Source organism: Pholcus phalangioides, unplaced genomic scaffold (genome assembly GCF_987345545.1).
Source record: "Pholcus phalangioides strain wild (caught in Gottingen) unplaced genomic scaffold, Ppha-v1.0 ptg000004l_1, whole genome shotgun sequence".
In the NCBI taxonomy this organism is placed as follows: domain Eukaryota; kingdom Metazoa; phylum Arthropoda; class Arachnida; order Araneae; family Pholcidae; genus Pholcus; species Pholcus phalangioides.
The window spans coordinates 36,529,029-36,668,857 of record NW_028301597.1 but is presented as its reverse complement, the minus strand read 5'-3'; the positions used below and the strand labels follow the sequence as shown (position 1 = coordinate 36,668,857).

At 36.0% G+C, this 139,829-nt stretch overlaps 4 protein-coding genes and 1 long non-coding RNA gene across 8 annotated transcripts; 3 read left to right on the top strand and 2 right to left on the bottom strand.

The window, feature by feature from the left end:
- The first annotated feature begins 8,156 nt into the window (after positions 1–8,156).
- LOC149087372 (uncharacterized) lies at positions 8,157–14,171 on the top strand. Its single transcript, XR_016192569.1, has 2 exons — positions 8,157–8,288; positions 13,811–14,171. It is a non-coding gene; the product is annotated as an uncharacterized LOC149087372 (long non-coding RNA).
- A 32,112-nt stretch (positions 14,172–46,283) lies between these two features.
- LOC149087371 (frizzled-4-like) lies at positions 46,284–48,917 on the top strand. The gene has a single exon (XM_089231445.1). It carries the CDS (start codon positions 46,829–46,831, stop codon positions 48,539–48,541), a length of 1,713 nt encoding a protein of 570 aa, XP_089087571.1. The 5' UTR covers positions 46,284–46,828; the 3' UTR covers positions 48,542–48,917.
- A 15,061-nt stretch (positions 48,918–63,978) lies between these two features.
- Reps (RALBP1 associated Eps domain containing) lies at positions 63,979–99,760 on the bottom strand. 4 transcript variants are annotated; one of them, XM_089231442.1, is made up of 20 exons: positions 99,663–99,746; positions 95,549–95,615; positions 95,088–95,254; positions 94,791–94,956; positions 90,967–91,149; positions 90,715–90,778; positions 87,086–87,240; positions 84,803–84,930; positions 82,605–82,697; positions 80,486–80,573; positions 80,276–80,356; positions 80,100–80,175; positions 78,073–78,087; positions 75,147–75,304; positions 73,336–73,400; positions 73,046–73,177; positions 71,069–71,114; positions 70,669–70,718; positions 68,380–68,519; positions 67,938–68,217 (listed from the first exon to the last, which is right to left on the bottom strand). In XM_089231442.1, exons 2-20 carry the CDS (start codon positions 95,559–95,561, stop codon positions 68,049–68,051), a joined length of 1,989 nt encoding a protein of 662 aa, XP_089087568.1. In that variant the 5' UTR covers positions 95,562–95,615; positions 99,663–99,746; the 3' UTR covers positions 67,938–68,048. The 4 variants fall into 4 exon arrangements, with proteins under 4 accessions (XP_089087570.1, XP_089087568.1, XP_089087566.1 ...); XM_089231444.1 differs by lacking the exon at positions 78,073–78,087 and having other exon boundaries at positions 63,979–68,217; XM_089231440.1 differs by lacking the exon at positions 95,549–95,615 and having other exon boundaries at positions 99,663–99,760.
- A 1,328-nt stretch (positions 99,761–101,088) lies between these two features.
- Positions 101,089–115,369, top strand: Caf1-55 (chromatin assembly factor 1 p55 subunit). Its single transcript, XM_089231438.1, has 13 exons — positions 101,089–101,230; positions 102,586–102,715; positions 102,823–102,873; positions 105,072–105,166; positions 107,124–107,297; positions 107,684–107,738; positions 107,892–107,952; positions 108,305–108,397; positions 111,349–111,416; positions 111,549–111,675; positions 111,779–111,991; positions 114,003–114,113; positions 115,069–115,369. Exons 1-13 carry the CDS (start codon positions 101,212–101,214, stop codon positions 115,135–115,137), a joined length of 1,266 nt encoding a protein of 421 aa, XP_089087564.1. The 5' UTR covers positions 101,089–101,211; the 3' UTR covers positions 115,138–115,369.
- A 2,771-nt stretch (positions 115,370–118,140) lies between these two features.
- On the bottom strand, positions 118,141–137,660 carry LOC149087368 (acetyl-CoA acetyltransferase, mitochondrial-like). Its single transcript, XM_089231439.1, has 13 exons — positions 137,345–137,660; positions 134,707–134,742; positions 134,128–134,245; positions 133,904–133,999; positions 133,719–133,819; positions 130,414–130,506; positions 129,014–129,064; positions 124,232–124,333; positions 122,231–122,372; positions 121,340–121,453; positions 119,070–119,134; positions 118,777–118,934; positions 118,141–118,571 (listed from the first exon to the last, which is right to left on the bottom strand). The coding sequence occupies exons 2-13, from the start codon at positions 134,716–134,718 to the stop codon at positions 118,451–118,453; spliced, it is 1,173 nt and encodes a 390-aa protein (XP_089087565.1). The 5' UTR covers positions 134,719–134,742; positions 137,345–137,660; the 3' UTR covers positions 118,141–118,450.
- Between the last annotated feature and the right edge of the window lie 2,169 nt (positions 137,661–139,829).

Genomic DNA, 139,829 nt, shown 5'->3' with positions numbered 1-139,829 from the left:
CATTGAATGTATTTCCACTTATATATAAAATTCTTGTTTTCCTTAGAAGTTAAAGTCAATAAATTTATAGAAATTTAATTAAGAACAATGGACAGGAACCCCTAACTCCAATACTTTGGTACTTTAGGTGAGTATCTTACTGACTTTGGTTCCCTGACTTTGAGTCCGTGGTTCCCCCTTTGAGCCATATTTTCTTATCATTATCCCCCTCCCCCACAAGAGCAAGCTTTTTTCTACTTACTGAACTTAATTTAGTCAAAACTAAGTTGGACAAAAATTTGATGAATGAGGATGATTTCTGGGAAGGCGTGGATCCAGGGTGGGGGAATGGGGCATTCATTCCTGTTTCTATTTCCTCGTCGCAAGGCCGACACCACACATGAGGCCCCATGCCTTAAGATGGGCCGGGTTCTGTGGACTCCGAAAGTAGTTACATACGTATATATATTTTCCCTCTCACATTTCATTCTTGAAAGCTTTATTTCTTCACAGCTCTGTAGCCCACTTGATTTTCATCAGACACCCCCCCCCCCATAACATCCCAGGACCACGGGGGGAGCCGTATGGCTGTAAGTTGAGAACCACTGCCTTAATTTTTGATAGACCTTCAGAGCCCACAGGTTTAAAGTTGTTGGAAATATTGGAAGGGCTTAAAAATATTGTAAGGGCCTCAAACCCGATATTTCTGTAGGTATTATGGAGATGGTGGCAAATGTTGCGGGAGAGTGGGTGGTACCCATGGGCTGGATACAAGTTTACGGCTACGTAGGGGGGGGGGGCTCCATTTATGGTTTTTAGTAAATAAAATAAGTGCAGTTGATCTTTTAGGGCAGAACTCTGTGAGTTTTTCTTTACCGGGGGGCCATGGTGGAGGCCCTAAAATTTTAATTTTTTTTTTCTTTACTGAGCCACTAAATAGCCCGGCCCTCCCAATAATACCATCGCGGCCACCATCACCAGACATCGTCGACAACGTAACTCTCAAAAACCATAATTGGTTACCAGGGCATCATTACTCAAACTTGTTTCCAACGTGACATGTGTGTACCAACAGTATATATAAGCATTACATATTAAATGACCTGTCCAAAAGGAAAAACATCGAGGCTGTAAACCAACAAGAATTTATGGATTTCTAATTTACCGAAACGAAATTTATTAAATAAAAAGCAACCTAAGAATAAACCACTTCTCTCTCCCTCTCTCTCTCTCTCTTGATGGAGGCCAAACATCAGGTTATACGAGATAGAAAAGAACCAAGAAAATAAAAAAAATTCCATCTCCTTTTTTGTCTTTAAAGAAGAAGATGGAAAAGATTATTAGATTCCCTCAGCGGGTCGTAGATTGAACAAGAACAGGCCCGAAAAACACAAGCGTCCAGGAGGGCCGTAAATCTTGATGGCTGTAAACACGTCACGCGCTCCGCCCTTTGCTTAAAAAGATGCAAAAATACCACATCTTCTTCTTCCTCCACACCGTACCACTATCTTCGATAATAAGAATATGCACTAGAAGGCAGCAGCAGCAGCAGAGTGCTCAATCACCAAACCAAACCCTGTTGCTGGACCCCTACAGAGATCTTCAAGATAAGCAATCCACCTCCTTCTCCATGGCCATGATGGAAACAACCAAGCAAGAAGGTTGAAAAAATCTCTTTCTTTTTTTTTTCTTTTCAGCCATTTTCTGTACTAAAGGAATCGGGGGGGGGGGGCACAACTCACCCACACGCTAAAAAGATTTCCTTCACAAGGACATACAATGTAGGGTTTCCACTTGCTGCAAATTCACAATTCTAGGCTCCCCCCCCCCCCACCCTTCCTCCTCAGAAGTGTGTTTGTGTGAATGATGGGCTTATCCTGGGGGCTTGAAAAATTTTCAGACTTCGTTGTGGCGTCCATACCACCTGAATCATTATGGGACTTGTCAACTGCGTACCTGGGGCCCATCCCACATATCCCCACCGTTCGTTGCTGTCGCGAATAGAAAAGAAATGGGAGGTCAGGAAGAGAGCCATAAATATAATGCATATATATGGGTCCATACAGTACTTTTTTTTTATTGTATTCTCCGTACAATAGTTATTCACGTCTTGTCTCGTTGAATAGGGTTTTCACGCTCTCTCCTTCTGTGGACACCATTTTCTTGCTTGCTGGAGGTGTTTTTTTGGACGTCTATTCGTGAGGACTTTCACCTGTGGATGGTGGGGAATGAAGTTGGGACTTTTTTTTTTTCAAATTTTATTGTTATTATAATACGACAATAAATAACTCCCCAGTTTATTATAACCGTTCTTCTAGATCTTGGGCACAGACAAATACACACGCACACAAGAAAAGATTCATGGCCTCTATTTCCCACCTTTTATTTTCTTGCCATGTGCGAGACTGTGGTATGTGATTCGCATGGTTGGCCCCACTCGTGTATTTCTACTGGGTACGGTATTTAAATTTGAAAATATTTTTTGATTCGTACATTGGCATCCAAACATCAGTAAAATTTACATCAACTTATTACTCATCTGGTAAGATTATTCAAATAATATATGCTTAAGAGAGTCATAGTTACTCCCGCCGTTTACCCGCGCTCACACTTTGACATTCAGAGCACTGGGCAGAAATCACATCAAAAAAACATATGCTGGAATCATCGATATTCATTTGAGTGGGGCTGCCTGTAATTGCAACAGAAATAAGCTTTAATCCGAATCCAAATCGGACTGCGGAGAACTGGGAATTCGTAGAGCAGTGGTTTCCAACGTTTCAGCTCGCACAGAACCCTTAATAGTTATAAGGCTGTCTCCCCCCCCCCTCCCAGAAAACAACAGATATTTCTCCAATAATAGCTTTGTTATTGTAACACCAATGAAAATTTTTGCAGCTTTTGATACCGCGGAATTCTCAAAAAAAGCTGTGTTGCTGTACCAGTTGGAAACCCATGCTACTACCTACTACTAGTTAACCGTACATGCACATTCCTCTACGGAAAATCTAACGAATTGGTACATGCCGGAATGTGCGTATACGTGTTGTGAACTTTACGTGAGGTTTGTTTCTGTGTATTGCTTGTTATGTGTAGTGCCGCTGTTTTGCCCTAAATTTTTCCAGCTATGAGGGAATTATAATGATTGAATAATTGTAGGCCCAGTTGCTCTCTGTGGAGAGACTTTTTAACGGGAAGATCGACTCGCATTTGCACCTCGAAGATGGGAACCACAGGAAACCAACTTCAGCCGACAACCACTGTGGTGACGGTGGGGTTCAAATCGAGTCCTCGCGATGCGAGTCTGTCACTATGACCACTCGACCATCACAGCGGCGGAAACCTTTGTTGCAGAACAGTCGTTCCCAAACTTTTGTCAAACGCGGCCAGTGACGGGCTTTAGTATTTTGCGACCCAGTGCAAAAACGGTTTTGTGGCTCCCTAAAAAACGGGTTTTCTAATTTTCCAGTCCATAAACACTCTGATGCAAGACAGATTTTAATTGGCATCCCGAAAATAACTATCAAACTACTATGTATTAAGAGATTTTTGTTCATTCCGAAATATACTGAGAAATAGGATTTTCTGGATGTTACGCTGAAACGAATCTTTGGAAAGAAAAGTGATTTTCCCGAAAGAGGCAAATCACTTTTCTTTCCATAGATCGTTTCGGCATATCATGCAGAAAATCCTATATTTCTCAGTTTCAAACTACTATTTCCATTGTCATATTCGACAATAAATTTGAACGAGAGTGCCCTCTGCCTAGTGAAAGTATTGCAAATGTGCCTCCAAGCACTTAAAAGTTGAGGGATGTCAGGGCTAGAGAACCGACTACCTACCCAGGGTCACAACCAGATACTCTTTGAACCGGGCAAGCTTTCATTATGTCTGTCCCAGTCGTAGGCCAGAACCCGGGAACCGAGGCTATTTGAGCAATATGCAACGCACTCTTCCCCTCCCACGTTCGGGTTAGAGCAGTGGTTCCCAACCTTTTTTAGGCCATGTCCAAAGCCTCCTAGATACTACTTCTAGGAGGCTTTGCCATGCCCCACCAAATCTTGACCATCCCCCATCTATCTGAAATCTTGATGCCCCCCTGTCAGGGCCGCAACTAGAACTTTTGTCAGGAGGGGTACCCCCACAGAAATTCAATGGCAAAAACGTTTCTGAAAGTTTTCTAAAAAAACTTTTTTAGAAAGACTTCAGGGGGTCCGTGAGCTTGGAGGAGATAACAATGAACTCGCATTGTTTTTACATTGCTACATACAGAATATTATTTTGTAAAAGGGCACGTGACTCGCATATTTCTTCTTTTTATTCCACGGGGGGGGGGGGGGGCGTCCGTGGATTTCATCTCCCTGGCACAATTTGTCCGTAGAATAAGCACCCCCGGTTAAACCACTACCAAAGGAAACACTGAGAGAAAAATTAAAAGAAAGAAATCATGGAAGAAATTGAGGAAGTCAAGAAATCAAAAGAAAGGCTACTAACTTCACAGTGCGTGAAATCAGGAAGGAAAGGTCGTGTCTCCAGTGTTGTAGATGGTAGCATGCTTGGCCGATTTGCAAGAGGGTCTGGGTTCGAATCCCGGCGAAGACTAGATGACTTTTCTTTCTGAGTCTACCTTTGCATAATATTCAGAAAATGTCTGTTCCCTTCATCAAGAAATTGTTTAAAAAGTACAAATTTGAACTGATATAAAAAATGATAGTGGATCTGAAAAGTTCCAAATCTTAACAAAAAAAAAACCTCATTTTCTCATATTGCCCCCAAAAAAATCAAATTGCCTTCTTGTGGGGCGTGGGCCCCACGTTGGGAATCATCGGGGCTAGAGTAACCCAGCTATAACACAAAGCCTCATCCCGAAATTCTTGATGTCATCAACATTAGTCGTCAAAATCCGTCATCCCTGTAAGATCGTTTCCCAGCAGCATCACCACAAACGAGCAACACACACACTGTTTACACTATCTACCAATAAGTATTTGGACATCTATGCAAATGACGATATCTGAGGTCCTGAGATACGTCACGCCCTCCGCCGGTATACATCGTGTAGAAACAAAGCTGCATTAAGAGCAAGCGGCTTTGTGTAGAAACAACATCGGCATTAGTCGCATGCAAGATGCCGCGCAGTTCGGAGCTCTCTGATTTCGAGAAAGGTATAATTATCGGGTATCACAAAAATGACCGATCCTTAAGGGACATATCTAGCGAGCTGAAGTACCCAAAATCGACAGTGGCCTATGTGATTAAGAAGTGGAAGGTGAGCTGTGATTGTCGGAATTTGCCCCGAGTCGGCAGACCAACGAAACTGGGAGATAGAGACCGACGGGTGCTGTCCAGAGAAATTCGGAAGAACCGCACCCAACCGATGGCCCTCATCCGAGAGGAGTTTCAACAGGCATCCGGGAGTATTGTTTCAATGAATACCATCCGTAAGGAAGCACATCTGATTGGTTTTCATGGTCGTGCTGCTGCCCATAAGCCTTTGATCACAAAGTCCAACCGCGTTGCTCGGTTAATGTGGTGCAAAGCACATAGAAATTGGACCGTAGATCAGTGGAAACGGGTTCTTTGGAGCGACGAATCAAGGTTCACCCTCTACCGTTCGGATGGCAGGGTCTGGGTCTGGCGTCTGCCTGGAGAACGTCTCCTGCCAGAATTCATTGTGCCAACAGTCAAGTTCGGCGGAGGTGGAATTATGGTCTGGGGGTGTTTCTCCTGGTATGGACTGGGACTCTTGGTCCCCATTCATGGTATGCTCAACGCCGATGTCTACTGCACTATTTTGGATGACAATGTGCCTCCTACGTTGTGGCAGTTTTACGGGGTGGACCCCTGTTACTTCCAGGACGACAATGCCAGCTGTCATACTGCGAGGTTAACCAAGGCTTGGTATGGTGCCAATGGGGTTCATCGAATGGACTGGCCTGCCCAGAGCCCAGACCTGAACCCTATCGAGAACCTCTGGGACGAGTTGGATCGCCGAATTAAGGGGTGCCCTACCCGTCCAAAATCGGTGAAGGAACTGGCATGTCTTCTCCAAGCCGAGTGGAAGAAAATACCACTAGCCGTCACACAAGGACTTGTGGAAAGTATGCCCCGGAGGGTTCACGCTGTAATTGCCTCTCGTGGAGGCTCTACCAACTATTGATTTTGAATAAAGTTGGTTTTTCTTTTCTACCATAGGTGTCAAAATTGGTAGATAGTGTATAACCCGGAAATGTAAAATACCAAAAAAAACAAAAACAAATTGAGACCAATTAAGCTATATAATATCCTTCATTTTTCATTAAACAAGACATATGCAATATTCACTATATGTATTTTGCTCTCATCTGTGTAGAGTTTTTGTATTTTATTTGCATTTAAGTGAATTTTTATTACGGTGGATCTCGCTTATAGCGTTCCCACTTAGAACGTATCCCGCTTAATACGATTTATTTTCGAGAATGCAACTTTTACTACATAATACTCATCGCGATTTCCCGTTCACAACGATTTTTCATGATTGATTTTTGGAAAACTTTATAAGCGGAATGCACCGTATTTTAATTTGCAGAGTAAAAGTCTGTTATAACGGCAGTTTCTAATCACAAGGAAGATTGTCGTTATGACAGACCTCGTTTTTAAGCAAATTTCCATTTTTTGCTCTGTCACGTTGTAACATAGCGGAAAATGTCTGCTTTTTCTATATTAAAACGACTTTTAGATTGTTTCGTTCTAATATTAACGAATGAACAGAACTCTTTACATGAAATTAATTATTGGTCTCACAGTAGTTTAATCCTGTTGGACATTTTCACATAGAATTTCGAACAACCAAAGCGATTTAGTCGACGAACTGAACAATGAAAGGTTTCAATTATTATATTACTGCTCACTTTTTCTATGGGTGTGTGGAATGAGTCGTCAACATTTTCCCACTCATCTGATCAGAGCCGCCCCTAACTAAGGGTGCGGCCGTACCGAACCCTGCGTTTCGGGAGGCCTGACGCTATAGCACAGGCATCTTCATCCTGTTGCTCGCGAGCACCACGATGCTCCCTGAAGTGCCTTGAGTACTCGATGCTTGTGTCAGATTCCGTGCTTGCGAGCACTTGATCAACGTCCCAATTGAACATCCTGTTCGAATTGCATATAAGGATCCATCCTGATTTCAGACATATGCATGCACTTGCCGAAAAAGTGCTCTTCTTTCACTGATGGGTACCGGTAGTGCTGGCGACAAGAAAAAGTTTGAAGAGCTAGCTCTGCTATAGCGAATGCTTCTCAATTTTCAAATCGCTACAACCGAATATTCTTTGTCAAGTAGGTAGAAGTGTAAATGTTGAAGATATAATCACTCGCTGTAGAGATTCTCGTTAAAGCCGTACTCGTTATAACGGACGTTTGCTGTATTTTGCTTAAATTTTTATACTGCAAGCTGTAATCGGGTTTTAACCTGTTGCTCTGCAGTTTTAAACAACTAAACGAAGAAAGAAATATTACGGTAATTATATGACTACACTAAACGGGGAGCTTAAAAATTGTCTGTATGGGAGAAAGTTTGGTTCTGGAAAGTATTACTGCTATAAGCTGTACAATTGTTTATCCATTATCCGATTAAATGAGGCCGACCGCATCAACCGAAATTCTTATTACAGTGTCCATAAAAAGCATTAAATTTATAACGCAATTCAAAAAAAAAAAGAAAGTAAGGAGGGTTTTAGAAATGCTCGTATTTAATAACCGTGATCTTTTTTCGTATTAAGCGAACTATAATAAAAATTTTCCGAATTACGATCATACAGTAATAAAACCTTTTACGGTCCCATTACTTATATAATTCAAAGCACACACACACGCATACATATACATCCGAATAATCAACCATAAATAAGAAAAGAAAAGCGGAGAGGGACTCGAATTCAATCAAACCAAGCAGACGACATCAGAAGGTTTTTGTTTTTTTTTAACGACGGAGGGGACTCCGTACATCCTTAGGACCAATCAATTTTTCTTCAATATTAAACGACAATTTATCGCTTCGTAAAATAAAGGAAAGAAGACACACACACACACGCACGCAAAAAAGAGGAAAGAAGAAAAGATCTTTAAATAGAAACAAAACAAAAAAAAAAGATCTTTTTTTTTTTTAAAGATCTTTTCTTTTTAATTCTTTAGTTCAAACAGAAAAACGTCCACAAATCATCGACGTTAACGTAATAACAGCCGGGGTCCCTTGAGAAAACAAATCCGGTTCAGTATCGGTGAGGCATCAGCACGTTTCTTCTCTCCACTATATGATGATGATGAAACAGGTATATACATACTATTTTTTTATTATATATTTTACTATTTTTCCTATATTCTTAAAAAAAAAAAATAGTAACATGTCCGATCAAGTAGGGAATATGGTAGATTATATAAGGGGGAGGACGAACATTTAAAAAAAAAAAATTACACAACCTGATATGGTTGGCCAAGGCTAGAAAAATAAAAAAAATGTTTGTATATCAAAGAGGAAAAGAAAAAAAAAAACGGTTTTATCAAGAAAAACTAAGATAGAATAAGAAAAATAAAATAATAATAATCTTGTATCTTGAAGCATGATCAGCGGTCATGAGGGCAAAAGAAGGTTTTCCAGCTCGTTGTGCGTGACCAGTGATGGGCCTGATGGAGTGGCGGCTAGTGGCCCCTAAACTAGTAACAAATAATAATAATAATAATAATAACTCCGTTTCGGGCTGTGTACTAGTCTCCGATGGCTTGATTGTCTACCATAACCCCTTCCCTCTTCCCTCTCTTCCACCTTTTCTTACTTACTTACTAGCTGGGCTTGTTGGATGTTTGGATACGAGAACCGGTGAAGCTTTATGCTCAACAAGACACGTGGGTCGTTGAAAAGATGAAAAAAAAAAGAAAATATATTAAAAAAAAGAAGAAGAAATACGGCTCTCGTTATCGGTGAAAGCGATGGCAGTTCATACCACGCAATAGTTAATCACTTTTTGAAAGGGGTTATACGTAGAATACAAGACGACGAGGAGAAGGGGAGGGGGGTAAAAGGGCCACATGGACGTGGAGCGATGATACTTGTTAAGGCCCGCCGCATCTCCGATAGGAGTGGCCTTTTATAAAGCCTCCCGTTCTTCCCTTTGCTGTACTATTATGATAATATTTTGTCCGTGAGGATGGATAAATGGGGTTATATCAGTATTTGAATGAACTGATAAAAGAATATTGTTCAGTTTGGTTGGTTTGTATGAGATTTGAGGAAAAATGTATGCACGAGATTGTGGATAGTCGTGGTATGAGCTGGAAGCGGGGAGAATGTTTTTTTGATATAGTGGCATTTTTTATGGAAGGATCGGAAAAGGTCCTTGAAAAGAGTTTTTTTTTTTCGGTCCAGTAAAGATCCGAGTAGATTATCTTAAATTCTTGGACTTTAGGGATAAGTTATCCATAATTATTCATAGACTGTGGTGCTGTACCATAATATTCATAGATTCATAGAGCCTTACCCTCAATGCGTCACCCTGGGGACCGAGTAAAACTTACTTTTCAAGCAGCTGATTCAATAACGTGAAAGTCTAATATGCTAATTATGGTAACAAGGAATTTTAAAAATATCCTTTCTAAAAGCGGGTGACACTAAATGTGACAGACGTTACAGCTAGGTCTTGCTGTAAATCGTAGCTTTCTAGAAAAATTTTACATGTGCACGCGAGACAGAGAGAGAGAAGGGAATAAGTTAGTTTTTCGAAAAATTTACCTTTCGACATTTCTCCCTTCCAGAACTTACTTTTAAAATGCCCACTCAACTATTCTGGGGCGCCGCAGAAAGACCATGAATTGTCAAGGGAGAGCCGCGAGTGACAAACGATTGAGTACTACTGTATTAAGAGTAGGTTAAGTATATCTCCTTCAAGGTCTGAAAGCGTATCTAGTGTTGTACGTGAAATTTTAGTGCTGCAGACAAGACTAGTCTTCATGGGCGGAGATACGGGGGGGGGGGGGGGGGTCCCCCAGCATCGAAGGTGAAGTCGACTGATCTAATGATCTAATGCATATATGTATAGATGAATCGACAACAGCATCATGTTGCCCCCCTCCCTCCCAGCAATAATAGCCATGCCCCCCCCCCAGACTTTCAAGTCTATTTCCGCCTATGCTAGTCTTGGACAGTTTTTTTTTTCTTGTTTTTTAAAACCCAGTTTTTGTGACTAATGCCCATGAATTGAATCATGTATGGGTCACCCCCTCTAGGTCATTTGAGTATTGTTGAGAAATTATAAAAAAAATCTACGTGTTTTTTGTTTATAATTTTACAAAGAGAAATATTCCACATTTATTTCTGATTATTTCTGTATTCTTTTGAAGACAGTGCAGCTTATAAGTGACAAAAAAAAAAATCAGATTTCAATCACTGATATAATGTACATCTCGACAAATTTAAAAAATAATAATTTTTTAATAACTTTCTTTGAATAACTTTGATCTCAAAATTGACCGTAGAATTTTCTTACATACGACCATCGAAGACTACTCTGTGTAAGTTTACAAAGCATGATACAGACTTTGGCTTTTGTATCCTTAGAGATGCTTAGGAGGCTTCTGTAGTAGATGATCCTTGCATGATCTGATGGGCAGAGCGGTCCTAACAATATCGTGGACTACGCCAAAGAGATACACCCCCAACCCCCAAGGTCGAAAGCTTTGACCATCCGACCTTAAACTCTTGTAAACAGTTAAAATTAATCGTAATTGTTTTCTAAAATTCTGATCTCATTACCATAAGGCCCCCTACGCCCGAGTGTTCCAGGCATAGCGGAGGAGCCGATTCGTATAGGTTCGTTGGATCATCTCGTATTTTATGGGAATAGGCAATTTCTTCCTACATTATTAGGCTCTTGGGAGGTTCGATCGCTCTCTAGATCTGCGTCTGGAGTGGACCCATATATAAATACTGCCCTGCTAATGTGTAGGTCGAGTAAAGTTTGCGATAGCATTGGAATAAGCCTTATTCAATTTCCAAATGGAAAATTGGCACCTTGAAATCTTGATTTGGTGGTCCGATAAATACTCTTGATTCCGGTCTGCATGGTATTGTTAATTCGTAAGACATTTTTTTGAATGATATGCCTAATATGACAATGATAATGAATGTATAGTTTGATAGAATTTTAAGCTTTAAGCTTCTTCATTAAGTAGTTAGTCACAAAATGAAACATGAAATCAATATACAGTCATGTACAGTTAGGCCTCGATATAAATCTTTACATATCTAAATAAAAAGAGCACGCGTGAAGTGTGGGCCACTTGAGTGATGTGGAGCTATGCCGCAGGTTACTCATATGATTTGTAATTGTGCCGCAGGTTACTCAAGTGAACTGTAAATATGCCACGGTTCACTCGTGTTCTGGGAATGTGCCGTGAATTGTGCAGTGGCGCGGGTCGCTTATGTACTTCTGAAATGTGACGCGAAACTGTAAAAATGCCTTAATGTAATGGTCATCTAAATGACGGGGAATTTGCTGCGGACCACTTAAGTGATCTGGGGAATATGTCACGGGCTACTCAAGTGACGTGGAACTGCACCGTGCACCACTTAGCTTATTTTTACAAAATTAGCTTTGACGTCGCGGGTCACATCAGAGGACTCAGGATTCATGTCATGGGTTCAGCATGTATGGTCTATAGTCATAAATTTTAAGAAAATTGAGTCTATAATCATTCATTTGAATATTTAATGTAAGATGAGAGTGATTATAATTATACTTTTTGGTTATTGTTTATTCAGAATTTGAATATTACAGTTATAATCCCCCTATCACATCTATCATTTTTTTTTTTGTCATCTCGCTTTCAAAGTTAATTTTTGAATGTCATTGTCATCATAGTTAGCAATTGAGCAAATCAGACTCGTCATCAAGTCACCAGCTTATGATGCCATTTTTGTTTGGTCCCCGGGGATTATATTATACCAGGGATACGCAACATTTTGACAGCGCTAGCTACTTGAGTAATTTAGTAATCTTTCGTGGACCTCTCGGTTGGTTAATTGAACGGTCGCTGGCTGCAATCAAACCGAATGTTTCATGACTAAATTGTTTTTTCACTTTATATTGCATAATGAAAATTTAAAAAAAACGAACATAATTTTTCGAACATAGAACCACTGTCTACTTTAGATAAAGGTGGTATAATTTTAACCACAGACCCATTGAAATCCATTGCAGCCTCAACTATGAATTACAATGGATTTCAATGAGTCTGTGGTTAAAATTATACCACCTTTATCTATAGTAGATAGTAGTCCTATGTTTAAAAAAAAATTATGTTGGTTTTGGTTTCAAAATTTGGTCTTAAAGGGTCCCAATGTTGGATCATAGCTGTTCAATCACCATCACATGAAAAGGACCAAACAATTTTCCCGCGGAAAGCCATTCGGTTCATTTTTACAAAATTAATCAATTTTGAGGTCATGCGTCAGATCAGACAACTCCGTGGGCTATGGGTTCAACGTGCATGTGATATACTACCGATGTCTGACCCTACTTTGATCTCATTTTACGGTCCTCAACCCTCGCACCTGCAAGAGTCCAGCTATGCTTCCAATTCCATATTACAAAATCGCATTTCTGTTGAGAGTTGATGAACTTATACAGTATATATATAATTAAAGTATACTATATTTTCCTGGATGGAGGACTTCTGACCGACAACAGCCGATGTAGACTGGATTGTGTTCGATAAAAAAGAAAATAAAGAAAAAGGATGAGACAGCGAGATTTAATATATAAATGCATATTTCTCTCAATATATAAATCTCTCAATTATACACCCTCTCAATTTATACGTCTCTCTCAGTTTTATAAGATCATTTTATACACTCCTAGCCAAAGATATGAGAGAATAGCATTTTTCATCCATTTTTTGCGGCTTTCATTTAATTCATTTATATAACTTTTTCATTTATGGAACTTGCGTACTTCTCGGCTGTGAATCCCAGAAAATTTAGACTGTTTTGCATTCCCCCCCCCCCCTCCACAAAAGGCTTTTACAAAGCGTCTAAAAAGATTTTAAATCAAAAACATATTGAGGGAATCATGGAATCATGGCTGACTACATTTGAGTCAAAGAGCGTATGCTATTCTTTGATTCGAAGTTCGAGGAACCTCACTTTCCTAATGGATCAAAAGTTTCGGAAAACCATCTTTTTTTACGGCTTTTAATTTCCTAATGAAACTGAGAATGGCATATATCAGGGGTACTCAACCTTTGGAAGTCCGCGGCCCGGTTTCATTTATTTTTGTAAGTAGAAGGCCCGGTCAAACACATGGCTAACAGTGAACGATTGGAGGAAAATTGAACGACCAATGATTCGCGGCCGGTTTTAATGATGTCAGGACCCGGTACTGGGCCGCGGCCCGGTGGTTGGCATGTATATAACACTGGCATGTATGATATCCTATCCAACGCACTGAGTTGGGGCCAGCTTCTAGTTTGAAAATTCAATGTTAAAAAATGTAATATTACTGTTTTTCCTAAGGCCAGTATTACACTGTTAAAGTTTGATAAAAGTTCTTTTATAAAGCTTGAAAAATGCAACCAATAAACGTATCGGTTACAATCGAGCGAATGTAACGAATAGGCTTATTAGTTTCGTTTTTCAAGTTTTATAAATGAGCTTTAACCAAACTTTTATAGTATAATCCCGGCTTTGGTCGTTAGTCATCCAAATGGTCTTGATTTTTTTAAACAGTACTAATTCATTAAAGTTTGAAATAAAGAATAGCTTTACAAGTATCAGTAACAAAAAGGTTTTTTCTTTGAAAAGCTTTCTAGATTCTGGGAATTTCAAGGGTTCCGTGACGTTTGTGATTCCGCGGAACTCCAACAAAGCTCCAACGGAACCCTAGGATGCCACGGAACACCAGTTGGAAACACAGGATTTAGAAACACAAGAAACTCTTTGTGGTTACATACAACTACAGAAAATGATAGAGAGATGAAAGATAGATGACACTTTCTTCCAATCACACGAACCCGAAAAAAGATTGTCTAAGATAGACGGCATCAAAAACAATTTTTGTCTCTCTAATTTTTGTTTACTTGAAAAAATTGCAAATGTAGCAAAGTATGTAATATTGTAATCATTTGACAATATAGACTTCAATAAAAAATATATTATTTCACTATATTTGCGAAAATGAAGCGGATTTTGCTAGAACATCAATTTGTCTTGACGCATATATTTTTCAAGTGCATTTTTTTCGCTCATTTTCATTCATACGCCAACCCCGCTTATACGTCTTTTTTTCCTTGTCCCCTTGCACCGACCCCAAAATGAGAGATTACTATACGTATACAGTCGATCCCGCTTATAACGTTTTCCGAAAAAAACTGTCATGGAAAAACGTTGTAAGCGGGAAAACGCTTTAAACGGGGAAATTTCCAACGAGTATTTAGCAATATTTGAGATCACAAAAATCACTCGTACAAAGCAGGGTGCACTGCATTCGATTCATCCCATTGAGTCCATTTCCACAAATTTCCAAAGCACAATCTTAACGGATCAACATTCCTATTTCGCAGCCAAGAGTCTTGACACGTGTAGTGAAAATATCTGGACACACTGGCGGGGTGATAAGCCATTCAGCCGTCACTCTGCGGAATAAATAAAGCTGGCAGTCATCCCAGCGAGTAGTGGTTCGAATTTTCGCGAAATTTGTGAGAAACAATGAGACAAGTTATACATAGGAAAAAATAAAGTAAAAAAATAGAACAGGGTTGTTTGCTTTAAGGAATAAAAAAACAAGAAGAAAGTCTCTTCTCTCCAATGTAGCAGCAGCAGCAACAACAACAACCTTTAAGAAGACACGATTAGAAATCAGAATTTATGAGCATGTGAGGCCATCTCTGAATACAAACGGTCCTTTATTCAATTCCTATCCTTTTTTATGTTATGCATATTATATATAGCTTCTTTTTTTTTACTCTTTATTTATCTTTATTATTATTATTTCCTCTTCTATCGTGTGTCAGCATTAAGAAAAAAAAAAAAGGGACGAGCAACCAACGAGGCGTGTTATCCTCGTTGGCAGAACAGATAAGCAAGGCAAAGTAGACAAGAGAGTTTTTCTGCGGAATAACCTGCTTGGCCCTTGCTGGTGTACCACCACCATCAACACACACACAAGAGAGTGCCTCCCGATTTCGGAGACTGACAAATGGTGTGCAGCTGAGCAAATAAATGGTCTCATCACGATACGGGGTTATTTCTCAAACCTCCTCTTCACTGGCGTAGATTTATTACGTTAATCTCTTCCAGCTCTAGGCTATGTAGTTTGTGTATATGGAGATATAGGGAGGGATGAAGAGAGAGAGAGATATGACGATGACTTTGAGTGATTTAAGGAATGCTCTGTCTTTTTTGTGTGCAAGGAGAGATCCTTTAACTACAAGGAAACTCTCGTGATATACGACAAATATCATGTAATAATAATAAAAAGTCATAGGAATCTCGCATTCAAGGAACTCGTAACCAACTCTTCCGTTCTCTGGATGAATGTCACTCTATTCTCGGAATCAGTTAAATTTCCATTCTTCTTATACACATGAACGCGTTTCATGTCTAGTATCGTTCGTTTTTTTATATACAATAAATGTTCATCATATGTGAAATATTAGACTATGTAGTAGAGAGAGATTTTTTATTATCATTTTGGAGAAGGTTGGAAACGAGCGAGATATATATGTATATATATTGGTGGCGATAAAAACGAATGGAATGGAAAATTATTTGTATGGAGATGAGACATTTATTGACTTAATCGTAAACTAGTCTTAAATGGGCTCTTCTGCTGTTTTATTTTGAGCTCGTACTCGATTCTTTCCTGAGAAGGATTCCCTATCTTCAGGGTGACCTTGAGAATGGGATTACGAACTTTGGGCATCTTAGTTAGAATTTTCAGTTTCTCCGATAATGTATTTAAAATCGGAAAAAAAATATTGTACGGTTTTAGTTTCGGAATTTCATCGAAAGGAAAAAAATTGATGAAAAAGAGGAATGCATTTTTTTATTTGTACAAAAGTATCTTTAATATTTATATACACAATATCATTTGTCTGTCTGTCTCTAACAAAGAGTGTTTACAAAAAGATGGACCGAACAATACGAGGTGGTAGAACCCACAGACGCGATCGGTTTTTTTTTTGGCATGGATTAGTTTTTTTTCAGCGGTCATTCCATTATTAACCCCATTGTCGCAGATCTATCTTAACGCATGGGTCCACCCGGGTACGGCCCGGGGGCCTCAAGAGAAGAGGTGCTTCAAAAACTAGAGGTAGTTGATTTTTTTTCGATAATTTTCCAGGCAGGGCCTCAGAAAAATCACTTGGCCCGGGGGCCCATGATGCTCTTAAGATGGCCCTGCATTGTCAAAAAGACAACGTAAAGATCCTAGAGACGAATTTATATTTCCGCCTCCCTTTCTCCCATTTTAGTCTAATTTCCTTGATCCACTGTTACCTCAACTTTGCAGCAATGGCCAAATCCCCCCCCCCCCCCCCACTGCTGAAACGCATCTGTCTCCAAGTCACTCTTTTGGTCTCTCACTCTTTAGGTTACTCTTTTAGTCTCTCACTGACCAGTTCTCTCACTGAACTGATCCCTCTTTTGGTCTCTCACTGAACTTATCCCTCTTTTGGTCTCTCACTGAACTTATCCCTCTTTTGGTCATTCACATGTCTGCTCACTCTCTACTCTAGGTCCATCTTCTGATCACTTGCATGTTTTTACACACCGTTTTGGTCATTCACATATTCACACACTCTCTGTAGGAAACTCGTTCTGTCTCTCATTCTCACCTAGCCTATCGCTCTCTAGGATAGGCGGATTTATGGCTTTGTAACCTGTGGGCTGTAGACATTTTACCGCCCTTCCCCCATTCTACACTAATTTTGTTTTGACTACTCATTCCACAAATTTGCCACCACCTCTCTGAACTTGGCGCTCTCGGCTGTAGCCAGATTATCCGCCCCACCCCCCGTAAACACGCCTCTGGCAAGCAAGGTTTATGTTGCACCCGAAACAGGTGCTTGCTGTCCAAGTTAGATATCCGACCACGAATCCCATAACAGAAAGTAATTGTTCTGATGTGTCACTTCTTTAAAAGTTTGCCGTGCCCCTTTTGAAACGCAATGTAACATCTTGGTGAGATTTGTCGAAGATTTCTTTCTGGTCTGCATTGATAATATGCGAAAAACAAACTGGCAGAAGAACAATTTCTTAAGTAGGCTACTACACAAGTTACTGAAAAATTTTGTGTTGGAAATTTAGAGATAGCCACACAGAATTGAAAAGGATTCGTATCTATCAAGTTTACTCCTCTGTTTTAATTTCCAATTTTATCATGACAAAGATGATTAGCGACTCCAATATCGGCAATTGTTTAGAATGATGAATTGTTCTTTCACATTCGGCGTTTATTAACAAAAAAATTACCAAAGAACCTTAACAGACTAGGGCATCCGTAACCTTTGCTACTAGAGGGCGCTAGTAAGAAAAGTAAGAATTTAACTAAATCTGTCCAAACTATATGGCTTCATGCAACAGCAATATACTTAGAGGTTATCTAGATACATAATCCTTGTCAGGGCCCCAAGTAGATAATTTGTCACCTGGGGCAAACCGGCACTTGGGGGGGGGGGGGGGTCTGCGCCCCCCCCCCGAAATGTGAGAAAATAACCAAAAAAAAGGGGAAAAGATAGCCAAATCTATTGTTCTATCACTTTGGTCCCCCCCCCGAACGAAATTTATGGCTACGCCCCTGGTAGGTATGGCCTCTGTATTGTGTTTAAATGATAAATGATTGATGTTTAAGTCATCATCAACATAAATGATGAATGGGTATCGATCTCGTGAGTATAGAATCGGGCACATTGTGAGAACGCACTCTCAGTACTTTAAAGAGCTCAGCTCCACAGCGTCAGTGAATTATCATCGGCACGCAATTTCGGACCACACTCTGCTGCAGGAACATCTAAATTTGAAGTTATGAATTCCTCTATTGTTTGACTTGTGGAGAGGATCAGAACTTTTTAACAAACTGAGGATGAAACGGCATTATTTTGACTTGAGGATGAATCGGGAAAGGATGAAACGGTGCCTAGACGTTGGATTTATGCAAGATACAAACAACTATTGTTATTATAGATTGATACCCCTTTTATCTACTTCCAAAATTCATCTCTCATTATATGCAGTTGTCTATACCTTGTATCCACAGACTGTTTTCAATCATGTTCGATAATAATGCGTATAATTGGTTCAGCCTCATTATATTTTTATGCTTTATCAACATCTCAAATGATTGCTATTATAGTTAGAAAAGGTTATTTTACAATAAATTTATAATCTTTCATATTTATATTATAGTATTATAATGGATATAATTGTGAAATAGTATTATATCCAAATATCTTTTCCAAAAGGGTTATTAAGGAGTAATGAAACATGAGATGTGCAGCAGAGCTTCAAAACAGACGCGGAAAAACGTAAATAGGCACAGATTTAGGACTAAGATAAGAAAGGTGACCTTTTCGAATTGTGGAAGATCGATCTTCATCAAAATGAAATAGAAAATAAGAAAATAGTTCATATTATATACAAATCACACCAAAAATGATTTTTCTAGTCTTTCAGACGTTTCTACTCCATCAAAGATGACGAAAAAAAGAGGGAAACCAGAACCATTACGTGTCGTCTTGCAAATTATGAAGATTAGCTCACAAAAAAAAAGAAAAAAGAACATTTCTCGTGAAAACATTTTTTTGAATAGGCCATTCAAGATGTCAATTTCTCGGGAGATTAATTTAATCCGAAGGCTCTTCCGGAAATACCAAGAAACAAGTTTTTTGTTGGAAAAAACAACAAATATATTGGGTCTGTCGGTGTCTCTAATATCCATATAAAAAACATAGTTACCTTGAAAGAATTGAAATACAGTCGACCTCGCTTAATCGGGTAACGGATGATCTGATACCTCGTTATACTGATAAAATCCTCTGGAACCAAAATTTCTCCCTTAGAGACAATGTTAAAGTTCCCAGCTTAATGCAATAATTTCTGGAATTCACACGATAACTGTAAATACATATCAACTACCAGTACGTAATATTTTCATTTAATGAAGCATTAAAAAATTAAGTGAAATATGTAAACAGTTAAAATTCATGAAAAATCATGAAAAAAGTTAGTGCCCATAGAGGGCGCTAACTTTTCAAAAATAAAAGAAAAAAAATCAAAAAATCTGTATAAACGTCATGATTTCACGTAATGTCTTAAACCTTTAAGTGGTTTTTAAAATTTTCCTGATACATATTATAACTGCCACATTGGAAATGAAAACGTGTTAAGAATCCGAGATATTTCAAAGGGTTGAATGAAATAAAGCAGATGAAGTTTGACGAGATACCTCAGGATCGCCGCTGTAAGGGTTAAAATGAGAAAAAACTAAGTGAAGAGAAAAAAATTTCAGTTTGTGATACAGATTAGAAGTTTTGAATGCAATAATGATAATAATAATAATAAAACTCAAACCGAAATTGCCAAAGAGATGGAGTTTCTCAAGCTCAGGTATCAAAGCATTACAAAAAATGTGGACGAAATTGAAGATTTGCGGAAGAACGGAAGCTTCATCACAAAACTGAAGGGAAAATCCAATTTCTACGGCGTCGACTAATTTCTATGCCATGGTTATGCTATAAAGACAAAAATGCATTGTCATAGATTTTGAAAACTCCGAAAACATGAAAACGTATAATATGCATGGGCGGAGATACAGTGGTGGGGGTGCATTGTCCCCCAGCGTCAAAAGTGGAGTCGACTGATCTAATGTATATTTGTATATATGAATTAACATCATCATCATCGTGCCCTCCCCCAGCAATAATGGCCGTGCCCCCCCCCCCAGACTTCCACGTCTATCTCCACCTATGATAACTATGATTTCAATTTGAAATTTCATTTCTGTTGATTTCCTCTCTCAGAATTGAGCTAATTTGTTTATTTGTTTTTTGAATTCATTTCGTCCTATATATCACTTACTCCTACTACAGATGTAGATGTGACGAACACCTTTCATCAAAAATGTTAAAAATAAGGAAGCTCCTGGGTCTGATCGTATCACTAATAACGTTCTTAAAGCATTGTCCAGAAATATTATCACTTACTTTGTCAAAACTTTTTATAGACTTTTGGAATTATATATACCATTTTCCAAACATTCGGAAACATGCTGTAATAAAGATTATACCAAAAAAGCAGGCCAAGATCTGCAGAACTCATAAACTTGGCATTTAATCTCCCTCGTCAGCTCTCTTGCAAAACTTTTTGAGAGAATTATGCCAATTCACCTGGTTAATATTACTGAAGAAAGAAACATTCTTGAAGCTGAACAACACGATTTCCCGAAACAGCAGAACTCTAGAATCACAGATTTCAAGGGTTTTCAGTGCCTACGAACTGCCAGAATTTACCAAGAAACTGCAGCAATTGTGTTCTCCGATATGGAAAAATCTTTTGGCACGATGCGATGGTTTGGTATCACTTATTTGGTTAAGCTTATTTGCACATTTACCAGTCTGCATTATTAAATTTGTCAAGCAATATCTCGGCTCGCATATTTTTCGAGTCCAGATAAACAATACTGCATCTAATCCTAGACCTATCAGGGCATTAATTGCACAGGGAAATTTCCTTGGCCCTCAACTTCATAGTTTGTACATGCATGATTTTTCAGTAGCACCGAAAGAAATTACTGCTATTTATGCTAATGATAGTGCTATAATTTGTACTGATAAAAAGGCAAAAAAGCCTTATCAAATCTTCAAGAGATGGTCCGAAATGTTGAATTGTGGTGTCTCTGAAGTCGGGCCCAATTGAATGCTAGAAATGCTGTTTTCATGTGAACAACTGGACAAATTGAGCTTCCCCTCCAAATGCATTCATAAACGTACAAAGAAACATCCATCTGATGATACACATAAATACCTTGGTGTAAGTTTCGATGGTGACGTCTTTCGTCCGCCCATCACTGTTCTGAAGTTATTAAAAAAGTCAAACAAACCAGAGGGCCCTTAGAATAATTTGCACCGCAATACGGCTCTTTCTATCAACAACCAATTGATTTTGTATAAATTGATCATACGTCCTACATTACTTTACGCAGCTCCTGCCTGAATGTATGATAAATCCTAATATAAGGCTCCTGAACGTTTCCGAAAAGCAACACTCGGAAAGGCAATGAAACGTAACACATTTACTAGATCCCTCCAGTTCATCAAAAATAATCATGTACGCAGAAGATAGAAATAATCGTGGATTATGCCAAAAGGCTGTTTTGAAATTGCTATGATTTTCTTCTCAACTCTGACTACGATTATCTTCGTGAAATCTCCTATTATAATAGCATTGATACTTTTCGACTTGAAAAGCCTAAAAATTATCTCGAGATGTCGATATGTCCAGACTCAATGTTCTGGGTCTTTAACACTTAGTACGCATATGGCTAATTCTTTCCATTCCGGAACTCTCAGAATTGTTACACTGCATCATAGGTGGAGATAGACTTGGAAGTCTGGGGGTGGGGGGAGGGGGAGACGATGATGATGATGTCAATTCATATATACATATATATATATATATATATACATTAGATCCGTCGACTCCACCTTTGACGCTAGGGAACCATGCGCCCCCAGCGTCAAAAATGCCCCCCCCCCCCGTATCTCCACCCATGCACTGCATATGTCATTGTAAATATTTCATGTGCATTTATTTGACTGCACATATTATATTCTGAATTTATCCACCTCAAGTAGAATATTTTTCATCATTATTAAGAGTATTACGAGTATTATCAGGAGTATTACTATGTTACTAGGAGTATTTTTTCATCAGACGTAATATCTACTTGAAACCTGATATTTCATTCATTCTGTTCTGATATACTTCTGCTCGGATTACATACTGATTATTTACACAGCATATTTTTTTTTCAGTATAAAATCTATACTACGGCACGAAACCGTAATCTAATTGTTCCCCCACTTAATCGTATATTATATGTGCCGAAATCGTTGATATCCGTTTAAACAGGGCTGACTTTATGTGTCTTTCTCAAAAAGTTAATATTTTAAGGGAGAGCAATTTCAGTGTATCGACTACTTTTTTCTCACCTTTTATCCCTCAATAATTTCTGTACATCTAGAAAATTGCAGCCCGTCCATCGTCCGACTAAGATGATAGATGTTGATGGATCGACTTTCTATAAATGCCTACATAGTGTATATGAAGCTCTCTTCTTAATACAAACTACTCTAGCTGAATGACAAACTAATTTTGCGCAGTTGAATGGAAAAGGCCTTCAGCCATCTTCTTTGGTCTATTCATAAAATATTCGGAATTAAGATCCATAAGTAATCCATAGATCGATTTTTCTGCCGGAAGCAACAATGATAAAAGCTCCCTCTTATATTTTATAACTATAATCCTCCTGTGTAATTTTATTTTTTTACAGTTCAGTGGACATGTGATAATTTTATACATGCACAGCAAACACCGGTCTCAGGCAGGTGTGAACGGTGCAGCAGAAACGGGCCGTAAAATATTTGGAGGCCGTAGATCAGGTTTTAAAAAACAAAACAAAAAAATTCATTGATTACCTATTTTATTTATACTTTAATCGCTTAACAAAGCGATACCGCTCAAAATTTCCCTAAATTTAGAACGTTTTATACGAAAACGTATGTTACCCCAAATTAGCAAGCATACTTACAGATAAGTCATCCCCCCCCCCCCCTCCCAGACCAGAGATTATCAGGGCTATACAGTAAGAGCTGTTTCATCCGTTTCAAGTCGTGCTTTAAGCCTAGGCTCAGTGGATGCGATCTCGGAGCTACTGTGTGACGTCACTTCTTAAACACTTTTTTTAGCATGTAAAAGCACAAAATGCTTTTACATTTTAGTTGCTTAATTTACAGTTTTAAGTGAATAATTTTTCGCTTATGGTGCTGTTTTAGTGTCACGGGTATGCGCGTGTGGTATTTTTATAGTCTTTTGTAATCTATTAAGCTAAGAAATTAATTAAATCCAAGAAATAGTTGTAAGTAATAATACTTTTGCCAATTAGTTAAAATAATAATGATGTTAACTTCAAACATTTTATTCAGATTTTTTTACATTTTCTTCCCATACTTTTATGTTGCAGTTCTATCGGTAATAACGAAGTCTCCAAGACTTCTAAAAGCTACATCTAATGAGGTTTTCGCATAGACGTCATAATTACCATCAGCATCACTTTGAGGGGACAGGCACAGGATATTTATTCTCCATAGAAATCAATGTCAAAATTGCCGATTTCACTTTAGAAATGCAGAAATTTTATAGGGTTTTGCACAGCATCAGTAATTTTAAAAATTGAATTGAATTCTATATTTTCGAAACATTGAGTTCGCTTAGAGATACGAAGCCCAGAAAATTAAATATAAAATAATTATCCGGTCCTACTTTTGAGTTGGATGTTCATGCTTTTCCACATGGATTTCAGCTTTTTTAGTTACATCTTCTCAAGTACGAAAATGAAAGTTAATGTCTACTTATTGCCTTTCAATATTCAACAGCATCAGATCATATAGATTAAGCTTTTTTTTTAAATTAATAACGGCTCACATAAATTACATTGAAATAATTCCGCAGCTTTAATTGAACAGGCAAATAGAACAACTTCAACTTCAAAAAAAAATTGAAATATTCAATGCCCATCCACAATGAAAAAGACAGATTTCATTACATTTCTTTATATAATTTAGATTTGTTCTTTCAATCTTTCATGGGCTGTCAAGGAAGTCGCCATGTTTTTTACCTTGGATACGGTTTTTATGTCCCTCAAAGAAAGAGCGAAATATCACGTGATCCAAAAAGCTGCATTCCAATGGAAGCAAAAATATAATAAAAAATTATAAAGGAATCGAGTTTAAATTATCATGAAAGTTCAAATGAGAAAACTAAAATTGCCTGTCTCGAGCTGGCTTTCAGTCAATCTAACTAAAATTAACTAACACGTGATTCAACTGAAATTGGATCCCAGAAAACTATTCTCACAGTGGAAGTTACCTCACAAGCAAATGTAAAATTTCTCATTTTAAATGTTTGAATGGCTGGACGAAGCAAGCCAATGAATAAACAGATACTAATGAAAATAATCGAGAAGATAATTTCGGAAAGAAATCAGCGAAATGGGCAGTAAGCGATTGCAAACTATCGTAATTAACAAAGCATCAAAGCGGGCGCACTAGGTTCTGTTTTGAGCAATGGCGTCAAGCATGACGTCAGCTTGTACCGACTACGGCGGGTCATGAAACAGCCCCTGTTATAGCCCTGAGAAATTATAACCGATTCCCTTAAGGCAAAACTCTTAAGGTCTTTCACAGACTGTATCTCAACATTGCAATTATTTATCCTAGTAATTTATAATTTTCATCAATTCTAAATTTTCATTGGTTCTGGATATTATTTCTCTCATTAATTTTAGTTTTCCATCAAATCTGGAAAGATTACTCTCATCAATTCAATTTTAGACTATTTCTTCTATCGGTTTTTGAATTTTCATTAGTTTCCAAATTATTTTTTTCATTAGTTCTGAAATTCTCAGATTAGCTTCGAATTTTAATTTTTGTGTTAACTTAAGCCTCAGTGAATGCATACAATTATTTCACTTTTTTAATATGTATATATTTTCTGGGATCCTCGTACATTCTGTAATGATGTATAGTTTTTCTTTTTCATGCGCCCCCCCCCCCACCAAGTGCATAAAATTGTGCTCAAAGGGCTTCAAAAAATGTTTTTGTTAATGAAGGACGAATAAGTTAAAGCAGCCGTCTTCAACATATGGCCCGCTGGCCAAAGGTGGCCCACCCCAAGCTTTTTTCCGTGGCCCCACGACCATTTTTAGAAAATAACTACTTTGCATAAACGATTAAATTCCGAAAAAAAGATCGTTTTAAGAGCTCTAGCCACTGGAGAGAGAATCTGTACTGCTGTATTTAGAACTTCGAGATACTTTCCAGATTCAATATTAATGCTGTGCATTTGATGCATTAAAAGGATCGCCATCCAAGGGACCCGGAGCCAAAACAGTTTTTAGAGCTTATGATTCCATATGGGGGCTACATACTTCGAGAGATCAAATTCGGAATCCGAAAGACATGCATAATTACAGAACTTACAGAAATGGTAGAAAACCTCTTAATGAAAGAAATAATTTTAGAATTATTAAACAAATAATTTCATAAGTGATGAAAATCTATAAATACAAATACAAATACGACGCCACAACAGGCAAATTGCCCAACGAGGTGGCTGACTTAAGAACATCATGGATCCCCGAGCCATTTTTTTGGAGGCCCTACCTACTACTGCTACACCCCAAATGCACCCCCCCCCCCCGCGGAACCCCCCAACGAACCCCCAATGAATCGGTACATGCGGGAATGTGCGTGTACGTGTAGTGCAACCTGACGTAAAGTTTTTTTTTGTCTCTGTGTAATGCTTGTTATGTGAAGTGCTGTCATCTGCCCCCAGTTTTTCTAACTATGAGTGAAGTGTTATGGTTGAATGATTTACCGTTGTAGGACTGTTGCTCTCTGTGGCGAGACTTTTTAACGGGGAGATCGGCTCGCATTTGCGCCTTGAAGTTGGGAACCACAGAAAACCAACTTCAGCCGACCACCACTGTGGGGTTCGAACCCGGATCCTCGCATCACGAGTCCGCACTATAACCACTCGACCACCACAGCGGTTATATTCCATATAACCAATGGAAAAATGTTCACAGAATTGCCGAAAGAAATAATTTCAGAATTACATATATATTGAGAGTAACTTCGGAATTGTTGAGAGTAATTTAAGAATTGTTAAGAGCAATTTTCAGAATTGTTAAGAGCAATAATTCATGTAAAAATAAGAATTTTTGAAGGAAAAAATTTATGAAATAATTAATGAAATCCTGAATTTAATGAAAAATAATTTCAGAATTATCGGACAAGTTTCAGATTTAATAAAAAAAATAATTAATTAAAAAAATTAATTAACTGATTTAATGAAAAGGAAGTTATTTGAAAATAAATAAAAATTCAAATTTAATGAAACAAATAAACTCAGAGTAAATAAAAGTGTTTGATAAATTTGTAGAATCCTGCTTAATAACCGAGAATGCCGCGGTACGACTTGGTGGCCTGCAGGCTCCGTGGCAAGTTTAATTTGGCCTGCAATGTCTGAAAGGTTGAAGTTCCCTTTCTTATTTTAAAGTATCATTTTAGTTTTCCATGATTATTTTCATCGTTGAAGGGCTTGGATACTTCTTTGGCAATTTTACAAATAAAAAAACCATGTAATCAATATTTTTCTCATTTCTATGAATGCCTATCAATGAGAATGTAAAGCCCCTCTCTTGAGTGTGGGGCCCGAGAGACCATGCATTTAGTACAGGTATTGCACTGGTTGCCAATGACCTAAGCCCTACCCAAAGTACAAGCAGGCAAACCTTCAACACGATACTTACATAGCGTAAAAAATTCAACCATTTTTCACTTCAAAATATGGGATTGATGACCGCTCACGCCCAGAGCTGTCGTGCAAGACAACTTCCTCTCTTAACCTCCTGTGAGGCTGGGTCGTTCAAAATATGGGAGATAGATGGCAGCACCACACGCAACAAGCACAACTCTGACAACATAATACGTTTGTGTCACGCAAACACACTTACACACGCAACACGTAACTGCGTTCATTGGAAATATTGCAGAGAAATGTGTACGAGGCGCATGTACGGTTAAGTAGTAGTAGTAGTGTTTCTTAACCTATAGTCCAAAGATTGACTTCAAATTTAATCCTATTATATAAAACTATTACTAAATTTGCGTGCCACAAATATTGAGTATAATTATAAAATTAGGTGAAGTTGATGGTCTATCAAACTGTTTCGGATAATTTAATGATCTTTGTGTGCAAGAGGGATAAGAAACGCTGGTATAAGGTACTTAATATGTCAAGATACGAAATCATCAGTGAATCGTAGAGAATACATGCGATTGGGGAGTGGGGGGGGGACAACTTGTTGAATTGGATAAATCGTGGTTGAGAGATAGGTCGCAACGGGTTATGGTGAGCGGGGAATTTTTTGATCGGACAGGTGTGAAAAGTAGAGTTCCTCAAGGAAGTGTCCTTGGGCCCATTCTTTTTTCACTTTTTATCGATAAACTCAATCTGGGTATCGATACGATTGTTAGAAAATTCGCAGATGACGTGAAGCTAGAGATTTGGGGAATTCTCATTGACGAGTGGCTTAGGTTTTCTGACATTGTTCAGCAGTGGTAAAAAAAAAACCGAAGATAATGCTCAGTTTCATTCTTAAAAGGTTTCTTCGCATTCTTCTAAAAGCGGAAGAATGACTTCTTCTAAAGTCATTCTTCCGCTTTTCCGAGGCTTATAGTTCGTTCTGGACAGGAGTAAGCCATAAGGTTTGGTAGACCATACCTACAAAGAGACATAGACTTGGTTTAAGGGGTGCAAAGAAGAGCTACGCGTGCTCTTATTGACACACAAGATGAGAGAAAAAAAATTCAGAAGAAGGGAGGCAATGGAACACAAAAAGTTTGGGAAACTATGCTATGTACAGTAAAAGTCCGTTCTAACGAGTTCGGCTTATAACGAGAATCTCGCTATAACGAGTGATTGTCAAATAGCTAATTTTAAGACATAAAAAGTATTCGGTTATAGCGAGTTGAAAATTGGGAATCATTCGCTATAACGTTGCAAAAAATTCTCAAAATGCCCTAGTTTTTCCTTCTCCCTCTTGAAGAATTGAACGTGTTGGCTCCTCTATCATAGTACATGCTCTTTGTAAAAATTACTCTGAGGTACTTCCAACATAGAATGGACAAAGTCAAATTGTTTAAACACTTTTCTTCTTATTTTTGGGCTTAGCTACTATATACGCATGGGTTATGTGATGATTTTACTTTTGTCTCTACCAGTGTCTGGTCCCATGGTTCATGGGACCAGAACTTGCAGTTTAAAGAGTCCTTTCTGAACAGCTGAAAAATTCTTCCGATTAGCGGGAAAATGTTGACGAGCTCATACGGCCATCAAAGTGAGCAGTGATATAATAATAGAAGATTTCAATTGTTTTCAGTTGACCGACTAAATAGCTTTGATAGTGCGGAACTCCATGCAAAAATATCTTAGAGAATTAATTAACTGCTGGGAGACCAAAAAATCATTTTCATGTCTAGTTTTCTGTTCATTCGTTAATATTAGAATGAATTCATATACATTCTAGAGGACGTTTTAATGCAGATAAAATAGGCAATTTTCTACGATTTTTTTAATCTGACAGTGCAAAAAATGGAAAATCGCTTATAACGAGAAGTCCGTTATAACGACATTTTTCCTCGTGATTGCGAACTTTCATTATAACTGACATTTACTTTAATCACGTTCTTTTTTCTTTTTCGGTTCCTCGGCATTGATTCTACGTCGTAAACTTGCAAATTTAATTCACAAAACCATTTCAGTCATAAATTACCAGTCCAATATATTCTCGACTTGACGAACAAGGAGGTAAGAGTAATAGCCTCCTGTACCTGCTGATTACGTATGTTAGACGCCAGTCTTGTGTGTGTGTGTAGCTCTTAACAACTCCCACATGAGCTACACTTTACCTCCTCCTACTTCGTCAGTCACATACCAACCCTCGCGTTTCTCCCGAGAACTTTTCACGGCTTCTCCGCGTTCCATGGATGGGGGCCACAAATTTTTCAAGTACCAAAGCAGGGGAAAGAGAACATCTAAAGGCGAATAATAAAGGAGAGAAGTGTTTAGTTCTAAGCTCGATATATACTTACTGCAGCGTGAAAAACAGCGAGGGAGGCAAAGCAGAGAAGCCATCAGTCACTGTCACAAACAGTTGAAAAACTTTTCGACTGCCTTTCGTGAACGCGTCCATTGAAAAAAACGGGGGCTGCAGATGTCGTTCTTCGAATTCATTAAAACCGAAGCCCCAAAAAGTAGTTCATATTACGCGAAACTTACATTCCAGACTACTTCGGTCTCGCATAGTTGGTTTGTAGGCGGCAAAAAACGAGCGGCAAGCGGGCACTCTCATTATAAACATGCATCTCATAGTATGTAAAATAATTGCAGTGAATGTACAACTTCCCCATTGCTAATTTTGTTAAAATATTAGAGAAAGCAGTTTTTAGAACTTTTATACGATTGTCTTTCGTGCCACTTTCTGGGTATGGGGGGGGGGGGGGGGGTAAGAGAATATCCTGCTCATTCTATGCCCTGATCAATATCGATGATTTTCGAAGAATCTTTATCATTCTAAGCATGATACAATGTATTCAACAGCGTATAAAAAATTTTATTTGAATAGGAAAAACTGATATGTTTATATGTGTCACCACTCTTAAGCAGTAGATATCTTAATCTATACTGCTAGATAGTTATTGTAGACTAACTACTATTAGATATTATACTGTAGTTTTTTTAATCTATCAAATAAATAACTGAGTTGCTTTTCAGTCGATGTAAGCAGAAGAAAGAAGAGTTTTTCAGATACTATGACTAATATTATCAGAAAGCAGCAAGGTTTTAAACGTTAATACCTTTTGAAAAAAAAAAATTGGCAAATAAAAATAGAAATTAGTTACGTAATTAAAAAATAAATAATTTCTTCTGGTCTGAAATTTTCCGAAAAATTTGGTTAATTTTTTTTTTTTGTTCTTAAGATTTCAGTGATTTTGAGGTACTGATTTAGAATCTGTTTTGTCACCAGATTGGCTCTAGTTTTTGAGATAAAGTGGAAATTAAATCTAAATGGTAATACCATATGCATCACAAAAAACTCATTGAAACTGTGCGTTATATATAAATAAATACAGTAAATTATTGGCCAAGATATTTCAGTGATTTTAGTCATTTTGGGGCGCTGATTTCAAAACTGGTATTGGTTTCGCCGAATTGGCTCTAGTTTTCGATATAATGCATACTCTCAACAATGTGATTTGTGTGTTGCCTATATATGTATTGCCAATGAAATTTCATTTCTCCTTTATCTTAAAACCTAGAGCCAATCTGACAAAACCAATGCCTGATTGAGAATAAGCAGCTTAAATATGCCCTAAAACCATTAAAATTTCTTTAAGAACATGATTTTTTTTGTTTGGGGATTTATCAAAGAACATTCAGGCCATGTTTGCTTTTAAAGGCCACTAATGAAAGTGCTATTTTCATTTGAAAAATTGGTGCAGACACAATAGATAATCTGAAGCATAGGTTCATCCAGAATTGAATAATTGTCACAATTCAGTCAAGCTCAAGATACTGGATAGTCATTATATAAGTTCAAGTCATAAATATTTCAGTACTAATTATGTCTCATTAACAAACTAAACCTCCTACACCATAACTCGTTTCTTCGTTCAAAGCGGCATCTTCATAATTGGTAAATACAAACATGTCACCAGTGGCGTATTAACGGATATAGGCTGCTACGGAATAGGGCTCCGAATCATTGAAATTTTTTTATTCATACTGAAATTGATTTTTTGTAATTTCTTACCTCAATATTTTATCTTATTTTGTTATTGCTAATTCAATTCGATTTTCACAGCTAAGAGACATTTTTCACACAAGTTTGAATACAAATTTTATCCACCAGGGCTCCGAACTTGTTCAGACGGCCCTACATTCGATAATTGAGAAAATATGATGTGAAATTCACTCCCTCTTCTCTTTTTTTATATTCATCGGATCTCGCTTATAACGTTCTTACTTGGAACGTTTTCCCGTTCAGCACGACTTATTTACGTGGTGCCAACTCTTCTTTTACTCATCGAGATTTCCTGTTGAAGCGTGTTACCACTTACAATTTATTTACATGACGGTTTTTCGACGTTATAAGCGGCATCCACTATAATCAGGTGAATATAGCATGAATTAAAAGAAAGTGATAGCAATCATTTCTTCCTGACTAAAAATTGTTACAACGTTTCTAAATTCATCGGGGAAAAAAAGATCAGAAGTGTGTTCAAATGTATATTACATGACAAATGCTGAGGAGCAGTGGAATTTTTCGTTATATCTAATGATAGACATCCTTCAAAGAAATGAAACTTGGCACATGTTTAATAAACATCCTGAAGCATCTTTATTATGCCAAATGGAACAGATATCCCCATATATGGGGGGGGGGGGAAGAAAAGTAAAATGAAAGAGATGCTCCTTACGGCAATTGTAAACAGTTACGAAAAGTACTCGTTCTGCTGGAAATAAGTACAGATACAACTTTGAGGTGAGACCTCCTCCGACACTGATGCACATTTGGCATCTGTTGTGGATGCTGTCCACTGAATTGTTGAGGAGAGTTTGTGGGATTTTGTCCCATTCGTCCTTCAAGGCGATTTTGGGTCCCTGTATGGTTCGAGGAGCGTTATGTCTTTGAGCAATAAGCTCGCCGAGTTCTGGAAGCCGTGGGAGGTTCACCACACCTCAAGATGATAAATTATGTTAGCTTAGTGAAAACAAAAAACAGAAATTTTATTCCTGGCCAGATAGCCGCAGTTCTTGATAGCAGTACTGACACTCGCGAATTTGTGAGAACAATTAAATAATGTTGGCTATTAATGTTTGCTATATGCAAAGAAGTCTGAACAATGCATTCCGTTCAATGCCCGTCCGCGTACAACAGATGAAGTGAGTGACACACTAGAAAGTGAAGATATTGAGTGCATGCCATGGCCTGCATATTCGCCGATCCTAAATTCCATAGAGCACTCCTGGGATGCACTCGCAGACATATTGCTCAAGGACATAACCCTCCTCGAACCATACAGGGACCCAAAATTGCCTTGAAGGACTAATGGGACCAAATCCCTTAAGCTCTCAACAATTCAGTGGACAGCATTCACAAAAGATGTTAAATGTGCATCAGTGTCCGAGGAGGTCAAACTGCATACTGACGAACTCATATCTGTCCTTATTTCTAGGAGAACGAGCACTTTTCGTAACTGTTCACAATTGCTGTAAGAAGCATCTTTTTTTACTATGTGGTGATATCTGCCCCATTTTGCATAATGTGAAGATACTATTTTCTATACTGTTCCTTAGCAATTGTCAAGCAATGTATGTATTGTCGTAGTATTTATGAAAATTTTTTGGTGAATATTCAAATTTTTCATTGAAATAACAATGTCGGATGTTTACAAAATCACACTGGAATTTCTATTTTTAAAAATTCATTCTTTTCGTGGTTTCGTGGGAGAATTAATATTTAGTGGGAGAATTTTTTTCAAAAAAAATATATGTATATATACAGTTAAGTGCCCGTATTTGGACGATTTGGGACTTTTTTTCGATGTGTTGGTAGTCATAACGGTCGTTGCAGGTTACGTGTAAAGCAGGTCATCCCATTTGTTTGTTGTTGTGTTGACATTTCATGATAGTTTCAATGGTGTAGAACGTGTTTCGGTTGAGGAAAATGTTTTTCAAGTATTTTCCCGAATATTGGTAAGTTCACTAAAAGAACTTACCGATATTCGGGAAAATACTTTTTCTCAACCGAAACACGTTCTACAACATTGAAACTATCATGAAATGTCAACAAAACAACAAACAAATGTGAACAGCATACTAAGGTTTACTCACCATAGTTACGTTTAGATATGGTGGTTTCTCTCATTTAGGGCAAAGTTAGGGCACCTAACATTGCCCTAAATAAGAGAAACCACCATTTAGGGCGTTTGGTGAGGTCTTCTCTATGAAATACTGGTTCAATTTTTTTTATCGCCGTTATTGTTAAGTAAACGCCTGACTTGAGAGAAAAAAAAATCGTTTGTCTAAACTTGGGACACTGTCTCATGTTATAGGCACCATTATCTCAAGTTATGAAATTCACTGTCATTGTTATGTTTCGAATGTTTACATGCGATAATAGGGCAAGGTATGCAGATTTTTCTCTCGAGGGGGTTTTCAAAATTTTTTCCTTCTGGGAGGGGGGAGGTTACGTTTTTTCCTGCAAAATAACACTTGTTCGCAATCCATTTTATGAGAAACTCAAATTGGATAAAACATGTTTCTTATTTCCTGATGCTGATGACATTGATAAAGTTTCAATAAATGAGATAAAGAGAATTTTGGAACCTCAACCTCTTAGTGTCTTTAGTCCTCCAGCTTTTCAAACATTTCAATGTTTTGTTCTTTGGTCGTGTCAACCGAATTCGCTACACATACATTAACGTTTTTTTTTAGTTTAAGTTTTTCGAGCGTTAAAGTTTTTCCGTTTTTCAAGTTTTCTACTTCTTAAGCTCATTTTTTTACCTTTTTTGAAGTTGTGCTGTGATGTGTAATATTTTCTTAATGGAGAACTTGCTCAGTGATTTTGCCATAAAGGTTATGACGTTATTTATGATGAATAAAATGATTTATGAGTTGTTTTTAGTCTGGTATTGTCTTAGGACTTTTTTAGAAAGATTTAACCTGTTGCAAATTGAAACTAAGGCACTTAAACATGCACAACACATGAAAACTATACTATGCTGTCCCAAGTTAGAGTGCCCACGATTAACTTTGCGGCAAACGACATTTTTTTAGGTGCTCAATGTACACCTAAAATTTTCAAATCACCAGTACGAAGAGCCTAAGACACCCTTCAGAATGTATTTTTTTAATTTTTACGTTTCGTTGAGGGTTTGATTTCTCAGTGAAAAGTTTAAAATCGTCCCAAATAAGTACACTTGGCTGAAAATATATATATATATATTTTTTTTCACCTGGAAACAGATTCATTTTATAACATACTATACGTAAAATTCCTGATATTGTCAAATTGATTCAAGGTAAAAGTTTTATCTCCAGATGATATTAACAATATTTTCATACGCACACATACATGCTTTTTCTTCAAACTATGTACACTACATTCAAAATTTTAAAAATCGTGCTAGAGTGCGCTACTATTATTATTATTAAATTAAAAAGTAGCAGAGATATTGTGAAACCCTATATTGGCCGGAAATTGTTCGTAATAGTAGTAGTGGTGCTCTCTCGTTTCCTCTCTTTCTGCTGCTTCCGGTTGTGGAGAGTGAATTTCAAAAATTTTTGTTTGCTCATTATTTTAAGAGAAAGAATTTTCTTTTTTCTTTTCTCATCGTGATTTTGGGTAGTTTTTGGGATAACCGCGATGATGAGTATTTATATGGGATGATGTTAATACAGCCGGAATAAAAAAAAAAATCCACAATTTCCGGAAATATGCCACACGAAGAAAAATGGCAATGAAGAATTCGTCTTTTCACACCTTCGTATAAAAGCTGCACATAATGTTTATTTGAAAAAAAAACTGATACATCAGAATGTGTGTGTGTGCGCGCGTGCGTGCGTGTGTGTGTGTGTGTGAAATTAAATTTTGTGCGTTCATTTTTACTGCTCAAGCTTACTTTCTATAAAACATGTATTACGGGACATTTGGTATTATATTCTGGAATAAAAATTAAATTTTTAATGTACAGTGAAACCTCTCTACAATGATACGTGATATAATGATAAATATCTCTACAACGGTAAATTTTTCGAGACTTGTTTGGAAAAGTCTATACTATAATGTCAAACTGCTGTCTCTCTATATAACGACGATCCCTCTACAACAATATGTTTTCTTGTTCGGCAGAATATCATTACATCGAGGTTTCATTGTACTTCTGACTTAAAAATAAATACATGAAAAAATTCCCGATACGAATTAATCGAAATAAAGCCAGAACGGCAGAAGGGGGGGGGGGGGAGAATTATTGGATAGGTCATGACTTTGAATTGGACTCAAAATCTGTTAAAATTGTGTAAACCGTGACTATTTCGGGAAATTACGGTACCGTTTTGTCTCGCATTTTATACTACTTAACCGTACATGATGCACCTCTCACACACTTCTTTGAGATCTTCTCAGATATCAGAAAGTGCTGCAACACACAAGTGCTGTGTATCACGTATCAAAGTTGCCTTGATGTATTTTATAGATAAAATTAGATGTATTTTATCTCGAGAGATATTTTGCAGCCAAAATAACGGAAAAGGATTTCTCAAACAGAATATCGTTATACATACATCGCTTGTTCGGCGAGGTGTTCAAAACGCATTACCAAATTGGTAATTCCAATTTATTTCATGCGAAATTTAAAAGTGATATTAAATACCACTTTTAAATAGGAGGAATTTTCTTCTACAACGTACGTATGAAACGTGTTATACACACACACACACACATTTAAACTTCTTGGAACAGAATCAAGAAAACTTTGGTAAACGCTTTTTTCTTAAATATTTTTTTCATTAAATTCAGTTACGATACAACAGAATTTAATGGAAATTTCATTCAACAGTTCCTCGGGGTTTCCATTTCTATCATTATGTGCATACTTTCCCAAAGAAGACTTTTTTCTTCTTTCATATGATCCACTGGCTCTACCAGCAAAATTCACCTAGAAAAAGAGGAGAGTGAAAAGGCTCTAGCCGTAGGGCCCAAAAAAAGAAACCTCATTTTCGGGCCTAAATTTTTGATGACATTATGTTGTAATAATTACTAGGAAATCGAAATATGTACAGTATGAGGCTTTTTGGATCACGTGATATTTTGAGGGACATACAGGATAACCAATATGGTGACTTCCTGTGCGATTCGTGAAAGAAACAAATCTAAATTAAGGAAACATAGAAACGAATCGTTTTTTCTTCTTTTTAATGGGAGCTAGATATTTTGAATTTTTTTTCAACTTCAAGTTATCGATCTGCCTGTTTTTCCTTCAAAAAATGCTTGATTAAAGCTGCGGAATTTCTTCAATGTAATTTACATGGGCCCATAATTAATTTAAAAACATCCTAAGCTATATGGATTGATGCAATTGGACCAATTGGATAATATAAGACAATACGGAGACATTAATTCTCATTTTCCCGCTTGAGAAGATATAAATAAAAATTTGAAATCGCATGAATATGCACCTCAAAAGTGGGTCTGGCTCATTATTTTATATTTAATTTTCTAGGCTTCGTATCTCTAAGCGAGCTCAATATTTCGAAAACCAAAGATTCAATTCAATTTTTAAAATTATTGATGTGGCGGAAGACCCCCCCCCTAAATTTCCGCATTTGTACGCTAAAATCGGCAATTTTAACATTGATCTCTATGAGGATCATTCACTGTATGTCCCTCAGGAGTGATGCTGATGGTGATTATGACGTCTATTCGAAAAGCCTCATTGTATAGAAATCGGGCCCATTCCAAGTCATAGGGAAAATTTTTTGTGTTACATGAATTGTTCAAAGAGTGGGTCAATGTTTTTGGTACCCTGTACTCCATAACAATAATAATACAGTACGGAGATTTAACTTAAACCATACGTAGCTCGGTTCGTATCCCCCCCCCCCCATCCCTAATCGTAGGAACATATAATACGAGAACGTTTAACGATAAATACTTTATAATAACAGTCAGTCGAGGAAAGAGGGTCATGCTCTTGAATATATTTCTCCAGTGGTCATCAGGATTTCCATTTATCCGTCTCTGGTTTTCTATACCAACGACGGGGAGAGCCATATGGACGTCTATCTTTTATCTGGATCATGATACTATTATCATTCTTCTTCTCTTCCATTCTCTTTTTCCATGTATTATTTTTCTTTTCCTCTGGTTAACGAGGCAGGTATATATCCACACCCCTATTGTTCTTCTGAGAAAAGAGCAAACATAAAAAGAGGAAGAAGAGAAACCGCCGAAACGGCCAGTAAATAGTTCGTTGTCGAGTCCGACCGAAGTGAAATGGTTAGTTCCACACTATCATGATATGGACGTTTAATGAACAAGACGAAAAAGAACTGGCTAGTGCTCAGGTTGCTGCTGGAGCTCTTGTATATCTTGATTTCTTTCTCTTCCCTCTCCGTGCTGTCATTACCACAAAACGAGTTCTCTCCAACCTTTTTCTTTTTTAAACTTAACTTATATAAACTGGCTTGTATATCATTCCACGGCTATTATGATGTGGAACTATCCTTATACTGGGCAAAGAAGAAGAAAACCATCCCGAAATTCAAGGTCGAGCTGAATGCAATGCAAATAGAACAGTGAAACCTGTCATCATGTTTCTGCTGACACCTTAATTGTAGGTCTTCGCTGGAATAATCACAGCATGTCGGCTGCACCGAGAAAAAAGCACCTGTCATTTGGTAGAAGTAGTTTTACTTAAAAACGAGAAGGAAAGGAAAGATAAAAGATTGCTTTTCTTATATAGTATACTACTGCCGCTGGCATCTCCTTACTTCGCTGTCCTTTTTTTTATATAGTGGAACCTCGTTTATACGACGTTCAAGAAGTCCGGTCACAACGCCGTATAAATGCGTAGATCACACAACTGAGGCCTCTTTAGAAAAATGACCTTCCCCTCCCAAGCGCGGATCCAGATGGGGGCAATCAGCCCCCTCCCCTCCCACAAAAGTCGAAAAATATGGGGAAGATTGGTTTGTCCCGTAAAATACGGGATGATCCGATGCACCTTCACGCGTCACTTCTCCGACACATCGCTCCAGGGCCGCAACTACTTATAGATACTTTGTCATCCGGGGCAAGCCAGCATTTTGGCGTCCCTTGTAATGTAGAAGAAGCAATTAAAGGGGGAATTCGGTGCCCCCTTCTGGTTCAGCACCAGGGCACCAAACGCCCCCCCCCCTGCTCCTCCCCATAGTGGTGGCCCTGCATCGCTCTGTCGCAGACGAAAATATCTGCCTCGGCTTCATTCGCAGCTGAAGATGTCTCCCTCATTTCATTCGCAGTTGAAGTTGTCTGGCTCTTCCATTCGCAGCTTAAGATGCCTGCCTCTTCCATTCGCATCTGAAGATGTCTGCCTTCGCTCAGGCACTGATCCAGAAAAGGCGATAGGAACTACCTCTCATAGGTGGAGATAGAGATGAAAGGCTGGAGGGGGGGGGCATGATAATGAAGCCAATTCATATATATTCATATACATTAGATCAGTCGGCTCCGTCATTGACGCTGGGGCGGCACTTCCCCCCCCCCCACCCTCCTAAAAGCAGAATAATATGGGAAAATTGGTCTGTCCCATAAAATATATTACGATCAAACGAACATACAAAATTCCCCCCTCCCGTCACATCGTCTTGGATCTGCGCCTGCCCCCCCCCCCCCCCAACGGACATACAAATTAATGTGTAAAATTACATCTCTTCTTGCTGGCGGTGACAAAAAAAGTTTTAGCTAATGCTTTTTTCTTTCATCTTCAAAGAAATACAAATACAAATACAAAAACAACACCACAACAGGCAAAATGCCCAACGAGGTGGCTGATAAAAAGATGCCCATAAAAATATGGATGTCATATGTTTCAAAAATAAAGCAGCCCAATTAAAAATGCAATTAACACAAATTATAAACAATATATACACATGATAAAATATTATACAACGCCCATAAAGAATACTTATGGTTGTCTTATTCTAAGTATGGATAGCTTCTCGATTTACCCCAACATGTTTATCGTATTTCTTTTTAAACGTGTCAATTGTGTTACAATTTACCATACTTTGTGAATAATCGAGAAATAAGCAAAAAAGTAATGTTCAGCCAATTTTATTTCCCTGAGCGATTTGAAATGCGATTTTAAAATTCAATTTTACCCCCTTTAGTATTATTGAAATGATTTTTTTAAAAACTGAATTGAAGCACCACAACAAAAGAAAATTTCTCTTGAAATGACTTAAAGAACTGATACAGTAGGAACTGCGTGTGTACCTTATATGCTTCTTATTGGCAGACCCTCCAAATTCTTACAGTGAACTTTCCCACACGCTGGGGATAACGCTGAAAATACTGGGAGAAAAATTCTGAAAGGACATATGGCCGTCTTCCAAACAATCAAGACCGGTTTCTCTGAAGCTCGCTGCGTTCTGCAAGAAGAACTGTTTCAGCCCCGCGTTTTTACTGTCTACAAAAATTGCACGTATTTGATGGATATAGGCCTACACAAAGGCCAGGATTACGCTATAAAAGTTTTACAAAAGTTAATTTATAAAACTTGAAAAATGCAACCAATAAGCGCATCTGTTACATTCAATCAAATGATAAGATTATTGGCAGAATTTTCAAATTTTATAAAATATTTTTTATAAAGCTTTTACAGTGTAATTCCCGGCCTGAACGACGTTTCTAAAAATATTTGGAGTTCTCGAATCGAAGTGAAAACGTCGAAGAAAACGGTTTCCAGTTCGAATAAATGAATGATGTTAACATCAAAACGTATTTGAAACCAATTGCGACGGGAAGTCAAACGTCGCATAAATGTGAAAGTCGTATAACTGAGCGACGTATAAACGAAGTTCCACTGTAATAAGATGAAGAAGAAGAAAAAAGAAGAATTACGAATACATTTGTGCAAAAAAAAAGTTTTTTTTTTCCTTTGGCCATCTTACGATATTTGATCAAAGCAAATAACGATGTAAATACTTTTTCTCCTCTTCCTTTTCTTATTTTTGGATGCTCTGACTCAACAATGAAAAATTAGTGTCTGACACATTAAGCTTTCTTTTATTTTGCCTTTCGATGCAAATATACAAAGAGAATAAATCATTTTTATGCTGGAAAAATGTTTGTGTTGGGGGAGTCAGAAAGAGTTGCACGTTTGTGGAATATGCATAATAACATTCGCGTGAATCACACGGACTGGCACATTCCGAGTCGCTCTTCTTTTCTTTTTTAAGCGTGATTTTTTTACACATTTTGCTCTCTATTCCGAAATGAATACATGAATTATGTAATACATTTGGCTTGTGATCTGAATATTTTCATTTAGTATATTTTCTAAACATCTATGCTATAAAAAATTTATCTTTCGTATTTATGCTGACAAGTATTGAATGCGAATTTAAAAAAATTGAGTGAAATTTATTTTTACTAAATCACAAAATAAAACCCCAATGAGAGTGCTTTTGATTTTTTTTATGTTCCATTTTTTCTTCTCTTAAAACATGTATTTATACGAAACACATTTTGCGCGTTTCATTATTATTTGTTTTTTTTCCAAGTTAAATTAAGGATAGTATCAATTTATTATCAATGTGATTATAATTGTTTTTTTTTAATACAGCAAAATCTCTCTTTTGCAGACACCGGTGAGACCAAAAAAATTCGTCCGTAAAAGGGGGGGGGGGAGGGGTGACTGTTAAGCAGAAGTTTGAATTGCATATTTTTATTATTTAAGGAGAAATTACTATTTGCCCGCATAAAGAGGGGTGACCGTATCTGAGTAGTGTCGTTAAGAGGGGTTTTACTGTATCAAAACCAACTAAAGTGATAATAGATTGTCTCGGATTTAATATTTACTAATGTATAAATATTTTTTTCCATCAGAAAATCCTATCTATAACTGTAGTAGCTTATTCATAGAATGTGATCGATCGAAGAAGTTTTGTTAACCAGCCACCTAACTAGTAAGCGCATTAAAATTTGGTTCGAACTCTGGCCGAGAGCACTGTGTGTATCAAGTTTGGAACCACCTTTTTATTGTCTTTTTCTGCATCTCTTAGTCTCAATATGTTATGCACAATGTACATGCTCTCCAGAAAGGAGACAAGATGCGCCCTTTTGAAACAACAGATGACTACGAATAAATGTACCCAACGTTAAACAAGCAACATAAGTAAACAGTGATATGAGAATTTGATTAAAATATAATGGGATGTAAACAGTTGAGACAATAAAGCAAACGTAATGAGACGTCTACCTTCACTCCATTTGTAGCTGAAGATTTCTGCCTTCATTTCATTCGGATCTGAAATTGTCTGGCTTTGTTCGATTCGCAGCTACAGATGTACTCCCCTCGTGTACGGATTCGGGGAGGGGGCATGGGAACGGCCACCCCTCTCGAGATCCGAATAATATAAGAAAATTTATCTGTCCCGTAAAATACGGGACGTCAAACGAACTTACACACTTCGCTCCTCACGACACATCGTCCTGGATCCGTGCTTGGGGGGGAGGGGGAAATAAAGAGCTTGGATGAGGAAACAATTAACTCGTCATACTGAATATGATCATCATATATCATCACTAAATAGTTTTTTGAAAGGGATCCTTGGCCGTTCATTTCATTTGCACCGGATGTACGTGGTGCCACAAAAGGTTAACAATCCGTAATTCAGGCGGATTAATCGAGACTTGACTGAAGGAGAAGTTTTATCACTTAAATTTATCGATAGAAAAAGACCAACGATGGCATTCACTGCTATCCTAACGCAGAACCGAAGTTCCTAAATGATCCTTCGAGATAATCTTTTTATTAAAACTCAAGTTTTCGTTTCAAGTTCTAGAACTTTCAAGATGATTATGTTATTATTACGATTATCTTATTCAAAAGTAGAAAAATTTTGGAATTTCAAGATTAGACATAAATGTCAACTCAGTATATAAGTTGGATTTCTTTTACACAATAACATATGATGAATATGTGCACAATGTACATATCTGTTTTCAAAACCAAAAATCAATTATTTTCATCATTCATGAGACACTCGTCGCAAATTTCATTAAACATCGGTAAATAATTCCAACCTCTAAGTTAAAAACACCATTCTAATAATTATTAACACAGATCTTTTGCGCATTTCACATCCAAACAACACACGCTTCGAATGTTAGGCTACCAAAAAGCTCAGGAACAATGTAATGCATATCCGAAATTATCAACAGATGATTTGATGATGAACAGAATCAGTTCTTGACTTCAGCAATTGCTTCTTCTGTAATTTCCATTTTGGTATCAATGATTGATAACGCCGAATTAAACATTACGCCAACTAAGCAAGCCTTCGATAAATCAGGGGAAATAAACCATCATCGATAGTTAGAAAAAATGTTTGTTATATTAAAGCAAAAATATGTTTGCGCATTGACCTGGGAATGATTTTTTTCCCTTCATAATATAATCTTACTATACGTATGTGTGTTCCAGATCATTTTTTTCTCTAGGGGCCATTCAAGTATCACGTAAGCAGATTTTCAACCATTTTTGACCCCCTCCCCCTTGTCAGCAAAAGTCAGCAAAAAAAAAACACTGACCCCCCCCCCACCCGCGTCAGCAAACTTTCGTCAGCAGCTCAGAATATTTCATATCTTCAAATATTCAAAAAGGGGTGGTTGATGACGTGAGCAACCTTCAAACTCCCCCCCCCCCCTTGTCATCAAAAGTCAGCAAATCCGAAACCCCCTCTCCCCCCCCCGATGCTGACGTAATACTTTAATGACCCCCCATGTAAATGTAAATTTCCCTTTAAGGGATCTCATACCTCTTATGATGGTGAAAACTAATAGAAATATCATTAAAAATATATTTTAACCATTGGTGTATATATTTCCAATTTTTTTTTGTTGTACATGTTCTTGATTGCATGTGCTATTCTATGCTGATATAAAGTTTTATCTATGCTGGTATAAGTCTCTAATACTTAATTTTTTTTGAAAATTTTTCAAAAAAATGCATTAAAAACAGCTAGCACGCATGATAAAATACCATGACGTCAATGTAACTGAATAAAAATTGATGCAAAACAAAAGAAACTGTAGTCCGTGAAATGAAGCAAAAGATTGAGATTTCATTGATTCAATAGTATTTAAATTAAAATTGAAAATGTAATTTTAAATGATATTGAGTCGATGAAATCTGAACTCTTAGCTTCAGTTCATGAATTGAACTGTTACTTTTGGTTTGAATCAACTTTTATTCAATTGCATTGATGTCACAGTATTTATCCTGCACGCAACCTGTTTTTAATGCATTTTTTTGAAAATTTACAAAAAAATTAAGTATCGGAGATATGTAAAACTTTATACTGGCGTAGGATAACGCATACAATCAAGAACATGTGTAATTTTAAATAAATCAATGGTTATACATAGTAGAATAAAATACAAGGGAAATGAAGACTACATTTTTGGACTTTTTCATTTATTTTTGACATTTTTCATAATCCTTGTAAAATATTCACTGTAATTATTATATCCCTGTTACTTTGTATATATTTGTCTCATGCTTCTTTGAGCTTATAATCTGAAGCTCTGTGTATAATTTTTTCTAATATTGTATTTTTCAACATTTTTTCATTGTCTTTTTTTTGCCCAACATGTTTTTGAGAAGGCAGGCGTCGGAGAACAAGGGTTTATCATTTTTAATGCAATTAGGCATAGCCGCCCTTCAGAAACGCCTACACTTTTCGAACCATGCATGAGGTTCCCCCTGATGACAACCCACTTCATAGGTTCTATTTCACTCTCATAAAACTCATTTTTGTTTTCTTTCTCTTAAAATAAGTTTTTGTGTGTGTGTGTATATATATATAGTATTTTTAATTTGTATTTCTACTAGAGCATAATTTTTACCATGTTCAATGGTATGAGACTCCCTTAAAAAAGTTTTGTCTTCAACTGAGATATATATAGGCATCTTCAGAGGAAACGAGAGAGATTGTTTGTCCCTTTGCCTTGAAATCCACTTATTGAAACTTTTTTATTACTGGATTGTGTATATTCTCATGTCGTTCATATCTCTGTTGTGGAGACACAAAGTTTCGAAACTTTTTGCGTCATCATTTCTTAAAGTTTCCACCATGGAATCAAGTTAGGGAATGAATAATATTTTAATGTTAAAATGAATCGGTCTCAAAATTTAAATGGGAATTAAGTGTTGCCAAAAAGCATTTGTGAACATTTTTGAACATCGTTGTATTATTGCATGTCTAGAAAGCTTTTGATACATCATCCCGAAAATCTGGGCGTTTCTCTCGTTATAATTATTGCAGCTAAATACTTCTCTTTCATTGCTCGAATTACGTATACTAATTTTTTCCCTATTTTAAGCTGTTTTTAGAACCCTTTCGAAATTTCGTCCTTGTAAAGTTCAACTAGTTCGCAGGTAAAAAAGCTATAAAGTATCGGAAAGAATTAATTTTCTAATATGCTAATAAAAGTAGACTTCTTGATAACAACATATGAAAGATTAGAAAGGGTTTGAAACCAACTCTGAAGCTTTCGATAGCAACTACTTCAGTGAATGATTTTCCACGCAAAACATTTAGAGAAGCGAAACAAATCAAATTAAAATAGTGGGATGTTTGGTCAGCAGTGTGGTGGATGCGATAAACTATCCCAGTCTACCAAATTGCAATTTGTTTTAGGTGGTTAGAAAAAAAAAGCTCTTCTCGTTCCGTTTCAGAAACATGTCGCAAACTGTATTGCAATCGATGCAGTTTTTTCTCCGATTTGTATTCATAATCTCCCCAAGTGCTTCAAGCAATGATAATTTTGGGTTTTCTTTTGCTGTTATGACGTTTTCATCCATTCCGTAAGGTCATTCATTCACTTCGACTGAAATTCCAGTATTTAAAACTTCACGACCCGTCAGGTCCAGCTGTTGATTTGCGTGAAGTATAATCTCCATAGGCTTTATAAATATTTAGAGAAGTTTGAACAGCAATTTCCTTCATTGGAAAAAAATTGATAAGTCGTAATTGTAAGAGTTTCAACCATTCAATAAGGATGCGTTATAAAAAAGAATAAATTTCTCTTCCAAATGGAACTAATTATAGTATATTACGCAAAACCATGGCAGCGGGGGGGGGGGGGGGTGGAGGCAGAGCTGACGAAAGTTTGCTGACAGGGTGGTGGGGGTCAAAAATGGCAAAAAAATCTGCGTACGTAATACTTGAAGGGCCCTCAATGTTTTTTTTTAAGCCTTCTGGGGATGCTGGAATTCAAGTTCACTGAGGGTGGGTTAAAATGAGTAGAGAGAGAGGTTAAAACACAACTGGCCGACTTTTCAAACGCAAAAAATTGTTCGGCAGGGAGCGACTTTGCACCGCAGCTACCGTAATTTCCTTTGTTTAATCCCCAGATGGAACTTAACTGAAAAAAAAACACACACACACACATTATGTTCTCAAGGAAATTTTAACGGTTTTAGTATATGTTATAGCTGCTGATCCATCAAAAACTTGTGTTGGTTTTGTTGAATTGGCTTTAGTTTTTGTAAAGTACTCAAACATTTCAATATAATCTGTGCAGCTACTATTTTTTTTGCTTTCAATTTTTTATTTATTTTAATTTTTTACTCATTATTAAATCTATATCATGATCAGAAATCAATGGTCTCTATTTACTGATATTAAGTTTATCACCGATTTAAATATTTGCACAGAGTCTAATGTGATTTGCATGCTGCTACGTATGGTATTTTTTACTATTGAAAAATTTCCACTTTATCTTAAAAACAAGAACCAATCTGGCCAAAACCATTGCAGATTTGGAATCAGCGCCCCAAAATCACTGAAATATCTTTGGGAATAAAATCAGTGTTTAGCAGTGTAATGTACGCCATCTCTTGAAATAATTATTTTTTGCAAGTTAATTTTTTTAATTAAAAACAATTGTTTCTCTATTAAAAAAAAAAAAAATGGGGGCTCCTAGGAAAACGCCCCTCGTACCTAAGCAAGACCCCAGATGTTCAGTAGCTCTCGAACAATAGATCCGAATGTGATTTAAAAAGCAAAAAATGGGATTCTATAAAACGTTTTTCGAGCACCGAAGAAATAACGCAAACAAAGAAGTTTAAGGTTTTTTGTTTTCGTAAGTTTCTCATGTGTACCCTCTGGATTAAAACACAAGTTACAGAATACAAACTGCAATTCTTTCAACAACAAAAAACGAGAATATTTTTCTTCCATAACTCCTCAATCAACAAACGAAAACGAAAAAAAAAAAACCAAACTAATCCACTGTTGATATTTCTCAGCCACTCTCTTCTTTTGTCTTTTTTTAACCTCGAACTTTGCATCTGTGTGTTGTTGTTCTTTTTTTCCTACTACATCAATAAGAAGAAACATCAAATTAAACACGGGGCGAAGCCATCAAGTCGGGTCGGAGAAGAAAAATCTTTCTTTCCTACGAGTAGAGATTGAGTGAGTGAGAGTCTCTTGTGGCTGCTTTCTTCAATCATCAAAGCCTGGTTAGCACAGCGCCTTAGGGCTTTTTACAGCGAAAAAATATATAGGAAAGGTCTCTTCTCTTTTTACTATTCCCTCCCCACCTTCCTCCTTCATTTTTCAATCCGCCCCAATCAGAGGGAGAAAGAGAAGATTCTCGAGAGAGAGAGAGAGAGGAATCTCTCCTTTTTCCTCTTCTCCTTATGAAATGGTTTTTCAACCCTCCCCGTGACCAGCTGTCAAGCATCTCTCTCTCTGGGCGTGTCTGCGAGTGGGGGAAAGTCGAGCTCCAATTGGTTGGAGATAATGGCTTCTTGCTAGTTTTCTTGAAAGCGACTGCGGGGAGCCTTGTCTCTCGGAGCCTCAGCAAAAACCCGAGGCACCACCAGCCATGTACTCGTTTTCATTCAGTCAGAGCTGGTTTTTCGACGCGCTGGTGCTGCTGCTGCCGTTGCGTGCGACTCGCGGACTAAATAACATCCGTGTATAAACGATTTTTTCCACACACACAACTGCGATTACGGATTAGACTCGAGTCGATTTCACTTTTCTCTCTCGCCTTATTTTTGTTTCCTTACCGTACCATGACCGATGGTGTTGACAAACGGATCCGCCGGACTGTGACGTTATCAACATATTAAAAGAAAGGGCCAGTTGTTGGGATAAAGAGAGAAATATCTTCACCCCCGAGATATTGCGATGGCTTCCTCGTCGAGGACCAGTAGGCTCCAATGGTGGTTCACTCAAGTGCTGTGCGTGTGCGTTGGTTACGTCCTGACCAGGACCACGGCGGACAGGACCTGCGAACCGATACGCATCGAGACCTGCCGCGAACTCGGCTACAACGTCACCGGGATGCCGAACCTCGTCGGCCACGAGCTTCAGCAGGACGCCGAGATGCAGCTGCAGACCTTCACCCCGCTGATCCAGTACAGCTGTTCGTCGAGGCTGAGGTTCTTCCTGTGCTCCGTCTACGTGCCGATGTGCACCGAGAAGGTGCCGTTCCTGATCGGGCCCTGCAGGAGCTTGTGCGAGGACGTCCGGGACAGGTGCCAGCCCGTTCTGCAGGAGTTCGGATTCCCGTGGCCGGCCGGATTGAATTGCTCGAAGTTCCCGCCGCAGAATAATGACAAGCACATGTGCATGGAGGGACCGTCGGACTCGAAGGGCCAGGATCAGCGTTATAGGACTCGTGGTAGGTCTTGGAGGCCTGCCATCGTGAAGAGTGAGATCAGCCACAGGAATGTGCCGTCCTCTGCTGTCCAGAGGCAGAGGAACCAGAATTATGGTTTGTGCAAGTCCCTGCGTCAGTCGGACCAGTACTATTACATCAACCGTACTGGGAGGTGTGCTGCGCATTGTTCTGCGGACATCAATTTCAGCCACGACAACAAAATGTTCGCAGATATCTGGGTGTCTATATTAGCCGCCCTGTGCTTCATATCGACTCTATTCACTTTGCTGACATTCCTTGTGGATGACTCGAGGATACAGTATCCCGAAGGTGCCATAGTGTTCATCAGTGGATGTTATAACGTGTGTTCCTTGGCTTATTTCGTGCGGTTATTGGCTGGAAGGCACGAAACATCTTGTGTCATTGATACCCAGCACGAAGCCCCGATACTGATTCAAGAGGGCCTCGACAATGTCAACTGCACCATAGTTTTTGTGATGCTGTACTTCTTTGGCACAGCTGGAGCTTTGTGGTGGGTCATTCTCACCATCATGTGGTACCTGTCAGCTGGACTCGGGTGGAGTGCTAAGGTCCTGGAGCGTTACAGTACGTATTTCCATCTAGTGGTGTGGTCAGTTCCATCTGCGCTGACAATTGCGATACTGGTGATGAGAGTCGTTGATGCTGACGAACTTGTCGGGTCTTGTTATGTTGGCAATCAGAGTGTTAAAAACCTTTTGATTTTCGTTATTGTACCATCTTTCCTAATATTAGTCACCGGTTCAGTGTTCCTCATCGTTGGACTGATCAAAATTTTCCACAAACAGAAATACAGCGAATGTACAAATATGTACTGTAAGCCTCAGAGGTTAGACACGTTGACCATGAGGATTGGCATTTTTGCCATTCTTTATATAGTTCCTGCTGCAATTGTGTTGTCTTCCCATGTGTACGAATATCTGTGGCACGACGAATGGGTTGTGGCTGGTTCCACGGCTCGTCCGAATGTAGAAATATTCACTCTTAAAATATTTATGTCGCTCGTGATTGGATTCACCACGGGATTGTGGGTCTGGTCCAGTAAATCTCCGATCACAACGTGGCAGAAACTTTGCAGGCGAGTATCACGTCGGAAAGAACCTATACCAGCCTACTTGACCATGAAGCCACAAATTGTTCCCCACGAACACAGATATAAAAAACCATTGAGCAAAGCCAGTAGCGAGACTGTTGTGTGATACACAGCATCCAAAACAGAAATTGTACAGTGAATGCATCTGTAAATATCCATTTCAAATGTTATAAGTGCGTACGTGTACATTCATATAAGAAATCCAGTGGTTGATAGACAGACATCTATTTTTGAGAAACATATCATGCACATGAAACTGTTTCGTGACTAATGGACTAAAACGAAAATCAAATTTTATGAGCGAAGAATAATCAACCCTATTCCAATGTTGACGTTATTCCCTCAGGAGACGACAAAAGTGCATTTATATTTTCTTAGAAAATTTGTGGATAGTATGTATATATTTTCGGATACTTTTTTCACGCAATAGGTGTCTTAACAAACGTCATAAATAAATGCTGACGAGCATTTTTCTCAAAAAATAGTCTCGTTACTATTACTTGTTGATGCATATTTGTTTTTTAATTTAATATTACTCCTAAGACAGTGGTTCTTACCATTTTACTAGGCCGCAACCCTGGTGCACTTTAATTTACATTCTTAAATTTGAAAAAAAATCATAAATTTTCTCACTTTCCATGATGGATTTAGGGGGAATCGAAAGTGTTTTACACTCAAGAGTGCTTGGCTTTATGTTACAAAGAACCTTGACTGATGCCAATTGATTTTACAAACTGATTTTAATCTAATTCACGAACTGATACATTTTAACATGGCAGTTCTCTGGTCTTGAATAATATGTCATTTCTTTGAACATCTTTTTAATGCACAAACTTTCAGTTTCACAAACAAGTTCAAGTCCACTCGAGTTTGTAAAATTGAATGCAGACTGATCGTGAAATATTTTCCAGTTCATACTCTTTGAGATTGCTTCCTTGCACCGCTAGTTAAGAACCACTGTTCTACAATAATACAGCATAACCTTGCTATAACGATACCAGATATAATAATAAATCCCTCTACAATCTATATTTTTGAAGCCTTGTTTGGAAACTTATATACTCTCGATATAACCATAATCCCTCTACAACAATATTTTTTCTTTGTCTGCAGAGTATCATTATATCGAGGTTTCACTGCATAGAGGCATCATCATAATTATAAAAAATGGGTTTTTTTCTCAGGATGAAATGTGATTAAAATACTTCTTAATTAACGCATTATTGATTAAATCTTGCTGAACTCACTAACTAAAGTGAAACCGTGCTACAAGTATATTCGATACATAATGATAATTCCCTTTACAACAATATTTTTCAGTGTTATTTGGAAATGTCCATATTCTAATGTTAAACTGCTGCTCGTTGATATAACGACAATCCCTCTACACTACAATGTTTTTAATTCTGTGAAGTAAGCATTTCCGACTCATTGATCAAGATAATTTTAATGCTCAAACAACCAAAATAAAAAAAAAATAAATGTTCATGTTTATAACGATGAATTGTAATTGAACTCATAATAAACGAGAATTTTGTGTCATTGTTCACACGTGATCTTCACACCCATGCTCATATGGACATCTCTGTAGTTAGGCCCAAAAAGCAAATAGCTTAAAAATTTACATTTAAGTTTATCTTATCTTTCTTTATGGTGACCACTTTTATGAATGACAATTGTTGTTATTCATATTTTGATAATTGGAGGAAGAAAATTTGATTATTATTTATCGATAATATAAATTATAATGCACTGGTTTAAAGTTTGTGTGTGATAATTGAACCCTTCAAAACTTGGAAAAAGATGTGTCATGGGCCCCCAGTTGCAATGGAAATCATTATTCTATGAGGAAATCCATGGGGATTTCCACCTACCCTTTTGTCCAATGATTATGAGGAGATTCTTCTATGGGTAATTACTACTATTTTAAGTTTCAACCATTGAAGTCTTTCTTCAAATCAAGCTGTAGATGAGGAAAAAAACCTCTTTTTCTTGTTCCTTTCATGATGGAGCTAATTAAATTTGAGTATACTATACTTTGAGTATACTATATATGTATGTTATTAAATCAAGTCAGAAATTGGCTCACTCTCTCTCAAGGGAAAAATCAGTTTTAATTATCAATGTACAGAAAAATAATGTTTGATTTCGATTGCTAAGATACATGGTTGTTCAATGATATCATGACCCTATAAAATATTAAAAGCGTGTATACAAATTTGTAAAAATTATAGACATTTTAAGAATTATCTTTTCACACCTTTTTTCATATGAACATCACTATATAATTTGGCTTGAAAAGTGAATTTATTATCTTTCTGGGTGTATCTCATGAATAATAATAACTTTCGTATTATTTATCTGTAATGGTGGGGGGTATGTTTCTCCCATGGACAAAATGGGCACGTGTCCAGAGCCCACAAATTTCCATAGCCCATTCGGATGCCAAAATTGGTATCTCTTTTTGATATTTCGATAACTTAATTTTTTTTACAAAAAATATGTATATAAACAAATATTTTAAATTTTTTATATTCTTGTGGGGAACATGGGCTCTTATGCCCTTATACCCTTACGTATGCTTCTACCTCAAATAATTCTAATTCCCCCAGAAGGTCATATTAGCCCAGGGCACGAACTTATGGGGAACAGGCCCTGTATAACGGGTAACTATAACTATTGAAATACAATATCAAATCAACACTATAAGTAATTCTTGTTTTATTTTGAGAAAATAATAATACAGTTCAAATTGGCAAATGCTTGTTTTGATCAGAAAAGTAAATGTTCAAATTATGTTTCATTAGAAGTACTTTAATGAAAATCAGCCATCAATAAGCTGTATTATATTGAGAAAAATGCACCTGTCTTGTTAAATTGGCAAATTTTCCAATGTATAGTTTGAAAACTGAATAATAATAAAAAATAATTTGAATTTCGCGCGTTAAATGCAACAATCTATTGAAACACGGAGCGCCTTCTGCCATCTGTGAACAGTTTTTAGTACTATCAGATTGAAGAAAAAAAAACCACGTATTTCATCATAAACTGCATTTTTTAATGATATTTTTGGTGAGGGCATGAAGTTCCAAGCTGAAAGGGTAGATACGCAGATTATTATTAATTAATGTTAAAAAATGTGTTCTGAAAAATAATGTAAAACTCCGCCTAAAATATTTTGCTGCAAAAGCTGAATGACTTGACGCATTCAGGCCAATTCACACTTTAGGGGTCATTCAAGTATTACGTCAGTATCGAGAAGGGTGGGGGGATGAGGTTTCGGATTTGCTGACAAGGGGGGGAGGGGGTCAAAAATGGCTAAAAATCTGCTTACGTAATACTTGAATGGCCCCTTATAAGTATGGGACGGATGCAAGACATAGTGCCAGATAAATTGAGGGGTCCACCCGGACCTCGCAAAAATGAAGTTCTCGGGAATAAGGAAATGAGAATTTGCCAGGTAGGGCCTCAGTAAAATCACAGCCCCTAAGGCCGTCTTAAAAGAATCATGGGCCCCGGGGCCAAGTGATTTTTCTAAGGCCCTACCTCTTTAATTCTAAATAATTTCAACCAGATCTCATTTCTGTGGGAGCCCCCTCTTCTCTTGAGGCCCCCGGGTGGGCCCATGCGTTAAGACGGCACTGTTAGCCCCATAACCACTCTTAAGAAGACCCTGCAGGGCCACAGCAAGGAATTTCTCGGGGGGGGGGGACAAAGCGAAGAACAATAGACAACTATATTTTCCTTACATCGAGATCGGACCACCCTCTCTCACTACGGTCTGGTACGCGGTGTGTGGGAGGGGGGGGGGGACGTGATGACGAGATCTATTTTAAATTTACGAGAGTTTGTTAATGTGATGACTTTTTTACCTGCCTTCCTTTTACTTGCCTGGCAGGTAAAGGACTCCAGAAAACAACTTTACCCGGGATCAGGGCCGGACATCAAGGACGGAGCAGAAATGTAGCAAAATGGCTGAAATGTATGGGTGGTTAAGCCTGTTTAATAATTTTGGTCCCCTCCCCCACCCCTCAATTTCTAGCTACGGGCCTAATGGGCACCAAGGCAGAGCGGTTTTTCTGAGGCTCCCTACTTAGCTAAAAATATCTGTGCCTCCAATGTCCGCACATACATCACGTAAATTTCGACCAGAGCCGCCCGAGTCACACCGGGCCGCGTTTTGGGGGTGGGGGAGAAACCGCACTTCCGATATAACAAAAATTTCTTGCATCAATTCTGGAATTCTGAACTTTCAATTTTTGGAATTTTGTGACTTTTCATGAATTCTGAAATTATTTCTATCATATACTCTGAATTTTCACGGGAACTGGAATCATATCTTGCATTTATTGTGAATTTACATAATTTTAATTTTCTGAATTTTTGATTTCCTTACCTTCTAGAAAAAGAAAAAAAAAATCAAGGCTAAGGGCCCCCCCCACCCCGAAATGTTATTTTATTTCAAAATGTCTCTGGCTCCCAGGCCCTTAACCATGGGCGGAGATGCGTGGGGGCATTCCCCCCCCCTCGCTACGGCCTTACTGGCCCCATGTCTGGTAAGGGCGGCCCTGATTTCAACCAGATCTTGTTATGGGGGGGGGGTGCTCTCCCTCTACACTTGCCAAATAAGTTAATCCTTACTTTCTTAGGTATCTGAGCTATAGACTCATGTCCCGTCTCTTATGAGGGATGGGGCGGTGGCACGCGCATTGTATTCAGAGGGCCACAAAATGACCAATACTGAAATCATCTCGTGTGCGTAGAGTGAGTGAGATTTCTCTCCATTCGAACTTCGGGAAAGAGTGAAAATTAGTATTCACACAATGACTCCACACACTCGCGTGCGAACACCGTAAACACGCGGATAGTAAAAGATAACGCAAAAGATTGTCTCGCTTCGGCGAATTCACGTACATTTGCGCAGTTGTACCATAAAAAGGTGACGAAGCGAGAAATCACCAGCAATACAGATAACGAAGAGCAACGACGACGAAAACAATGATAATTGTAATAATATTGTTTAACTTGACTTGAGAGATGCGTATCTTAAGTGGCTGTGAGCATCTAAGATATTACGTATACACGCCGTAGATTTTTAAATTAGCACTATGACGCGTACGCGATATCTAACTTTTGGTGGAATGCAGGGCCACCCTTACCAGACGCAGGGCCCTTTGCGAAAATAATAGTGTGGGCTCCCCCCCCCCCTAGCCTAGATTTTTTTCCAGAATTCTTATGAAAATTCTGAGTAAGGGGACGTTCAAATATTGCGTAAGCAAATTTTTAGCCATTTTTGACCTGACCCCTCCCCCCTTCCTTGTCAGCACTGCTCCCACCTCCTAACGCATATTGGTGGGATCAGGAACGTACGCGGGAGGGGGGCATAGGCGGCTCGTGCATCTCTCCCAAAACGAAAAAAAAAAAATTTTTTTAATGCAAAAAATATTAAAAAAAAAAATTAAAATTTTGAAAGAAAAATACTTTTATATATTATTACTAGCTATAATACCCGGCGTTGCCCGGGTTTTCTTCAATGAGGCTTTCTTGGATCACGTGATACCTCCCTCTTTCTTTGAGGGACATACAAACCGTGTCTAAGTTCACCAATATGGCGAATTCCTGCGCGACTCATGAAAGAAACAAATCTAGATTTAAAGAAACGTAAAAATGAACATATATTTTTTCTTTTTTAAAAGGGTGCTGGGTATTTCGATTTCCCCCCCCCCCTCCCCCCCTGAACTTCAAGTTATCCATCTCTGCCTGTTTCTGCTTCAAAAAATGCTTAATTAAAGCTGTGGAATCTTTTCAATGTACTTTTTACGGGCCCATAATTAATTTTAAAATAGCTTAACCCACATGAATTTATGCAGTTGAATATCAAAAGACACAATACGGAGACATTAATTTTCATGCTTGAGAATATGTAAATAAAAAAATGAAATCAATGTTAATGTGTGGATATCCAACTCAAAAGTAGATCCTGCTAATGACTTCATATTTAATCTCCTGGGCTTCGTATATCTCTCAAAGTGAACTCAATATTTCAAAAATCGAGTATTTAATACAATTTTTAAAATTATTGATGTGATGTGACAGAAAACCCCACCAAACTTCCGCATTTCTACATTAAAATCGGCAATTTTAACACTGACTTCTATGAGGATCACCCTTTTTCTGACCCTCAAAGCAATGATGATTATGACGTCATTCAAAAAAATCTCATTACTGGGAGTATTGAAAATAGGGCGAACTATTATAAAGGCATAAATATTATACATACATTGGCAGCGTTGAAGAAATTACAAACCGTTGTAAAGGCATATACACGTCTGAAACGCATTGCTAGGAAACCATGGTAACCAAAGTAAACGTTCGGAAAGTGATTGTTGAGGCTCAAAAACCATTGTTGCCCTACGGTTTTTTGCCCATTTGGGGCAAATGCCCTACTCTGACGAAATTTTAAAGTAGCCTATCGTTCAAGTCGGGTCCCATTTGGTATATATGCAAAATTTGGCGACGATCGATCTAAAATTGTAGATTTGTATAGAGAACATACATACACAGACAGAAACACAGAAAATGAATTTTATATACATAGAAGATAATCGATTTCTGTTAATTTCAATGCTATTTGAAGGGTAAGAGAACTCAAAATTTTTCTTTTTAAGAAATTGATTGCGATCCACCCTTTAAGCCATATATGGACCTTTACCCACAGACCAAATGCGACCCTGAAGGTTATCTGATGTGGCTTGTCCCCTCAAACCCAATTTTGTAAAAATGAACTAAGCAGCACAATTTACAAATCGCTTAAATGACCCGTGGCACAATTTCAGAGCATTTAAGTGGCTCGTGGCATATTTTCAGATCACTGAAATAGGCTTCAAAGATCACTTTCACATTCCAAGATCACTTAAGTAACCCGCGACACAGTTCCAGAACATTAAACGATCCGTGGCACATTTAGAGATCCCTTGAGTGACATTTGGCACAGTTTTAGAGCACTTAAGCGGCCCCCAGTGCGATTCTACATCACTCAAGTTACCTGGAACATTCCCAGATTACTTAAGTGATCCATGGAATAATTACGGATCACTTGAGTGAGGCGTGGCACATTTCCAGAGCACTTGAAGGACCCGTGAAACATTTAGAGATCACTAAAGTGGTTCTGTAATGGACTTATCAATAGGGGGAATGTTAGTTCAGGTGCCCAATAACTATCGAAAGGTTTTTTTCCCTTTCTGGCGCACCGAATAAGATGCTATTAAGAATATTTCATATCTTCATAAAGGGTGGTTGATGACGTAAGAATCATCCAAACCCCCCTCTTGTCATCAAAAGTCAGGAAATCGGAAACCCCCATCGATGCTGACGTAATACTTGAATGACCCCTAAGTGAAAGAAATAGTTTCAAAATCGAGATGAAAATTTTCAGCATTCCAAAAATAATATGAGAGTTCAGAATTGATGAAAATTCAGAATTTAAAAAAACAATTCCAGATATGGTGAAAATTCAGAATTTATGAAAGAAATAATTCCAGAATCGGAACTATTTCCTTCTAGATAGTGTTTCCCAAACTGGGCATTATCGCCCACTTGGGGCGTCCGGGGAAGGGGCGGAAGAAGTTTTTTTTTTTTCATTTACTATAGGATCCTATGGGTTGGGGGTTGAGAAGGAAAATGTTTTTGAAGAAGGAGGGAGATGAATCAAAAAGTTTGGGAAACAGTTCTAGAGGGAAATGCAGAATTCCAGAATTATTTGTTTCTTGATAAAAATGCAGTTCCGAAATTGACGAAAATTCAGAATTTATGAAAAATTATTGTTATATATCTTGGACATTATCCAATTGCGACCCATAAACATAAGAGGTTATGGGTCAAACATAAGAGGTTAGTCATATGTGTAATATATCTTTGGTTCGACTGCACTCGGCGGTCCACCCCTAAAGGCAGCTCTGGTAAATTGAAAAGTTGAGTGGGGGAGGGGAGAGAAAATATAATCTCTACCAGAATAATTTTGTCATTTGTTCAACGTTTTTTCCCGTAAACTACATTTCAATTCACTGGGAGTCTCAGAGTAGTTCTTCAATTTTTCACTGATTCACAATTTTCAGCCATTCCTTAATAAATAAGTTGATAATTTTACCAACTTACCGCAACGTTTTTTGATGATAATTTTCATTGTCCCGTATTTCAGATCACAGCTTCTCATAATGAAAGTGGTCCCCAGCAGGGGTGGCTCAAGCTCACCTGCCGCCCGGGTGCAAAGCCTCACGTGCGGCCCTGGAGGAACTCTGGGATAAAACTGGATTTTTATCGTTTCCCCGAACAATTCCTTGACCATAATTCTATTCCTGCTTTTTGAGAAACTCTCCTACTTATAGGGGATGTCCTCCTACCATAAGGGTCGTCCTTCCCCGATCCTTATGGTCCTTTTTTTTTTATTTTCTGGCCGTCTCGACTTTTTAGCAAAAGGGTCCCGGTTTTCCTGGTTTTTTACGCACGAAGCCTACTTCTTTCCTTGAATTTTTATTCTTTATTGAAGTCAACGATTGAAGTTATTTTTCAACCAATAAATAAAATTATGATAATGACAACTATAAATAAGATTATTGACCTCACACATTTGTCTTGGTGACAGTTTTATTTCGTGGAAGTCATTTTAATTCACTGCAATTTGCAATAATAGCTCATTTCCGTCATTGTGATTTTTCGTGTTTCCCCAGCCTCATTTGGCAACTTTGTTTACTTTTTCCGTCATTTTTGTGACGATAAGTGGCAATTTTCCGGCATTTGGAATCCCAATTGCCCAAATTTCTCTCGAGAAATTGTGGTCAGCCTACTCCTATTTCTTCTGGTCCAGAGTTATTTCACTGTTCTTAATTATGCCAGATAACTTTTCTACATCACAGCTCTTGTTGATGAACAATAATATTTTCCTTCCTCTTCGGGTTGAATTTTTGAATTGATCCCAAACACTTAAAGTGAGAGACAACATCTGTTGCTGTTCAGACTTGAGCAGCCATGTTTTTTGTACTGTTGCCAAAACTCTGAAACTAAATACTTGACTAATAATGTGTTGCCAGATACCAAAAACAGAAATAAATAAATCAATTTTTTGTCCATTAATAAAATATTCTAACACCTTCCCCCTTCGGTTGAATTTTTCAATCGATCTCAAATCTCCAATGGAGTTGAACCTTGTTAATGCCAAAATATCTACTCTAGGGCAGAGACTAGGGGGAGTGAGAGGGGGTTCTAGTGCCTTAGGCTAGGGCCGCAACTAGGGGGGGTGCAGGCGGATCTGGTGCCCCAGGCGCCGGACTGGGGGGAGGGGCGAAAATTTCACTCTAATCTCTCCTTCGACATTATGAGGGGGGGGGGGAGGGGGCAAGTTGCATGCTTGCCCCGGCTGACCAAACATCTATTTGCGGCCCTGGAAAAGTGAGAATCCGAATTCTTTCTTTGGCTTTATGAACCGCTTCCGAAAAATTACTGGGTGTGGGGACATCAAAATGCCCACTTGTCCCATGTGATGGAGCCCATTCTTGTTTCTGGTATTACGACGCCAAGAGCTCTTTCTGTTGCCCCAAGTTTTCCAACATTTTCGTTGTCGAAGTATCGCTCAAAAGAGTAACAGCACGGGGGTGTTTTCGGAATTTTTATTGCTCCAAAATTTTGGAAATTTCCGTATCTAAACAAAATAGCCTATGCTGCCGCCCCTTACAAAATGCCGCTCGGGTGCACAGCACCTCATGCACCCTCGCTTAAGCCGCCCCTGGTCCCCAGTGTTGATGAATGTCTTTTTTTCCACCCACATGAAATCCATTTTCGTTTTCTGAGATTTGCTGCAAAATACTTTATATTTCCCGACTCGTCAGTAAATTTTTCATAAGCTGAATTTTTTGGTAACAGTTTACTTCATATATATTTAATGTCGCGATTTCTAGTGTTTTTTTCGATTAGATGTGGGTTACCCAAAATGAGGTCTGATTTTTATTTGAACCCATAAGAATATTACTAATATCAACAGGGCCGCAACTAGATACTTGGTCATCGGGGCAAGTACGCACTTAGGCGCCTCCTCGTAATGCTGAAAGAGAGGTTAAAGGTTAAATTGGCGCCCTCCTTCATGGTCCCCCCCCCTCCTGGAGCAGGGCCCCCAACCAGACTTTCACGGGCCCCCTGTATGATGAATTTACAGCGTGAAAAAACAAAAAAAGGTGAAAATTGTCCCGGGCCCCAGGGCTGGAGCCTTTCAGCCCCTCCTTTGTTCAGCGCCCGGGGCAGCAGACCAGCCTGCTCCCCCTTAGTTCGGCCCTGAATATGAATAAAAACATTTTTCACTTAGTTAGAATTAAAATAATCAAATCTGCCTGCGGACCATCTGTAACATCGTCGCGGACAACCTCAGGTCTGCGGACTATTCATAGTTTGAGAAACGCTGATCTATATAGCACATACTGTATATTGACTTTTTAGATGCTACATTTCCCCACCCCCAATTCGTTAATGGGCTCCTGCTCCGTGGATCCCTCGTCAATTCTTTGTGAATCATAAAAAAAACCAAGTAAATGCACGAGCTACAACTAAGTGAGCCGGACAAGAATGTATTTTGGCGCCCAGAAAACAAATCTAATTTCCCCTCATGCAACTATTGATTCGATAGAAAACTATAGTAGGCCATTCTAGAAAGAAGAGGCTCCTCATAATTTTCAAAACATTTTCAGAAGACAAATGATTTGAAATGAAAAATTTGATGAAAAAATTTCTGTGAGCTGTTAAAAATTAAAAAAAAATGACAAATGGGAATCTTTCGGAGAGGTGTCAATTCGAAATATAGATGGCAGCACCAATTGACATGAACAGTCGCAAGTAGGGTTACTAGGTGCGAATGACATCTAGCTTATATTACTCGATAATGGTAACCACAACAGATAGCGCTACTTTTCTTCAAAAAAAAAGAGGAAAGGAAACCATCACAATAATTTTTTCCCAGCTAAAATCGAATTTCTATAGTTGTTACATATTACGGGAATTTGATAGAGCAGGTTATTATGCATAATCACATTGTTATTACCGCTGATGTGAAAAACAAAATTTAATAAACTTATAAAAATGGTTGATAATTATGCATGATATAGCCGGTGATTATGCATAATAACCTGCTCTATCAAATTTCAGCCTGGGGTGATGGAGTCTATCAGTGACGTTGCGTATTATGTTAAAAAATGTTGATAAATGTGAAGAGAGAAAACTTGCTCTTATCCTGAAATCCTTCAATTTTATGCATTCGTGTGCATTAATTCCAGGGCCGTAACTAGAGGGAGGCAGGGTTACCAGCCGTCCTCCTTTTTGGTGTCATTTGGAGCGTCCTCCTACGTTTTGGAAAATTCGTCCCTTTGCCGGGTTTCCAGAATCATTTTTTTCATTTCTTTGTTCAGTTTGTAACATGTATCTCTTAATTGATGAGAGTTTTTGCGTGTGTTTTCCCACACATTTTTACACGCTTTGACCAACGCCAGAGGAATCCATATTGCCTTCAAGCGGGGCAAATTCTATTGAAACTATGGCCCAGCTGGCCCAAGGATAAAATGAAAAAGACAGTCGGAAAAACAGCTCTGAAAGAAGAAAAACCGCAATACCGATTTTGAGAATACCATTGTTTGCTCACGGACAGCAAATGCCGTGTACTGAGCGGGGGGTACCTATTCCCCATTTAAAAATAGAGAAAATAGGATGCAAACTTTTTTATATGCTTAATTCTGATTCCTGTGATGGGAAAAAAAAACACATAAATTGAAAAAAAAAAAAAACAGAATACATATAGGAATATTGAAAAATATCTACTCGCCAATGAAAATTCAGAATTAATGAGAGAAGCAAATTTCAATCCAGAATTGAAATGGAAATCCAGTATTGAAGAAAGAAAAAAATCTCACAGAATAGATGAAAATGCATAATTCTGTCCTAAGCGCTCTTTCATTCTGCCCAAAGGTTCTTATGATGTTGAGACAACAGTGGGTATATACACTTTTTTTGCATAGATATTTAAAAATTTGCTCGAGTTCTGTAGAAGAGCCTCATTACAATTAAGGATTCCACAAGAAACTTTACATTAGAAAAACCTGATATAGGTATTCGGAACATTCCGAAACTGAAACAGCACCACACTAGTGATACTTCTAGTATATTGCTGGCTGAAAGAGGAATTTGTTGGAAGAGAATAAGGGAAATCCAAACTTGTGCTACTACTACTTACTTAACATTACATGCACCTCGTACATATTGCTCAACAAAATTTATAACAAATTATTCGGTACATGCCAAAATGCATGTTTCAAGTGTACGTGTGGCCTTAAAGTATTTATGTTGTTGGAATTGTGCTTGCTTTGTGTTTTTGCTGATGTTGCCATCATCAGACTTTCATATTTTGAAGTAAAGATGGCAAATGCTTGAATTTTCATGTTATGTCAGTATTGGGTTGTAGGTCTGTCTGCTGCTCTCTGCGAAGAGACTTTTTTTTAAATGGGAGACCAGTTCACATTCACATGTCAAATGAAACTACAGAAAACCAGTTGTGCTGGGGGATTCGACTAAAGAAAGGAAAGTCAATTGGAGAAAAATGTTGATAAAGAGTGAAAATATCCTTAACAAAAAAAAAAAGAGAAGAAACTTTTTTTTTTTTTCAGAATTCAACTTCTCTAGAGATAGGTGGCACTTTTTGGAATTACAAGAAAGGAGGTGTATTAAGATGAATTGAGCATTGAACAGCAAAATATAGAGATAAAATAGTATTGTATTTACCTGCACTTTTTTTATCCACGTGCTTATTTATGCCCCTTCAAAATTATTTTGATGTGTAAAAATTTGTGAGAGAGTGAAAACACTATCGTAATAAATCCTGTCATAAAAAATGCAGCCCCTGTAATCATGACGTCCTAGGTGGGGTGGCTGCCTCATCACTTCATGCCTGGCACTGGCCCTGAGCAGATGGTAAATGACATTGAGGAAAAAAAAATCTTGGTGCCAAAAAAACAAATACGGACTGAAATTTTTTTTCAGCTAATTTGTTTTAAATTTTATAAATATAACAAGCAAATTTCCACAATTTTTAGACCTTTATTACCTTGAAGCCTCTTTTGACCTTTTACAGCTGTAAGCTCATTTATTCTTATCAGAAATGAAGTTCAGTCCCATTTGCCTCGGATGTGGAAGGCTCTACTGCATATCAGGATGTAAAAGTAACGTTAAATGACAAAAAAAAATATGTATGATCAGCTTCACTGAAAGCAAAATACGACATTTTATTTTAACGATGCATACTGGTATAATGATATGGTTAAAATGCCAAATTCCATTAAATCACGAATACATACTTATTGCAAATTTGATTTTGTTTTTATTCCCGAACATTCAAAGCAAAAAATAAAAGAAACATTCTTGACTAAAAGAAAGGAAAAAAAATGAATCAATGAATAACATTCGGATGTATTTCTTTAACAAATGCCTGCATTTCATTCACGCACACCATTCAAATACATTTAATTGCACACAAAATAGTTGATGAAACAAAATGTAAAATAATATCCCTTAGAAAAGACCACCTTCGATAAAGTCCCATTAAGCAACTGTTTAACTTGTTTGATGCTACATAATACACACAAATATGCCACGTCACATAAAATGTTATATTTCTTCAACAGGCAGATTTTGTTCCAGCTTCAAAAAATGTTTGCTCATTTAAAAAAATATTTCAATAAATTAATTTCATTTTATTAAAATTAACAAAAATGGTGGCAGAAACAACAAATACAAAGATTTCAATGCTTGGGCCAGGGGTTCTCAAATTGTGTGCCGCTGACCTTTGTCAAGGGTGCCAGAGAGTGGTTGCACTACCAAAAGTTCGAAGTGATTCTTTGTTACACTGTTCTGAGGAGACACGGATAAATGGCACCATGGGTGAAAAAAAACTGAGAACCCTTGGCTTAGGCAATCAACTTAATAACTAAATATAAAGTGAAATCTGTAATAATGAAAATAATAATGGCAATTATCGTTATGAGGGATTTATCATTATAGATAGGATCCAATTTAATATACATTATCACTGATGGAAATCTCCTAGACCAAAGATTAATGTGACTGTATACAAGATTATTGTCAAAGATGATAGCATTACAAGGAAGTTTTACTACACATTTCTAGCGATTTTTCTATTATCGTAAGAATTTACAGATTGTGCACTGCTGCTGAATATCATGATCTCAAAAATTAATAATGTGATTAAATTCTCCAAACTTGAATCAATAACTTATTCAGAGTCTTAAAATAGTGAAGCAAATATTATTTGCAATATTCAATAATTTAAGATATTTAAGTAATTAATATATCAATAATTTAAGTTTTGACTAATGTTCATGTCAAACATGTTAGATGAAATTTTTACCAGTAATTTTACAGAATAATTCAATGAATATGTTGATATTCCTTCAAACAGTTGATGTTAATAAAAATAAATTTAGAATAGGGCAGTGATGGGCAAACTGCAGCCCTCCGCAGATTTTAAAATATAAACACAAATTTTCAATTTCAGTGTTTTGAGAAGTCATTTAAGATTTGCTCCTTTTTTACACATGAAAAATATATTTGTGAGACTTGATTTGAAAACTTTTGCATATGCAAAAAAAAAACCATGTGCAATAAATATGCATAAAAGTTTTTAAAATTACTCATTTTTTTCACAGTTGCAGAGGATAAACCATTGTCTCTCATTTGCAATGAAACCATGGCATTATTCAAAATATGAAGACACAATTTGCCACTTCATTTATGATCATAAAAATTCCAATTATGAATCAATGTAAGAATATGTTCAGTTCGCCTGTTTTTCTTTTTGGCACACACCTAAAAAAAGTTTGCCCATCACTGGCATAAGAAAACAATGGTACGTTTATTTCTATTTCCTTCCACTCTAAAAATATAAGACAACTATATTCATTTGCATACATGTTGATCACGGAAACATTAATTTGAAAATCTGTTATGTCATTTTATGATATATAGGGTCACAAGCAGGATAAGGCAGTTGGGTCAGGTCAGTTTATGCCAATATCCATCCAGATGCGTCATTTCAGCATCAAAATTCAATTTTACTCCAATTTTTTCTAGGAAAGAAAATACTCTCCAATTTTTTTTAGTAGAGTTGTTTTTCATAAAAAAATAACCCCTCTTTACAAAACTACACCTTAAAATTTTGGAGAAAGAGGAAGAAGTGAAATTACTCGTCAAAATTTTTTTTTTTTTTTGGAAAACACTGGGTCTGGTAAACCCAGGCTAAATTTAAACACACTGATCTATATTGTATGGAGTAGCAGCTGAAATGGATGCTTCCCCACAGGTGTTGGAAAGCATTTTTTAGTTGCATATGTTTAAATCATGAATGCTAATACTACTAGTTGCAATGCCCCAAAGCAGAATGTGCCAAGAAAAACTGCAACGTTAGCTTGATCATTTTTGTCGCACAACGGTCATTTTCTGCACACGAGGGCTAATTGGACTGGGACCTACAATTTATTGCCGAATCCGAATGGCAGCCTTGTTTTTTTACACTCAACAAGAGGTTGGTGTGCTAACCCCTTGATGGGTGACTCCCTGCGGTAGCAATCTTTCTTCTGTGTGGCTGTTTCTGTTGTACTCTGAAACGTTCGTAGCTAAACAATCTTGACACAAGATTGGAGAAACTCTTGTACAGAAAACTCTACCAATCTATGGAATTTTTAACACAGAACACTTTCTGTCAGCTGAGGGCTCATTGCAGAACAATGCAAAACTTTCTGCTTTAGGGAACCAAACGAAAAACTTCCAAATCAGACAGAATAAAGCAAAGTGTGCGAATACATTGTACAATATTTTTGATGAGAATCAATGCTGCTCATTTAAGGTAAAGTTTTGGATGAATGAATTAGGAAAACACAGTATGTTTGCTCTTAAATTCTTGCACTAACCAATGAATTCAAAGTAGCATGTGCAATGTTCATAACGTGTATATATAATATATGCATAAAATATAGGAACACACAAAAGATTCTTTTCTTATGTAAATAAATCGTGTATATTGAACACTATCTTCAATGCAAAGTGAAACATGTGCAAGTCTTTATTCTATAAACATCCTTTCATAACCATTTTGATCTTTCTATAGCTTAATCTACAATACCAAAAATATAATTTAATATTTGAGTATAATGTTACACTTTCACAAATACAAACAAGTCTCTTTATAACCATTGTCATACTGGTGAAATCTGTTTATGAGCTGTTAAAATGCAAAGGCATAAAGTTATTGAAGATAGAGGTCTCTGGGCACAATTTTCCAGTACATATAATGAAAATTGTGACAGAATATTGGGAGAGGTCTGGGGAGAACCCAATACAAGTTTATGCCCATGTTCCAATAAGTTGTATCACCCTTGTGTGTCTGTGAGCAGAATGCATTGAAACATACTTCTTAACACAAGTTCATATGTATGTACAGTGATATCTCAACTAACAGGCCTCAGTTTACAATTTTTTTGGGATTTTTCTGTGTCGACTAATGAACATTTACATTAATATGGATGCATGTGCCACTTGAGTTCAATTAATTCTTATCCAAATTTCTCAAAATTTTTTTCTAGATGTACTTCCACTTCTCTAAGTTTTTAGAACATTTCACGTAAAATGAAAAATCCAACTGATAGAAAATACATTTAAAGTATCAGTACACCACATTCTTTCAGTGCAAGACTGAGCATCAAACTGAAGAATCTTAGGAGCTTATCTTTTCTATCTGCATGTATCAGACACAGAAATGAGCTGACCGAATCAGAAATGGATGGGGACATCCATCAACTCGACTGGGTTGTGTCAACATCAGGTTTAATAGAAAAAAACTGGTGTTGGTTGTGTGTGTGCGCACACACATTAGGGTAAAATAAAAAAGCTGTTCATTTTAGCCTTCAATCAGTTTGTCATTTTTTATAGCATTCCTTGATGTTTTGGGCAGAATCCGCAAAGAATCAAATGATTTTCCATAGAAACCTATGGGAAATCACATTTCAGCTTAGATTTTGGCAAATGAATGCGATTCCAGAACAAATCTTTGTTAGTCGAGGTATCACTACTTCTCTAGGAATCTTGTGGTTTTATGTATAATGGATTACCAATAGTCTTATATGATCGTAAATGCATCTATATGAGAGTTGCTCTTCCTAATTAGTTGCATGCCATATAATTGACACAAAGCGCATCATTATATCTATAAATATTTACCTCTAGAAATTAGAGTTTAAAGTTTTATTTCTGTGGCATTTGACTTCATACTAGGACTTGGATTCGAAAGATTAAACAGACCATTAAAAAAACTACTTATGGTCTCTCGTGCCTCAGATTTACTCATGGTAGTATGAAACTGCATTTAAAAATCCAGAAATTGTTCGCTTTGCGAGAGTGAATTACTATATTCTTTAATTCTTGGCATGATTATGCATTGGTTAGAAATTCATCAGAGAAATGTTACAAATTACATGTGCGATTTAGTAGTAGGTGTTAGTTTTTCAAACAAATACATAAAACATTGACAGCTGAGAGTGCCAAAATAACCACATGCTGCCCTTATTTAAATATTTAAACTAAACATTAAAAAGCATATCATAAGAAAAAAGATAGTAATATATATAAGAAAATAAATCTTGAAGATACAACACAACACTTCAGAGTCATATAAGGCAAAAAAAAAAAAAGACTGATCACCATGTCATTCTGATTTGTTTTCGAGACATTGGCAGCGTATTATTAAGTACTTCTGATTTTTTATTAGAAAAAAAATCTAATTTTGCATACAAAAGGAAAAACAAACCTTATAAACAATTTCAATGCCATAATAAATTAATATGTTTATATAAGTTGGTGAAGTCCCCATTGTATAACCATATTTAATTTTCTTCACAAGGTAGAATGGGTAAAATTGAAATGTTACTGCATTTCTTGGCCTATCAGTCACAGTGCTTATATTTTTCAAAACACAATTTTACAGGTTCGTAGGTGCACATGGATTTTAGCAATAGTGAGAGCTCACATCGATGCACACCTACACAAATTTGTTTAAAAAGACAGCCCCAGAGAAATTTGCTATGAACATTTTCATATAATATTCAACCAATTAAATTTCATTGCAGTCATTTAGAATTGATTCTGATAATTTTCTAAAAAATATATTTGCTTGTAAAAAAAGGAGAAAACAGTAATTACTTTCATGTAATTAATGTTAATCATGTTAAATTTTATCCCGAAAAGATCAGGTTTTTAGACTGATGTGACGATTACATTGAAATATTTTTTACACAGTGCCACTTGCACCAAGAAATACAGTAATAAGAAACATGTAATATATATATACATCCAATTTTTTCTATAAATACATAACCTTAAAATAATTACTTAAATTAGTTAAGATCAAATAAATAACTGCAAACTTATTTTCAATCAAAAACACTGATAAGAAAATGTTTGTCTAAAAACATCAATTACTCCACGAAGTTAAGAACATAGTTTTTTATACATTACTATTTAAAATATTCTTTTTTTAGAGTACTTTTTACAAATATTTATGATAAAGAAAGCAAACAGCATATTTTTCAACTTAAAAAGAAACATGTGAGTGATTGTAGTAATTTCAACTTCAATAAAGCTGTATCCATTGCAAATTTCCTGAATAGATTAAAATGATTATATAAATCAAGGGGAACAAGCAAGTCTCCACAAAACACATATTTTTCTGAAATGTAGAAAAATCTAAATCCATTGTATAACAGTATTTGTCATCATAAAAAAAGTGAATGTGAGACAAATTATTTCCAGTCAATAACCGCCTTCCTGAATGTTTGATTGCCGTTTTAATTATAATAATTAATCAGAAAGGATTACTTCATTGACCGGTATTAATTTAGTCACAAAAATATAGGGGAGAGAATAAAAAAATTATCTGCGGGAACAGCAGGAAAATAATCATTAAAAGATGAATTCTGTTCGTCATGTTTAAGCCAAATTTCTTGATTTTTTTTGCTATTACAAGCAAAGTTCACACTTATTCTCACATTCATACAAAAAAAAATTATTTACATTTACAGATATAATCTCATTTTCATTACTAACTCATTTATCATACATATTTGCACCTAAATAAACTTTACAATGGCAGACAACCTGAGGTTTTATACATACATTTCAACAATATTATAAAATACATTTTTAATCTCTTAATAGCGAATTTTTTCCCCCTTCAACTTATCAGAAAAGAACATGGTACAATTTATTCATTTTCCTTAAAACTCTGTTACGAATCTCTTATCACCTGGTGCAAACCATATGCCAGAGATTTCATCATCTTTTACTTTATACAAACAAAGATACACAAGTTAGGAGCACGCACAACACACTGCGCAGAGTAAATTTCACACAACTCCAGATACAGTGTAATCATAAGCAAAGGACAACAAATTTTGTATAGAAGTAAAAAAAATGATAATGGGAGGAAAAATAAAAAAAATTTTCTTCCATATTTTACCATTTATTCACGAAAATGGCTTTAAATGTTCGAGTTGTATTTCTAATGCTATTCGTTCTTCCATTACTTCCGACAATTCTTGATTTAATTCATTGTTGAAAAGCGTCAACATCTTGTTCCTCTCTCTATGTGCCCGAATAGCTGACTGAAGTTCACGTTTATCTTTGGGTATGGATCTAAGGGAGAAGCAAAACTACTATAGCAGATCTGCTCAATCCTTGATTTTACAATTTAATGTTGGATTAGAAACATTGAAAAACTGTTTTAATATAAGTGAATTCAAGAAATTGAGGAAAGATGCATGAATCCCACATCATGTAGATGTGCATGATACTTACGTCAATGAAGTGGCTACTAGAGCTAGAGGTGGTGCAGAAACATGCCGCTTTCTATTGTCAGCTGCTGTGGCACCCTCACAACTTTGCTCAATGTCTACAAGTAAAGCTGTGCTGTCATCTGTAACTGCTGGTGTTCCACTCTACAATGAGTATGAAAAGATTTAGAATTTGCCTTTGAACATAACTAAAATTCTAAATAAATTTTCACTGGAAATTGTTCGTTGGCCTACTGTGAAACTCTTATGTAATTAATAATGCTCAAGTCCATTATTCATTTATCCAGTCTCTTATTCTATTTACCCCTTTCCATTAAAATTGAGTTGGTGCTTGTAAATTTCAGTGGTTTCAATGTTCAACAGAGTGTGAAAATTACAAGTAGAAGTGTTTTAAGAGATTCATCAAAAACTTTTTTCATGCATTAAGATATGTTCCCCCCCCCCCCGCCTCCCCAGCAAAAAAGTTATTTTTCATTGATTTCTTTTTTTTCTCTTATCTGCAAATACATACTAGTGTTACTATATACTGGTGCTATTTGGTAGTCATACTTGGATGGCAATCATCAGAGCCCAGATGTTGGTGACATTTGCTTTTTACATTTTTCAGTCCTTTTTCCCTTTTAAGGCATTTTTTTCAGGTTTTAGGACATTTTTAGAATATTTTTCACTTTTGAGATTTTTTCAAAATAAAAAGTAGGCTAAAAAAATTTTAAGCGAAAAAAAAAAAGGTATTCCATTACTCAACTTGCATCTTCCTTTATAGGTGACAAAGTTTAGAATCAATTCCAAGTAAATTTAATATACAGTAAAAATTCCAAGAGCTGGCCACACTTGAATAAACAATAAATGTATTCAAGAAATTCTGATCCTATATAAAGAGAGAGGAATTTTTATTCCTCTCTTCAGGAACTATAGTACTTGTATGTACTATAGAGAGAATTTTGGAATCTTGAAAATTAGATAGGGCAAATTATTAGATTGGGCGAAAATTAGATTAGGGTGTAGATAAGGCTTACATCATCAACCACCGGCATCCCCCTTGTTGTTGTTGTGCCAAAAACGAGAAAAATCTTTTGCGAGTTTGTGGCCATCTGAACTAGCATTCTCCCTATTGATGAGCCCCCTACAGATCCACTTTAGTGAACTCTAAATGTTCTGTGGATCCTTCAAATAATTTGGAAATGTGTCCAGGCCGCTCAAGTGTTCTAGAAATGTGCTGCGAGCTGCTAGACTGCTACGGAACTGTGCCACACATCACTCAATTGATCTGTAACTATGCCGTGGATCACTTAAGTAATCTGGGAATATGCGGCGGATAACTTGAGTGACATAGAACTGCACTGGAGGCCGCTTAAGTGCTCTGAAACTATGCCACACATCATTCAAGAGGTCTCCAAATGTGCAATGAACTGCTTTAGTGTTCTGGAACTGTGTCGCAGATCACTTAAGTGATCTGTGAATGTGCTATAGGCCTACTTAAGTGATCTGAAAATGTGCCACTTAGTTTATTTTTACAAAATTAGGTTTGGGGGAAGGGCAGTTACATCAGATAACCCCCATGGCCACATTTTATCTGCGGGCCAAGTGTTTGCCATATATGGCTTAGAGCATAATGGTGGGTCGTAATGAATATCTTAAAAAGAAATTTTGAGTTCTTAGCCTTCAAATAACATTGAAATTAACAAATTGATTATAACATATAAAGGTATTTTCTTCTGATATTGTTTTTAAAATATTTTTTGCATCAAAAAAATAAATTTTTTTATCTGAGGGGTTCATGACACGCCCCATACTTCCCACCCCCCTGATCCCAATATGTGTTAGGGGATAGGGGCAGAGCTTGAACTTGAACTACCAGACAGATACCCATGTTAATATTCCTTATGAAATATCTAGCGAAATTGGGGCAGAGCTGATGAAATTTTGCTGAAAGAGAGGGGGGTCAGATTTGCTGACAAGGGGGGGGGGGGTCAAAAACAGGTAAAACTTTGTTGATGTAATACTTGAACAGGCCCCCAGTCAAAATCTTTTGTCGGCCGCTGCACATTCGACTTATCAAAATTTGACTGTATAACACAAACAAGAAACAAAAATTAAAGCTGTTGACGATTAAGTCAGAAAATGCAGTTCAAGATTGTGTGAACAATACTTTTGTGGCCATTTCCAACCTTAAACTTCAAAGTTTTACACATTTTTTTGTCAGTAAAGTATATAAAAATTGATTTGAATTTCAAATGGAATTTTTTTTTTTTTGTTTAATATATTGACTTTATATAATGTACTGTCTCATTACCTGTTCTATTAAGCAGGTTTCCGAGCCAGAACTTGAATGTGCATTTGCACCTGCAACAGACAGATTTTATTGCAGCATAGTAAAAAAAACTTAAAAAATTTATTTCAAAATAGAAAACAATCTGTGCATATTTAACATTTGTATACATTTTAAACATTTGTATACATTTTAAACATTTGTATACATTTTAAACATTTGTATACATTTTAAACATTTGTATACATTTTAAACATTTGTATACATTTTAAACATTTTGTAATATAACTATCTAAAAGGAAAAATCAATTACTGAACATTTTATAATACATAAATTGCAATTTTATGATTCATCAAAGACGATTTGAAATCAACATCTATATTGATGTGAAAAAACACTTGAAACAATTAACAATTTTCTCACCTGAAGGTGAAGGAAATGGTTTTCGGTACACTTCAAAAGCACCAGCCTTATAAAGAAAGTTATATTGATGTTACTTGATTTAATTGAAAAATAAAAATCTCATGAAATCAATATCTTTATACCACATTCATAACTTATATATATAAAGTGTACTGTAAGATATTGAATGCTATAGGACTATGGTTTTCATGTGATTACTGCTTCTCACATTAAGGCTTAATATTTTTCTCGATTTCCCATAAAATTCCATTTAGAACTCATAAAAATTCACGTTTCATTAATCAGTAAGGTAAAATACAGATTTTCAATTTCTACACACATCAGCTAACATTAAATGTGGAAAAACAAATATGCTATACTGGAAAATATACTAATGCCTTGGGAGAAAATAAGGACATCAAATTAAACTTTTGCAGAGCGATTTCAATTTGTACACACCAGTGTTGATTAGATCAAGACCTGCGGTTGATTCCAAATGACATTCCTTTCATACCTCTCATCAATAGGTTAGCACACTCAAACTTAGATGAGAGGACTTTTTACCATAGCCATAAGTTTCTGCAGTCATCTTGCTGCCTCTTCATGTAGAAATACAGTACTCTCGACTCTAACCAGTCTTCATACTATCCAGCTTAGTAAAAAAATAATACACAATAATGCTCCATGATTCCAAGCTGCTCAGGAACCAGGTTTGGGGTGTGGCTACGCAAAATCTTCATTAAAATACTAGCCACACCTCAAAATCGTACTGATTTTTACAATGGTTAAAACATAAGTGGAGGAACATTGCGTTGCAGAAGAGGACTGAAAGGGAGAAAATTCTCTCATCTACATCAGTGATTTCCAAAGTGGGAATTATCGCCTCCTGATGGGCCATGGAAAGGTCTGGGGGGTGGGGGGGGGTGGGGGGAATGATAGAAGCTATGGGCATAACATAGGATCCTATGGGCACGCTTGAGTTAGGGGTGGCAAAACGAGAAAAAATTTCTCTGATAAAAAAGGGAGGTGATGGAACAAAAAGTTTGAGAAACAGATCTACATCAAGGATTTTAAAAAAACTAAAAACTGAGTTTTGACTATTTCATCTTAGGCTTACTTTTTGATATCTATGTCATCGTTTATCAATGAAGAGTGAATTAAGTAAAATTTTTGTACAAATTAAACTTATGAGTTACGTTAATGTTTCATTTATTTTAAAAGCACACAGTATGTGTTTATAATGTACAGTTTACATGATTTTGTTTCCTGCAATCAAGATATATATATAGACATAAAAGAATCTATCCTAAAACCTAAAAAACGTGCAATATTTTTATTCTTAGACCATTAATTCTACAATAAATTTTTAAAATGTACAGTTCAGTACATAATAAAAATAAAACACTCACCAGTACTTAGAAGTTAGAAAATATGAGTAGGAGCAGGTTTTTAGTATAAAAAGGGTGCTTTTGATAGTATGGGTGGAGGTAGGAAATGAGTATTTATCTCCAGTCTAACTTGCTTTACTGTTAACCAGCCCACCCTTCTGCCACATTAGGCTGGATAGTCCAGAGTCTTCTATAATACCTCTGTGTCATAAAAGAACAAAGACCAAGCAAGTTTCAAACTGATGGAAACTTTGAAATGCTCTTTGGTTTGTAAGGCAAATTTCTTATGAGTTTTACCACACTCTTGAAACAATGCTAACTGCTGATAACCAATGCATGATGAACAGAAATTTCTAACCACAAACTTGGTGGCCACATATGCAAATTAACAAGCATTTTGCTAGAATAATCTAACGCATAATATAGCTCTGTTATAACACTCAAAAATATAACACAGTTCACTTCATTTTGAAAAATTTTTAAGTTGATAATGCTTGATAAACCTTTAACATACTTGAAAAATTTATGGTCAAATTAGATTTGATGGACATGCTTCTCATATAGTCCTAATATCTAAGTTATTAAAAGTTATAAATCTTGAAGCAGCTACCGTCAAATGGAGCTGTTGCTGCAATTTTGAATTTTCAGGATCATCTTCAAAATTAGAAAAATCAGCAAATTCTACAACTTCTGGGTTCCCTGCGACGTCCTCACCAGAAAAGCCAGCCTTTAGTGGTGTAGCCTGAAAGATATTATGCTTGAAATAAATAAAATCTTGATAAAAATTCAAATTGTACGCAACAATATCTATTAGCAAATTTATTTGACATTCTAAAGCAAACAGAACCGCATAGAAGACTGGTGATTTATTGTGAATTAAAAATACATGTGGACACTTACAGTACTTGGTGATGCTCTTGGGGGTATAGCAGGTGGAATCGACAGAAAATGAGGGACTGTTGACCCTAAAATCAAAAAAATTATTTCAATTAAATCAAAAATATTTCGTTAATCGGATAATTTAATGTTCAAATTTCAATAAAATAATTTTTTTTACTAGAAAGAAAAACACTAATTCGTGTAAAAATTATGTAACAGGATCAAATTCAGAAGAACATACACTGCTGGCCACCGTAAATGCAACACCCTGAAGGAAGCATGCAAATAATATGAAATTTACAACATGCATTAGCGGAGGTGAGATATGCAAATGATTAGAATTTCAGCGCAGACACACATCACGCGCGCCTGTGGCGCCACTTCAAAGCGCTATTTAAGGTTTGGAGATTTCGACGATTTGAAGTACGGCAATTGTGTTTTTCTTGCGGTTTTTTCAAAAAAACGATCAATTATGCCTCGTAGAAAACAGCGATCATCTTTTGATCAAGTATCCGAGTTCGACAGAGGAAGGATAGTGGCCTACCGAGATTGTGGATTATCTTTCAGGGAAATCGGTAGTCGTGTTGGACAAAACCAAACAACTGTAATGCGGATATGTGATCGTTGGATGCAGGAGGGTACGACGGACCGACGTGTTCGATCACATCCACCTCAGTGCACCACTTCACGTGATGACAGGCGTATTGTGCGTATGGCAGTGACGGATCGCTCAGCCACATCACGAACCATAGCACAGCACATTCAGTCTGTACCACATCATCCAGTGTCTGCGCGTACCATTCGACGCCGTTTACAGCAGAGTGGTCTGTCCGCAAGACGTCCATTGCTTCGTCTACCCTTGACGCAGAACCACAGACGTCTCCGCCGAAAATGGTGCGATGAAAGAAGGATGTGGACGGCACAATGGAATGAAATTGTCTTTACTGACGAGTCACGCTTCTGTCTGCAACACCACGATGGTCGGATTCGAGTCTGGAGACACCGTGGAGAGAGGATGCTGAACAGCTGCGTTATGCACTGCCACACTGGTCCTGCACTGGGTATTATGGTATGGGGCGGTATTGGATATCACTCTCACACTCCTCTAGTACGCATTGCCGGTACTTTAAAAAGCCAGCGCTACATCTCCGAGGTGTTGGAGCCAGTTGTCCTTCCTTACCTTCAGGGCTTGCCCACAGCCATATTTCAACAGGATAATGCGCGACCACACGTGGCATGCATTGTCCAAAGGTTCTTCGTCAATCGCCAGATTGAATTGCTTCCCTGGCCAGCTCGCTCTCCGGATCTTTCGCCGATAGAAAACATGTGGTCCATGGTTGCTCAACGATTGACCCAGATTACATCCCCAGCTGCCACACCAGATCAACTTTGGCAACGCGTGGAAGCTGCTTGGTCTGCTGTACCCCAAGAACACATCCAAAGTCTCTTTGAATCAATGCCGAGGCGTGTGGCAGCGGTGATCTCCAACAATGGCGGCTACTCTGGCTACTGATTTTGGCAGGAACCACACTTCACAGAAGTCTATAAATTTAATCATTTGATGCTTGGTCAACATGTTATCTACAAAATAAATATTGTTGCAATATCTCTTGTCTTTCTTGGTGTTGCAATTTGGGTGGCCAGCAGTGTAATTTTATTCGGGAATATTCTCAATGACAATACACACAATCTAAAATAATTTAATTTCCAGATAAAGAATACGTGCTTCTGAAATTATTATGTCAACTTTTCTTCCTCACTCAATTCAAAAATGAATAACAGTTATTTCATTCAAATACATGCTATATGAGAATGGTGACTGGATAGATTACCTAATTTATTGAGATCCAGAGATGAGCTTCTAATATGATTATGCTTGGGTCTTGGGGGTGGTGGAGGTGGTGGTTCCTTCTTTGGCCCCTGGGATGTGGAAATGGCACCTTGTGACAAAGAATTGCTTCTGGTTGCGCTGCTTGTGCCAGAAAAGGAGCTGTAAATAATGAGAGTAAAAACACTGATGAAGTGCTAAAACATTATTAGAAACCACTCATTATTAACATGAATGAAAGACCAGAAGCTATGCCAATGTCATGTATGTAACCTTAAAGGTTTTTGAATAATTTTAGAAAAAGAATTTTGAAAACATATAGGGTGCATAGGAAAGTCCCTTTATCGCAGAATAACTTGTGAACTGTGGATCCTAGAAGCATATTTCCAATTGGAAATAGTATCCAGATAATGTGTAGACCTCAGATACATCATTCACATCGCAAAGGGGATGTATAGTTGTTAAAATAAAAAAATAGGTTTTTATAAGGACACCCTATCTTCAAAAATCCAATTAGAAAAATTTGCCCTGTCTCTCCCAGAAAAAAAAAAGTTTTTAAGTGCAATATTTGCCGAGATATTTGAATCCAAAAATTGTTGAAAATAAAGGAAAGAACCATATAGAATAACACACAAACTCTATATTTTAAATCATTTGATCATTTTTGTCACACCACGGTCATTTTCTGTACACGAGGGCTAATTAGACCGGGTGTAACATTACCTTGGGCCCCCGCGGAATAGTCCTAGATCTATTCATTTTGAAATCTTTATTTTCTGACCTTTAATTCACTTCCGAGAACCGGTCCACTGTAGATATGCGCTGATCGGCCGCCACTGTTTATATATCAGTATTGCCAGATTTCATATCATAAATGTATTTTTTATTCTAAATAGTTATGCAAATAGCACTTGCCTTTCATTATGTGTTAGTTTTCCACAGCAGAAGGTCGCACATCCGGATTCGATGGTGAGGCTGGGAATGGCCCCTTTAAAAAGCGGCAGTATACTGGAAGCACATGCAAATATACCAAGTCACAAATGTACTGAACTGGTCTTACTAAGGCGTTTTGCCCCGGACATTGTCTCTTGCATCATCATGAACTGTTGCTTGAATAGCTAACTGAGGCACAGCTCCGCCTGGTTGCCAATTGCCTCTACCGACATCATGTGCTGATGGTTTGGTGGTTGTCGGATTTCTTCACGTGGCTGCTGTATTACAAATCAAATTGAAATACATTGACTCTACTAACACGGAAGTTTGTCAGAGTTGCTGTTGGTTGCCCGCTTCCCTGGTGACATAGAGTGTGTGATGGTTGAAATGAACCTCTCAATTGAATCGTATGACTTTTGTGATGGTGGTCCGACGCAATGTAATTGGTGAGACCGAAACTTTTTCTAGAAACTCTGTTGCTAAAAGAACTTTAATGAAAAATTTAATATTGATAATCAAGTTTAAGTAAAATATTATTTGTGTGCGATCTGATCTCGGAATGTTCAAATAAATTTTTTAAAAGGGAAAAATCTGTTAATTCATTCTTGTCATCTGTGGTGCAATATTGGGTCATGAAATCATTAAATGAACTGGGAATGTAACTTTCTCATGTTGCATAGGACCTACAATTTATTACCGATTCTGAATGGCAGGCTTGTTTTTTATACTCATCAGGAGGTTGGTGTGCAATCCCTCGATGGGGGCTCCCTGTGGTAGCAATTTTTTCTGCGGCTATGTCACCGTTTATGTTGTACCCTTGTGTCAGGAAAGTTTTCTGACAAGGACGAACCGGGTATCGCACTCGTCACCCTTTAAACATCCCTTGGTAATTTAGGCAAATATCTTATCGACCTGGGCTACCGCGCCCCTATATGTTAAAAATATGACATCCATATTTGTTATAGGCATCTTTTTTTCAACAACCTCGTTCGGCATTTTGCCTGTTGCTGCGTGTATGTGTGTATTACTATGCTTTATATGCTGTTCTTTTCTTCATTTTTAGAGATTTTTGAATTCAAATATTTCGGCAAATATTGCACTTAGAAACGCAGAATTTATTGCCTCAGCACAGACAGAGCAACAACTCTTCAATCGCGTTTAAGAAAAGATAAACAAATAAAAATTTAATTTTTTTATTTTAAAAACTATACAACCCCTTGCGATATGAAAATCTAAGGTCTACACATTTGCATACTTTTTCAAATTGGAAGTATGCTTCTAAAATCAACACAGTTCGCCATTTATTCTGGGATAAAGGAACTTTACTATGCACAATGTATATTGAAGTTTACATCCCTTTTTATTTTTTTGAATGTAGATAACTTACTTGAATATGTTTACAATTTTTTTAGGTATATGAGGAAATACAATTCTAGGATTTTCTCAGAAACTTTTATAAAGCCCACAGTCATCGGAAATGCTTCAGACCTATGGGTGCTCGACTTGATCTTTATATATGAGAATATTTCTCTTATATAAGAATATTTATAATTCATTTCTAAATTAATTCTGGGAATGCTCAGACCAGTGCTGTAAAATACTGTGGGTGCTCGAGCACCCCCGGCTCCGTCACTGATAAAGCCTAATACTTTGACTATTTCAAATTTTTCAAATCCACAATTTAAACCTTAATTTTTAACCATTAAATTGGTATAAAACTTATTTTCCTATTTTTATTTTGTGCAAAAAGCTACCTAATAATACAAAAATTATGTGAAAAATTCATTAAGAAGTTGCCATTCAGGTTTCACAGGATTAAATAGAACTTTAAAATATGTGTACACAAAGAGCACACGAGATAAGATATAACAAATGAAAAAATTTGATAGGCAAGCATCAAACATTTAAAAAATTTATTTCATAAATTGCTGAGTTAGTTCCGACACTAGTAGTACCATGAGTTCTAAAGCTCCTAATTGATCAAAAAGCAAATTTACCTTCGCCTTGGCTCCCTTAGCAAGCAAAAGATAAAACAAAATTTTGAATGTCAGCATTTAAAAAAACATTGGAATCATTAATGAAGCTAAAGCAAGGAGAAGAGAGGAAAAGCTCTAGCTAAAGGTGTTGATTATTATTAAATGTTTATTCCTACCATGTACGTTCTGTTATTAAACTGCACGAGCCTCATAAATGCTCTTATGAGGAATTTCTAGGACAAATAGGTCGATGCCGGAAAGCATTGTATATGCCTCCCCAAAAGTATTTATGAGTGTTTGAAGTGCTACCATCCAACTTCTGAATTTTAAATGGCAGGTATGTGAAGAAAAAAACAAAAACTGCAAAAAAATTGCTTGGGGGTGGGGGGGCTACCTGCTCTCTTCAGAGAAATTTCTTAATGAGGTGGTTGGCTTACATTCATCACTCAAGTTAGAAAGCCAGAGAAATTCAACTTCAGCCAACCACTACTATGCTGCTGTAGGGATCAGACCCAGGTCTTTGCAATGCTACAACGCCATCACTATACCCATACAACTGCATAGTAGCACAACCACACTTATTTCATTCAACTCTTCATTTCTTGAACACAAACTATTCAGATATTTAGACTATTAGATATTTTTAGGCCACAAATATTAACTACTAGGTGAATAGTTTTCAGACAGAGACTGGTCACATTTGAGTAAAAAAACTGCAAGTCTCAATTGTTTTTTCTTCTGAAATACTTAACTGGAAAAAAAAAACTTAAAATTCAGTAGTCCCCAAATTGACAACAAATTATTTGAAAAACTTAATCTGAATAACATAGGGTCACAATTGAAGAATAGAGTATAATATTAATCACAATTAACAATAATCCAGGGCTTGCCAAATTTTCTAGGAGCCAAGCATTTCTTCCCCCAAGAGAAAAATGGTCAAAGTAAGTTGTTTAGGCATTTCTGGTTCCTGGCGACCTTTTCCCATGAAGGTAGAAGCGCTTACATAAAGTATGAAATTTCTGCATTTGTCATCAGTGTATAGGGCTAAGATCTTAATGCGCTAAAAATTGCATTTGTTAAAAACCTACATTTCAGGTTTTTTAACCAATCAGCAATGTTGCATTTTTAGTGCCCTAGCCATCAGACTTCAACTTAGTCATCACACACAGAAAATTTTAGTTGCCATAGTTGCCATGGCAACCTGGCACATGGGATTTGTCAAGCCCTGCATTAATCAAAGGTATCCATGGAAACTATAATACACAGGGTGATTCTAAATTCATGGGGAAAACTTGACATTTTTGGTCATAGAATGTGTAGTTGAAACGCAATGGGAAAGGCGGTAGAGTGTGGTTTATAGAGAGTACATAACAGCACTTCACCAAAAGCAAATATAATTTTTCTGATGCATTTGCTGCAATAAGTGCAACCAACCATTTAAGGGTGCAGGGTATTGTAATATGGTAGGTCTTCTCATGGTGCAACTTGAGTAACACATTCTGCCACAAGTCATTGTACCGCTTGATCATTGTTTTTCACAGCATAACTTTGATAGTGAACAATAAAAAACAAACTCCAATCCAATCTGAAGGTGAATATGCACACTTGAATGGTTGATTGCACTTGATGCAGAAGATCCATTGGAAAAATATATTTGTTTTTGGTGAAATGCTGTTGAGCACTCTCTAAAAACACCCTCTACTGCCTTTGCTAGTGTGATTTGACTGTACATTCTATGACCAAAAATACATGTTTAGGAGTGTATATCTCCTTTTAAAGTTCGTCCTATGAATTTAGAATCTCCCTGTATTAAGAACTTGATTAGCATTTTTCTTTTTGCTGATTATAGATTGTATGTTAAAAGCAATATTAAGAAAAATGCTAAGTTATAAAAAGAATCAAGAAATATGGCACATTGGGGAAAAAAATTTTCAGGCACATAAATTGTGTGAAATATAAAACACTAGCTAATGATAATGAGATTTTTTGAGTTAATCACAGTACATTTATAACAAAACTGATTAAATTTTTTTTATCTCTGAACAAACCTTGTAGTATTCTGACCACTAACAGCGTCAGACTCACAAGCTGATGGAGGTTTGGATGTGACACTAAGGGATGGCCCTGAAACAATGGAAAATTGAATATTGTAAACCGTTTTGCAATCTGCTTATACTACAATCAGGTTATGTTATATATTGTTCAAAATGAGACTAGTTATTACCCAATGGTTTCCTTGCTTTTGGCTTATGTATCACTTGTTGTGATGTTGAAGATCCAACTTTACTGATATCATCTGTCACAGCTGAAATTATGCAATTAATTACATGACTATATCAACTACAAGAAAACATATACAATATAAAATCACAAAATGATTTTTTCCCTCAATATTATAAAGGCATGTTATGTATAGATGAAATTTATTTCATACCTGGAGGTCCTTCTGATGTGGAATTATATGACTCTGGCTGATGGTCAGGTGATAGTCGCAAGGCAACTGGATGAAGAATTTTTGGATTCTGGAAATACAATTAAAACACAAATAACTTATAAGTCAATTGTGATTAGAGCCATTTTATTCAAAGCATTCTGAATACCAGTTTTACTCATGCATAAAATGATCAGGATGGCAGATTTTGATGCAAATTTGGTTGTTAAAAAAAAAAAATTTGGGGGGGGGGAAAGAAAATTTAACTTAAAAATAAACAAGAAAAAACAGGAATAACATCTCCTTGGTTAACATAAAACAGTTTTGTGAGCAAAGCATATTTTGGTGCTGTGACAACGAATCATTGTTAACAAGAGCGCTCTTTAATAGTTGAAGTCAATTTTTGTCTTAGAACTTACATGCTTATGTCAATATTTTCTCTCACAATGTTGAAAATTGTTTCACTGCTTAAGGAAATAAATGATTTATAATGATCAGTCATATTAGAGCCTGGTTCAACATTTTTTTCAGCAGCTTATTGACTGAAGTTATACGGGGTGAACATGACCTGTTCTGTCGAACCGAAATGGGGCAATAGACGAGCCCAAGTGGAAAATAAACATCTACCAACCCTGTTCTATCTCAAACTATTTTTGAGTTATGGGGGATAATCATGGTCGTCATTTCAACTTTTTCCGGGGGGGGGGGGGGAGCAAAGCACATGTACTCAATGTATGCGTATATATATATATACCATTTTACCATTTCTAGTGTATTTTCAAAAGCCAGGAGGGCAATGTCCCCCCCCCCTAAATGACGGGCCTGGGGATAATTGATTATGGAAGTCTGAAAAAAAAAATTGTGTAGTTTCTGAGAGACCTACATTCAAATTAAACACATATTTAGAAAGAACCGAAAAAATCCTACATGACGTTCTATTTCCATCAGAATATCTGGATTCCATTTATTTATTTTTTATTATCATTCATACATATCATATACATCTCAGAGAATAAATAAAATCACCAAGGATTATAGGACCCATACTGGTGATCATAGATGAAAAAGATACAATTCATTTCATGTACATAATTCAGACAAATATATCAATACAATTCATCATGTATGAATGAAACAGTTTTCATTAATATTGTTAGAATTTATTAGACATGAAAAAGACAATTTTTTGAAAAAAAAAACCAAATAAATAAGTAAAGAAAAAAAATTTAATGGTGAGCAACAAGCGCTGAAAGACTGCAGAAGTTCAAAATTGAATTGTCTCCAAAATTTTTCATTGCAAATACTCTTCTAGCTACAATCAAATTTTCTGGAAACCAGATTTGGAAAATTTTCCAGAAAAATCAATTTTTTCATTGCACTAGCCTTTGAAAAAACCTACACTAAAGAATATAGGTGTTCTGATTCAGGAGAAATTTAGCCTTTTGTTTGCTAAAATTGGCATTGTTGAAACAGATATTCGAAGAAAATATGGAACTGGTGATTACTAAAAATTCTATAAGGTAACACATCCACTATCAGAGCATCTGTATTTAATGATGAGTGACGAAGTTCAAAATCAAATAGTCACCAAAATCAATTGAAATGCCTACTTTGACAAACACTGATTTCAATGATGTATCGCAAACAAAAGGTTAAATTTCTCATGAACTATAACACTGATATGGTTCATTATAAGCTCTTTCAAAAGCTGGTACAATGGGCAAGTTTTTGGTAAATTTGACCGATTGTAGCCAGAAGGGGATTGGTGATTGAAAATTCTGGCAATAATTCAATTTTGAACTTTGTGTAAGTCTTTCAGCACTTGTAGCTCGCCATTAAATCCAGATATTTTGATGGAAATCAGACATCTTATAGGATTTTTCCATTCTTTCCAAATAGAAAAAAATTCAAATTTACACAAGACATTGAAATTAACACAATTCACCTGTAATAGAAATGTCCTATACTTTTTTTAATAGAAACACACAATTTCATACTAGAACTACACAAATGTAAGACTCAATAAATTCCATCAGAAAAAAAAAGTTTTTTCTTCTTTTAAATCATGTCAAGCAGTCGATTTTTTTTGCACTTAGTACTTATAAAATAAATGAAAATTTACCTGTTCTACTGATGCAGCAGAAAAATCAAAATTGACTGGTTTCATTCCAGGAGAAGACAAGGAGCTTGTCGGAGAATCATTAAATTTTGTCCACTGAGGTTGAAAAAACAAGAAGAAAAGTATTTGTGACATGCCGCAAACATTAAGTTTATAAAATAAAAAAACATTTAAGCTATTATACATACAGTCATTTATTTTTGTCACAACAGAGTCATTTTATGCCTAAAAGAGCCAACTTAAACTGGCACCTATTTTTGTAGTAAATTCTGATTAACTATATAAAAGCCTGTCTCCGTGCCCAAGTCAGAATTTGAATTCCGACCTGTCCAACAAGAAATTGGTCTTAACTGACTTTTAGAATCTATGCATTAACTGCCCCAGGCGTATTTAGACAGATTAAAATTTCTTCCTCTGTAATTTCTTGCCATATAACTATGCCCACTGCTTCAGAATGCAATAAATTGACCTTGAACAAGGGTTTGTTTGAGACATACTTATGTTTCAGAATAGGGGAGCAAGATTTTACTGAGAGGGCGGCAGTAAATATCTGTAATTGTCACTCAGAGAATATTTAAGTAGGTCTTGCTTTTCTTGCTGTTCCTTTGCTGCTTTTTCATTTTGCATGTTGTGTATGACTGTTTTCGATTTTTTTCCTTGAACATAATGTCTAAGTGAGAGCAAGTCAGATGACAATTTTCTCTGTATCACTATGCTGAGTGTGATTTTGGTTTATGTGTGCAACCATGTTTTAAGATCTATTATACAATTGCTAATTACAATATTTTTTTGTATTATATTATGTATTTACAATTTTTTACTTGTGGCTTTTCTTAAGTATAATATTAAACATTTGTTTTAATTTCATACTATGCCACAACTTTTCTCTAAAATGCACTGTCTCTTTACCCCAGTGAACAAAAAATAGAGACACTGGGGAGCGAGTTGTGCACGATTTTATCGGCAGCTAAGGGGTTAATGAGTAGGCAACCTTTTAAACTGTGTTTAAAAAAACATATAATCTACTAAAGTGCTTTTGGTAGCAAAATGCACATTGATAAAAATTGTTTTTTCGGGATCGAAGACCGTCGTCCGTTTGAGTTTGTTCTCAACGTTTCCCCAACACTAGTGGCTGGCATCATCAGGAGAATTGATAAACTGGATCAAAGTCAAGTTTTCCGGAGTCTCAGGTTGTATTTATGCACATAAGTGGCTTGAACTACACTATTGTTTTGCGATTGGTCAGTTGATTCTATGGCTGGCAGCGTATTGTAAACAGTTTTTATGCTGGTAGAACCTGATTACCCGAGAGATGTGGAGTTATCTGATTGGCTGTTGTCATCATTCTGTTGCTGGACCTTGAAGGGGAAGGTTCTTGTTCTTCTGGGAGCTGGTGTCCAGGATCTGCTCAATTTCAAAGTTTCTTCTCTTCTATTATAGCTGTTTTTGTGCTTGTATATTTCAATAGTCTCTCTGTAGATTCGTGGGAAGAAGTGGTCAACATTAGCTATTACCTGTGTTTTGCTGAACTGTACACTGTGGTTGTCGTAAAGCGCATGCTCTGCCACCGCCGACTTTTCTGTTTGGCCCATTCTGCAGCATCGTTCGTGCTCTTTTATTCTTGTGGCCACAGATCTTTTTGTGGTTCCAATATATACCTGACCACAGGTGCACGGTATTCGGTAGATCCCCGGTGTTGATAGAGGGTCACGGTGCTGGCCCTCTATCACCACAGTAGGGTCACGGTGGTGACCTATGACAACAGCCAATCAGATAACTCCACATCTCTCGGCCAATCAGGTTCTACCAGAATAACAACTGTTTACAATACGCTGCCAGCCATAGAATCAACTGACCAATCGCAAAACAATAGTGTAGTTCAAGCCACTTATGTGCATAAATACAACCTGAGACTCCGGAAAACTTGACTTTGATCCAGTTTATCAATTCTCCTGATGATGCCAACCACTAGTGTTGGGGAAACGTTGAGAACAAACTCAAACGGACGACGGTCTTCAATCCCGGAAAAACAATTTTTATCAAATGATGGCCGCGAAAACCTTATAGACTATTTAAAATTCACATTATTTATGTAACTCAAAATAATGCCACATAAACAGTTAGGAGCGAACTATTTTGATATCATGTATACTCATAATGAAAACTTCATTTTGTGATATTTCATAAAGGATCTTTCATACCTCTTTGTTGGGAGGAGAAGCCACTTCTGTTGTCGGAGAGTGCTTTGGGCTATTATTTTCAATTTGTGTCTGTGCTGTAGTTGTTACTGCTATCTGAGAAATTTGTGATTGGTTAAGTGTAGGTGCATCTGAAAAAAATAAAAAATAGAAACCTCATACAACTACATTTTTAGAGAAAATAAATCAATTTACACTCAGAACAAAAAGATGTGATAACCCACTCCTTAATACAATCAAACCTCATCAAAGTGAAATTGTTTTATGTAAAACATGTATTTGGTTCCCCCCTCTGAGCAATTTGTTTTATCAGATAACATGAAATTTGACTTTGGTAAAGTAGTTTCCTTAGTGTTTTCAGCTTCACTTTAAAGAAATGGGACTGTACCAATCTAGATAAAGCCATTACACTGACATTTAGTATTAATTTTCACCACATGAATCTATCGTGGTTCTAAATTTCTTGTAATCAAATATCATATTTTAGTTTAAAAAAAACAAGATCTGTAGACAGATACAAGTTTTTTTCTTCTGTCAATTTGTTTCAGTAAATTGTGATACACAAATTTCAAATAAAATCATCCACAGCAGTTAAAAAATAGGTCATAGACAATTTACACTTCTTTAAAATGAATACAAGCATCTCCTTCGCCTTACACGATTAATTGATTAAACAAAATGATCACCTAAGACAAAATCACGTAAAGTGAGTAGAATTTAACATGGGTAAGAGAAAATAAAAAATAAACCCAACTTCCAGCAGCAAAATTAATAATTAATTTATTCAAAAATTTTACTCCTGAATAAACCTTGTCAATATAGGCTATATATGAATAAATTTAATTCTTTTCACTTCTCTCTTTGTCTTCACTACTTCTGATTGATTCTAGTGAATGTGGATGTTTTCTTTCTTGAAGAACCTAATATGATTGGCAAATAACATTTTTAATGAAAGCAGTCACCATTCAGCTGATAAGTAATATTGTTCATCCCTTTTTAAGAACTTAAAGAATTTTGAATACCTTTCGCAAATGTGACAGTTATGGATTCATTCGGATCATTAAAAGTTTCGCATGAACATATACAGACATGCACAAAAACAAAGTTTTTCTCACACAAACACAAATATACTGTATATACTCGTGTATAAACAGAGTTTTTCTGTGGAAAAATTGATTCCTCAAGTGGGGGTGCCGGCTTATACTCGGGTCAGTTTTTGATGAGAAAATATCGGCCCCACAATCAGTAGTCATTTTTGTAGTAGTGTTCGAGAAACCAGCATCATTGGTATGGGATATGTTCAAACCCCACAGAACCGATTATGTCAACGAAATCAAAAACATCATTGGCTTTGATACCAAGTGGGCTAACGTCGATTGTACAGCCTTTAGATGTGAGCATCAACAAGCTTCTCAAAGACTAATTGAGGAATTTGTGGATCGAATGGATGAGTTCCGATGTTTAAGAAACTACAAAAAGTGGTGCCTTGAAAAAACATGGCGTTGCCTAGTGTGCCAATGGGTACATGAGGCGTGGAATTTCGTTTCTGCCAAAATGATCAGATCCTTCAAAAAGTGTTGCATCAACAATGCGATGGACGGAATTGAAGATATCCTCTTTGAAAGTGACAATGGCGATGACAGCCCAGATGAGGATAAAAACAAAGATGCTGCACCCCCTATGATGATCAGATGGTTTACGATGAGCTTGGAGACTCAGAAGAGACGAATTAAAAAGTTTGAATCATTTTCTTTTGTAAATTTCTGTAAGCTTTTCATTTTGAATGAAAATATAAGAATTTTTTTTTGTCTGAAATGCTCCGATTTTTTTGGGTCAGCTTATAAACAGGTTTTCAATTTATTGCGGTTTTGGTGGTACTGAAGTGGGGGGGGGGGGTGGTCCAGCTTATATACAAGTCATCTTATATACATGAGTATATACGGTATATCTACATATATAAACTATGTGCTACTATTATGTGTTCTTTGAATTTTTTTTTTTTATTTTAAACTTTTTATATACATGATTTTTTTTGTGAAGAAATAATTCACTGCACTCAAATTTTTTTCAGCCAAGATGATGCAGGGTATATACTCTCTCAGTTAATATTAACCATATTTCTACATCAAAACTTACAAAATATTTTATGCCAGGGCTCAACTCTCCGAGATCAAATGAAAAAATTCTACAATGAGAAAAGGCAACCAATGCATTTGTGGCATCAGGGTCTAAAAAGGATAAAAGCACTGTTCAATCCATATACTCAAGAAAAAAATTGGAAGTTACTTTCGATTGGTCGTTTAGCTGATATTCGAGGAACCAAAGAGGAAGGTAAAACTTCTGGCAGGTCTATGTTGTTCCTCCGAAGAACTACCAAATGCATAGCTGTGCAAAATTCTTCTAAACTCAGAGCTCCGTCTTTGTCAACATCAGATAATTGCCTTTGAAAAGAAAAATTCATATGAGTGACAAGAACTAACTTACTAACTGAAACGGTGACCCAGTTCCTATTCCAAAGAATTTCTAACCACAGGGTTAGGTCAGGCACTGCCGGGATAAAACTAAAAAAAGTAGGACAGAGGAGCAGAAAGTGTCAAGACAATGTGTTAGGAGCAAAGTATCAAAAAATACATGTATACAGTTAAAAGCAAAGGCTGCAGAAAATAAATAAAAAAAAGGGGGGAATTGCTTACAAAATTTGGAATGCATGAAATTACACCTGGCACTACTGAAAAGGGAAAAAAATAGCAGGACATACACTGAATATAAAAACTACATTGGGAAAAGATTGTGCACCTGTGGAAGGAATACGGAATTAGTGGCTAGGAACTCATAGTGACAAGAACTAGTAGAAACAAACTTTGATAAGTTTGATGCAGGTAAAAAAAAAGGTTTGATGATTTTGACTTTTGTGATAATTTTCCATGTACGCAATTCTCCAATATCAAAAATAAAATTTCAAAGGCAGTGATACTACTACTTAACCATTCATAGACCCTCAGAAATTTCACACAGGAATGTGTACAACGAATTGGTGCATGTCCAAGCATGTTGTGTGAGTATGTAAACACATGGCCCTGGCGTATTCATGTTGCCAGAGTTCTGCTTGTTTTGTGTTCTTGCCAGTGCTGCCATCTGTCTTCCATAGCTGAATTAAAAATGGTGAATACTTATATAATTTTCCTGTTATGTAAGTATCATCTCACCAAACGAATAGCAGTCACGAGTGGCTTGTCTTATTGCGAGAGGCTTGAATTTCTGGGTTTGCACTGTCTGGAATGGCATAGAATCACTGTGCAGATCTGAAGATATGTTATAAAATAGTCCACTAAATGGTTCATTCTACCATTCTGAGAAAATTTCTTTGAGATCATGGGACAGACGATCCAACTGACATAGGCATCACTTACAAATAAGAATACCAATGGCCAGAAGAAATTGCTTTTTCCCATGGGTACAGATGCCTTACTGTGAGAATATAGAACAGTCTGCCATCAGAACTTGTATGTGCCAAATACGCAAGATTTGCTTCCCCTATTGAAGATTTGGCCCGACTCCATATGTGAAGTGCTTTCCCTACTCACTATTTTTATTTTTTATTATCATTATTTTCACTTATTTTTACTAGGGTTGTTTGGTTTTAGCCATGGTTTAAACCTTGGATTTATAGCCAAGTGGTTAAAAAAATTGTTTGGTTTTTTTTTTGAAAAACCAAATAAAAAGTGGCCTAAATATAATTTTTTTCCTTGAAAAATATCATATTGGTTCATTATTAGCCAAAATGTGTCATTCTTACCTTTTATATTATTGGAGTACATTCTGGTGATATATCTTTAAATGATATATAAATGGTTTTTTCAGAAAAGTCTCATAAAAGTGGCTTGAATATATGTATTTTTTCATTTATTTATTTATACAATATTGTTTGGCCGAAACCTATACAAGAGGGGGCAGTGATGGGATTTGACATAGGTGATTGATGCTACATACAAAATCAGAGATTGAATCTCATATAAAGTATCGTAATTATTTGAAGTTATATACAGAAGCCAAAATTTCTCAATATTACCACATTTTCTAACCTTAGGCTACATTCTGATGCTTTATATATATATATATAATCTTTAGCAAATTCATGAATAAGGACTATATCACACATCGAAATGTAGTGTGATGCATTATCTCACAGGAGTTTTTTTCCCTTCACAAAGCATCATAAACAGTAGTGGCACACACACACACAGGTGGTCTTATAATCCAATAAAGACACCAGCTGGACAAAAACCAGCGTATACTAGTATAGTTTCATTTTCTTTCCCATAAGAGAAGTAACATCTCATAGTGTATATCACCCAGTCTTAGTATCCAACAGTTCTTTGGTTTTTTATGCCTCTACTAAGCCCAGTTAATCAAGGGTCTATTGTATAGTAGTAACAGATTTATGAAAAATAATCAGCTATATACAGGGTGATTATAGAGTTTTGATTCCAAAACTATACAATAACTACTGGTCAGAATAACTTGGAAATTTAAATGCATACTCCTGAAGCAATGGAAATTGCTTTGGCAAAAGAAAAGAAAAAAAAGTGCAAGTAGTGCAAAATGTGCAAGTGGATGCTATACTTAGCCAGCTGTATAATACATTTTGTGCAACCACATCATTTTGGCACTTCAACAGCATCAGTATGTGGATAATATAACTTTTATCAAGATGCATATTGCAATACCCACAAAGCTGCTGCTGAAGAACCATTTTGACAACAGGATAACATGACATTTAGCTGGCCGTCAGTTCACCTGACCTTAACCCTTGCAACTTCTGGCTGTGGGGGGAGGAAAGGGGGGGTACTTCAAAATTTTATGAACAGTGGTTAAGATTGAAAACTTTGGTGAATTACAACACATAAACATCATGACCATGGCATACTCTGATCTGTTGTTAAACAAGCATTTGTGCATTTCCACCTCATAGTAGAACAGTGGACAACATATTTTACATTTCTTCTGTAAGTTGTAGTTGTTTGTCTAATGACTTAATTTTTGTGGTTTCCATGAATTATGAAATTGTGCAATGCTGATCAAGTTATCATTTTGGCCTGACTGGGCATTGTTTCCATGATGCGAGTGAATTTCCCACAGGTTGAATGAGTACAGCATTCTTTAATTTTTACGTTTTTTTTTCTCCTTCGCCATATAAAATTTCATTCCTTTAGGAATATTCATGCAAGCTTTCAAGTCACTCTAACCAGTGGTTCTTATTTTACACTGTTTTGAAATCAGAACTTCAGTTATAATCACCTTGCATATCGTAAATCTTTGCTAATTAATCTGCATTAATTATGTTATTTATTATTAATCTTCATTAAACGCATTGTATTCACCTAATTTTTATCACAGTTTTTTTGTAAAATAGCTTTCCAATTAAGCATATTGAAGGTAACTTAAGCAAACACCTTTATATTTTATGGTCAATAACAACATTAAGAATTCCAAACACAAAGTAATTCATTAAGTTAAGCAAAAAATAAAGTTGTTTTTGTTAAAATTTAAGAAATATTATAGATTAATTATTATGGGGAAGTGTTAATTACATCAATGAACATTTTATTTCAATTATTAAAAGTTTGAATGATTTTTCAGAAATATTATTGTTTTTAATGTGTTATTTAAACCAAAAAAACCTGTTTTTTCACCAACCCCCGATTTTTACTTTTCCAGTGTAAGTGCATTACATGCCTTCTAGGATTGTTGTAAATATAAATAATTGGACTATCAGGAGAAAAGTCTACATTTATAAACAAAATATTAAAGCCAGAACTTCAACAATAAATGTTACAAGTGAGAAAACCAACTGCTAAATATGTTGGTGGCATCATTAAAGTTAGAGCAATTAAAAACAGCCATGCAATACATACCAAATCCTTGAAAGCTCCTGAACTGGAAGTTTTGATTTTTCGAAAAAGTCCTTAGCAGTTGAACCTACAGCACAAAGAAAAACCGTTTGACAAGTTTTCCCAGCTGAAGAGGAATGAATATAGTTTTCAGAAACATTACGCTAAAAAAACTTATCTTGTCTAAAAGAAAGAAAACTTTAAAAAATAAAATGACAATGATAACAAATGAACAATTTGTTGAAGATAGCATAATAATTGTACATAATATATTACCAGTGATTTTCCCGTTTAAATCAAGCTGCATGGATCTGAACTGATTCGTGTAATATTCTCGCTGCTCATCTGTTATGCACCATATATCAAACTCATCGTCACTCGAATGCCTTTCGCTGCTGTCTTCCTCATTTCCTAACAAGTGATGGCCTTCTTCAAATTGTGTCCAGCTCAAGTGCCCATCTAGTAAAACATTATATATATATATATTGAACATTCATGTTTTTTAAAAATTGTATTATACATGGTATAGGCCTATTGTTTACAAAATATTTAGAACAAATTCAGAATAAAATTGAATTTAAAATCAAACTCAGAATTTATATCAAATAGCCTTTGATAATTAATACTGATATTTTCCGATTTTACACCAAAAAAAAGAGGGTTGAACTTAAGGATTTTAATTCACTCTAAACCGGTTTTAAAGAAAGCTTCTCAAATGGTGGCTCATAGACATACACTTGATAGCCATGCTATCAGGATAATTTCTGTAAAGATAGTTCCAATATTGCTTTCCAATATTTTTTTTTTAAACCAAAGCGATTGGAAATCAAACAATGTTTGGGGAAAAGGATATACAGCCGTCTTTCTTTAGTGTTTTTTTTAATAAAATTATTCTGTTGTCATCAAAAACATCCCCAATTTGATAAGATTGAGCCAGGGCTCCCACTCAAAAAATGAGAAAAAGTAGTACAAGGGGGCAAGGGTATTCCCCTCAGACAACATAATCATAGCCTTATGAGGAAAAAAAACCTTAAAAGTTATTTATTTAAAAAAAAATTATAAAATTAACTTTTTTTTTCTTCTTCATAGAACTATTTTAATATCCTATAAGATTGACTCGAGCCAAAGAAAAATGCCAGAAATTACTTGATAGCAAAAAACAATTTTCGGACAAAATAGCTTACTAGCAACCACAGATAATATTTTTGTCTCTCCTCAATATATTAGAATCTTTTTTCAAGGAGACTTTTCTAAGCACTTTTCCAAAGTCCACCCTGTCAACTCTTTCTTGATGAACAGCAAATTATGAAGACGTAAATTTTTTAAAGAATGGCACTCCTTCGAAACCACTGACTAAAAGCACAGTGTAAAATGTGTCAATTACAAGGTCCAATGTAAATAAGTCAAGGTGAACTGGATAGTTTTACAGCACCGTCTATCTTTATAGGGATTTTTTACATTTTACTGTTCAATGCCAGCAATATCTTTATGACAAATAAAGCACTTTCATTTCTAGCTCTTTGCTGAACATTGTAAATATTCTTACGCCTCTGGATGTCCTAAAAATAAAGAAGAAAATTAAATACTATTGGGTAGCATCAGAGTCACAAAACCTAGAAAACACTCAGGCCTATTTAATCAACTGCTTGGTTAAGCAAACTTTTGTTTCACCTATACACAAAATGTGCACCATAATTTTGAATGATTAATGTTAGTTAATATATAATGAATGGTGCAAGACCACAAAGTAGTAAATGCAAAATCAGCTTTTGGACCCTCAAACTAAGCAAAAGAAAAAAATTAATAAACTACATGGTCTACATACACCCCCAAAAGTAACCTCAAAAAACTATACAACTTCTGCTTTGGCAGAATCATTAATTGCAATCTACTACATTTGTATTATTTGACAATATTTCGATGATTCCCTTTTCATTTAAAAAAGTTACATGAATTTTGTTGACAAGATTTGGTAAAAAAGGTAGAACAAAATTAGGACATTTTACTTAAAAGTAAGAAAAGTAGGAGCCCTGGATTGAGCATTATGTAGTGTGTAGCCAACAAATACATGGTTTAATTTCAAAAGCAGAATGTTCTGCAATGAGCCCTCAGCCGACTGAAAATGTTCTGCAATAAATATTTTGTTTTATGCATGCACGGTTAAGTAGTACTAGTAAATATTCCCACCATTGCCACAGTGGTGGTTCGCTGAAGTTGGTTTTCTGTTGTTCCCAACATCATGGTGCAAATGCAAGCCGATCGATCTGTTAAAAAGTCTCGCCAAAGAGAGCAACAGGCCTACAAAAATACAATCATCCAATCATTAAACTACACTCATAGTTAGAAATATTGATGGCAGCACTACACACAAGAAGCAGTTATAAATAGAAACAAACTTCATGTTAAGTTCACTACACTTACACGCACATTCCAAAATGCACCAATTAATCAGAAGCTCTGCAGAAAAATATGGATGAGGTGTATACTGGGTTTAATATTAGTAAATATTCCTAATATCTTCAATCATTAAACCACTTCACTTATAGTTCAGAAAATACATAGCACAGTACTATATATAACAAGCATTTCACAGAAACAAACTTAATTTTAGGTTCACAACATGTACCAATTTGCTAGAAATTTGACAGAGGAGTATGGATAAGGTGCACATGTGGTTTAGACTGAGGTGGCTCTAGCTTACCTGCCGCCCGCGTGCAAAACCTCATGTGCCACCACTAAAGACGTCCTTGGTAGAAGGCTAAAACGGTTTCAGCCAAAGGGACTCGGAGATAAACATGATCTTTAACCTGTACAAAGCAGCGCATAATTGCTTAACCATTAAAATGTGCTTGACTATACGTCTTGCTTTTAAAGAAAGTGTTCCGTTTTTATGTTTTGGTCCAGAATTGTTTCACTGTTCTTAATTATGCTAGCTAGAGCCCAAACTAACTACTCCAAGGTTCTTGCGGCAGAAATTAGGGAAGTGTGAGGGGTTTGCAGTGCTTCAGAACTTGGACAAGCAAGAACCTAAATTATTTCTTCGCCTTTATTTGACTGTTCCCAAAAAAATTAGTGGGTGGGACTGACTGGGCTCCAGTCCAGGAAAATTCTCATAATTTTTTGTTTTTTCACACTATAAATTTTCTATAGAGAGCCCGTGAAAAATCTGACCTGGGATCCGACAAAGATTCTAGCCTAATGAGCCCTGATGAAGGATGAGGGGACCCCATGGTCAAAAAAAAAAATACTCATTTGCCCCCGTGTGATAGACTATTCTTGCTTCTGATATTACTGCCCAAGGCCTTCTGTTCCCCAAGTTTTCTGAACATTTCCGTTGTCACGATATGGCTCAAAAGACTGAAAGTGCTTGGTCTCATGTGGCTTTTTTATTATTCACAATTTATGATAGGGCTGGCCACTTCATGAATTGGTCAATTTCATTAAATATTGACCCAGATAGTTCGGGAAGTGGACAGTGATCCCTGGCCAACATCAGATAACAAAAGACATGATTCAGGATCATCAAGTTGGCATATTTTGTGTTAATTATATCGATGTTAGTTATGGCAACCCATCAAACTGCAATCACGATGTGGTTATTATTTTTCTCCAAAATTTGGCAGAAAACTATACATTAATATAATTATTTTATATAGTTTTCCTTTCAAATTTCACCCCCCCCCCTATCACATGGAGGCAATCTAATACAGCTGCTATATACATAGATATGTATTGCACGCCTTACATTAGCACATCTAGCTTTGATCGGGGATCTCCAGTCACTTCACGAAATGATGGCCCCCGTCATGAATTGATTGCACTTTGGGCTTTGGCGGTAACATATATAAACAAAAACTTAGGCTGCTGCCTCTTACAACCTACTGCTCGTGTGCACCGCATCCTTGCTTAAGCCGCCCCTGGGTTTAGTAGTAGTAAATATTCCCATAATAGTGTTTTCTACACTTCTCTTGAAATTCTTCTTCAGCAGCACTGATTCTTCTACAACGTAGATCGCAGATTTTTTTTTTAAATATTCTGCTTTAGGGGATTTAATTATACTTTTAAAAATTTTACAACAGATAATTAAAAACTAAGCTCACCCGGATTTTGGAAAAGATGCCAATTTTTATCAGAAGCAAAGGAATGGGATTGTTTAGGCGAAGATGGACCATCAGTTGGAGATGAACCAAGAGAATCTACTCCTCTCACTGCAGAAGGAGGCGGCGGCGGAGGACAGTTTATCACAGAAGTTTGTTGAGGGAAAGCCTGTTGAAAGAGAAAAATAACTATTTTTCAGAACAAACCATACAAGTATGCTGCTACTGTTGGGTTACGTGGTTTTCTTCATAAATAAAATAGTAGACATGAGATTTTCTTTGTAGAACTTTTCTACTTACTGGTACAGACACTTGATGACCAGGAGACGTTTCAGGCTCTCTCTTAAAGCTGTTCTGCTTTTGGCCAAGTGATATGGATGACCTCTGTGTCTTGGCTGGAGGCGGTGGAGGAAGCTGCCCAATGGCTTGAATGGGCATTGTTACGTGTCGAACATCTGCGGCAGAACCTTAAAAACAACATTAGCAGAGAAATTGTTCAGTATCAAATTTTTATTATAAATATGCACATATGCAGTCGAACTCGTTTATAATGAACACAGATATTACAAATTTTCACATATGTTTTTCTTCATTTCATGTGAATTTTGTATTGCTTAACTATGCGTATAAAGCTAATATGGATATAATGAATATTTTTGCTGTTTTTTCTGACTGTTACGCGCGGGCCAGACTGACTTCGGTTCTTGGGCGGGGGGTGGGGGGAATTCTGCAGTGAAAAAAATAAAATTATATATATTTACGTATTTCTGTCATGCTGAGTATGTGTGCTTTGTTTTTAGTTTCAAAGAAAGCATCTACTTTCTACACCTATAACACAAAATAACAATCATTAGTCATTTGCATTCATTATTGTCATTATTCATTAAACTTGAAAATATGAAAATAACAAATTTTCAGAAGCATTGAGATAAGTTTGGTTCTATTCATTATAACTATAAGAGGCTACATTCTAGACTGCAGAGCATATTACCATCTAGACAAGTGGTTCCAAATTGGGTGAGTATGACTGAGGGTCCACTACCCAATTACAGAATTGAAAACTAATGCAGTTGAAAAAAATTATTTGAAAATTTTTAATTAAATTAATGCACAAAAACACTGCTGCAATCTTGGTAGACTGCAATAATTGTTACAATTTGACAAAAATTTTAATTTGGCTGCATCTCTTGAGAGCAACATGAAACATTTAGTTTTTTTTGCATTCCAGTAGATGGCATTGCTATTGTATCACATTTACTACTACTGAATGAAATGTCCTTCATTGTTTGAGAATATTCTTGTAGTTTCTGCTGCTATAATAGAGATCCACAACTAAGAATATTTAGGAACCACTGATCCAGACCCCTGGATGTTAACCCATCCAGATCTACTTAGCTTACCAGAGGTCTCCCCAGGTAATTATAGCTCAGATATGTAAGTACCATGCATGATATTATTCCTTTTAAACACTGAACAAGACTATCCAAGGTTAGCTATGAAAGTTTTAAACTTTAAAATTTACATGATTTATGGAGCTTATCAATGACTTTAAAACTTATTACCATTACTTAACATACTATTTACATATTTAACTCAATATTTCATGCCTCAACCCAAAAATGCTAGAACTGTTTATTTGTTACATTTATCTTGATTGTGAAATAAGGCAAAATAAACTCTGCAATGCCTTAAGCAATAAACTATAAAAACATATCTTTTTGCTGAATAATATAATCACAGTTTATCTATGCTCATAACATAGTCAGTGCTAGAAGAAGCAAAATAAAACCAATTAAACAGAAGAGTCGCAATTGATGGTCTCAAAGTACAGCATTCTCTCAGAAATCATTTCGAAACTGGCTGGAAGAAACGGGCGTGGTGAAAAAAACAAACATTCCGTGATGTCATTCTATTTGAATTCACCTTCAACCCTGGATCTAAGGACGAGGAAAACAGGGCCACAACTAGTGGGGAGTAGAGTAACAGGTTTGATGCTCTGGAGGCTGGATTAGAGTGTGCTCAAATTTCATCTTTTAACCTCATCTTAAACATTACAAGGGGGCACAAAAATAAATGCTTGCCTCAGCTGACCAAGCATCTAGTTACAGTCCAGGATATATATGGAAAACCCTACAATTAAAACCTTTCACAGTAAGAGAGTACTGTGGGATATGTGAATTAAACTATTTTGTCTTTTACTAAAATTTCAGATATTCCACACACTACATTGAATCAGTGACTTCACTCAGAAGCACAATTATGATTTACTTTATCCTCCCTCCTCCAACCTAATTTTCTTGAACATTCATCTCAATAGTCCTAGGCTTGTATAACCCATTTTACCCTACCTTATAGAGACACCTCTGACTTCACTACTGCTATTTCTACTTAACTGTACATACCCCTTGTACACATTTCCTCTGGAATTTATAACGAATCGGTGCATGCCACAATGTGTGTTCCGAGTTAAATGTGTGGCCTCTAACGTATTTATGTTGTCAGAGTCCCACTTGTTACTACTTAGTTCCTCTGACTTCACTATACATTGCATTTTAATAATGAAATCTTCATAAACAAAAATTGACAGACAAAATTGAAAGATAAAAAACAAATATTCAGCTTCTAAATGCTAAAAAAAAAATAGTCTTGCCATACAATCCATTCTTCTTCCAACCCATGCATTTGTGATTCAAACAGTGAACCAGACCTGTAACTAGACTAGCGTAACCAGGGCACTGCTCCATGCCAAATAGGGACCTCACAAAAGAACACTTATCTTTTCAAAGGACCCCCCCCAGGAAAAGCCTGCCTTAAGGCTCCAAGAAGGACACTACGGCCCTGGTGTAAATCATTATCTAAGATTTAAGCCAGTAGTTCTTGATACACCTGCAGCTTTCATGTCTTGCGATCGTATACCTGTAGTACCCCCATGAAAGTATTAATCCTTTAAACGGTTTTTAAAATTTCCCTTGATACACATTATAACTGCTACATTGGAAATCGCAAACATTTAAGAAATTGGCACTTATTTTCAATAGGAATTTTTTTTCCAATTACGAGATGATAAATGCTTTCCCCCAACAAAACAAGAAAATTGACTCTGCCCATCACTTTTATTTCTCTCACTGCGATACAAAGATACTTGCCATGAAGTGTGTGGCTTTTTAGGAAGAGAAATATATTTTTGGAAAAAAATGGTTTTGTATTATTTATACTGAGCCTATATTTCTTTAATGTGCTGAAAGAAAAATGAAAAAAAGTCTCCCCATTTTCCTCCCCTTCTGTTATCCATAGGTGCAGATAAACTTGGAAGTCTGGGAGGGGACATGATGTCAATTCATACATACATTAGATCAGTCGACTCCACCTTTGACGGGAGAGGTGGCAACCTCAAGGGGGGCATGGGAGAGCATTGCCCTCCGATGTACCTAACAGTCTGAATGCGTATACAGTGTTGTTTGATTTTGCAGTGCTGCCATCTATATTTCAGAAGTGAAACAAGTGAGGTGTTATGATTGAATTACATTTGTACTGTTTGCAGGTCTGTGGCAAGACTTTTTAACGGGGAGATCGGCTCGCATTCGCGCCTTGAAGTTGGGAATCACAGAAAACCAACTTCAGCCGACCACCACTGTGGCAACAGTGGGATTCAAACCCAGGATCTCTGGACTCGAGTCCGTCACTCTGACCACTCAATGTATCTCCACCTATGCTGTTACCTGACTTTGAATAAAAGCAAAAGCTGACTCTGCCCATTGGTAGTTGATTTATTGAGGGAACTGTAAGAACAACTTTAATGCTTATTTGGCCTCAATCCAAAATTATCCAAGGGCATTTTAAGAACCAGAGATTTTGGGTGACCGAAATAAAGCATATAAAGTCTGGCAAGATATCTTGGGATTGCCGCAGTAAGGGTAAATATATAAAGTATGAGAACATTGGTTACTTCTAATCACTGAGCAGGCACAGGTTAATATCCTCAAGGGCACTAGTAGCTGAAAAGGGCAAGAAATCAAGCATCAATACAACAAATGGACACTTTTTTAACTGAATCTCCAAAGTAAGAAAGGACAGGAGGAGAAAATCTCCCTCTCTTCATTCCCTTGCTTCCAGTGCGAGGAAGACAGATGACAGAACCAACAAGTACACCAAACAAGCACAACTCTGACGACATACATAGCATACATTGGAGCCATGCATATATGCATACATAATATATGTTCCTGCATATACTGATTCGTTAGAAATTCTGCAGAGGAACGTGCACACAGTACATGCACATTTGAAAGAGTAAGTAAGGTGGTTCCAACACCCTTCTAAATATCCTCAGCTTGACACAATGCCCTTGAGAGCCACGACACACACTTTGGGAACCACTAATTTAAACATGAATCAATATTTCCACTTGAATAATGTAGTTCACCCATCCCTCGCATACAATGAAAACAGCCCCCACATAGATCAAAATTTCTCAATGGGAAATCTTCAGTTGAAATTTTGACGGGAGAGAGACTTTTTTTGGATTAAATCATTCATTTTTTGCATATTTGAGACATTCAAAACAATGTAATCATTTTACATCAACCAATAAACAAGGTTAATTTCATGAACATTGGAAATTGTTTTTTCAAATTGACTTAAAGTAAAGCTTATAAAGAAACGATGAGATTTATTTAAAACATCTTTATATGTAAGTTATTACAAATAACATTCATAAACATTTTTTTTTCACCATTAATACGCAGGGATACCAAGAATGAAAACATATGAAGTAGATAACACATTTTAAAGTAAATTTATAGAGAATTTAATTTGAGATAAATTAAATTCCACGAAATTTATATAAATTTAGAGAGAGAAAAAAACTTTACACACCTTTTTTCACGAATAACGTGCGAAAATCCCCGGAGGGTTGAAATGACATACTACAGCCATGTTTTTACTTGAGGTGATTACGTCATGTGCTGAGACATAATCATCTCTTTTATTGGATAATATTCGTAAGTCATTTTTGATAAATTCGCAATTGATCCTCCCGAGGGGAGAAAAGAAAACAATCGAAATATTTCAAGTAAAAATTAAATTGCGCGTAAAATTTTTCATTACTTTTCATGAACTTTTCTTATATTCTCAAATTTCGCTTTATCATGACAAATCTTAATTACAAATACAGAAACGATTCCATTCACCAGTAAAAAATGAATTTTTTTTGTTTTTAATTGATAATCATGTGCATAACATCTTTCACATAATTGGTTTAAACTGTTCATTTCTTGATTGTGGGCGGTCGTTCATGAGAATTTCTCATTTTCAATCATGATTTCGGAATGATTTTTTGTGGACTAGGACCATATTATCCTCAATTTACGGAACTTAATCGTAGTTTTTACGCCATCCTGATACTTTTAACAGAAATGCCTCGTTTTTAAATGAAAATTATTTTGATGTTTGATGTACTGAAGACATTGCTCGTGATAATTGTCTTTTAAAAATTAAAAACATCGTACCAATTATGGATATAATCGTTCATTGCACGTTTGATGTTTTTTTTCCGCGAAATGCATTTCCAACTGTTCAAAAATTCACAGCGATTCCCTTTGGCAATTTATCTCTTTATTTGATTGGAATTCTTGAGCAATTTATTTGGCTTTCTTTTCACTGGTTAGTGGCTTTTCTGGTGACAACTGGCCATTGCTTGCCGATCTTACCTCCTCGATGGATCTTACCTATAAAAAAATCTCGCCACCCAGAACAATACCTTCTAAAGCAATTCATACCTTCTGCTCTAGAAGGTGTTGCCCAGAAGAGGACCCAGCGGCGCGCGCCCGGGGACTCGACTTCTAAAGGGCCCCGAAAAATACAAACTTTACATTTTTATCTAATTTAAGGGGGGGGGGCCCAATATTTTCTTTTACGTCCGGGGCCTGGATCGACTTTAATCCGCCACTGTCGCCACCGAGAGAAACAAACCTACAACGGCACAAATTTCCGATTATCAAACTTCATTCATGTTTAAAAAACTAGATGGCAGCACTAATAATCCGCGCACAACACTGGTTACACACTCAGACTGTTTGGTACACATGCATACTTTCAGCATAACTCATTCGGTAGTGAAATGGTCATGGCGATAGATCAGAGTTACGTTCGGTTTGAGAGAAATAAAGAGAAATGTCAATGTAAGTCCCGTATTTTTCTCTGTGAAATATGGTAACTTATTGTCTCTATGATTTCTTTTTTTCCTGTATGAAGCGCGGTTATTTATTTTAATTTATTTTTTGGTTCGCGGTTAAACAGGGTAAAAACCGTAGGACGCGAGCGGCAAAGTTGTTTTGTTGCTGTCCATTTTGGTGTAGTAAGCCTTGTCATCTCAAAATATATGCGGTAGAAAGTCTTGTGTTGGTTGTAAAGCTGAAAATTCAAGATGACGGACAAAGATGCTGGTAAGATTTCCTTTCCTAGATGTCCCTCCTCGCTATAGATAGTAATTTTTCGAGTTCAAAGACCTCGGCGTTTGCCGGTCTCGATTCAAGCGCTTGTGATATCTAATGCGTCTAGAAATTGGGGTCTTTTTGACGAAGAAAAATTTACTTAATTCATATGCAGTCTCCGATGTCCCTCCTTGTCATTTTAGAGTGGAGTCCTCGAGTAAGGATTTCCTCTCCATAGTGTTTAAAGGAGTAAAGGACAATAAAATTCATTTGGGGCAGCTGTCAAGTGCCCACCAATCATAGGGAAAGCAAGGCCCTGGTCTGGATCTCTTGTGGGGCCCTGCATAATGAATTTACAGTGTGGATAATCATAAACGTTCATGAGTCCTTGGGCCAACCATGTAGGGAAGAGCTAACAGGGTTCCATCCTTGGGCAGGACTGTGATCATTTTATTTTCTTTTTTTTGGAAAATCCTGCCAAATATTCCAGCCTATTGGACTGGCATTTAATTATGGAGGAACAGCTTTAATATTGGTCACCACTTTCCTTGGCAACCTCTTTCCTGGTAAGTGTTCCTGTAAGTCACCAAAGCCGACATGATGGCACTGGGTTTCCGTATCTTCTAAAATTCTAGAAACTTTGATGAATAAGTAAAAAATAAATTGTAGGCCAATTCCCAATATATGGTACACTGTTTTGTTGCCAAATTTTGGTATGTGCCAAAACAGTGATATGGGAACAGTTTCGGTATAAGGGACAGGTTGGCGATTTTCTGCAACTTTTTTTTTTCGGTGCCAAATATGTCCGATGGCCTCATCAAAAGTCGTCAAGGCCGTTAGACACATTACGGGCTCAGAAAAAAAAATCGCCAGCATAGAAAATAATGAAAACAATATGAAAAATATCATGAAACACAAGAGAAATGAAAACAAATAAGATCTGGATTATAAATATGGTTTCTGGGTTCATAAATATGATACGTGGCTGTGGGACCCTATTGACGCACAAGCAAGCATAAACATACTAAATCAAACAACCATAATTATAATAAAAATAATTATTAATTAAAACCCCGACTCTTTCCGGGAATCCAGATTCTTTTAAATAAAATAAATAAGCAAAATAAATAAAAAGTATACAGGGGCATCCTGTATGTAGTAAAGAGGTACAGGTGATGTATAATCCAGACCGCCGAATCCAATATAATCTATGGTCGGGTCGTCGGACATGTTTGGCGCCGAAAAAAAAGTCGCCAGAGATCGCCAATCTCTGGATTATACAGCACCTGTTCCGAAAATGTCAAGTGTGATTTGTATGAACAAGCATTTTCTAATTGAGCTGTTGAATTTATTTTTTTCTTTTCCAGTTGAGGAAAGGGTCATCAATGAGGAGTATAAGATATGGAAAAAGAATACTCCATTCTTGTACGATTTGGTGATGACACACGCTTTAGAATGGCCAAGTTTGACTGCGCAATGGTTACCAGATGTAACAAAGTGAGTCTGTCTCTAGGATAGTGATCTACTTGTTGATCATGATTGGTAGGTTACTGACCACTGATTTGTATGGTTATTTTCTTTAACAAGTTTATTTTATTTTTTAGACCTGAGGGGAAGGATTATTCTATTCACAGACTGATATTAGGAACCCACACGTGAGTATTATGTATGAATGTCATTTCCTTCTCCCAATCTACATTGATTCATCTTTATTTCATAAGTATATGACAAATATTAAAATATGTGCAATATATTTAGTGCTGGCTTTGCTATTTATTAATCTGAAATCACAAGGTGAATATTTTTACCTCAATTATGTTTGAGATTTTACTTCTGTAAAATTGAAACTTTTGAAAGCACATTCAGTTATTTTCTATACCTTTTGACTGAAACTATTGTTAGAAATTTAACATATATCAGAACATAGAGAGTTTTACAACAGATATGAAGAACTGGCTGGGTAAAGAGATATCATTGTTTCAGGGAAGGAAAATTCATCTCTGCCCTCACGGGAACCTGAACCCGTCTCTCGTTTGCCGGACGAGTGTTGTACTAACTAGCTATGGTATCTTTTCACCCAGCCAGTTTTTTGTATCTGTTTTATCAACAGGAGATAGTGATATCTTTCTGCATATAAAGTTTTTTTTTTTTCCAGTGGCAATGTATTTTTTTGGCTCCAGACATCACGATATATTGAGGGTTGCTATTGTACAAAAAGGAAAAAGCATGTTGCAGAGTAATTTAAAAAAATTTAAAGTTGGGTTAGTTCCCAATATATAGTACATCTTTTTGTTAAGTTTATGGCTATGCCAAAAAAGCAATGTGTCACCAACACCACACATTTTTAAAGATTATTGGGTGCAAGTCATTCTCACAAAATCGAATGAAAAAGTTGTCAAAAAAGGTAACTAGAAAATCCAAAAAATTCTTAGGAGCACTTCTTTATCTGCTAATAAACAAAATATAGTCTGAAATGAATTTTGTTGAAAACTCATGATGAAAAAATTTAAATTTAACCATGTTAAGAGATAGGCAAATCTGATGAGGTATTTTGCCTGTTTCAGCACTTAACTTCATATTTATGTTTGACAATCCCAACATGTTCCATCTATTTTGGTTTGCCCATTTTCAACTTGGACAAGCACTGATACTCTGAACGATTTTTTAGTCCATTGTATTTTTATTTTTTTTTTGTCAAGTTTATGGGGGACAATAAATTTTTAATTTGTCTTTGTTTTGCTAAAGCATGAGATACTCTCTCAAAGCAAAATCTTTAAATGAAATATTACTACAGCTGTCTGTTGCAATCGAGAAACTGGGATTTTTCTTAATTTTATCCCCTTAACTTATGATCAAATCTCCCTTCTGATTACCTAATACCAGGAGAAAGACCTCTTTACATGCTTTGATAATGATCAAAAACTAAGTATGTGGGAAACATGCTTTTCAGAAATAATGTCTGAACTGAAACATGTAAAGTGAAAATTTTCAGTTAATATAGGCCTATTTCTCGCAAAAAAAAGCCAGGAGAGGGGCATTCAACCAAACATATTTTTTCCCCTTGATGAACCTAATTTGTGAATTAAATTTACAATTTTAGTTAATTTAAAAGGACATTAGAGTGATTGCCACATTCTTCTTAACACAAAATTTGATAGGTTGCAACTGATGTTGTAGGACTTGAACCAATGTTTTCTAAATGTCACGTGAATGGGGGGGGGGGGAAATAAGCTTTGGAAAATTTTGACTTGGCTATAAACTATAAGTTCTTCTTATCTTCTGGTACTGATAAGAAATATTTAAAATTATAGAAAAGATGAAATTTCAAATTGTACTGGTTCTGTCCTAGAAATATGTGAATAGGACCAAATCAAGTCTGACGATAAAAAATATTGTTGCCAAAAGCAGCGGTGTAATGCATATTTTAATAGAAGTTATATTGTGCTGAGAGATATTACCAACGGGAGAATACAATTATAGTTTTGAACAAGTGATATATAACTGGGATTGTGTGTGTGAAACTGTTGGGCTCGTCTCTCTGCTTGTAAACTTCAGTGTTTTTAAAATTATTCTGTATCAAGGTCTTTTTTTTTTAGTGTATTATTATAGAACTATAAGGCTCTTCCACATTTAGGATGATTAGTTAAGTAAATTGCGTTATAAGTTTGAAATTTTTTTTGCAAGGAATGTCAAACTAGGTTATAAATTACATCTAGATTATAAATAATTTTTAAACATATAATAAGTATTCTTAAAGTAGTCTTCAAATTATATTGTTTTTTAACTGAATATGCAACATAATTCTATACAAATGTATCTGAGTGAAAATTTTTCACCACCTTTATTCCTCTAGATCTGATGAGCAGAATCATTTGCTTATAGCCAGCGTACAGCTTCCCAGCGAAGATGCGCAGTTTGATGCTTCACATTATGATAGTGAGAAAGGAGGTAAGTGGGAAAATACAGTCGAATCTCATTATAAAAAAAACTCTAAAGCCCTTGTCACACGGGGAAACTAAAATCGAGTTCGAGTCTTCTGAATTTGAGAATTGAGTTGACTTGAACGAGTTGAGTTGCCCGTTCTCTCTCACACGGCACTACTAAAAAAATATTCAAAGCCCAGGAAACTGAGTAAAAACAGCAGTCTATGGTTCTCCTTATCTTCTGGTACTATATTGTTAACTGGGATAGGAAAAATCGAAATTTATCAAAATAAAAATCGTTACATAGAAACAAATAAAATAATTATATGTGAAATTGCTGCAGAATTTCAGCTCATAGTTCTGTAGTGAGTAGGTAAAATTTTACTCCCAAGTAAATACACAATTTCTTTATTTAAATTGATATTTTGAAATGACAATAAAATGGTAAAATTATATAATTTTTAATATTTCAATGGAAAAAAAAATTCTCAATAAAATGCCTGTTTTTCCTCAACAAATATGCCTCTCAGTACATATATGTTGGATTTATTATATTTTTATTGTTTATTAGTTAAAGTATCGTGACTTCGGATTTTGAGTAGTTTTATGAGATGAAAAGGCAAAAGCTGCCTTTCTGAGAGGCAAAAAATAAACTGTAGGCAAAACTAGAGACAAACAACATGAATTGTTGTTTATGTTTCAGGGAAGGATTTTCCTCTAATACACTCACACACAGATATGCGTGTACGGGACCTAAATATAGAACATGTACTTGTTTAGGTACACGTTGTGAAAGTAGACCGTAATTTGAAAATTCCTATAGAGTCAAGAATATCATGAGCTCCCCAAGCCATGTTTTTTTTTCTGAGGTCCTACTTGACAAATTCACTTGGTTACTCCTGAAATTATTTACCAGATGTAATTTTCGTGATGTCCCATCTTCTGAACCCCCTGGGGGGGGGGTACCCGGATGGGTCCATGTGTTTACCACAGACCTGTCATTTGGGGCTTCAAGAGGGCTATTGCACCCGGATTTCAAAAATGCACTAGAAATGGATGTTGCAGTGAGTATGTGTTTGCCCCCCCAGAAAATGTTGAGATGACGGGCCTGGTTTACCATTTCATTCATTGGCATCAAAGCTGCGGGGTGCTCAAGCATCACAGTAATTGGTGACATGGATCCAAGCACCCTCAGAATTGATTTAGAAATTAAAATTTCCGATATAAAACTAAAAACAAGCACCCACAGTTTCGAAACAATTCAGACACAGCTGCTTCCATTATAATTTAAAAATAATAAAGAAATTGTGTATTTACCTGTGAGCTGAAATTCTGTCGAAATTTCATTAAATGCTTTTTCTGTGATCTCATTTTTTAAATATCTTTTCAACTGATAATTATTTACTCTGTATTGCTTTCAATTTCCTAAACGAATTTTAAATTTAATGCAGGGTCCCATCGTCTTAACTCGAATGATGAAAATATGAAGGAATGTTAGGCGGTTTCCACAACTAAAGTTGCCTGCGATTAGCATGCCAGTCGCCAAGTGACTTGAGTCGCATTTAATATTTCATCGCCAATATGCTAATTTCCCGGTGAGGACTTCCATAGCAATATACGTGTTAGTCTTCTGGAAACAGTCTCTCTTATCAGTTGCCGGACTTGAGTTTCCCCGTATGAGGAGGGCCTAAGAGACAAGAAATCACTTTGTTATAACAATATTTCATTATAAGGGAATTCCAGGTTTTTTCATTGTTTCTATGTAAACATATAACAAGCTATGTATAATGAGCTATTTTTGCTATAACAATATTCATTAAACTGGGACTCGACTGTATTTTTGTGTGATTCGTGTTTTACCCAAAGTAGTGTGCAAAAAAATAATTTTCGTGTTCCTACTAGTTTATGTTATGTGATGAGCATTTTACAAATATGTGTGTTAGTATGATATTCATTATATTCATGCATTATTATAATTGCAGAATTTGGTGGCTTTGGCTCAGTAAGTGGAAAAATTGAAATTGAGATCAAAATCAATCACGAGGGTGAGGTTAATAGAGCTAGGTTTATGCCCCAAAATCCTTGTATCATTGCCACTAAGACGCCTTCCAGCGATGTCTTGATTTTTGATTACACTAAGCATCCTTCTAAACCAGGTAAGGATTTTATACTCAAGTGGTACTAGCAATTTTAGTGGGTTTTTTGTTTTTGTTTAAAATGAATTATAATGTTTCTGAGAAGGAAAAAAAAATTAAATCCTATAGCTTTAAAGATGATCTGAGCTGATTTATGATCTGAGCTTTTTTATTAATATTTAGATCAGAATTGAGCAGATTGGTATGATATATTTGTTGTTATTGCCAGATTAGTTCACAGCTGAATTAAGGAGTCTGTGTGTGAGATGCAGATGTTGGTTTCCTTTGTGTGTTTTTCCTAGTTAAATTTAAACTGTCTTCATAAGAATGAATTTTATTTTGAAGTTTTTCTTGTAAATTGGTTCTTGGTTTACCTGATTCTTCAAAGATTTGATTTTTGCTTTAAGATCCTAATGGAGAATGTAGTCCTGACTTGCGTTTGCGGGGTCATCAGAAAGAGGGGTAAATATACCTTATTATAAACAAATTGTGTTTATCAGAAAATTTGATATGTAATAACTTTCTTTTTTTTTTTTTTCAGTATCCATTGTGAATGTTTGTGTAATAAATTTTATAAATATTTTAATAATCAATGTGATTTTTTTTTTTTGTTAGGTATGGCTTGTCATGGAATCCAAATCTGAATGGGCATTTGTTAAGTGCATCAGATGATCATGTAAGTGACTGATTGTTCTGTATAGCGATCATAAAAGTGTTCAAGAAGCTAGGAAATTTTTGTTCCCACCTCGTATACCAAGTGAATCACGAAAAAAGAAAAAAATTCATATTTGTAGCAGGCTTTTGTATCTTTAAATGAGGGTTTGCAAACTCAAGCCCTGTGAGCTAATTAAAACCTGCAAAACTTTAGCAGAAAATAAATTTTTTTTGAGAAATCCAAAAAATTCAAGGCTGTAAAAGATTTATTTTGTCAATTTAAGAAAATAGATGATTAGTTACTATGCATTGACAGCAGACATACATTTATTTCCTATCATAATCAACTAGAATTTTTATTTCTAAATTTTCAGACCATTTGCTTATGGGATATCAATGCCACTCCTCGTGAAAACAAAGTTGTCGATGCCAAGACTATTTTCACCGGACACACTGCTGTCGTCGAGGTAAACAGAATTTATTTTCTTTGACATAAATTTGTTCATGTGTTAAACTAGGCGTTCTCAAACTTTTCCACTTACAGTGCTCTCTTCCCTAATCAGTCTTTATCAGGGCTATTGCTCCGTGGCATCCCTGTAAAGGCTATTTTAGATTTATATTTTTGCACCTATCCTGAAGCCAACAAATTCAAGTAATTTGCCTATCGAAGTATTGAGCGTATTTCATGGCAAAATATGATTTGGTGAGTTAATTATTTTTGTAACGTTTCCCCTTAAATTTTAAGTGGTTGGTATTATCAGGAAGTGTGTAATTTACTTGCTTAAGTAATTATTGGAGTATGTTTATGTGATAGCTATGTAAAGACTGTTGAGAATAATTATGTAAAGTTATGTCTACCATTTCTCTTAGTTTATTCTTTCTTCATTGAAAATACTTTTATGGTTTAAATATGCCCCAAAGCAAAATAAACCAAAAAATGTGATATACGTTGTACAAATACACCACCACCATTTTTTGGAGGCCCTACCTACTACTGCTACACCACACATGCACCCCTCCCCTGCGGAACCCCCAACGAATCGGTACATGCGGGAATGTGAGTGTACGTGTAGTGAAACCTGACGTGAAGGTTTTTTTTTGTTTCTCTCTAATGCTTGTTATGTGTAGTGCTGCCATCTGCCACCAGTTTTTCTAACTATGAGTGAAGTGTTATGATTGAATGATTTATCGTTGTAGGACTGTTGCTCTCTGTGGCAAGACTTTTTAACAGGGAGATTGGCTCGCATTTGCACCTTGAAGTTATGAACCACAGAAAACCAACTTCAGCCGACCACCACTGTGGGGTTCGAACTCGGATCCTCGCATCGCAAGTCTGTCACTATAACCACTCGACCACCACAGCGGCAAAAAATTGGAGAGCCAGGAAAAACTCAACCATCCCCCCTACCGTAACTAGGGAAATCTCGACGGCTCAGCGAGTATTTTTTGAACGACGGTCTTGCTCATTCGCCCCTGTAGAACAATCTTATTGATTTGATAATTCATCCAAATATTTTTACAGATTTATTTTGATTTATTAAAAATTCTTAATTTATCATGATTTACATACAAATGATTTTTAGTGATTTATCATGCTTTTTATGTAAATGATTCGTAATGATTTTTCATGATTTATATTTTTACTATTCAAAATGATTTTTCATGATTTATACATATATGAGTCTTATTTCATTTTTTAAATTTATATCAATGTGAGCAAATTTGTGAGCTTGTGCTCTTGTTTTCTTTCGTACCTCTTCAGAATTTAATACAGGCTTGTTGAACTTCTGGATGCATCCATTTCCTGGGAAATGCTTCGAAATCTCCTATTGGAGATATGTGAAGCTGGTTGTTACTGGTTCATCAATGTTAATGTAGAACAATCCATGCTTCTACAGAAAAATATCGGGAAAAACTAATTCTATAATGCACACATGATCAAGGAATACATAAATACTATTTGATACTAATGTTTCCATTTAACTTATCTACGTGTGAACTAATATGTAGCTGGCATTTTTAATCAGAAAGCCAGCATTAAGATTGAAGTATCAGAGCACACACAGTATAAGACACAAATGATCCTGGGGTGAAGAGAATAGACAAGGTCCAAATAAGATAATTAAATTGATTTTCAGAAATCTGGATATTAATAATTGGAATCTAATATCTTGGCATGGTGGCAGGTGCAGAGAGAATGTGGTACCTTTTGTATATCATGTGCAAAGTGATATAAAGCAATAAAAAATATCTAACAGAGTTCGTATGGGTCAGGGAAAACCTGGAAAAGTCAGGGGAAATTTTTTTTACTAAAAAAAATCAGGGAAAATGGTTCATTTTTTTTTGTTTTAAAACCTGGAAATTTCGGACAACGACCTGGAAAATCGTCATGATTGTCGTTTGATCGGGGAAAAAAGATTGATTTAAAAAATAACAATAAAGAGAAAAAATTTCCGTCGGGATAAAAAAGGGAATTCCGATAACATCGTAAATATTGATAATCTGTAAAATATTGCAGTTATCGCAAAAAACTATAGATACTGCAGAGGAGGAACGAGGATTTCGTAAGTCCGCTTGGAAAAGCATATTGCTACGACCTTATTGTAACTCTTTCTAGTGTTTTCAGAAACATAACTACACATTGTAGAAAGCCATGGGTACAAAGCTCAGTTGCGATAATTTCGTAAGTTGACTTCAGTTAGGAATTGCGGATGACACACATGCATATTTCGATTTCCACGTGGGTATTTTATTTGAAAACAATGAGTTGTAAGAAAACTTGTGTGATTGGATAAAACCTGAATCGTCAGTAGGCTGATTGGATCGAAGCAGTCAAAAATGACCTATATAAATCATGGTGTCAGCTTTGCAGCAAAACTCTCAACTTAAGCAACATGAGCAGATAAGTTATTCAGAACCATGCCAAGCATGTGAAATTAGAGGTGTTCAGTGAACAACCCCTGATTGCTAAACTCGGTTCTAGCGCTTACGCGAGTGCAAGCCAACTAAAGAATTTTGATGCAGTGAAACCAACTACATCTTTTACTAATTATGTCACAAAAGAAACAACTCTAAAGGCTTAAATCTTGTGGGCATTGAAATTGCAGAAAAGGGAAATCTTTCATTTCTTAATTGTTCCATTTTTCTTCTCCATCAGGCGTATTTGAAAAGCATCTATGTAAAAAAAATCTATGATTATGATATTGTAATTAATATAATTTTATAATTAATTTATATATATTTTTTTATTTAAAAAACCTGGAATTTTTTGATAAATTTGACTGGAAAACTCAGGGAAATATTTTTACGAAAATGAGTATGAATCCTGATCAAACCAACTATTGTAAAGATTGTCCCAAATAAGAATTTTGATTGAAAATGTCGACTATTTTAACATTCTTTTTATTTGGATACTTAGGATGTAGCATGGCATCTACTTCATGAAAGCCTTTTTGGATCTGTTGCAGATGATCAAAAACTGATGATGTAAGTTGAAATTATTAGTATTATTTGATAATTCTTATTTTTATATTAAATCAGAATTATCAATTTGTCAAATTTATTTCATTTCACAGCTGTTGAATGGTCAATAAAGTGTCATGAAATTCTTTTTTCCAGTTGGGATACGCGTTCAAACAACACTAGTAAGCCAAGTCATACAGTAGATGCTCATACTGCGGAAGTTAATTGCTTGTCATTCAATCCATACAGTGAATTCATCCTGGCCACAGGATCAGCCGACAAGGTCTATTGAAATTTACATTGAATCAAATTTTATTTTTTTGTACTTGATTGATCATGTAGATTGATACCAAGATATTCAATTTCTTATCTGATGTTTTTGACAGACTGTAGCATTATGGGATCTTCGGAATCTGAAGTTGAAGCTGCATTCATTTGAATCTCACAAGGATGAGATTTTCCAGGTGCAATGGTCACCACACAACGAGACCATCTTGGCATCAAGTGGAACTGATAGGCGTCTTCACGTCTGGGATCTGAGCAAAATTGGAGAAGAGCAATCTCCAGAAGATGCCGAAGATGGACCTCCTGAGCTTCTGGTGGGTAATAGTAGTGGAAAATATATTTGTGTAGGATGTTCAGAAACCTTTTTGAAGTTCCATCAAAAGTTACATACTTGATGCACAGGCAGCGTTCCCACTTGTCCTACTTTTCTGGTAAAATGTCCTACTTTCTAGTTTTTGTCCTATTTTTTTTACCAAATCCTCTGCAAAGAACTAGAAATGAAAGTGCTTCATTTGTCAAGATTGATTATACTGGCATTGTGTGAACAGTAAAGTGTAAACAAATCCTTTTTTTTAAAAAAAGGATTTGTTTACACTGATGGATTTGTTACACTTTTGATGGACAATGCAGTAAAACAATGTGGTTCACTTTGACTTACCTACATTGGACCTTGCAATTTATAAATTTTTCACTGTTCTCTTGAAAATAGTCTAAAAAAAAGTGTCATTCTTAAAAAACATGTCTTCATAATTTGCAGTGCATTGCCGAGAGAGTTGACAGACTAGACTGTGCAAGACTTCAAAAAAGAATGTAATTTATATGGTGAAGAGACACAAAAGAATTATCAGTGGTTGCTAGTACCCTGTTGCAGCTAAAAGCTGTTTTTGTAACAATTTCTTTTAATTTGTTGTCATTCACTTGAGTCAATCTTATTGGATACTGAAATAGTGCTATGATTTTTTTTTCAATTGAAAAGGTAATAGTAGTGATTTGATTCTCAAGATTTTTTTTTTAATTAAAAAAAATCTTGGATTTTTCTCATGCTATGATTATGTTGTCTAAGGGAGGTACCCTTCCCCATCTTACTTTTTCTAATTTTTTTGAGTGGGAACCCTGCACAGGCAGAAAAAAAAAGTTAAGGTTCTAGTTCTACATTTTTTTAAAATATGTGCAAACATTAAAAAATATTTTACCACAGGAATATAACAGCAGAAGAAAAAAAAAGTAAACAATTGTGGAGTGTGTATTTGAAATCTGTTTTTTTGATTCAGACTATTCGAGTGAAACTATTAGAATTTTGTGGGAGTAGAGCTTTTACCATACAAAAGACATAGTCGTCTTTTTCATATTGATGGCCCAGTTTAAAACTCAGAAAATCACATTTTTGAGTTTATGCACGCCACATGAGATCAGTAGAAAATTACTCTACACATTACAAAACAGTAACAACTCTTGATACTTTGTATCAATTCCGAATTCTGGGATATCTCGTTTCCTTAAAACCCTCTTATTTTGGCAATGCAGCGTCCAGATACCTTTTTGTAAGTTTTTTCTCCTGATAACATGTTTTCCTATCCCTTCTAATCTGTCAGTTAGCTTTTATTTAAAGTTTGATAACGGAAGGATTGATTTTTTTTTCGTTTGCTTGGGAGTAGTATAGGAATTGTGTGTATAAGTAATAGAAAAAGAATATTCTTTGTGGGGGGGGGGGAATTTTCACTTGCATTAAATCAGAAAAAAGTATTCTTCCTGAAAAAGTCAAGGCACAACATTTTACTGGTTTAGTGATTTTCACTGTAGCAATTATAATGCAGATTGGGAAAAATTTTAAAAACCACTTAAAGCAGTGGTTCTCAACTTTTTTCACCCGCAACTTTCTTGTCCAATTCATAGCTTATCTGCTGCTTCCCAAAATAGTGTAGTTGATATTTTCACTTATTTATACTTGAAAGTTATATTCTTATAAGCACACAAATCAGTATCTCCAGTTTGCCACGATGCCCCTGATAAAGGTTGGCGATGCACACTTTGAGAAACACTGACAATGAAGATCCCAAGAAAAGCCCCATTGTTTGTTGATGACACGTCCCACAAGGCAGCGATGTAATTTTGAATGTTTTATTTGGTGACTTTGATAAAGGTGTATTTATAAGCTTCAAAGAGTCTTAATTTACCTTTTTTTTGGCTTTACAGAGATATTTTCTGATTGGAATTTTTCTTATATAGGAATAAATGAATAGGTTCATTTTCCTCCTATGTATTGATATGGAAGATTTTATTGTTTGTATTTAAAGTCTTAAAATTGTTACTTTTTTTTTATTTCAGTTCATTCATGGTGGCCACACTGCTAAGATATCAGATTTCTCTTGGAATCCCAATGAGCCTTGGGTGATATGTTCTGTTTCGGAAGATAATATCATGCAAGTCTGGCAGATGGTATGACTCCTTTCTTAAGTTCATGCAATAAATCTTTCACTTGTATAATACAGTCGAATCCTGTTTTAACGAATATCGATGTAGCGAAAATCTCGTTTTAACGAACACTTTTTCAATCCCCCCAGATAAGCTTACATAGGAACAATGCATAAACCTGGAATTTCGTTATAGCGAAGTAATTTCTCCAGTCACTTGGAGTTCGTTATAACGGGATTCGATTATATATTGAAAAATTATTCTGCTTTTTCACATAAAGTTTATACATTAATCGAAGTCCTGACATTTTCGTGTTTGAAAACTCTAAAAAAAATATGTCCTCTGTATTTCTTGGAATAAGTGTCACATGAATGTATTCGCTTTACCTTTCTAGGATAAATTTAATTTCCGTATAAAGACTTTTGTGTATTCCATAAATAAATGTTTGCTAATCAATTCTGAATAGTTTAAATGCGATTTAATCAGTTGATATTTGAATGTTAGCCAAATTTCAAAGGTCATAACAGGCAAACTGCTCAATGAGGTGGCTGAAAAAAAAACCAAAATGAAAAGTGCTCGTAAAAATATATTTGAAAATACAGCAACCACCAAATCAAAGCAGTTTTCATGAAAAAAAATTGTCTGCATCTAAGTATATAGGTAGTTTCTGGCTTTATCCCAAAATGCATGTTGCATTTCTTTTAAACATGTCAATTGACTTCACGACACCCAGGGATAAGCCATATTCCATATATTCACAACCTGCAGATTTCCCCTTGTCACAGCACTTGATTGATGGTACAAGTTCTTGTAGTTTGTATTCTTAAAAAACATGCCAGTGTAGATGCCGCAAGCATTCAAAATTATAACCTTAAATACTGTGATTGTTATTCCTTTTTCATGTTTACTATTACAGAAACTGTCAACCTTTTCAATGTATGTCAAGAATGCTTGTAGAATTATATTTTTTCTACCTTAGGCTGAAAACATATATAACGATGAAGAACCAGAAACTCCAGTTTCCGAACTCGAACCACCTGCATCGTAAATCTGCTGGACTTGGCTTTTCTTTTCTTCTGACTCACTTCATTATTTGACATTGTTCTTACCATCTGAAACTGTATTTTACGAAAGATTGTCATCATTTTTCAATTTTTTAAATCTTATTTGTGTAATTTTGTTATGATGACATTACTGATTTCCGATGTCTAACTTGAACGTTTATAATCATTCAGTTTTTGTGGATCTCGAATGAAAATTAAAAGTTGACTATCATTACACTATTTTGTTATGCTATCAATTTTTTTACTCTTTCAATTATTAAGGTTGACTTAAACTAATGCATCACTGTTTTTACTTTATTTTTAAAAAAATGCGTGGCTCCTAAGAAATTTATCAATTTAAACAGACATGTTGGATGTATTTCTACTTGGTTTTTGATAAGAAAATTTAGCTTTAGTAGAATAGTTTCTATATTACAAAATCAAACAAATCCATCCCAAATGCCAGCTGATGTTATTCTTCCGTTTGAACCAAGTGTGATGAATTTCTAATTAGCTTATGAATTAACTGCAACAATTAATTGCAACATTAGAACTTTTAAATTTAATTATCATTTTTTGCTTTGTGTCTCAAATCAACAGATATTGATGTTTGTTATACAGTGAAACCTCCAGTATAATGATAGTCTGCAGACCAAGAAAAAAATATTGTAGAGGGTGTAGTTTAACAGATTGTAGGCATTTCCAAACAAGACTAAAAAATATCATTGTAGAGGGATTTAGCATATCAAATATCTTAGTAGCAAGGTTTCACTGTAATCCAGGAACGTCTCCAGACAAAATCTTTCTCTCTATCCCAATGTCTTTGAAAAAATTTACTCTTTTATATTCGCAGACCTGCCAACTCTCTGGATTTTGGCAGAAAATTATATTTTCCGCGAGCTTTCACGTTGCTTTTTCACTTCGGAGCACCCCTGCTACAATCTCAAGAAACAGATTTTAAAATTGTGCAGCAGAAAAGGCAGGGCTGTACTATTGGTAAGAGAATATCCAGACCTTTAAATAATTTACTCTGCCAGGGCATCCCAAGTGTCATGAATTAACAGTAAAACAAATTTTAAGAATTAAGTCTACATTAATATTTTATTTTAAGTTTATGTATTCGTATACTGTACTGTTTACGTGATTTTATATTCCCTGCAATTAAAATACATACAATATTTTTATTCTTGGATTTTTTTTCCAGTACTAAAATGTCAAAACGTACAATACTATATGTGGGGGGTTTAAAGCCAAGATTATGGAGTTATTTTTGTAGTAAAAAAACAATCTTTCCCCCCCTCCCACAAGAAAATCCTGCTTGCGCTATTGTATAGTACATAAAACACTTTTCACATTTGTGAAGTACTGGTTTGTATTTAGAGGTTAGACAATATGAATAAGTTGGGGTTTGGTACAAAAAAGGGGTTTTTGATAGTATGGGTGTGGTAGGAAGTGAGAATCTCCTAAGCCAGAGTCATTATACACTCATTGCCATAAAAATTTGTGCACCAAGAAATAATTGTGGGATCGAAACAAAAGTTGGCCTGAAGGTACATGTCGGGCAGATATGCAAATGATTAGAAATGCAGCGTGATTGCATAATGCCACTAGAGGGCGTTGAACTTCGTTCTCCTTGGAGTATAAAACAGGTAAGCAGAGCTTGCTGGAGTGTATTTAATCGTTTGCAAAGGAAATGCTGAGGTAGACATGCTGTTACGCTGCCGTTGAAGACCATATGAGCAGTTGTCAGAGTTCGATAGGGGAAGAATCATCGGGATGATGGAAGCTGGGTGGTCAGCTCGGTGAGTAGCTCGTCAACTAGGCCGTTCTGATTTTACTGTGAGGTGGTGTTGGGACCAGTGGACAGAAGAGACGTCATTTACACGGCGACCAGGTTCAGGATGCCCTCGACAGACCAGTCGTCGAGAAGACCGTCACATCATCCAAAACGCACGCGTAGATCCAACTGCCTCATTGGCCGCTATCCAGACACAGGCAGCAGCTTCACTACGGACCCCTGTATCTTCCCGAACCATTGCAAGGTGCCTGGCTGAAGGACATCTGGTATCGCGGCGCCCATTACGTGTGCTGCGAATGACACCCACCCACCAACGCCTCCATTTGGAGTGGTGTCGAGCACGACGGGATTGGACTGCAACGGAATGGAACCAGGTCGTCTTCAGCGACGAATTGAGATTCAACTTGAGCAGTGATGACAATCGTGTTCGTGTGTGGAGGCCCCGTGGTGAACACTTCAATCCTGCCTTCGCTTTACAGCAACACACCGCTCCCACAGCTGGTGTCATTGCTTACGTTACACGGTCACCCCTAATATTGATCCATGGCACAATAACAGCCCAGTGGTACGTCCATAACATCCTTCAGCCACATGTGTTGCCACTCATGGCAGGGCTCCCAGGAGCCATTTTTCAACAAGACAATGCTAGGCCACACATAGCAAGGATGTCACAAGACTGCCTCCGCCACATTACCACCCTTCCCTGGCCTGCTCTATCCCCAGATTTGTCACCAATCGAGCATATCTTGGATCATTTGGGACGGCAAGTTGGACACCCTATGAGGTTGGTCGAACTAAAGGCGCATTTACAGCAACTGTGGAACGAGATGTCTCAGGACATCATACGGAACTTGTATGCCTCAATGCCCGCTTGTATCGGATCGTGCATTCGCGCTAGAGGGGGGTCCAACAGAGTACTAAAACTTCTGTTGATCTGTACTTTTTTCTGCAATAAATTATCCTTTTTCTTCGATTTTCTAATCACTTACTTATATCAACGTAGTACTTACATGTGTAAAATTTTGTTTCATTCTGACGACTTCTTCTGGGTGCGCAAATTTTTATGGCAATGAGTGTATTTATTACGAGGTAACTAGAACAGCGTTTCTCATTAGTGCAAGTTCAACCTAGCACTTACATTGAAATTTCAAAATGTAATATCTTCGATCCATTGAAATAGCAATGTGCCATACTCATAAAAAAATACATATCGATATAAAAACAATTTTATACGTGCTCTTCACATAAATAAAATGTATAAAGCAATCTGAATATAGAAGGATTTTTTTTTAAGGCACTTCTTATACACCAAGACCTTTTCTCTTTTGAAACAATATACAGTCGACGCTCGATTTTGCGAACTGCATGGTTTTATGAACTAATTTTCTTGTTCCAAAGAATATACTATTGCTTTAAACATCCTTCCCATTTACAAACTATTTTTCACATCATACAGGTTTGTAAAAATGAGCATAGACTGTAATAGCAATATGGATTTATAATTTTGAAAACTCATGAAGTCACAATTTTTCTATGAGAATAGCTGATGCCCCGCCTCCTCCATTGCAGACAGCTGCTATTCCTTTTTCTCCATGATTAAGAGAGTGCACCAGATGGTTTACAATTCTCGCTCCTGACATTCTGAAAATTAATATGGAATGAAACATTAAAAATTCGATTTAGCATTTTTGAATATCTGCATAGTGACATTAATCTAATTGAAAGAATTCGGCAAAATTTTATCTATGTTAAAAAGCGAGATAACGACCCAGTTGAGCGTTTCGGCTCAATCTGTTCAAAAACTAAATTAAGGAAACAATCAAAATCAAACTTTTTTTTTTCATACCCAAGAGGATGCCCTAAACTAACGGCTCCGCCATGGGTATTCACTCTAGCAGGATCTAGAGAGAGAATTTTCATATTAGCTAAAGCAGCAACGCTGAAAGCTTCATTGATCTCCCACAAGGATATATCTTCCAGTTTCAAATTTGCTTTCCTTAGAACCTAAATGAAAAATGGAACTTTATTTTATGCTGTAAAATAATTACATTAAAAATAATTTGAAAGATAGCTTATTTAATGATAGAACATCATTTGAGACTAAAAATTTAGCTATCATTTCATTAATATCAGACTGACCTCAGGAATAGCAAATGCTGGAGCTATTGCAAAATCAATTGGATCTACAGCTGCATCACTGAAACCTGGAGAAGACAAGCACATTGTTTTAAAAATAAAGTAGACTCTCGAGTAATCTGACTCTATACTTTATCTGGCCTAGTTAAATAATAATGATTCTCCGTGACAAAATGAGGAATAATTTACTTTGCCAAGGCATTCCAAGTGTTATCAATTTGTGTAATCATTTATCAATGAACAGTAAAATAAATTTTGTAAGAATTTAGTCTACATTAATATTTTGTTTATTTTTAAAAGTCTACATATTCATACTGTATAGTTTACACGATTTTATATTCCCTGCAATTATATAAGTTAGGCATCAAATGTATCCTAAAATGTGCACACACAATATTTTTATTCTTGGATTTCTTTTTTTCCTGTAATAAGTGTTTAGAATGTACAGTGCAGCAAATAACAAACATTTATAAAGTACCAGCCTGTATTTAGAGGTTAGAAAATATGAATAAGAGCGGGTTTTGGTGTAAAAGTGTGTTTTTAGTGGTACGGGTAGGGTAAGAAGTGAGCATTTATAGAACTCTGGCCCACCATTCCATCACATTAGACCAGATAGTCCACAGTCTCTACTGTATGGTAGAATTCCTTCAGACAGAGTCTCTTATGGCCCAATTAGAATTATATACGAATATTACATTATAACAACATGATATTGCACCATACACAGTTCACAATTCTTTTAATCACATAGCAAAACCGTTTTATTGCCATTATGGTTAATTTACTGTAGTTTTATCCCCTTTCAGGAGAATATGCATATTTATTCACTATTCTGGATGATTATGGAAATATTTTAATCGTTATGGGGTCGGCATGCTAAGACTTATTAACAGAAAAATCATCTTTCATCTGAGCTTCGAAGTTGGAAGCCACAAAAACCAACTTGAACAAACTGACGGCTGTACAGATGTTATAATCAAACCCAGAATCCACACACCCAGCAAATAATTATGATTCTGTGTTAGACATTTCTCAGCAAAATCCAAAAGAGATGGCAGGCTTCCTAGAGACCTAGAAAGTCAGGGCAAAATGTAGACTATTTGGCAAAAGTCAGGGAAATATGCAAATATTTGATAAAAGTCAGGAAAAAGTTCTGTAAAGTAGAGAAAAAACAAACCCAAAAATTTAAAATTTGGAGAATTAAGATTTTGAATTGTATTTCTTTGGGAGTTTTGGCGTGAAGAAGTGATTCAATGATGAGGTGAAAAAAATTTTGCAGACAGCTTGTGGAACAGTGTTCCAGAAATGGTTTCCAGCACAAAACATTTTTAAAATAATAATTCTTTTAACACATAATTTTATTAACCTGTTGCAAGAATTGTTCTTCCTGATCGAAAGTAGAATTTTCAGCCCACCCTTTATACAGGCTGTCCCAAATTGTTTGCACTATGGATATCTCTGCAACTGTTGAATTCAGAGAAAGATACTTTCAATTACAAAAAGTTTTCAAATGATGTGCAGTTACTTAAATTTTCCAAGGGTTCATATACATAAAATAAGTGGAAAAAGTAAATTTTTTTGTAGACCCTGTATGGTAACTTCCAGTCAGTGAAATGTGAAAATAGCTCTGAGAAGTCATTTACAAAAATTTTGCATATTTTTAGATGCCATATCAATGGAGATTATTTTCCGTTTTCAGCAATTATCACCAATAATCAAGAGTGTGGTTCACAAATTGCAAAACAAACTAAATCCAAAGTTGCAAAAATCCTGTAATTGCCAAAAAATTTAATTGTTATTTATTCTGTATCTAAAAATAAAATAGTTGAGTTCTCTCATTCTATTTGCGTACAGCCCCTAAAAATTGCAACTTTTGATCCAATGAAAACTTGAAACACACAGTGATAAGTTGCCAAAACACAGTGATTTTATGTGTTTGATATCACGATAAATTGCAATAGAAAATATGAAATTTTTTAAGGAAATGACTTTTCAGAGCAGGCTTTACATTTCAATAATAGGAACTTTCAGCATATGGGGGACTGTATAAAAAGTTGATATTTCTTAATCCTTCTTCTTATTATTTATGTATACCTCCCCTCAAACATATTCTGAGGGTTAAAGCAATTGCACATGATTTAGAAACTTCTTGTAATTGAAAGTATGCTTCTAAAGTTAACACTTGCAGAGATATCCACTGTGCAAACAATTTGGAAGAGTATGTATTTTTTTATATAGCACTACATAAAAAAAAACTGAAATTAATATCTTACCTAATATTTTAGCGATTGGCTTACATCCATTTTTTGATGCAAATTTTCTTGTTGTTAAAACACATGCTGCAGCACCATCACTTAGTGAACTCGCATTTGCTGCAGTGATAGTACCTGAAGTGGAAAACAAATACAGGTTTGATATGTATATATATATGTTACCGCTAAAGTGCAGAAATCAGTTATTCTACAGATTATACAGATATCAAATCAGTTAATCTGCAGATTAGCTAGGTAATGTGCACATTAACAGCTTTCGAGCTTTTGCGGTAACATATATATATTTTACATTGATTTTTGCTGATTTCCAGCTTGGGAACTAAAGCCATGGCATAAAATAATCTAAAATTAAAAAAAAAAAAATTCTGGAACACTAGCATTCGTTCCTAAGACAATTGATGATTTGACATTGAGAAAATATTTCTCTTATTTTAATCTTATAAAATCATATACAAAATTAGCTACTATTATACACTTGATTTTATGTTGTATGCCACTACATAAAAAAAGTTAATGTGGGCTTGACAAATGGGGAAAAAAAATTTGGTGCCAAAAGAATTCCACCCCCCCCCCCCAGGAAAAACTGTCCAAATTAAAAAAAATTTTTTTTAATCTTTTGACCCTTGGTGACCTTTAAGTACACATACGAACATATGTTCCAAAAATTTAGCACTGTCCTCAGTGAATTTAGTGATTACACTTACAAAACTTTAGATGGTGATTCCAATATTTTAGTTGCAACCTGGCTCAAGTCCTGTACTACAGTTGCGAGAAACAATTATAATGCGATTACAATTTTTTTCCCATGCACAAAGTACCAGAGAATATGAACAAATGTTTCCATTATACTTATCACTGTATATACATAAAAGAAATGATTCTTTCGCATACCATTTTTCTTAAAACATGAAGACAACTTTGGCAGTTTTTCGTAATTCACCTTCTTATATTCTTCATCTTCAGAAACTATCACTGGATCACCTCGTGTTCCAGGAATCAAGACGGGAACAATTTCTTTCTTAAATATCCCTGCCTAGACCATAGAGAGAGAGGGAAATTTATGTGTAATATCTGTGTATAAATTTATCAAATATAAACTCAAATGGCACCAAAAATTAAAAACCTTCATGAAATAATTAACTGGTGTATAACAAAATATACAAAGGCTCATATAGTAGCAATACATATAATTTTGCTCAAGGGCTGTGCTTAGGGATGGATCACAGCAAAAAACAATTTTATAGTTCCATGCAGCATTTGTATGCACATTTCTGAATAAGGCACCAGTTTTGACTCGATTTTGTGCTGCTCCGGCTAATAGGTAAAAATTTTGCATATTAAATTGAATATCTGATTATTATTTGAGCTATTGGTTCCAACAGCAGACTTCCTAATTAACAGACTATTAACATTCGTTATTTCCAGGATGGAAATAATTTACCATGTGTTCTCACCTGCCTTTTCTTCCTCTCTCTTGAACATACAAATTTCTTATCAAGTTTGTTATGAACATTTTATTTTCTATGTATTTATTTATCGCACATTGTGGCCTCTGTGTTTGTATTTGAATGCATATTTAGTGTTCTGCTTTTTCACTATGACGAAACTTTTTTGAAGTGGATGGCAAGTCGAATCTTCTACAGACTATATATATAGCTTACGCAAACCCTAATAATTCCAAAGAGCACACCCAAACAAGATGATTATTTGTGCAAAAAATAGAAGCATTCATCTCTAAATTTTGACATGGCAGGTTGGTGTCATTTCATGATGCACCAGAGTGGTACTTCAACTGAACCACAGATATTCTGGTCAGACTATGTAACTCACATAATAAGAATAAACAAGGCTGTAGCTTGAAATTTTCATGGGGCACCTAACATGTCGGGGAAGGAATCAAAGTGATGAAAAAATGGACTTATGCATGTTATTTCATGTATATCAGTCATTTCCTAATATTTCTAAAGGGACCAGAGCACCATATCATGGCCTTGCGTGTAACACAAATCTGATTCCTTAAATCTGTAATCTTAGGGATGTATAGGAGCACCAGGTAATGATGCACGTGTGCATAATTTCACATCTATGGGTAGTCTGTCTGATCCATGTTAAGCTGATCCATATTATTTTGGTACCATCACACTTTCATCACTTCTGATGGTCAATACGATCCACACGATCGGCTTTTGGTAAGCTTTTCATCCCAATAATAAAAGTCCTCTCAAAGTGTACCACTGCAAGGAGCAATTACTTCTGTGCAGCTGCTATAGGATGGGTGCCAATTGGTGAAAAAAAAAACCCAATAATTGCAGAAAAATTTTGAAAAAAGTTTTGTCAGTAAAATTCAAACTATGAATGTATTGAACGAAATAATTTTGTGAAGGAAACTAGTTTTTTTTTAAACATTGCATCTATCTGAGAAAACAACCAGATAAGCAATACATATGTATTGGTTTATGAAGGAATAGCGGAGTACAGATCGCTAGGTAAAAGTTTAATGACTGGACTGCCTGCGCTTCACCATACTACTTATGATAGAGACAAATCTATGAGTTCTCCAGGGTCATTTTACTGGTGTGGCTTATACACTAGAGTGTTGTCTTTGGTGCAGTCCACAGTGCTGTAGCTGACCAGTATATTGGCTGTCAAACAGGAGGAATTTGGCCACCACTGGTATAGATGAGCAATAATGAATCTGCCAATTGATGCAGATTCATTCATATAACAGAATTTTACTGTATTGAAATCTGTCTATATGAGGTCATGATGTATCAAACAGAAATAAATAGGCTACTCAAAAGCACACACCTTTTCAATCATTTTCAGTTCATTTTGAAAGAAATTAAACTAGATTTTCCAAACAGAAGCGAACTGTCGCAAAATGATTCTTACCTCTGCAGCTGCTGTACATCTCTTATAACTTGTCGCAGCATAGTTGTCTTGATCTGACCTCAAGATATTATGCTTCTCTGCTACACCTTCTGCACAAAGACCCTGATTATAAAAATAAATTATCCGATGAAAGAAAAAATATTTTACCATGAAGAAATGCAGACTGAAAAACACATTGAAAATGATTTATTAATTATAAAATGAATAAATTTAATCAAATGCAAAACAAAATAATTTATTAGAAACAGATGTGCAGCTGCAAACCCCCTACTATATCAAACCTCTGAAAAAACCAAAAAATGGTTGGTCCAACAATATTTCCCCATATGTATAATGTTATTTCATACAGTTATAGTGATCAAGAAACATGAAAATAGGATATAACCAACTTTTATTGATTTTTTTTGACTGAAAGTTTTAAACCTTGAAATTAGAAATGGGACAAATATTCGGTTTGACTGAATATCTATGCAAATCTTAGTACATCAAACTAATTAAAATAATTATATTAAATGTAATTTTTCTTATAAATTATAAAATTACTGATTATATTTTATTGTATATAGTGTGTGGTGAGATTCGATTTGTATTTTATCTCACAGATGGCGGCACTTGTAAAGCCGACACCATTGGATTGTCGCGCGGGAAATCACCAAGAGAAGCGATCGAACCATCAAGAGCTTAACATGTCGCTCCGTAGATTTTTTATTTCGTCTTATGTTTCGTGTTGTAAATAAATAATTATTTTAAGAAATTAATCAATTATCCTGAATCCATCATTTTATCCAAATCACGCAACCTCATAACCCAAAAGTGTATATCCCCCTCCCGTGAAAGAGGTTACGTAAGGATGAATTATTTCTAGAATAAGGAAAACATGAAACACTGAAAATAGAACATCCTAGCAATAAGGTAGAAGTGTGCATGAATCACACAAGTTCACTACTGAAGGATTTATCTAGACAATATACATATTAAGCTACTAAAAGAGGCAAAGAACATCTAAAGAGGAAAAATAAGAAAATATAAGTTATAAACTTTATGATACATTACTAGTTGAGAGTAAATAATGGCTGATATTTTCTTAATTAGATGTAAAATTGTATGAGTGTTGAAAACAAAAATGATTCTTTAAGTCAGAGTTAGACAGTTTCTTCCGAAGCAAAAAAACCGGGCTGGAAGATAGTAGTTTTCCTTCAATAATTTATCATATAAGTTGGAATTTATGCTTTAGGTATAACAAATGTTGTGTATATTTTCTATAACATTAAGTAAATTTAATTTCACTAACTTAATTATGCATGCAAATTAATAAGTGTATCAGTCTTTTGCAGAGCTAAGCAGTTTCTTTTGCTTGGAAGAAACTATGCTGTAATAAACTAACTCTGCTTCTTCCCAGCACAAGAAACTAGTCTTCCTTTTTGTATTTATCATTTACACTTATAATGTAAAAATTATGCCAGTCTTTTAATCAAGGTCACATATTTAGCTGAATCTTTTCATTAGACCAGGAGAAATTTCATTGAAAGTTTTGAAATTATTTATCTAATTTCAGTCTAATTGACAAAATTATTTTTAACTTCTTTAAGTCAGAAAACAATTTTAAAAAGTAAACATTATTTTCATTTATTATACGGCACTGATTAAACGGCACAATCAAAAAATCAGTTTAAAGGTTATTAGAAAACACAGATTACAAATAATAACAATTTACGATATTAAAAAATATTATCTAAAAACTCATTTTTTTTCACTGCAATAACGACACTGAAAAACAAAAGTTTTTTTAACAGTTTTATGCTTTAATCGATTTCTCAGCTTATAAAGAATGAATGTAAAAGATGAGAAAATTCTTTTGAGTTTTGCAGAACTTGAAGGAGTGCTTAAAAGCATTTTGACATATCTACAAAATCCTTCAAGTATGTGATGCCAGGGTTAGGAAGTTTCTCCCAAGTTGGAAAAAACCGTCTGTGTGGGAGAAATAGGTCTCTTCCAAACTGAATGCAAAAGAAATGGAAGAAGAAACTGGTTTATAAAAAATTACTTTATTTTATAGTCATACAATCATAATTTACTGCAATTACTAGAGGATTTTATCAACTATAATGTTAGTATGGTATTCATTTTGAAAGGCTTTATTAGTTGTATATTTGAATGAAAAGTCCTTTATTTATGTATAAACTTTAAATTATTTTTATTCATAAATATAAGAGTTTCAAAATTAAAGTTCTTCCTTTTATCAGTTCAATGCAACATGGTGTAATAAAACCTTTTTTGTTATAGCAGCCATTAGGCTGTTCCAAAGTTGAGTGGATAAATCCAAAAATATATATAATTCTTTTTAAAGTGCTGAATTTGCATGTCAACTTGGAAGCATTTGAACACAATCACATTTTTCTGTGAATTTTGGATATTTAACACATTCTTTCTCTCCACATTACTAAATTAAAAGTACTTTGAAGAGTATTACTGAAACAAGTTTTTTCACATACAGTTAAAAAAAATCACAAGTTACTAAATTTTGCCACAGTTCCTGGCCACTTGTTATTGTTTGGAATTTAATATTCCACCAAGAGGGTGAATTCAGGATCAATAAAATATACAATCAAATGATAGGGAAGAGAATGGCCTCTTCATATCTTAATTTTATGACTTGGAAATAAGGAATCAAGTCTGCATTTTGTAAAAAGCCCCATCCATTCATGACAGCAATCAGCATTATTTATACAATCTTTCTGAAACTGATACATTGAGTGCTATAGAAATCGGTTATAGTTGCTCCATTAAATCTATGAACTCTCCATGCAACTTTAAAATTTCTAATTATGTTAAGTATGCTTCTAACCACCCTCGTGCAGATAGTCACTCACCATGATCAAAAAACATTACAATTAAAAACTTTTCGAAACATTTCAATTGGCTGTTATATCTGGTCTCTCAGCAGCTTTGGTTTTATTGCATTATCGTGTATGAAGCAGATGATTAGTCTTTAGTCTTTTTCAAGTTCTTAACACATTTTTACCATAAAATTATTATGCAATACAATTATTTTGCACAAACATGTATTAATTACACTTTAAGATGTATAATAATTTTTATATTCACAGATTAACATTTTGTGTGGTAATTGAAATGATTTGTTTTTATAAGAGCGCTTCATTGGAAAAATATATATTGCACATCCTGGTAAGATATTTATAATTAAATGCTGAAAAATATTGTTTTTAAAACTTATTTGTTATTATTTTACAACCAATGAGGTGAAATAACAAGCTTTAATTATATGTACTTCAATTAAACAATAATTAGTGCACATTTTTATTTTCTTCCATTTCTTTGGGGTTTTCCCAGTTTGTTCCACTGTCACAGAAGAAATAGGTTTCTTCCAGTAGAAACCCAACCCTGCTTAAGTAATATCAAAATACAATATATCATCGTTAATTTTGATTGTCAGTACCACGACAATGAAAATCTTTTAATTATCACTTTTTAATATTGATTGAAATAATAAATTGCTTAATTAAAACTTATATATATATATATCCTACATTTAAAAAATTACCAATAATTTTATTTTCAATTAAAAATGTCAATTTCATTAACTCTTTAAGTGGTTTTTTAAATTTTTCTGATCTGCATTGTTGTAGGCCTGTTGCTCTCTGTGGCAAGACTTTTTAACGGGGAGATCAGCTTGCATTCACACTTCAAAGTTGGGAACCACATAAAACGTACTTTAGCCAACCACCATGATGGCGATTACTCCAAGACAGGCAGCATGGATCAAAGAATCAAAGAAGCAACATACAATTGACCACAATGCTTCAAGAGATTTCCTCTGCCTGTTATAAAGACTGACTCTAATCGATGTTTCATTGTACATTTTAAGACGTTATCTCCACTGTGAGATGGTGTTTGCTTTTGGTGAGTTTTTGAGACAGAATTTCCAGATGCACCCATCCTTCAGAAAGGCTCAAAATCACATAAGTGATGGGAACCTGGATGCATTTAGTTCCTCGGGTTCAGTCCAATGTTCATAAAGCCAGGATTACACTATAAAAGTTTGATAAATATCTTTTACAAAACTTAAAAAAACAACTAATAAACCTATTGGTTAAATTCACTCGGATGAATTTAAAGTCTTCAAGTTTTATAAAAGAACTTTTATGGTGTAATACTGGCCTAAGAGGCAGGTGTGATTTTAAGTCACAACTAATGTATCTTGAACAACTGCACTGTATCCAAGTTTTTTTTTTTCAAGGCAAGGGCTTAGACTGGTAAGGCTGATAAATTCAATCACATAATTCTACTTCAATCGCAGCATATTCCATTTTTTGGAGGAAGCCTCCATTTTCAAAAATTTTGCTTAAAGAACACAGTTATGTTGCAAAACAGAAACTAGAACATTTTTATTGATCAGAAATGAGAAGGAACCGAAGACACGTTCTTAATTATCATCCAGTCAAACCTTGAAATAATGAAGTTGACCTCTTTTGCGATAGGTATAGGACTGCCTTTATTCTTCGAAAGCATTTTTTTTTTCAATATGGGTCCATATTTATTATACCAAATATAACAAAAATCTGAATATTGCGAATCCAATATTCAATCCCTTAAAGTTCATTATAATGGGGTTTGACATCAACCTGATTTGTAATTACATTAAAATTTGACAGGAATATAATAAAAGTATTCAGTATATTCCTTCAAACCATGCAATATTTGAGAAACCTCGTGCTTACCAAAACCTCCAGTAGAGATGAAATTTCATAAATAATAAATTACCATGTGGCCATTCCCGAATGCATCAGTTAATCCATCCACAACAAGACTGTCCTAAAACATCAGAAGATACAATAAATGTCTATATTGTGTATATATATACATTTAGAATTACAGTAGAATTTTGATTACCAACCGATTCGCATAATGAGCAAAAATTTTGAACAAATTTTGAGTCTGTTAACAAGCAATGATTCGCATTATGAGCAAAAAGTTTGAGCTTTGTTTATTTTCACGCTATGACTACTGAGCCAATGGTTTTTTGCTTTTGTTCACACATGTACTGTGGAATTGTGGGTAATATTCTATCCTACAGTCTCTGGTGAGCATGCCTCTCAAAAAATGGACACACGTGCGAACGTGACTGTTCACAATATGAAACTAGATGTAGCATTGTAACCACAAGTATGTGCATTTGAAGTTTTTTTTTTCAAATTCTGCTTGTGTGTGGAGAAAACTGTGGGCTGATTGCATTACTGAATGTCACTTTGAGGGACTAGGTCATGAATAGAAGGCAACATTTATTGAAGAGATTGTGTCCTTGGGGAAGACCATGGCACTGGAGGTGTGTGAAGATAACATTCAAGAACTAGTGGTAGAACATGGTCAGGAATTGGCTGTAGATGGACCTCCTTTGCATGGAATAGCACAAATTTATATGGATGGTATCTCGTCTGAGGAAGAGAGAGGTGAGGAGAAGTCCCTCACTTAAAGAGAAGTTAATTTGCAAACATCATTGTATTGTATGTTTATTTATGGCATTATTATATTTATTTTATTGTATTATTCATTATATTATTGATTGAATGCCGTTTTTATTAGTATTTTTATGTGAATAAATAATTGTGGAATGAATTTTATCCAAGTTACTATCATTTTCTACAGGGAAGTTTAACTTGATATACAAGCAATTTGGATAATGAACGCGTTGGTGGAAAGAGTTAAGCTTGTTAAACAAAGTTCCCTCGTACAGTAGAACTTCTGTCACAAATCTTTCAATCTGTATTCTGTGGAAGCAGTGACAAAGTCAGAGGGGTGGTGGCAGGCATCAACAGAAATAAAACTACTTTCGGAAAATGCCATCTTAAACCATATTTAATTAGCAAAGATTGTAAAAAAACTGATGAATGATCTGATAAATTATTTTTATAGACTAAACAAAACATAGTTTGAGGTAACATTTTATGTGACAATTTTTATTTCCCCCCCCTTTATGCCTACAACCATAAAGAGTTACCTCCCCTCTGAGTTTGTCACCACTGTAACTGAACACCCTGTACACATGCAAAACACAAAAATTATTTTAAAGACATTGGAGAGGTTACACTGTAGCACAAATATTCAGAATCATACTAAATGGGAGAAGAAGGAAAGGTTAGAAAAACAAACAGAATAATAAGTACCTTCAATTCAAGGCCACCGTATGGAATATTACCTCTAGGTAAATAGAACGGACTGTTCGACATACTCTCCATGCCTCCAGCTACTACAACCTCCTGTGATAGAAATATAAAAGGAATGATTTTTTAACATGAATGACAAGTAGAAAAACTGACAGTGAGAAGAGCTTTGATGTGCAATGGTATCTCAATCTGAGAAGATTAATTTATTACAGGAAGTTACTCAAACCTTGAAAATATTCGGATCAAAGTTTTCAATATTTAACCCCATTTATAATATGCGTACCTGTAAACTTGGATCAGTTGGAATGTGAAATGTTTCGCTTACAGAACAGACCGAGGTACTATTGTAAGCAGAGTTTCTGCTGCCACCAATTTTAATTCCATCAACCCACAAGAAAATGCTTTACTAGCAAATTAGCCTCAGAGGAGATTTAAGTGAATCACATCTTATAGGTTAGTGGAGATTTAAACGGAATCACCGGTTTTCACAGATGTTTAGTAAAAAGATTATAACTTTTAAACCAATCATTGAATTAATTTGAAATTTTTATGCTTGTGAAATAAAATTTTGTTCATAATATTACGCAGGGTGTCCTGTAAGTGATAATTCAGCCTTTATCTCATTAACCGTCTGCTGTAGGTGTATGATTCCAATTTTAAGGAAAAAGCTCAAAAGGTGTTATAAAAAATTACCCTGTACCAATTTTAGGAGTGAGTACCTGAGTGGTGCAGTGGTAAGATGCTGATCTTCAACTATGAAAGCTGCCGTCAAGGTTCATGGGTTTGAATCAAGACAAAAGAACATTGGAAAAAGTCCACCGATATAGATGGTGTCTTTATTTCCCACCCAACTCCACTAGTTGGACCTGGCCATATGGAAATATATGACTGGAGATGGTGTGCGATAAAGTAGTTTTAAGAGTGAAAATACAGTGAATTCTTAGAGAATATTGCACTTAGAAAGTTGGAATTTTTTTTATTGGCCTCAGAAGAGACAGGGTAACAACATTCTAATTGAAGGTTAGAGGGCAGGGGAACATATAAAAATTTACATCTTTTATTTTGCCACACACTCTATTTTCACTCTCAAAACAGTTACAGGGTAATTTTTGAATGCCTTTCGAGCATTGTTTAAATTGAAACTATACCTCTACAATGCACGGCTGATGAGATAAAGGTAACATTAGCACTTACAGGACATATTGTATAGTATCACTTGTATCACTGAAAATTTATACAATATTTTCTTTGATAATTTTTTTTCTCTTTTACTAATGCCAAAAATTCAGATTTCGCAATGACTCCTACCAATCAGTAGGATAAATCTAATTTGTCTCACAACAGTCCAAACTCAGTTAATATATTTGAAAAAAACATTCAATTGCAATTTAATCGGCTATTTCAATTCTCTGACAACACCAACACTTTCTCAATATAGCGAAGGGCGCTTATAAGCATTTCTCAAGAACAAATTTTTAGCAGCAAACATTCAAAGAGCATGAAAGAAAATTTCGAAAATTTTGTATTATTAAAACACTCACAATAAAACCATGATACCAGGAAAGGTCAAAAGCATAGATACCAGGAAACGATGATACTTCACTGGTATTATCTAACTCAAAAGGTAATTAATTTCTAATAAAATGATGGTTTAGTGCATGAATGTGGTAAGTGAAATTTTTTTTTGCAAAAATGGAGTTAGTGTATGAGTTGGAAGCCATAGTTCCAGATATTGCAATGCCCAAATGTGATAAGTGATAAGCAGACACTATTTTAACATTCACTGATGTGCTGTGTGAATGTATTTTTATGCAACACCTAATTCTGAAAGTGCTCTCTGAAAAATCAGCAAAATGTCACCTGCCACATGTGTGTGCTAAGCCATCAAAAATATGGTAAAGGAAAATAATGCTATGAATAATTTCTCACACAAGGACTTGGAATGAGCAGAGGATGAAACAATTTGCAGGACGTCACAGATTTATTCATAGAAACAGCTATTTACAAGCAGAGAAAGATTGAGATATTCGTTGCCCCTGTAGTCTAGTGGTCTAGGCCGTTCATCCAGAAAGTGAAAGAACATGGGTTTGATTCCCGGCAGTAGCAGTTGAATTTTCTCTCTTTCCAAAATATATCTTCGCATAAGCCAGCTATTAAAAACATTTGTATGGATAGCGGAGAGTGACATCATCCTTGGATAAGTCGCCACCTGGTAGCATTGTCAGCAATTGTGAGCTTTGGCCTGAGTTAGGTCCAATTGTCCATGTATGGTCCAGTTCAGTGCACACAAGCTCCAAGAAAAGATTGAGATATTCATTGCCTCTGTAGTCTAGTGGTCTAGACTCTAGAGCGTTCACCCAAAAAGTGAAAGGACGTGGTTGCGATTCTCTTCAGGGGCAGTTGAATTTTCTCTCTTTCCAAAATATATATTTGCATCAGCCAGCTGTTAAAAACCTGTATGGATAGCAGAGAGTGACATCTTCCTTGGATAACAAGAGACTTGTTTTTCTAATACAATTTTGCAACTTCTTCATTGTTCTCTTCTGTTTGTGCCACCTTATGAATGCCAGAGATACCTTTTAGATTGTTCTACTATTTTCTCAAAATATAATTACATTTCCTGTTTGGCATCACCATATTACTAAATGGGAGCTATCGCCAGACATGCCACATTTGTCATCAATTTCAAGGGGTTTTCCAAAAAATGTGTTATCGATTATTTACAGGTGGAAATTGACATAAATGATAAAACATAATAAATGATGACACTATTTACATAATTTTTCCAACAATATAATAGTTATGATTGCACAAAGCCACATTATTTCTCCTCCAAATGACTCAAAACATACAGAGATCATGAAATAACATAATGGATTAAAATATTAAGATATGCAGTTGGCCGTTACACTCACTACGTCGCTCGACATTGAAGGGTTAATAAAACACCAGAAGGAACTCATATAAACACATATTAATAAATTACATTAATAATAATAAACTAATGTAAAACATTATCGTGAAAATATATAAGCAAAATTACTGTATAATTACACTCAAAGGATTGCAGAAAGAGAATTTTTATTCAGAATTTATTGTTATATAGGCAATCATCTTCATGCAGTTTGTGCTTGTTTTTACAAACTCGAATAGAAAATTGGCTTTTAAATTGGAGAGCTGTTCAAAGAAATGGTGTATTCACCAGCACTACAGGACTAATTTGTAGAAACTTGTCAGTTTGTAAAATCAAGTAACAACTGTATAATGAAGTAGAACTCCAAAAAAGACAAAGTGCTATTACGTACCTGTAATCCTAGCATCAAACTCTGGGCACCAAACATGATAGCTTTCATACCAGAGGCACAGACTTTATTGACAGTTGTACAAGGTGTACTTGTACGCAACTCTAGAAAAAAAAGAGGAATTAAAAAAAAAAAAACAAGAAACATGGATAGGTAGCAGAATGAGCCCAAGGTTTATGACATCATACCTGCTTTGAGAGCAGACTGTCGAGCAGGTGCTTGACCGCAGGAAGCCTGGAGTACATTACCCATGAACACTTCATTCACGTCTTTGCTTTCCAAACCTATTTGAATTTTCAAATTGAAGAGAAACAAATTTAAAAAATAATAAAAATCATGAAATATCCTATGCACATTATAAAAAAGGAACTTTGGTAAGATTGTTTCAAGAGACACATATGAGTTTGCATACCTGATTTTTCTACTGCTCCAGATATAGCGATGGCTCCTAAATCTGTTGCAGATAGTGGTGAGAGTGCCCCGCGAAATGCTCCGATAGGAGTACGAACCGCAGACAGAATAACCACATCCTGGGATAGAAAAAAAAAATTGTATTCATATATGATTTTTACAAATAATCTTCTGAAACTTTGATATTATATACAGGAATGATATTTAAGGTGGGTACTGCCTCCTCCCATGACTACTGGTCTGCATCCATGTCTGCATCCTTAAAGCAGAATGTTTTGCATTGTTCTGCAACGAGCCCTTGGCTGACTGGAAATGCTGTGTGGTAAAAATTCTAATAGTAGTATTTCCTACACAATTCTTAAAATTCTTCCAGATTGCTCTGCAGCAGCACTGATTGTTCTGTGACGTATGCCACAGATTCCAGCATATGCTGTTTTGCAGTGTCAGCATGTGGTCACCCACCCTATCGCCTGGTTCAGCGTTGTGTACTACTCAAATAATCGATATGAATGACAAATTTATTTAGAATATTTTTCTTTATTTTAAGGAAAAAAAAGGTAAGCATATGCACAATACATACTTGTAACTCCATAATTCTAGTTGAAATTCGGTACACCTTGAAAAGAAAATGATAATGTTAATTAGATTATTATTTCAATTATTAAAAGGAATCATTGAAAAAACTGAATTAAATTGGGCAGATTTCCAGAATGGTTATTAATGGCATATAAATTTCCCAAAGTAGTCAATCAAATACCATAATATTACCATAGTTATACTAATAAAAAAAAATCATGCTCATGATATCACTCAAAAGTGATAACGTGGTGCCATGAGGGATGTCGATAAATCCTACGTTTGGGGACAAAAATGATATAAATTTTTTTTGCAGAAATATATAATTGAAAATTATTTTCATGTTTTACCATGTGTTTCAGTTCAGAGCCATTTATTATTACTGAAAAGCCCATATTTTCAACGTGCATTTTTTTTTATTAATTACAATATTGTTGCAAAAAATGTAAAAATGTCTTTCTCATGCTGGCATTAGGCTGTCTTCCTAGTAGGCATTGGGTAAACCCCTAAGGAAAGTTTGGTAAGTTGGGGGGGGGGGAGATAAAAATTTCGGTTTTGTGAGATAAAAATTTTCATGCTCGCAACATCAAGCTGCAGTAATGATTCATTTGAAGGCTTTGCTTTAAGAGTCAGGGCAGTCTTTATAGTGTCATGTACCCCTGGGCCAAGTAATTTTTCTAAGATCCCACCTGGCAAATTCTCGAAAATTTTAACTGGGTCTCATTTTTGTGAGGCCCACATTCTCTTGAGGCCCCAGGTGAGCCCCTGCATTAAGAGTGCACTGTTGAGAGTGCCTCTCCTGCTCTAGCAAAACTATGACAAATTAGAGAAATCTATTGATCTCCATAAACTTGACGGAAAAAAAAAAGAGCGAGCAATACAAATAAAAAAATGATCTAAAAGCACAATTGACAAAAAAAAATTGATCAGAGTAATCGATTTCTCAGCTTATAAAGTTTAACGAGAAAGTTGAAAACAAGTTGAAAATAAGCTACCAAAATGGATGGAACATGTTGCAATTGTCAAACATATAAATATTAAGTTAAAGCAAAATGCCTCTTCAGATTCATTCATCTCTCAACAGGGTTAAATTTAAATCAATTTTTTTAACCATGAATTTTAAACAAACTGTGTTGCTGACGATATTTCATTTATCAACACCTAAAAAATTTACCCTAAGAATTTTTTTTTTTGGACTTTTTTTAATAACTTTTTACATTTTTTGTTAAATTCTGTGAGAATGACCTTATAGGTTATTTGTATGCAAAATCATGTCCCAATTTACGTGAATCTGACTTATACCACATACCATCAGCCCCACCTATCAGGGCTGCAATTAGTTCAGCCAATGACAATTTCGTTCTTCAATTGTGACCAAAGGCAGATTTATGGTTTTGCTGCCCGTGAGCTGTACAAAATTTGCTGCTCTTCTCCTATTCCAGTACAATTTTCTTGACTATTTCCTTGAATTTGCCACCCAGCATTAGTTCAGTTAAACCCTGTCTCAGTTTTTAAGGTTACTATTTTGGTCACATCTATTTTGCACTCTTTAGTTCACTCTTTTGATCACTCAAGTGCTTGCAAACTCTTTTGGTTGCTTCCATGCGCTGGTTATTTACACTCTTTTGGTTGCTCACTGACCTGGTCCCTTACTCTGTAGATCACTAAAATACTAATAATGTGGTGTGCTATAATATAGGTTAATCACTCGTTTTTCAAACAGAGACAGATTTATTATTTTACCGCAAGTGCGCTGTACTAACTTCCTTAACGTCTCATTCATTAAACCTGCCACCACCTCCAAACTTACCTCCCTGGCTAGTCAGCTTAGCCAGGGCTGTAACTAGAGGGGGCTAAACCTGCCCCAGGTGGTAAAATTTAGGGGGGGGGGGCAGCAATTTTAGGTGGGAACAAAGAACACCATTATAAAATTATCAAATTTTAAAGTTGCTTGGTGGCATGACAAAAATCCTAGTTAAGGCCCTGTGCTAAGACACCCCCCCCCCCATGTAAATGCTCTTCTGATTGTGACCAGATCTTATTATCATGAGGGCCCCCCTCCACCTGGGGGGCAGGCCGTGCCTGGGTGGGGCCAACGCATTAACACAGCATTGCCCTTTTTACAGTAAATTTATAGCGTGAAAAAAAATATAGGGAACCCCTCCCAGGCTCAGATCCTCCTCGAGAACAAGGATTGAACCCTGAGTCTGGAGACCGCTCGGCCATCCTGACATGGGTACCGTTGGCTGGAGCCAGAGCAGTCTTAAGAGCACCATGGGTCCCTGGACCAAGTGATTTTTCTAAGGCCCTACCAAACAAATTTACATGTATACTCCTCGAAAATTTCAACTATGCCTCATTTTTGTGAGGTGCTGAAGTCTCTCTTCTCTTGAGGGGCCACGTATGGGTGGGCCCATGTTAAGACTGCACTGGTTGGAGCCCTGTAATCCCTGCCCTTGTGGGAATCCAAAAATCAGGCCCACAAACAATGATATTCACGATTAGTTTATTACTATTCAAAACTGTATCATAAAAGCAGGATAATAGAGGGTGGGGGGGGGGGGGGGTAGAGGTTATATATGAATGGACAATACGGGTTATTTTTCAAGGAATAAAATAAACAAAACAGTAGCATGACCTACCAAGTCCACCGGTCAGATCACAGTGCTGTGCTGATGATAATTGAATAGCCTTCTAAGCTAAGCACCGTCACGGTCAAGGCCACAACCCCGAGGGCAGCATAGCCACGACGTCAAATAACTGGTTATTGGCAAATCGCGCACGGAATTCGAAATTCCTATTTATTCGCAAGAATTCGAAGAATTGCACAGCAACTATTCTCATCACATACTCTAAAAATACCATGAAATAAAACTTGTTTGTAAACAACTAAAAAAAAAAAAAGAGAGAGAGAGACACGTTTTGAACTTTTGAATGAAGAAAAATCAGATATGTATCGAAGTGGTGCCATCTACATGCCGAATCGAGAGTCAGCCTCTTTTTCTCACGCTTCTGATCGTGAAAAATAAGGTCATAACAGCGAACCTGGAGCAAAGTGCGTATTTTAAGGGCATATGTTTATGACCCTCATCAGCATATGCTACGTCGGGAATAAAAATTAAATATCCATTTGGCATATGTGGTAACTTGTCAACAAGACGCTTTTTGGTTCGATTGTGAGCTCCAGAGTGCCGTCGAAGCCGGCCGGTTCAGTGGGTGCTCGAGCACCATGCGCGGAGATACGGAGAGGGAGGGGGTGCAAATATGACCTTGGCCCCCCCATGGCCCCCACAAGGGGTGGGCTGACAAGGCTCCAGCCCTGGGGCCCGGGTTGATTTTAATAAATTTTTTTTGTTTTTCACGCTATAAATTCATCATAAAGGGGCCTCGTGAAAGTTTGGTCGTGGGGCCCGTGAAAGATCCCAGCCTAGGGGCCCTGCTTCAGGATGTGGGGGCCATGCCCCCCCCCCAGACTTCAAAGTCTATCTCCGCCTATGTCGAGCACCCACAGTATTTTTGTAGCACCGGTCTGAGCAGCTCCTAGAATTAATTCAGAAAATCACAACCTCCTGAAAGATCGAACACCCACAGGCAGTGCCGTAATTAGGCAGGTGCACCAGCACAGGTGGGAGAACACCCACTTTGGAAAGGGGGGGGGGCAGAAGAGGCCTCTGAATGCAAATTCTTGCACAGGAATGGCTAGTTATTGCATTGCCCACAGGTTTTTAAAACCTTTCCAACACTTCTGGTAAGCTCATATTCGTTCTGCGGGCTTGATACCGAAACTTGAAGATCTTCAAGTTTCGGTATCATCAGGCACAGTGCCATCTTAATTAACGCATAGGCCCGCCCGGTTGGAGGGAGGTAGTTTTAAAAAAATGAGATCTGTTAAAATTTTCAAGAGTGAGATATAAATTTGGGTTCGTGCATTTATAGCAAGATACGGGCTTCAGAAAAATCACTTTGCCAGGCAGGCCCCAATGATGTTAGAATATGTATTTTAAGAACATAAAAAAAAAAGGAACTGGAGAGGTGATAATTTCAACTGTCCTTTAGTTCTTTCATTTTTCTCTTTCATGGATGCCATGTTCTTCAGAAGCTTTAGCCAGGGGTCTTCAATGCACACATGGTCTGCATGCTCCACGCGACCCTAGAAGGTTTTTGCAGTGTCCCACCATAAGCACTACACATAACAAGCATTGCATAGAAACAAAGTTCACGTTAGGCTCACTATACGTGTATGCGCATTACAACACGTACCATTTCGTTAGGAGTTCCGCAGAGGAACGCATATGCACGAGGTGCATGTGTGGTTTAGTAAAAAACTTGGTTTAGAAAAAATTTACATAGTAACACAATTTATAGAAATGAGTGGGGGGGGGGGGAATCCTCAATGAAAAAAATAATTTTTGAAGGAAATAATTTTCAGAATTTTTGAAAGAAATAATTTTAGAATTAATAAGAGAAATGATACCATAGATTGGTGATGGGCAAACTTCAGCCAGCTTAGAGGTTCTATCCGGCTCGCCACAGATTTCACAATAATAGTATAGAAGTTTTCAATTTCAGTGTTCTAAAAAAATTCATTTCAGGAGGTGTTATTATTATTATTATTATTATTGCATATGGAAAATATAGTTGTGAGTCTCACAACTCATTATCTCTCAGCCACCTCATTGGGCATTTTACCTGTTGCGGCTTTGTATTTGAGAATTGAAATAAAAATTTTCTTGAAAACTTCAGCACAATGAAAAAAAATGGAACACATATGCAATAAATATGCATAAAGTTATTAAAATGTACTTATGTATTTTTCATAGTTTCAAAGGATAAACTATTGTCTCTCATTTCAATGAAACCGTGGGAGTCTTCAAAGTGTACAGAATATCCCTCCACCCAATTTCTAAGCATAAAAACACCAATTATGAATCCTTCACCTGTCACCTCACTTGCTGTGTCAGAGCGCCGGGCCCTAAGGGCCATATTTCCTTCATCCGTGGGACATACAGATCTTTCAAAGTGGGAGTGATTCATGCTCCTAATTAATTTTATAATTTTAATTTAATGAAAAAATTATCTCAGAATAAATAAAATTCTAAAATAACGAATTTTGATTTTCTCTCCAAC

Bases quoted from the DNA above. Each gene is read 5' to 3' on its own strand.
- LOC149087371 (XM_089231445.1), top strand. From the start codon at position 46,829: ATGGCTTCCTCGTCGAGGACCAGTAGGCTCCAATGGTGGTTCACTCAA.
- Reps (XM_089231440.1), bottom strand. From the start codon at position 99,711: ATGTCATTTCAACCCTCCGGGGATTTTCGCACGTTATTCGTGAAAAAA. The intron at 82,698-84,802 runs GTATGAAAGATC...TTTCAACCTCAG, and splicing joins CTTCTCCTCCCAACAAAGAG to TGGACAAAATTTAATGATTC. The intron at 71,115-73,045 runs GTAGCTGCTTCA...TTTCTTTATAAG, and splicing joins AGCAACAGCTCCATTTGACG to GCTGGTGCTTTTGAAGTGTA.
- Caf1-55 (XM_089231438.1), top strand. The intron at 102,874-105,071 runs GTGAGTATTATG...TTATTCCTCTAG, and splicing joins CTGATATTAGGAACCCACAC to ATCTGATGAGCAGAATCATT. The intron at 107,739-107,891 runs GTAAATATACCT...TTTTTTTGTTAG, and splicing joins CGGGGTCATCAGAAAGAGGG to GTATGGCTTGTCATGGAATC.
- LOC149087368 (XM_089231439.1), bottom strand. The intron at 133,820-133,903 runs GTATGATGTCAT...TTTTTTTTCTAG, and splicing joins ACAGTCTGCTCTCAAAGCAG to AGTTGCGTACAAGTACACCT. The intron at 121,454-122,230 runs GTATGCGAAAGA...TTTCCACTTCAG, and splicing joins TTCATGTTTTAAGAAAAATG to GTACTATCACTGCAGCAAAT.